Source organism: Scyliorhinus canicula, chromosome 11, assembly GCF_902713615.1.
Source record: "Scyliorhinus canicula chromosome 11, sScyCan1.1, whole genome shotgun sequence".
In the NCBI taxonomy this organism is placed as follows: Eukaryota; Metazoa; Chordata; class Chondrichthyes; order Carcharhiniformes; family Scyliorhinidae; genus Scyliorhinus; species Scyliorhinus canicula.
This window is the reverse complement of record NC_052156.1, coordinates 24,070,242-24,178,106: the sequence shown is the minus strand read 5'-3', so window position 1 is coordinate 24,178,106 and position 107,865 is coordinate 24,070,242. Positions and strand designations below refer to the sequence as shown.

Sequence of the window (107,865 nt, the reverse complement as noted above, 5' to 3'; positions counted from 1 at the left end):
CCACCTGCTGCCATGCACTAAGCCTGGGCACAGGTGGCAGAGGCCGTGAAAGCTGTGGGCCCCACCTCAACGGCCAGACAGCAGTGCCTGAAAAAGTTGCACTACCTCTTCAGGGTGGAGAGGGTGAACAGGCAGCACCGAGCCCTTGACACCAATCCCAGACCCGTAATGTCTACCCCCCCACCCAAAGGGTGACTGGACGTCACCTGCCGGCAGTGTGTCACTCCTCACCCTGCACCACATGCCAGCACCCATACCAGCCGCCATGGCTGGGCCCCCTGGCCATGACGGCACCAGCTGCCCACCCCCTGTGCTGCCCACGTCTGAATGTCTCACACTGTACATTGTCTGTGTATTCCCCATCCCGGGAGGAGGCAGCCCACAACCACCGTGAGAGAGAGACCGGAGGGGACCACTGGACCTGTGGCCTGTCAACGCAGTGGAGCGGTGGGCACTGGACCTGGTTGGTGGGGCCTAGTGAGGGGCCAGTTGCCGATGGGGGAGGTCGGCACTGGGCAACCAAGTGAGGCCCAACTGCGGTGCAGTTTCTCATGTGTGGTACGACCCCCAATCAACACCTCCCCCACCACCCGCTCACCACCCCTCACTTCCACCCACCGCCCTAACCCACAATCCAATCGCATCATGTCTTGTGTCTTGCAAGGTCACCTGGTGACGAGACGGGCCCTTCTAGTGCCACCACACCTGACCCCAACACCAAGCTGATTCCAGCGACGAGGAGGTGACGGATAGCGAGGAGACCCTCCAAACGCCAACCCGAGACACCCCGGAGCACCAATCCAGGGACAACACTGACTTCCCATCACAACTATCTCCAACACCCTTCACCATCTCAGAGACACTCACCTCAGTTACGCATGTTAGTGAAGAGGCTCCTGGGGCACTATCTGGTGCGCACCACACACATGCTGCAGTACATCAGGTGGCGGTAGGAACCCCCGAGGGGATGGATGGTTGGATTGCAGCCCGACCCCAGGGATTAGCTGCCGCCCAGGTGGGTTTCAACCTTCTGGAAATGCAGTTCCATTGATAATGGAAATGCAGATAAAAAGCCAGAAACTACACGAGGGGCTGTCAGCAACCATCCAGTGCCTGCAGGGGAAGGAGGTGGTGCCGACAATGTGGCTACCCAGGCCTACACTGAACGGGTGGCTTCCACAATGGAGGCCTTGAGGGCGAAGGTTTCATCCATTGGTCAAGATGTCCAGGGTCTGGGGCACTCTGTGCGGGTGGTGGTTGAGCCAAAGGACAGGGCTTCCCTGTCACCAGCAGATATGTACCAGGCCACCTTGGCATTTCAGCATGGCTCCAGATCACAGGTTATGGCCGAGTGTGTCGTCAGCATTGCCCAGGTGCTGACTGACCAGAACCAGTCCCAGACGGAGGTGGCACAATCACTGAGTGATGTGGCACAGCCCCAGAGGGAGGTGATCCAGTCCCTGTGCTCCATGGTCACCAGCGTCGAGACCCTAGTCAAGAAGAGAGTGGGTCTTCAGGACTGGTGGCGCCAAATGGCGGCGCACCCCAGGAGCTCCCTCTGGTCACACCCCCATTCCACATAGTAGCCCGGGCATCCCGAGGGAGGATGAGCTGATTGGGTCTGTGCCAGTGACTCCCACAGGGGAGATGCCAGAACATCACAGCACCTCGGAGACTCCCCCCCCCCCCCCCCCCTCCGCCCTTCTATCCCTGGGCATCTGATGGGTGGCAGGCAAAATTGGGTGGCACCAGGCCACCTGTGCGACAGCCGGGCCCATCCAGGCCTGGCCGCTCCAGAGGACAGCCTCCAAAGGGGTCCCAGATCACAGGGCGGCAATCGCAACAGGCAGCCTCCACTCCTGATGTATCACATGGGGATCAACCTAGATGGAGTGTTACGGCCTGTAAGGCCAGAAAGTCAGACACCAGTTAAATTGGCAGGGATGCAGCACATAGGACAGTGTTAGGGGCTAGGGCACAGACTTATTCAAAAATGTTCACCTTTTCACAATAAATACCTGTGCACAAATGTTTCATTCTGCTTCGGTACTCTGTCAGAATGGTGTGAGGGATGAGCTAGACTGGGCAAAGGGGGGCTTTTGGGTGGGGGGGGGGGGGGGGGAGATATTGGCGGGCGTTGGAGGTGAGAATTGGCCAGGGCACCCAGATCAGCCTGGTACCCGGTCTCACCCACATCCCTCTCCACCCCAAATCCTCCGCCCTCCTGCACACCGTCCCGACCCCTGCCACTCCGAGGGTTCGGTGGAACCGTGTGATGGAATAGTCAGCTCACATGCAGGGATGAGGTGGAAAGTGGTACTGTGGACAGGAGTCAGACATTGTAGAATGATGCGGAGCACCAGAGCTCATGGCGGAGCGGGCGTCATCATCCTCCATCCCATGGACCTGACCCTATTTTTGTCAACCCAGTGCCCTCACCCTGTAGTGAGGCAGGTAGGAATCACGGGGGTTACAGGGGCTGGTGACTGGTGACTTAGGGGCCTCACGGTAGCATGGTGGTTAGCATCAATGCTTCACAGCTCCAGGGTCCCAGGTTCGATTCCCGGCTGGGTCACTGTCTGTGTGGAGTCTGCACGTCCTCCCCGTGTGTGCGTGGGTTTCCTCCGGGTGCTCCGGTTTCCTCCCACAGTCCAAAGATGTGCGGGTTAGGTGGATTGGCCATGCTAAATTGCCCGTAGTGTAAGGTTAATGGGGGGATTGTTGGGTTACGGGTATACGGGTTACGTGGGTTTAAAGTAGGGTGATCATTGTTCGGCACAACATCGAGGGCCGAAGGGCCTGTTCTGTGCTGTACTGTTCTATGTTCTATGTTCTATGGTGTAGGACGGGTGGTCATGGACCTGGGGTGTGGTGGGGCTGGGATGGGATGTCCGTGCCATCGGCCAGGACCCCTAGTCGGTGAACCTGGAGGCAATTAGAGTGTCCCATGCGGCCTCCTGTGCCCACCTGAACCCCATGCCTTGCCCATCCTGGCCCTCCTCTGCATCCTCTTTGTTGGACTGGCATTCATCCCCTTCCTCCAGCACTTCGCCCCTCTGCTGAGTGATGTTGTGGAGGATGCACAAGTGACCACAATGTGGAAGACTCTCCTATCGCTATACTGGAGCGCCCCTCCAGAGCGGTCCAGGCTCGCAAACTGCATCTTCAGGATGTGGAAGCACCGCTCGATCATGCCCCTGGTTTTGGCACATGGGTCGTTATAGTGGGTCTCCATGTCGGTCGGCAGCCTCCGGATAGGCATTATCAGCCACGACCACAGCGGATAACCCTTGTCACCGTAGGAGCCAACCCCTCACCTGGGAGTGCGCCTTGAAGGTTTCGGGAACTGTTGATTGTGCCAGGATGAAGGCATTGTGCACGCTGCCCGGGTATCAGGCGCAGACGTGCACGATATGCAGCTCATGGTCACACATCAGCTGCTTGTTCATCGAGTGGAACCCTTTCTGTGATGTAAAGGTTCAGGGCGACTGTCACCTTGACAGCCACCGGGAGCAGGTGTTCGCCCCCATATCCCTGCGGTATTAAGTTGAATATTAAGTTGAACTATGAAAGACATAGTTTATTTTTGTTTCGTTCTTTAGCTGAAAGTGACAGTTCCTGTATTATTGAAATGTGTGATGTTATGGTTAATATCAATTGATTATTTCTGTAATTTAGTATTATCTCTAATCGACAACCTTTCGGTTTATGGTTTGTATCAACTGGTTTGGGCTTTGCATTATTGTAATTAGTGCCGCATAATTCAAATGTGAAATCTCTCCAATCAAATTCCAATGAGTGGTCGGTGCAAAGTCACTTCAAGAATATTGCCTTCCATTGCTTTCATACAGCTTTCATCAATTTGAAAAGTTTCCAGGTGCAGTTGATCATCTCGGGACTTTGTAAACCATTTTAATCTTTTCTAATGTTAGCAGAGATCTGTTGTCAGCAGAGGGGCCTATACCCTGTATTCCCATTCCTCGGATATGGGCCTCTCCTTCGCCTGGCTGTGGGCGGCTGTGTTTTCAGCTGCTGAGATTCCACTCTCTGGAATTCCCTTCCTTGATCCCTCTGCTTTTCCACCTCCCTCGCCTCATTAAGACAATTCTTCAAACCCACCTTAGTAGCTCGGTGTCAATTTTTAAAAAATAAGCCAAAACCCTTTTCTATGTTAATGCTGATGATAAATGTCAGTTGTTGTTATTATGTGTTTCTAAACTAGTGGTGATTACACAATTCTTCAACGAGAAGGTGGATTACCCAACTCTCTGACGACATCATCCCAGGGGGAAAAATCCTGTCACCCCCCCATATAAATAATGGACGATTGGGTGAATACTGGCAGTGTCACCATTTCAGCAAATGTTGTTTTGTCAACCACACTTGTAATTCTTTTGTCCCTCGATCATTCCCTAGAATCTGTTGTCCTTTGTGTAATTTGTATGTACTGTATCTGTCAATTTTTATTTCACAGACCTTCATCAGATATTTCACTGATGATATTACAAATCAAGGATAGCAGCTCAGGAGACTTTTTTCCAACATGTTATGGTATAAAATGGAAGGAGGCAAGTTTGCCCAATGTACACGAGGAGAATCCAATCTTGGCCGTGCAAATGGAGAGGTGTGAAGTGAGATGCAGGTGCTTTCACAAGATGAGGACAAAGTGGTCAAAATTCCAACCTAATCTTGCATATTTTTCTGCCAGTTTAAAATTAATATTGATAAAGTCTCAAAGGAAGGCTTCACTTTGAGTTGGAAAATCTAAGGTAAAAAGGGCTAACGGATAAATGGTTTGGATTCTCAGATAGTGGTCTATTCCACTATTTGGAACTGAATAACGTGCAGTCTCAACCCCACCCTCCTGAACAGCAGCTAGGAGGTAGTGGTAGAAGCAGTCGGTGCTGCCAGACACACCAGGAGGAGACACCTCGTGACCCTGAGGAGTGGGTGTCATTGTTTTTTTTTTAAATTTAGAGTACCCAATTCATTTTTCCAATTAAGGGGCAATTTAGCATGGTCAATCCACCTAGCCTGCGCATCTTTGGGTTGTGGGGGCGAAACCCATGCAAACACAGGGAGAATGTGCAAACTCCACACGGACAGTGACCCAGAGCCGGGATCGAACCTGGGACCTCGGCGCCGTGAGGCAGCAGTGCTACTCACTGCGCCACCGTGCTGCCCTTGGGTGTCATTGTTGAGGGTTCTGCACTGAGAGGGGCAATTTACCAGGACGGGTTCCAAAGGCCACGGTGCAGGCGTCCTCTGGTTGGGGTGAGCTTCCTCTGTTGTGGGGCAGCGCGTCTGATGAGTGCACTGAGGAATGGAAAATTCTGGTGGGCCAGTGGTTGAGAATGGCCATGTCCATCTGCTTGAGACTGCTGGGGTATGAGGGCTCCAGAGGGTTGGGCTTTTGCATCTCTGAGCATTTATAGGACACAGTGAGCAGTCAGCAGTGCGAACAGCCAGGAGCTTGTAAGTAGCACTAGAGGTTGAATCACATACGCAATGGTGGTTTGAGCCAGGCCATCCCAATCCCGAGGGAGACCACCCCGAGTCCAAGTCATTCCCTGCTGCCTCCCCCAGCCCAGGCAGCCACCCCCAATAAACCTGACAACTTTTGACATTTTATTTTACCCTCTCGCTTCCCTTCAACAGCCATGGCATCCAGGCCCCGCTTGTAAATACTTGCACCAATTCGGGCCCGCTTGACTTCCGCCTGAAAGGGGTGGAGCATTACGGAAGGGTGGAGCATGCAATGGCCAACCTGCAAATGAGTTTTAAATCCATGTGATGCACAATCAATGGACACGAAACGTAGATGAAATCTGAACGATAGGCTTTAATGCACAAGATGTGTGCACGGCAGCAGACGTACAGAAGAAAGGCCGACTGCCGGGAAGCACGGGTTCTTATATCCTGCCTCATAGGCGGAGCTACCTACCTCTCAGCCAATCGGCTGAGAGGCACATGACTTACCCGGGCCAATGGGCAGCGAGTCCTCTGCACCAATAGCAGCTCACTTCCAGGTACCGTAATACCCCTAGTCATACTACCACACCATGCAAATGATGGTTTTACATAGATCTGTCTGCAAGGGATGCAAACTTCACTAATGCCACCAGCGGGGGATTGGAGCATGGCATTGGAATTGGCACCGGGCGCAAATTTTCCATTGTGTGCTATTCTCCACCCGATCCCAAATCTCACTTACACGGTGGGAAGCGGAGAATTCGGCTTATTATGTTATTGGTGAAAATATGACCCATGTTCCTACCTCTTCTACTTTACAATGATGTTGCAGGATCTAAAATGTCCCATCATTTACACAACATCTACTTCTCAAAATATATCTCACCACTTTTTACAATGTCTAAAAAGGAACCAAGAAGTAACAACTAAAATGTACGAGAAAAAGAGTTTAATCCAAACCCCAGAAACAAAGCAGAAAATGAGTATCTTCCCAATGTAAAATTAACTCATTTTGTTTATCATTGAGGTACAAAATAAATGAGTTTTTGCACTTATAAAGTGGTAGGAGAGACAGCTACACAGAACTTGAGGAAATAAAGTCCTGTCTTAACATTTAAAAAAATATATTTTAGTCATTTACGGAATACGGTGTCACTGGCGAGGCCAGCATTTATTGCCCATCCCTAATTGCCCTTGAGAAGGTGGTGGTTGGTGCCTTCTTGAATGACTGCACTTGCTGTGGTGTAGGTACATCCAGGATGCTGTTAGGGAGGGAGTTCCAGGACTTTTATCCCCCCAGACTGTGAAGGAGCGACGGTATATTTCCAGGTCAGGGTGAGTGGTATGGAGGTGAACATCTGGGTGGTGGTGTTCCCAGCGCGTCAGTGATGGTGTGAGTGGATTTGAAAGTGATGGAAAGGGTGCCATTGAAGTGTCTGCATTCTCCTGGATGGTGTGAAGCTTCTTGAGTATTGTTAGAGCTGCACTCATCCAGACAGGTGATGAGGGAACCAACAAGAATGATAAGCCCACTTGACCTCGCTGTTCCCAATCCACCAGTCTGTTGCACGTTTTACTATGGGCGTAAAACGCGTTTATTGGAGTGTATTAACACGCCTCCGAGTTCGACGTGTGCTTAACACTGCTAGGCTCTGTTCTATGTAATTATTTAGCTCTGGAGTCGCCAGTTGCCGTATAGGCAACGTCACAAGTATTCCAAGGTCAAGTTCAAAGTAATAAAGACGATACACCGATTAGTAAAGTTCAAACGATCAATATTTATTATACAGTTATAATAAATACTCATGCACACACTAAGAGACTAAGCTATAACTAAACTTAAGCAAACAGAATACTTATCTAACAGGAACAGGCAAGGTCAGAGAACGAGGCCTTCGTCCTGGTTTTGTCTGCAGCCTTCAGCAAGCGTTCTGGTACTTGGGAGTCTAGTGGGCTTGGATCGCGTAGCGAGCGTTGAACTTACGGTTTCGGCGGCTGGTGCTCAACGGCTGGAGTCAGGATGCGAGATGTCAGTCAGAGCCGGAGCACGGGTTTAACAGACCGGACAACACGAGGTCCCTATCTTTTATAGGGGTTCCATTGTCCTTCCCTCTTCTCGGGCGGGCTCTACCTATTGGATCAATTTCTTATCGATACTGGATTAATTCCCCAATGCGAGGGGGTCTCCGTGATGGAGGGGGCGTTTCTTATGTCCTTTTGTTTGGAGGTTTCTGGTGCCTCGATGTCTGGGTCTTGATTAGAATGTGTCCATTCAGAACCAAATGTATCTATTGTGTGGGTGTTCAAGTCTGATGGCCTCATTAGCATGCAAAGCGTTTTGCCATTTGCACCTAGCTAAGGTCTTTTCACCTGAGCCCAAACTGGTTTCTGCTGCTGCAGAATGCAAACTGCTCTTTGCAGACTGCTGTTCTGGCTAAACTGTCTGTTTCCCAGCAGTCTTCCATTTTAGTTTGGCTCAGTGTCCATTTTGCGTGGCCAGCATGGCTACATTCCCTCCTTGTGATCCTCACAATCATACTATTGTGAAGGATCACCTATGTACTTTGCCTTCCTTGTGTTCTGACCTCTTGCCAGTTCCTGTTCTACTCTGTTCTAAACTATGGGAAGAAGAGAAAAATTTTTTTAACTAACATTTCTACTTGGCCCTATGTCAAAGGGACATGCATTACTACAACTGGGAACCTCTACCTATCACTATTAACCTTAACCTTAACTTAAACATTTAATCACTCTAAAATCTTAACCATTCACACCACAACATCACACTTCCCAACTCGGCAGTCGAGTATGGAACAATATAATACATGGCTGAATTTTATTTACAGAGTGTTGTAATCAGTGAGGGGTTGAGGGGTTTGGTGGAATCCGAAGATGGGGGATTGCACTCTATAGATGGGTGAGGTGCTGGAACGAGAGGCTCTCCTCTTCCATTTCCTCAACCTGAGGGTCTGCACTAGGATGATGAGGATCGCGATCACCAACAGTGATTCGATTATGTAGGACATGGAGTACCACGTCATGAATTTAGTACACCAGGTCTGAACCTCGCTGATCAGAGCTGAGCACTGGGGGTTTGCTGTACTAACATTTACGGTGGGGGTTGTGGGGGAAACGTGTCTTGTTTCCACACATATACATATGACATTAAACAGTAATAAGTGGGCTTCCATCATCTTTTGTTGTTCTTCTTCTTTCTCTTCCTTCTTCCTCCGGTATTGACAATCCTGGCTTCGACCTCTGTCTCGTCCTTTGAAACCTTTGGGATCAAGCACAGTATCTGTCAATACACAGTTTAAGACCTTTACTTGTTAGTGCATCTGTCTTTCAAAACCCAATTGACCCTTTAAAATGACTGGCTAAGTCACACCCTGTGACTCCCCTCATTTTTTTTTTTCAAAAAGCGAATTTAAAGACCAGCATACACCTAACAATCCTTCCTTCTGCGAGCCGTCTCGCAGGCTTTGCTGATTTACCATCCGAATGTTTCCGGATGTAAATAGCATGTGGGATGGCGGCCGAAGGGCTACCTAACCTAAAATGAAAACAAACTTGGAAATAAACATCCGAATGAGTTGCGTATGGGCCGCTACGGGTATGAGTTGGATGGGATCCCCGGGTAGGGCGTGCTGTGCCATACCCGAGCTTGGCTGACCAAGGGTTGGTTCTCAGACAGGGCGGGTCCTCAGTGCCGTTTGTCCACTGCCTGAGTAACCTGGAAAGAAACGGGTACGAATGTGTTGACCATGACTTGCAGCCTCTATTTCGCCGAATAGAGGGGCACCTAAAAAAGAAACCAAGGGAGCCAAGATGCTCCAACTGAGGACATGAGCTGGTCTTCAGATATTTTAGACGATACGGTGAGCTGCTCACCAGGCTGTCACAAGTGTTACAACTTTGGAAAAGATCTCCAATCAAACCAAAGTTCTCAAAAGTATCTGCGGACAAACTAACGTGCATGTGAGGTGGTCACAATCTTTTCAGCTGAAAAGAAGATGTCCATCCTCCAGCTGAACAATGTACAATCCTGAGACAAACAAACATAAAACGAAGACAAACATACGTGCAGGTTCCATCAGAAAGGACATCGTTTCCCTCAAACGATTCCTATCTTGCATCATCTGGACACCTCACTTTGATTCTGCCTCTGTGAACAGGGTCACAAAGGGGTTGCCGTGTCGGGAGTCAGACACCGTGTCGTCCTGCTCTCCCGGATCCCACACCCTTGTGTGGATCAGGCATGCTATTTTGGAGTTGTGTGACCGGGGGTCACTCTCGTCATTGCGGACAAGTCTGTAGGAATTGTCCCTGTGCCATTGTGTAGCGTCGAGTGTGTTGTCGGGGTAGTCGGGGTCGGGTGGTGGTTCTGGATATTTGAGGTAGGTGACTTCCATGGGGTCACTGGAGTCGGGGTCGTAGTTGGTGCAGTGTGGGCTGTATGGCTGTGTGCTGTCGCTGTCTTCAGAGTCAGTGTCTGTCCTACTGTCTCTGCTGTGGCAGCTTGTGGGCGTGTCGGGGCGTGGTCTGTAGTGGTCTGTGGGCGGAGTCGTGGGCGAGTCCGTGGATGAACTGGTCTGTGAGGGGGATGGTGGAAAAGTGTCTCTGGTGGGCGGGGTGAAGTGTTCTGCTGCATCCAGCAGGACATGGTGAGCATGGTTGGCCTGTGTTCCATATGCCTTTAACTGGTTTATATGGAACCACGCGGTCTTCCCATTAGGATATTTGATCCTGTAAACGGAGGGGCTAATTTTGTCCGAAATTGAGTAGGGACCGGAATATTTTGGAGCCAAAAAACTGCTGGGGTTATAAACAGATAACATTACCTGTTGCCCAACCTGGAATTCTGTGGTGTGTACGGTCTTATTGAAACAGGCAGTCCGTTGCTGTCGGCGTTTCCCTAGCTGGACTGCGGCTGCGAGCTGTGCAGACCTCACAGTCTCAACTAGATCTTTAACTGCCTTTTCATGTGTGAGGGCCGTCACTTCGGGGCTTGTCATGTCCAGTCCTAAAAGGAATTCTGTACCTTTCATAGGGCGTCCGGTCATGAGTGTGTGTGGTGTGTATCCTGTCGATGTGGAGACAGTGTTCCTTATGAACATAAGTGCAAAGGGGAGCACTGAATCCCATGTGGAATTGTTCTCTTGAACCATTTTCCTAAGGGTAGTTTTTAGGGTCCGATTCATGCGCTCCACAATCCCGCTGGACTGTGGATGATACGCAATATGGAAGTTCTGTTTGATTCCGAATATTGTCAGGACGTTCCTCATGACCCGTCCTGTAAAGTGAGATCCCTGGTCCGAATCGATACTTCGGGGTAAACCCCATCTCGTGAAGATGTGGTGGGTCAGGATCTTTGCAGCTGTCTTTGCTGTATTTGTTCGTGAGGGAAATGCCTCTACCCATTTGGTAAAGGTATCTATCACCACCAGAACGTATTTATAGCCATTCCGACAAGGGGGCAATGGACCTATAAAATCGATCTGGAGGTTTGTCCAAGGGCCGTTAACTGGGCGAGTATGCCGAAGTTGTGCTTTCTTAGAATACCTCTCCGGGTTATTCTGAGCACAAATCAGGCAATTCTCAATGTAGTGCGTTACATCAGTCCTGAGATTAGGCCACCAACAGAGTTGCCTGAGGTGCCTTGTTGTTGCATCAATTCCCTGATGCCCGTGTCCGTCATGGAACAAGGCAATCATCTGATTCCTGTCCTGCTTCGGGACCACATAAAGTTGGTCCTTAATGATCACACCCTCATGTGTGGTCAGTGTGTGTTTAAAGTGCTCGTACGCAGGCACAAAGTTTCCCTTGAAAACCTCCCTGAGGTCTCCGTCCTGTTTCTGTGCTGCCACGAGGTCTTTAATATCAGTCTGTGAGACTTGGACTGCGCTCACAGGGGCGCTAGCTGGTGCGCTAGCTGGGGGGGTCCATAAGTGTCCTCTCCTGGAACCTGCCTTAGCCAATGCGTCGGCTTTTACATTCCCAGGGGGTGATGACCTATGGTGGCTTCTTACTTTTATTATGCCGAAGGTCCTGTCCTTCGCTTTCTCTAGGATATGCTGGAGTAAGGGGGCTGATGGAAGGGGTTTTCCGTCTGCGGAGACAAAACCTCGTGTCCTCCACAGGGGCAGAAAATCTGTTAGGCTATTGCAGACATATAAGCTGTCTGAATATATGTCTGCTGGGCTGGGGAAAGAATGTACGCTATGGCTGCTAGCTCTGCTGCCTGCGCGCCTAAGTGACCTGGTAACTTAAGAGCTATCTCTTCGAGAGCGCGCCCCTGCGCGTCCTCTACATAGATGCCGCATCCTGTGATACGCTCACCATTTAAAACTGTGGAGGAACCGTCTACATAAATCCTCAAGGGTCCACACGTGTCTGTGGGCTGGGGGCTTTGTTTCGGGTTCCCTATCTTCCTGGGGGGTGTTTTGGCTAAAAAGGGTCCTGTGTTATGCAGGGGAGCTACAATTTCACAGTCATGGGGCTGTCCGGGGTATTGGAGGTTGTCTGCTAAGTATGTGTGGGTGCGTGTCCGTTTCACTGTAATGTCCCGTCCTTGTAAAAGTAGGGTCCACCTAGCTGCCCTAATCTGGCTAACTGAACCGTCCTTCAGTCGACCGTCTAGTAGTAGCTGTGTGGGTGTATGTTCGGTTAGAATGGTGATGGGGTTTAGTCCGGTGATGTATGAGAAATACTGTACTGCCCAGAAGACAGCAAGGAGGTGCCTCTCACAGGCTGAAAATCCTTGTTCTACTGGGTCTAGCAGTCGGGAGGCATAAGCCACTGGTCTTAGCTGCTCGTGCCGTTCCTGAAGCAACACGGCCGAGAGGGTTAGATCTGTGCTAGCTACCTCGATTGCGTACGGGGAAAGTTGGTCGGGGACTAGCAGCGCGGGTGCTGCACTAAGGGCTCGTTTCAACTCTTCCACAGCGCCTGTATGCTGCGGAAGCCATTCCCAGGGGGCTCCTTTCTTAAGGAGGTCTGAAAGTGGGGCGGCTTTTGTCGCGAATCCGTCGATGTGGTTCCGACAATAGCCAACCAGTCCTAAAAACGACCGGAGGGCTGAAACATTCTGGGGAAGGGGCAATTTGACGATCGAATCAATTCTTTTGAATTCGATCTCGCGTTTGCCGTGCGTGATGACTGTTCCCAAATACATCACTTTACTTTCCAATATTTGGGCCTTTTTCGGGTTAACTTTACAGCCAATTTCAGTTAAGAGTTCCAGGAGTTCGGCCAGAAGCGAAATGTGCTCTGCCTTTGTGTCTGTCTGCAGTAGTAGGTCGTCTACATACTGTACCAGACATTCGGGTCGGGAAAATTTTTCTAATCCACTTGCCAGCTGTCGGTGGAAAATGGAGGGTGAATTGTGGAATCCCTGTGGGAGGCATGTCCACGTGTACTGCTGTGTTTTAAAAGTGAATGCGAATTTGTATTGGCACGCTTTTGCCAATGGTATTGACCAGAATCCATTACTGATGTCCAATACCGTGAAGTACTTGGCATTGAGACCCTGCTTGAGCATGGTCTCGGGACTAGTAGCTACCGTTGGGGCTACTGCGGGGGTTACTTTGTTGAGTTCCCGATAATCGATGGTCAGACGCCATGATCCATCGGGCTTCCTCACTGGCCAAATAGGGGCATTGTTGGTGGAGGCTACCGTTCTCAGTACACCTTGGTCCAACAAGCTACCTATAACCTTTTCTATTTCCACCTCTGCCTCGAGGGGAAATCTATATTGCTTTTGCGGTCGGGGGTCCTGTCCGGTAACATGAACTTGTCCAGTCATTCTGCCACAGTCATGACGGTGACTTGCAAATGCTGTCCTGTGTTTGTTTAGTAGGGCCTTAATTTGTCGGTCGGTGTGGAGTGTAGTCAGGTCGAATGAGTACTCTCCCACTGCGCTAATCCGATTAGCGTAGTCTCCTACTGTGAGGGTGGCTGGTGCTCTGTCTGATCTAGCCATTCGCCAGACACACTGGTTCACTGGGTCGAACGACAAGCTGTGAGCGTTCATAAAATCTATCCCCAGGATGTGCTCTGCTGTCCGGGAAAGATTTACTAAAACTACGGGGTGCCTTGTGCTAATGTTCCCTAGCTGGATCGCTACGGGTGCTGTGATATGTCCCTGCTGCGAGTGTCCGGTGAACCCGCTAAGTGTGATGGTGGAGGTGGTCGGCCACGTGTCTGAGTGTGCCGTGGTTGTGGAGTTAATGGTGGTGCGGGATCCTCCTGTGTCCCACAGTAACTCTATGGGCTTCCCTTTGACTTTCGCCGTGACTACGGGCCTCCCTGATGAGTCCCATAGTGTGTCACAGACCCAAGTGGGGGAGCCCGAACACCGTCAGTTCGTCTCGTCCACATTGGTGGGTCCTGACTGTACTGCTACATTGTGGATGGGTTTTGCCTTGTTGCGGTTCAGAGTGCCTGTCTGCGGGCCTCTCTGAGATCGCTGGGGTGCATTACACTCTTTTGCCCAATGCCCTAACTGTCCACAGTTATAGCATTCCTGTCCTTTCTGTTGAGGGCTGCTCTTGCCTTCATTTACCCATGCGGGCTTCTGGTGCTCTCTGACTGCTTGGATATCTGCAGCAGCCTGAGCCTCTTCTGGGGATCTAACCTTTCCTTTTGCCTGAAGCGATTGCTCCCAAGCGCGGGACAATCTTTTCAGGACCCATTTTTCGTTATGGGCCTCTTCTGAGGGGTCATAACTATTGCAAGCGCTCTGTCCTGCTTCTGTTGCGTGTGAGATAATTGTGCGCGTCCACTTAACCATGTTTTCGCGGGTTAAATGCGCTCTATCTAGCTGTCCGAAAACTGCGCTGGAATGAATCCACAGCCTTCCTGCGAATGCTGTGGGGTGTTCGGATCTCTTCTGCCTGCACTTATTCAATCCTTCTACGGGGTCACCTCTATTGTACCCGATGGCATCTAAAATGGCAGTGTGCATCTCCTCTAGGCTGCCTCCTGCCACGTTTTGTGGGTCGGGGAGGGCTGCCACTACACTCTGGTCTAAGCTCAGCACGGTGAGCTTAACCTGCTCTCTCTCATCCAGGCCGTACATGGTAGCCTGCTGTTTTACTTTAGCGAAAAACTGGTGGGGGTCTGCGGTGGGGAGGAACGGAGTGATCTTTTCACAAGCGTCCCTTAGCTGGGTTACTGTTAAAGGGGTGGTGTAAGTTATGTCTGGGGCGCCTTCTGATTCGGCTTTCCTCTGTGTGGTTACGGGATTCATGGGTGCGGTTATGATCTGAGCTGTGGGGGGTTGGGGTGCCTGTCGTTTCTGCTGAGCTGCGGGCGCACATGTTCCCTGAACATAACGCTGCGCTGTCTCGCTTAATTCCTGCCAATCTGGGGCGTTTTCCCCATCTAACTGAGCTCCAAAGGTGCTTTGGAAGCCATTCTGCACCGAAAGCAGAGATTGCAGTTCCGCAATCTGTTTCCTGCATTTCGCGTGGTCAACTGTGCTTTGTCTTTGTTCGGTCGTTGCAGCGTGGAGTGCTCTCAAAGCTGCTTTGAGATCGGAACATTGCCTCTGCAATGCCTCCACCTGCTTTTCCGATTCCTGTCTTATCAGAACGGCACGTTGCACGTCCTGATAGGCTTTCTCATACTGGGTCTGGGAACTGCTCAGATGAGCTAGACAAGACTGGTGAGCCCTCTTGGCATCATCCACCTCTCTATCCTTCTCTGCCAACTTCCCTTTGAGATCCAGGTTCTCCTTCTCGATGTCCCTGACATCGACCTTACTCATTCGGTTCCTTTCCTCTAAATCTGCCCGGAGCGTCCTGATGACCTCCTCTGCGCCTCGCAACTGTGCCAAGCAGGACACAATCGCCATCGGCTTGCGCGCTTTACCTAAACTCTTTTTGTGTATTTGAGAGAGGTTCTCCCACCAAGTATGACCTATACTTCCGGGACCTGTCTCCTCATTTGCACAAAACTCTTTCCAAAGGGGCCATCCCTTTCCCTGCAGATATTTGCGGAGTTCCAGCTCCCACGTGGGACACTGGCCTACTCTGCTACTGCTGCTGGTCGCTGCGACCACAAACTTTGCTGGATCCATCAGACGTTCCATTGCCTGCATGGCCATTTCCTCTGACTCTCTTTTTATAATTTGGAACAGGGGGTTGCTGGGGTGGTGTTTCGAGCTTACGCTATTTTCCGATCACAAAACTACCGAAAGTTTGTCGCAACAAAAAGCTTTCAGTTTTACCTTACAGCCCTGTTAGTACGCATGCACTAAACACACTTCCGAATTTCGCTTATTATTTTGAACACCTTGAATACTTGTGATCTCTTTCTTTCTCTGCAATTTGGAGTTCTAATTCAAATTTCAGGGTCCTGGACACTGTGGTGTTTCCACTTACAACAGGGTCCCACCAGAGTCGCCACTAAATGTTGCACGTTTTACTATGGGCGTAAAACGCGTTTATTGGAGTGTATTAACACGCCTCCGAGTTCGACGTGTGCTTAACACTGCTAGGCTCTGTTCTATGTAATTATTTAGCTCTGGAGTCGCCAGTTGCCGTATAGGCAACGTCACAAGTATTCCAAGGTCAAGTTCAAAGTAATAAAGACGATACACCGATTAGTAAAGTTCAAACGATCAATATTTATTATACAGTTATAATAAATACTCATGCACACACTAAGAGACTAAGCTATAACTAAACTTAAGCAAACAGAATACTTATCTAACAGGAACAGGCAAGGTCAGAGAACGAGGCCTTCGTCCTGGTTTTGTCTGCAGCCTTCAGCAAGCGTTCTGGTACTTGGGAGTCTAGTGGGCTTGGATCGCGTAGCGAGCGTTGAACTTACGGTTTCGGCGGCTGGTGCTCAACGGCTGGAGTCAGGATGCGAGATGTCAGTCAGAGCCGGAGCACGGGTTTAACAGACCGGACAACACGAGGTCCCTATCTTTTATAGGGGTTCCATTGTCCTTCCCTCTTCTCGGGCGGGCTCTACCTATTGGATCAATTTCTTATCGATACTGGATTAATTCCCCAATGCGAGGGGGTCTCCGTGATGGAGGGGGCGTTTCTTATGTCCTTTTGTTTGGAGGTTTCTGGTGCCTCGATGTCTGGGTCTTGATTAGAATGTGTCCATTCAGAACCAAATGTATCTATTGTGTGGGTGTTCAAGTCTGATGGCCTCATTAGCATGCAAAGCGTTTTGCCATTTGCACCTAGCTAAGGTCTTTTCACCTGAGCCCAAACTGGTTTCTGCTGCTGCAGAATGCAAACTGCTCTTTGCAGACTGCTGTTCTGGCTAAACTGTCTGTTTCCCAGCAGTCTTCCATTTTAGTTTGGCTCAGTGTCCATTTTGCGTGGCCAGCATGGCTACACAGTCAGAGTTGCATCTTCCCATGACATTAATGGTAGGAGTGCCTACCACAATCTGCAGGTTCCCCTCCAAGCCACACACCATCCTGACTTGGAACAAGATCATTGCTCCTTCAGTGTCGCTGGGTCAAAACCCTGGAACTCCATTCCTAACAGCACTGTGAAGGTACTGACACCTTATGGACTGCAGCGGTTCAAGAAGGCAGCTCATCACCAGCTTCTCAAGTGCAGTTAAGAATGGACAATAAAAACGCTGGCCTAACCAGCATCGTCAACATCCTGTGTAAGTCGTTTTTAAAACTTCCATTGAAAAGAAATGTAGATTAAAAGACTGATAAACCTGTATATAGCTAGTGCCTTTTACATCTCTAAGAAATATCTCCTATTACTTTGGATTACGTCAACTATTATTGTGTAAAGGTCATAAGTCATAAGTCATTTTGTGTGTACCAAAGCCCCCACATTTAGTATTGAGATGAAGGGCATCACTACCAAGCTTCATTCCGTTCATTCAGACCCGAGTCCTTTCTGTCCAGTCCTCCATCTCACCTCTTATCTTTGTAGTGATCTGCATATCTGTATGTATACAAGGGGTTAATGTATAGACATAACAGCTAAGTGATCACTAGAGGACAGCACTAGAAAGGGGTATAAAAGAAAGACTCAATCCAAGTTACCGCCTCTTGTGTGTAGAGTGACTAGTAACACGAGGTAGAGAGAGATAGCTCAGAGTGCAGGTGTGGTTAATCATAGTTTATTCATATTCAATCTTGTTTATTTAATGCCTAGTATAAGTATTGGAGAGAGAAGAACAAACTCACAGTTTATTGGTTTAAGTTTCTCCGTATTCTCCGCCACCATTTTTTGGGCGGGGCTGGGGATCACGCCACGCCGGTCAGGTGCCATTGGCAGCAGCCCCTCCCCCCCCCCCTCCCCCCAGCAATTCTCCAGGCCCCGGTGGGCCAAGCGGTTGTCTGTTTTTGGCCAGTCTCGCCGGTGTGGGTTACGCATGGTCCCACACTGCGGGACCTGGCAGGTAAGTCGGTGGGGGTGGTCCTCGGTGGGGCATGGGGGATCCGACCCCGGGGGCGGGCCCCCACGGTGGCCTGGCCCGCGATTGGGGCCCACCGATCTGTGGGTGTGCCTGTTCTGTGGGGGCACTTCTTCCCTCCGCGCCAGTCCCTGTAGGGCTCCGCCATGGTGACGCGGAGAGGAGAACTTCTTAGGGCTCCGACAAAATACGCCGCCTGGTCCGCGCATGCGCAAGATCATGTCGGCCCTTCGGCATATGGACGAACTCGGCACTGGAGAGTTCCGCACTTTAGGGGGCTGTTGACGCCGAAGTGGTTGGCGCCAGTTCTCCCGCCGGCGTGGGGTCCCCAGAAGGGAGAATCCTGGCCCACATATCTAACCATGACATAAAATGCTGAATAGCATTTGGCGAAGAACATTCTCTATCACCACCTGGTGCTGAATTGCAGCATTGCAGGCAAACATAGATAAAAACCGAATGGGCCAGAAGTGACTTCCAAAATAATGGTGAGGCTAATGCTGCTCAACAAGAGAAAGTGAGCCAGAAGTATAAAAACAGATGGTGAGGGTTTCATAAATATTTTTAAAAGGAGTTAACAAAGTGAGCGTTGGCCCTTTAGAAAGTCAGTCTGGAGAATTGATAATGGAAAACAAGGAGATGGCAGATAAATCGAACAAATATTTTGCATCGGTCTTCTCTATCGAGGATGTAAGTAACATCCCAGGAGCAGCTATAAACTAGCAAATGGAAGGGAGAAACGCTGGAAAATTAGTCACCAGAGAAGTGGTAGTTGTTGCTGTGGGTTGACAAGGGAGCTGTTCCTGGTGGACTTCATCGTCGGGTCTTAAAATAAGCATCTACTGAGATTTTCAAAAACTCCCTAGTTTTGGTGAAGGTCCCATTAGATTGGAAGTTAGAAAATATTATTACATAATAATCTTTTCTTGTCACAAGTACGAAGTTACTGCGAAAAGCCCCTAGTTGCCACATTCCAGCACCTGTTCAAGAAAGCTGGTACAGGAATTGAACCTTTGCTGCTAGCCTTGTTTAGCATTACAAGCCAGCTGTCTTAGCCCACTCAGCTAAACCAGCCCATACATATACCAAAGGGGAGGGAGACAGAAAGCAGGATACCATAGGCCAGTTAACTTAATATCTGTTGTAGGGAAAATGTTGGAAGGTATTAATAAAGAAATTATAGTACGGTACTTGGATAAACTTTCACTCTTGCTATTAGGAATGGAGTTCCAGGGTTTTGACGAAAGATCTGGGGCGGGATTCTCCGATTCTCCGGCGACCGGAGAATTGGCGCCAATGACGCCGGCATAGTCAGCGCGGCGCCAGTTGGGGGCCGCTCAACGTGGCCCCCCTGGTGATTCTCCAAGCTCGACGGTCCAAATGCCCACCGGGTTTGGCCAAGTCCCGCTGGCATCGTTCATGGTCCTACCTGGCGGGACCTTGCCGTTCTGGCTGCGGGGGCTGTCCTGGTGGGGGGGGGAGGGGGGAACCTCCGGGAGGGTGGCCTCCATGTTGGCCAGGTCCGTGACTGGGGCCAACCGATTGGCGGGCGGGTGAATTGTGAGGAGGGGCCTATGTTCCCCCGCACTGGGCCTCTGTAGGGCTCTGCCATATTGCCCGGGGGCCGGCACGGAGACGGCAACCCCGTGCGTGCGCGAACCTGCACCGGTCATGGCGCACTGGTCGTGGCGCACCGGCCGCGCTGGCCGTGCTAGCGCCCCTATCAGCACCTAGACCTGCGTGAGGCGTTCCAGTGCCGTGCTGGACCCTGTGCGGTGCAGGATCGCTGCTCTTAGGGGCCAAATGATGTCGTCGTAAAACGCTCCGGCGTTTATGATGGCGTCAAAACTTAGCCCCATTATCAGAGAATTTTCTGATTGGTTACTGGTTCTCCAAATCTAATGTATGCCTAAATCAGCCAAGAGATTTAAATAATGCTTGTGTTATTCATTGTGTCTGAATAAAGCTCGTAGTCTTACAGTTGAAGTAGATGCTTTATTTTGAGTTTGTTCTTTCTCCAGCGCTATGCTATGTTACATCTGAGCTGCCTGTCTGTGGCCTGCTGACCAGCTGCGATCTTGTGAGGAGTCCCTGACTTCCTGTTTGTCTGTATTTATACATCTCCCGTGCTCCCTCTAGTGATTGCTTAGTTGTATTGCATTCACATTGACCCCTTGTATATACACACAGATATGCAGACCACTACATCCCCCTTTTTTCTTTTACTTATTTTCTGTACAGTGTTAAAGAAAATTGTACAAAACAGATTACGTATGATATGTATATCTGTACAAGTGGTGATGATATTGGTTATTATACAAAGACAATTAATATTCATGAGTCAAATCTTAATAAAAACATTTATGAGTCCAAACTTTATGAATTTGTTCGGTTGAGTTTTTTTTCCTGTTGTTGACGTGGTGATATTGACATTGCAACTTCGTTGTGAATGTCGTCAGTGTTCTTGTGTTTTAAGTAACCAACAAGACATCACGAGGTGTTGAATGGTCGAACCACTGATGTTGACTGACATGGACTTTTTTCTGTGCTTGTAGTATCGATTTAGTGTGTCATCTGCCTTGCAAGCTGGTGTGCTTGTTTATTCCGGAGCAAATGTGAATTTGTGAGATTTGTTGTCATGCCATAGTATGTTTGTATTCTTGTCATTGTTTTGGAGTGTGCTGTTGCATTGTCCTTCATGTGCAGAGTTGTGCCATGTTGTACAGGTCATTTCATTATTGTTGTTTCTGTTGTTTCTGTCTTTGTTGTTTTCGTTGTCGTTCTTGTTGTTGTCGTTGTCGTGCTTGTTGTCGTTGTTCTTGTAGTTGTGCTTGTAGTTTGTTATTGTTCTTGTTGTGCTTCTTGTAGTTTTTGTTGTTGTTCTTGTTTCTGTTGTGCTTCTTGTTGTTTTTAGTGTCCTTGTTGCGCTCAATGACTGCTCCGTGTGGATAATTTGAGTAATTCTCCAAGTTATTGGTGTCAATGTCCTTTGTGGTATCTGCTGTTTCATTGAGCGTTTCTTCTTGAGGATTGGGAGAATGATCTAATGTGGCGTTGGTCTTGGTGACATCAGTCATTTGTGGTGGATTTGATTCCTCTTCTTTGCTTCCTTGGTGCTCCTCTTCTGAAGTCATTTCTGGCTCACTTGCTTCATCTATGATCTCTTTGTGCTCCTCTTCTGGAGTTATTTCTGGTTTATTTTAATCACCTTTGGTTTCTTGGTGCTCCCCTTCTGGAGTTAAAATCTTTACGATTTAATTTTCTTGTGGGTCTTGGTGCTCCTCTTCTGGAGTCAAAAGCTTCAAGATTTCATTTTCTTGTGGGTAGTTTAGAGTGGATGAGGTTTCAATTGATGTGGTCTCTCTGGACTCATGAGTAGCCCTACTCCGATTGTTGAGTACTTCTGTATAGACGAGCTGAGATCTGTCAGTCTCGCTGTGATCCTGCACAGCCTGAATGTTGATTGCGATCACATTGTCACTGTTTTCGCATACAGTGTGTAGACTTGCTTTGTCTGCTTATGGTTGCTCAGATACCTAAGGGGGTCAGTGCAGGGGTTTTTCAGGAGATGGCAACCATTCCTAGATCTCCTGGCAGAACGGTAAAATCAGAAGGTCAGCAGCAGCAGCAACCCGGGGTGGGGTGGGGTCTCTTTGTTTTTGTTTTAGTTTTGGGTTGAATCTTTTCCAACGACGGACGTTTATTTATTGTTTCTCTTTTGTATATATGGGGGGGTTGTTCTTTTTGTTCTTAGATTTTTCTGTTACTGTTTTCTTTTTTGTGAAAATATGAAAATTCGAATAAAAATTATTTTTTAAAAAAAGTGGTTGCTCAGATACGGTGGGTAGACCTTCATGGTCTTGATCGTGCATGGCATTCGCTATGGAGTGTTTATTTGCTTCCATTTTGGAGTCTGTGAATGAACTCTGTGGAGGTTTGCATTGCTCTCTCTGTGGAGTCTTTCATCGCTCTCTGTGTGGAGTCGTGCAGTGTTCTCTCTGTGGAGTCGATCTGTGCTCTCTCAATGGAGTTGGTCAGTACTCACTGTGTAACGTGTTCTTCTTGGGTATTTGACAGGTTGCTGTCACCAATGTATCGACGATCTGCCATTGCATCAAGGTATTGGATTCATCTACCATGAGTAGAGTTGTGTTGAGCTTTGCAACTGTGTTGCTGATGCTCTGATTAGCATATCTGAATAACTCAGCCTTGTTTGAGTAGTATTTTTCGATAAACAAGTCATCTCTTTATGTTTCGGGTTTGTTATTGTTCTCTTCATGTTCAATGAACAAATCATCTTCTTTGGTTTCGGATTTGTCATTGTGCTCTTCAGCTTGGGTGGTGCAAACTGCTTGTTCCAAGGTGCTGCAAAAGTTATTTTCAACTGCTGGTAAACGTTCAGGCAATGTTGTGCACTTTGAGGTTGAATTTGGAGGTTTTGTGCCTTTAAAGGTCTTGTTTGTGATTTTTGGGCATTTCCCCTTTAAGTAGGCGTGGTCTGAGTCTGATGATGTCATGCGCTTGTGACGTAAGTCGCAGGAATCGATTGCGCATGTGCAAAATTATTTTCCTTTACTGTGCGCTTTTTTATCAACTGCGCATGCGCGGCGTGCGCCGATCCATCTGCACTGTGCGGTCTTTTCTTTCAACTCCGCATGCGCAGATCGATCTGCGCCCAAACTTTTTTTATCTGCGCATGCTCGTCTTATGCATGCGCAGAACAGTCTTCGCGCAAAATGGCTGATTTCAACTGCCCATGTGCAGCTGCGGTTTGCTGCGCATGCACAGACCCAGATTTGCGTCTTTTGTGCCCCGGGCAGTTTAAAATGTGCTCAGATGCCATTTTAACTGCTTTAGACACGTGGAAAAGAACTTTATCAGCGTTTTTTCTAGGTAAGCACTTAAAGTTATCTTTTTCTTGCAATCTGCACTTATCACTCGCGATTTCCAGCATTAAACCTTTCTGTTCTGGTAATGATTGGTTGAATTTCGCATCACACATTCCCTGTGCATTTTGGTCTCTGAGCATTGAATGTCTTAAAGCAGCATTGTTACTGGTTTACAGTAATCTTCAAATTTTTTCAGTATTACTTCTAATTTGGTGTTGTCTTCACCTTTCAAGTATTTAAAGCCGTTATATATGTCTATAGCTTCATGTCCTGCGAGGAGCAGTGCTATTTTCATTTCTTCTGAGGCTGATTTCAAATCATAAGCTATGACATATATGTTGAACATTTGTTTAAAACTTTTCCAGCTATCACTTAAATTACCGGTGGAGTTGCAACAAATTCCATTAAATCAGCGAAGTCTTCCCACGTCGAATGTCCGGTATGAGTTTTCTTGTCATTTCGATCTTTCCTTGTCTGCATCTTGTGTAATCTTATAGTAAGCGTTCTGAAGTCTTCTGATACAATGTGTTATTCCTTGTATCTATAAAGCTTGTAGTCTTACAGTTGAAGTAGATGCTTTATTTTGAGTTTGTTCTCTCTCCAACGCTTATACTATATTACATCTGAGCTGCCTGTCTGTGTCCTGTTCACCAGTTGCCGTTCCTGTGAAGAGTCCCTGAATTCCTGTTTGTCTGTATTTATACATCTCCCGTGCTCCCTCTAGTGATTGCTTAGTTGTATTGCATTTACATTGACCCCTTGTATATATACACAGATGTGCAGATCACCACAATGCTGTGTTACAAAACCTGATTATTTTATATTTCTACTGACAGCACTGCAAAAGAGGATCATTGTAACTGGCAACAAGATATAATGGCGCAGTTATCCGATAAGATGCAAGCGAAAATTAAAGTGGAGGAAGACAAACGAGTGAGGGGATGGGTACACAAACCCGGCACAGATTAGGTGCAAATGGAGAAGACCTCCTGGAAAGGAACGACCCTACAGGCCCTGGCTACAGCAGCACTCTCATCCGTTCAACAAGATAAACAACAAGTCCAGTGGTAGCGGCCACGCTGAGAACGTGGGCTCAGCTGAGACAACACTTCGGGCTAACTAAAATGTTCCTCATGGCCCCCATCTGCAGCCATGCAGATTCCCCCCAGCCATGCTAGATACCACCTTCAAACGATAGAGGCGGAACTGGGGCACACTGACGACGTAGGGACTTTTACGTAGGGCACAGACTGGCGACACTGGACGAACGGACGACGAAGTGGAAACTAGCAAAAGGACAGGAAATGAGACACCTCCAAATAAAACAATTCCTCCCCAAAGAGACAGTAGGGTAACCCGGGGCCCCAGAAAACACACTACTAGAGGACCTGATAGGCACCGGCAGCAAGGAGGGGAGGCTATGTGGGAAAATATACGGACAGTTACTGGACAGAGCTCGAACACCAGTGGACGAAACCAGACAAAAATGGAAGGACGAACTGGGGACAGAGGTGGGGTGGGGTCTCTGGAGTGAAGCACTGAGCAGGGTGAGCTCCAACTCCTCATGCTCTAGGCTCAGCCTACTGCAACTCAAAGTGGTGCACAGAACACACCTGACCAGAACTCGAATTTGCAGGTTCTTCACAGAGGTGGAGGACAAATGTGAACAGTGCCAGAGGGGCTCTGCCAACCACACCCATATGTTCTGGGCCTGTCCCAAAGTTGTTGGGTTCTGGACAGCCTCCTCCGAGGCATTGTCCAAGATTGTGTGGGTGAGGGTGAAGCCATGCCCAACAGTGGCAATCTTTGGGGTATCGGAGCAGCCAGAGTTACACATGGGGAAGGGGGCCAACGCCCTCGCTTTCACTTCCCTAATCGCACGCCGGTGAATCCTGCTCAGCTGGCGATCGACAGCACCACCCACAGCTGCAGACTGGCTCGCTGACCTGTCGGAATAGACTGACCCAGAGGGCGGCAAAATGGAGATAGGGTCAATTACAAGAAAGTCAAAACAAACCTTTCTGTACAATAAAGTAAATTAACACGGGTAAGAAAAATGTGATGTATATATACAAATGTTTATAAATATGAGAAATACCAATAAAAAGATTTTTTTTTTAAAGTGGAGGAAGACAAATCAGAAGAGATAGCGGATCCAAAAGGGAATTCCAGAATTCTGGTTAACAGTCTTCAAAAATGTGCTCAGTGGCATGATACAGGAGCATGATGGGCCTATCTTAAAGCAGCTACAGGATGTAAACGTAAAATGTTTAGAGCCTGGACAGCCAATGAGCTTCACTCTGGAGTTCAAACTTAATGAGCCAAATGAGTATTTCACAAATGAGATGGCCACAAAAGCTTACCAAATTGAGTCTCAGCCTCACGACTTAGACTTTTTATTCTTTGATGAACCAGAAATCACGGTATGCACAGGGTGCCAGATCAACTGGAAGAAAGAAAGAACACACTGAATACATTAAAACAAAGCAGAAGCATAAGGGGGCACTGGTAAAACAGTTACAAAAACTGTACCAAATGGTTTTTTTCAATTTCTTCAGTCCTCTTGAAGTTCCAGAGCATGGAGTGTTGGATGGAGGTTCTGCAGCCAGACTCGCTGCTGACTTTGAACATGGTCACTTCTTGCGTGAACACATAATTCCACGTGCAATGTCATGCTTTACAGGAGAAGCCATTACAGATGATGATGACTCCATGATGATTACGACGATGATAATTACAACGACCATGATTACGATGAGGAAAGTGGAGACTCAGGTGATGAGGCAGAAAATGACGACTATGAAAAGCTATTCCGTTGGTTTGGCTGTAGTGACGAGGTAATCACAAGGAACACCCAATCTGCGCATGACAACAATAATTGTGAAAGCACTAAGATGGCATGTGCAGAGGCTAAAAGTGAGATTGCAGTAGCAGATACATCAGATAAGAGCAACTCAACTGCGAACAGACTGGTAACTGAAGAAGTAATCCCCATTTTGGATAAACTGGCTCCAGAGACGTACGATTAATCATCCCATGCCCATGGAATGATTCCTGCAGCGAACTCTCCAATACCCGAGACCACTCCACTAAAAGATGTGCACAAAGAGCAGATAGATACATCTGCGTGCAGTTCTACAACAAAAGATGAAGCATGTATCATCATATCAGATGAGGATGAGCCACTAATCAGCTCTCCAACTAAATATGAAGCATATATTGTCATATCAAATGAGAAAGAGCCACCAATTGAGGCTAAAACACAAGGTGAAGAAGCAATTCCTAACGTTGAGGACATTGATCCAGCTAAGATACCACAATGCAAGGGTTCTCAGATCATTCCTGAAGTTGCAGTCTTGACTGCAACTGTGCAATCATCCAAAAGTATGCCAACACTGGATGCTTCACCAGGTGATGGGCATGCATTTCAATGTTTGAATGCAAGCACCATGGATCAAACAAAACTCCATGGTCCAGCTGAGGCTCCGAAATAAGGTATAGTGGCAGAAGAGCCAGAGTCAGCTTGCACGGCAGACATTTCAAAAGCAGTTACTTGTTGCACCAGCACCAGAAGCAACTAGTCCCATGGTAGAGTCCAGCAGCAAGAAGGATGCCACTAAAGTAAAAAAGAAAAGGAGACGCAATCAGCGGATCATTCAAATGAGACGGAAGGGGAAGAGAAGAAGAATTGAGGACACAGTTGGTAGACCGGATAGCACCTGCAACAGTGAAAAGGAGGGCATCCGCATTACCGCCGATATGCAAGAAAGCACACGGAGATGGAGTAGGAAGCATTGAGTCAGAAAGTTGAAAAAGTGGTGACGCAAAAGGACCAGCAAGAAAAGCGGTATTCCAAAGGTCGAAGTGACATCAAGTATCCGGTCACGGTCCAGAAGACCAGCAGGATAAAGTCATTTTGAATGCGTAATAAGCTGTGTACAAGGTACACGTTCAAAACTATCAGGCATATCATGTTTTATAAAGCACAGTTACAATTATACATATGGCCTGTTTAAAATTATGATGTTTTGTAAAACAGTTACATTTGTATGTATGTGCGGAGTCTGCATGTTCTCCTCGTGTCTGGGTGGGTTTTCTCTGGGTGCTCCTGTTCCTCCCACAAGTCCCGAAAGATGTGCTTGTTAGATGAATTGGGCATTCTGAATTCTCCCTCAGTGTACCCGAACAGGTGCCGGAATGTGGCGACTGGGGGATTTTCACAGTTACTTCATTGTAGTGTTAATGTAAGCCTACTTGTGACAATAATAAAGATTATTTTTATTATGTAAATGTTAACAGTTCCAGAGGAAGGGGGATGTGGTGATATGCCTGCGCACAGTTTTGTAAATAGTTGGCTGTCAACACAGAACATAGAACATTACAGCGCAGTACAGGCCCTTCGGCCCTCGATGTTGCGCCGACCTGTGAAACCCCTCTAAAGCTCATCTACACTATTCCCTTATCATCCATATGCCTAGCCAATGACAATTTGAATGTGTTTAGTGTTGGCGAGTCCACTACTGTTGCAGGCAGGGCATTCCACGCCCTTATTACTCACTGAGTAAAGAATCTACCTCTGGCATCTGTCCTATATCTATCTCCCCTCAATTTAAAGCTATGTCCCCTCGTGCTGGACATCACCACCTGAGGAAAAAGGCTCTCAATGTCCACCCTATCTAATCCTCTGATCATCTTGTATGCCTCAATTAAGTCACCTCTTAACCTTTTTCTCTCTAACGAAAACAGCCTCAAGTCCTTCAGCCTTTCCTCATAAGATCTTCCCTCCATACCAGGCAACATCCTTGTAAATCTCCTCTGTACCCTTTCCAATGCTTCGATATCCTTCCTATAATGTGGCGACCAGAACTGCACGCAAAACTCCAAATGCGGCCGCACCAGAGTTTTGTACAACTGCAACATGACTTCATGGCTCCGAAACTCAATTCCTCTACCAATAAAAGCTAACACACCGTACGCCTTCTTAACAACCCTCTCAACCTGGGTGGCAACTTTCAGGGATCTATGGACATGGACACCGAGATCTCTCTGCTTGTCCACACTACCAAGAATCTTACCATTAGCCCAGTACTCTATCTTCCTGTTATTCCTTCCAAAATGAATCACCTCACACTTTTCTGCATTAAACTCCATTTGCCACCTGTCAGCCCAGCTCTGCAGCTTATCTATGTCCCTCTGTAACTTGTAACATCCTCCTGCACTGTCCACAACTCCACCGACTTTAGTGTCATCCGCAAATTTACTCACCCATCCTTCTACGCCCTCCTCCAGGTCATTTATAAAAATGACAAACAGCAGCAGCCCCAAAACAGATCCTTGTGGTACACCACTAGTAACTGGACACCAGTCTGAACATTTCCCATCAACCACCACTCTCTGTCTTCTTTCAACTAGCCAATTTCTGATCCACATCTCTAAATCACCCTCAATCCCCAGCCTCTGTATTTTCTGCAATAGCCTACCGTGGGGAACCTTATCAAACGCTTTACTGAAATCCATATACACCACATCAACTGCTTTACCCTCATCCACCTGTTTGGTCACCTTCTCGAAGAACTCAATAAGGTTTGTGAGGCACGACCTACCCTTCACAAAATCATTCTTTTATTCCTGACATATCTATAGAAAGCTTTAGGGTTATCCTTGATCCTACCTGCCAAAGAATTCTCATGTCCTCTCCTGAGCTCTCTCTTTAGAGCCTTCCTAGCTAACTTGTAACTCTCAAGCACCCTAACTGAACCATCATGTCTCATCTTTACATAAGCCTCCTTCTTCCTCTTGACAAGTGTTTCAACTGCTTTAGTAAACCATGGTTCCCTCGCCCGACCATTTCCTCCCTGCCTAACAGGTACATACTTATCAAGGACACGCAGTAGCTGTTCCTTGAACATGCTCCACATTTCCATTGTGCCCATCCCCTGCAGTTTTCCTCTCCAGCCGATGCATCCTAAGTCTTGCCTCATCGCATCATAATTGCCTTTCCCCCAGATATGACTCTTGCCTTGCGGTATATACCTATCCCTTTCCATCACTAAAGTAAACGTTATCAAATTGTGGTCACTATCACCAAAGTGCTCATCTACCTCCAAATCTGACACCTGTCCTTGCTCATTACCCAGTACCAAATCCAATACGGCCTCGCCTCTCGTTGGCCTATCTACATACTGCATCAGGAAACCCTCCTGCACACATTGGACAAAAACGGACCCATCTAAAGTACTCGAACTATAGTGTTTCCAGTCAATATTTGGGAAGTTAAAGTCCCCCATAACAACTACCCTGTTGCTTTCGCTCCTATCCAGAATAATCTTTGCAATCCTTTCCTCTAGGGGCAGCAGGGTAGCATGGTGGTTAGCATAAATGCTTCACAGCTCCAGGGTCCCAGGTTCGATTCCCGGCTGGGTCACTGTCTGTGTGGAGTCTGCATGTCCTCCCCCTGTGTGCGTGGGTTTCCTCCGGGTGCTCCGGTTTCCTCCCACAGTCCAAAGATGTGCGGGTTAGGTGGATTGGCCATGCTAAATTGCCCGTAGTGTCCTAATAAAAAAAGTAAGGTTAAGGGGGGGGTTGTTGGGTTACGGGTATAGGGTGGATACGTGGGTTTGAGTAGGGTGATCATGGCTCGGCACAACATTGAGGGCCGAAGGGCCTGCTCTGTGCTGTACTGTTCTATGTTCTATGTTCTATGTTCTCTACATCTCTGGAACTTTTCGGAGGTCTATAGAAAACTCCTAACAGGGTGACCTCTCCTTTCCTGTTTCTTAACTCAGCCCATACTACTTCCGTATTCGAGTCCTCATCAAATGTTCTCTCAGCCACCGTAATACTGTCCTTGACTAACAATGCCACTCCTCCCCCTCTCTTACCACCTTCCCTGATCTTACTGAAATATCTAAACCCCGGCACCTGCAACAACCATTCCTGTCCCTGCTCTACCCATGTCTCCGAAATGGCCACAACATCGAAGTGCCAGGTACCAACCCATGCCGCAAGCTCACCCACCTTATTCCGGATGCTCCTGGCATTGAAGTAGACGCACTTTAAACCACTTTCCTTCCTGCTGGTACACTCCTGCAACTTTGAAACCTTACTCATGACCTCACTACTCTCAACTTCTTGTGTACTGGAGCTACAATTCAGGTTCCCAATCCCCTGCTGAACTAGTTTAAACCCTCCCGAAGAGCATTAGCAAACCTCCCCCCCAGGATATTAGTACCCCTCTGGTCCAGGTGTAGACCATCCTGTTTGTAGAGGTCCCACCTACCCCAGAATGAGCCCCAATTGTCCAGGAATCTGAAACCCTCCCTCCTGCACCATCCCTGCAGCCATGTGTTCAACTGCTCTCTCTCCCTATTCCTCGACTCGTTAGCACGTGGCACGGGTAACAACCCAGAGATAATAACTCTGTTTGTCCTGGATCTAAGTTTCCACCCTCACTCCCTGAATTCCTGCCTTACATCCCTATCCCTTTTCCTACCTATATCATTGGTACCTATGTGGACCACGACTTGGGGCTGCTCCCCCTCCCCCTTACGGATCCCGAAAACATGATCCGAGACATCGCGGACCCTAGCACCTGGGAGGCAACATACCAACCAAGAGTCTCTCTCGTTCCCACAGAATCTCCTATCTATCCCCCTAACTATGGAGTCTCCAATGACTAATGTTCTTCTCCTCTCCCCCTTCCCTTCTGAGCAACAGGGACAGACTCTGTGCCAGAGACCTGTACCCCATGGCTGACCCCTGGTAAGCCCCCCCCAACAGTATCCAAAGCGGTATACCTGTTACTAAGGGGAATGACCACAGGCGATCCCTGTACTGACTGCTTCCCCCCAGCCCCTCTCACCATCACCCATCTATCTTTATTCTTTGGCGTAACTACCTCCCTGAAGCTTCTATCTATGACCACCTCTGCCTCCCGAATGATCCGAAGTTCATCCAGCTCCAGCTCCAGTTCCCTAACACAGTTTTTGAGGAGCTGGAGTTGGGTGCACTTCCCACAGATGAAATCAGCAGGGACACTGACGGCATCCCTCACCTCAAACATTCTGCAGGAGGAGCATTGTACTGCCTTCCCTGCCATCCCTTCTAGATAAAAAGAAGAAAAAGAAAGGAAGAGCTGACCTGATAATTCCCTCAACCCCTTAGGTTAGAGGAGGTGGAAGGGTGGGGGACATTACAAGTGTAGTGTCTTGGGTTTAGCAACCGCCCGACTTATATACAGGTACTGACCTTCCCGTCAGGCCCCTGCTCCCGCCGAAAATCCAGAGGCCACTCCCGCTGAAAGGCAAGCAAATTTAAAGGTACACGCTCACCTTCCCGACAGGCCCCTGTTCCCGTCGAAAATCCGGAGGCCGCTCCCGCTGAAAGGCAAGCAAATTTAAAGGCACACACTCACCTTCCCAACAGGCCCCTAAGGTATACAGTTAGCAATGCTATCTCCAACCAGCTGGTGACAATCGAGACCTACCATGTAATTTGAAACACCTGTCAGTTGGTAGTAAGTCATACTAGAGGACAGTCACAGAAGAAGTAGCTCCAGGAGAATTCACTGAATTCCACCATTAGCCATCATCTGTATTATAGTTTATTATTTATCTTTCCACCTGTTTGTTCATAAATGATGTTACTAGTTAAAGAACTAGATGCACTGTGTACATCATTACCACCACCATGTGGCAGCACGGTAGCATTGTGGATAGCACACTTTCTTCACAGCTCCAGGGTCCCAGGTTCGATTCCGACTTGGGTCACTGTCTGTGCGGAGACTGCACATCCTCCCCGTGTGTTGGTGGGTTTCCTCCGGGTGCTCCGGTTTCCTCCCATAGGCCAAAGATGTGCAGGTTAGGTGGATTGGCCATGATAAATTGCCCTTAGTGTCCAAAATTACCCTTAGTGTTGGGTGGGGTTACTGGGTTATGGGGATAGGGTGGAGGTGTTGGCCTTGGGTGGGGTGCTCTTTCCAGGAGCCAGCGCAGATCGATGGGCCAACTGGCCTCCTTCTGCACTGTTAATTCTATGATAACACAGAACAAATCCAGTTGGACATGCTGTCACCAAAAGTGTTGCGATAAAATAATGAAAGTAGCTTGTATTTGTACAGACCCCCTCTCATGCAGAGCTTCAAAAATGGTTGACAGGGTTGACACCAGTAGCTTCAACACAGGTCTCTGGAGTACACCATTACACACTTCCCTCCAGTTTGAAAAACATTTTTTCACCACTACTGTCTGTTGGAAAAATCATTGGCCCAGGTTTTGCAGTCAGTGGCAAAGCAAGGGTGCCTGCCGTTTGCCATGAGGTGAGATTTGTTGAGAGACTTAGCGGTCTAGCAATCTCTCTGATGAGATTTTCAGCTTCATTGCTGTGCTGTGTACTGCAACTGGTAGCATCTTTGTTCACTGGGCATTCAAAAATTATACACAGAGAAAATTAATGTTTGGAATAGAAACGCAGGGCAAGGTACAAAGTGAAATATTCCAAAAGACATTTTTAAAATAAAATTATTTTAAAAACTGTTTGAAACAGAGGTAGGTTTAAGTGATCTATAATTGTATTGTCAAATATTAGAAATAAGGTATATATTTAAGTGGGTTTAATTTAGTGTTTTGTGTAGGAACAAGCACACCTTTCGTTGGATTCATGTTAAACAAAAGTGTTTGTATTTATGGAGGTTTTTGGTTTTATTTTGTTTTATTTTGTGCTGAGAGAAGACATAAGATGGGAAAAGTAGACACGAGCTGGGAGAAAGAATGAGATGTTGCTTAGCAACAAGGGGCCACTTTTAGGGAAGTAGGCTTTTTGGGTGTGTTTTAAACTGAACCAAGAGGCAATTGGAGATAGGAGGCTAGAGAGGGAACAGCTCTCGGCTCAGCTAGAAATAGTAAAGCTATACAATGGAGTAATGGGCACAAAAGCAAGCCCCAGAGAAGGTAAGGGGCAGTTAGAACATAGAACATAGAACAGTACAGCACAGAACAGGCCCTTTGGCCCTCAATGTTGTGCCGAGCCATGATCACCCTACTCAAACCCACGTATCCACCCTATACCCGTAACCCAACAACCCCCCCTTAACCTTACTTTTATTAGCACACTACGGGCAATTTAGCATGGCCAATCCACCTAACCCGCACATCTTTTGGACTGTGGGAGGAAACCGGAGCACCCGGAGGAAACCCACGCACACAGGGGGAGGACGTGCAGACTCCACACAGACAGTGACCCAGCCGGGAATCGAACCTGGGACCCTGGAGCTGTGAAGCATTTATGCTAACCACCATGCTACCCTGCTGCCCAGTTAGTTCTAGAAACCAGGGAATGAAAAAGAAACTCTGGGAATATTGAAGAAAAAAGGAACAAAAAGGAACTGCCATTGGAAGAGGGTAATGTCCAGTGAATCTAAACTCAGGCCTGGGAATAGAAGAGCTGACGAGGTTGGCTATAGAAAAGCTATATAACTGAAGCTATCCTAAGATTTTGCGTCCTTATTTCCAGTTTTTGAAACAATGGTATTCTGTTCTGGGTATTTGAGTTTTTGTGTTGATGTTTAGATGCATGTTGCAATTCAAGACAGAGGAATACTGAAAGGAGAGCTGGAAAACCTGGAGGCGGGTCCTTGCTAAAACGGCTGAGGGAAAGCGTTGGTTGAAAGAAGATTTTAAAGTGTGTCTTTTTGAGAGTGGAATTTGGAAACACTTGTGTGACAATCATCTGGGGCAGTTTGAGGAGAAATCCACAGAAGATCGATTGAGTGGCATCTGCCACTTTGTTTCAGAGTGTGGCGTTGCTTGACCATAGATAGACTGTTGGGTTACAGAGACTGTGTGTGTATTGGGAACATTTCAGCGTAAGACATATTTTATAACCAGTGGTCTGCTTAAAATCTGTGAACATTTGTAAAGCTAAGTGGGGTTGAAGGAGTTTTGTATTATATTGTATTTTCAGGTTAATTTTTTTTGTTAAAAGTTGATTGGTATCCCTGTGACTATGTTCATCCATGTTTTTCTAAAAAAGTTAGTTAGGATGTTTTGAATCAACGTTCCATTCTAGGTACTTCCCATCCAGTAGTAACATCAACTGGGATCATAACAAAAGTTAGCTCAAAATATTTACTAAGTAACCAGTAAATAACACTCCATGAATATAAAATTATTTTTCTCAGGGCAAGATCTGTTGTTTGTTAAATTATAAAACTCAGTTAAACCTGATTAAATAGTATGTAACTTTTTATGGATTTTCGAGGAAAACATGGGAAGCGGGAAAGTTGAAATTCGCACTGATTTCATTAATACCACCTGAGAGGGTGTGGGTTAGGGTTTGTGGGGTGACCACAATGCAGCCTGTGTTGGAACCCTGAGTGATAAACTGCAACATCAGAATTTCTGTGCTAATCTACACATGCAACATCCTGAAATTGCAATCACTTTCAGAGGGCTCCTTCAGAGGATAAGGACAGTGTACAGAATAGCAATCATCATCACCCCCCGACCAACAAAATCCAGGCCAATCAAAAAGGGAGCTGACATACCGGCTATGTCATAGTGACGCTGTATGAAAATCTTGACTTGGCATTGACCAAATGTCACCAAATGCCAATTAACAACTCGGAGTACCAGATATAATTTCCAGCCCTTATCTAGGCTGAAGTGTGTTGCGAGACATTGAGGAGTCTTCGCCAACTTATCCATTCAACATGCCCAACCATTGGAAAAGAAAAATCAATAAAGGCAACAAAATGTTGACATATGGAGACAAGATAGTTGAAAATAAGTAAATAGAAGATGTGGCCATTCCAAACTTTGCTCTGGTCAGACTATACTTTCAATACTGCATTCAGTTCTGCTTGCTAAGACACAAGAGAGACAGTCAAGTTTTGGAGGCAGTGTAGAGAAGAACCCTAAGGCTGATCGCTAGCATGCATGCTCTGAGTTATAAGGAAAGACTGGTAAACCATGTTTTCTTTGAGTGCAGGAATCTGTTAAGTAATGTTATAGAGGCATACAATAAGTTCAATTGTGAGTGTTCATCAGAGATGCAGGTTTAAACTACTATAAAGCAAATTTAAGATTAATGCAGATCATTTTGATCAGTGATCAACTGGTGGAATGGAGTTAAGGAGGGAGCAATGAAAGGAAATAATTTAAGAAGCAATATACGGGCAGCACAATGGCACAGTGGTTAGCACTGCTATCTCACGGCGCCGAGGTCCCAGGTTCAATCCTGACTCTGGGTCACTGTCTGTGTGGAGTTTGCATATTCTCCCCATGTTTATGTGGGTATTGCCCTCACAACTCAAACATGTGCAGGGTAGGTGGATTGGCCATGCTAAATTGTACCTTAATTGGAAAAAATGAATTGGGTACTCTAAATTTAATTTTAAAACAGAAGCAAAATACATGTCATCGCTAAGCCTGCCCATTCCCACCTCTATAACATCACTGCCTCACATAATCTTCCACTGAAACCATCATCCATGTAGTTGTTGCCTCCAGATTTCACGATTCCAGTGCATTCCTGGCTGGCCTCCTGCATTCTACCCTCTGTAAACACCTGTTCTTAGTTGTAGCAAGTCCCTTTCACCAACACCCTTGCACTTGCTGATTTACATCAAACAATACCTTGATATTAAAACATTCAGCATTATTTTCAAATCTTGCCATGGCCTTATTGCTATCTCTTCAGCAACCTTGGCCTTAAGCTCCGGAATACCTCCCCGACACCTCACCACCTTTTGTTCGTTCTGACCAAATTTTTGGCTGACTATCCTTACATTGTATTTCGTGGCTTTGTGGTAAATTATCCTCAATAATGTTCCTGTGAAGTGCTTTCTTTGGGGTATACAATTACAATAAAGGCACTATGTGAATCCAAATTTTTGTTGATGCCAGGGGGCGGGTGTGCTGCTTTAGAATGAACAAATTGGAAGAAACAATACTTTTCACTGTATACCAATACATGTGACAATAATAAATAAATCAAATCAACAAATTGAGGGCTGAATAATTTCCTAGAAGTAAGGTCATATAATTACGAAGTTTAAAAAAATTGCATCAGAATTTTTCTTAAGGTTTGCCGTGATATTTGTAATCTGCAACAGTGACAACGGTTGCAAAGCCATTTGCACAGATGAGATTGGGACAAGCGGTTTATCAATGATTGACGGGTCGGGCTCAGGTTGATAAACTGCGCAAGGAGCACGTGACGGGCCAGCGCCCCTTGTGCGCATGTCAGCAAAGTTGTTGTTGCAGCTGGCGGCTGCCGGGAGTGGAGCCAAAATGGCGGCGAAGGCAGCGATGTTGCGAAGTCAGGGCTGAGGGTTGCGGGGCGGGGGAGAAGGGTATCTATTCACCTCCCTCTCCTTGTTTACATTGATCAGAAACAGGATGGAGGCGGGCCGGTTTGCGGAGGGGCAGTTTGAGGGAAAAGAAATCCGCATCATCGGGTCGGAACTGGTGGAAAATTATACGGTGAGAAAGACGTTCTGGTGTTTGGGTCTCGGCGGCTGGGACTCGGGACAGGGAGAACCTCAGAATGTGGGACCCGGGAAGACGGGAGGAGGAACCGATTTTAACATGGATGAAAAAGTGGAAAGGATTCTTCCCCTCCATAGCCTTCTGCTTTCAGCGGAGTCGCCCACCTTCAAACAGCACCTCAATCTGTTAGGAAGGGGTAGTAATCATCCAATTTAATCTAAAATGGGCCATAAGTGGATATTGTTTATTGAATCCATGATGGATATAAATATGCTGTGGAAATGTTGCTAACGTGATATTACCCTTATAACAACAGTCCATCTCATCGACCTGTATAGAAGTATTTATAGCATAATATGGAGCAACGGATATAACCTACTCCTGTTTCTTTTAGCGTTTAGGTGGACTCAAATGTTTGTTTTATTACAGATCAGTGTGCATTCTTCTGACCGACATTTCCATAAATGCTTGCGTGGAGGCCAGAATGGGAACAGATTTCACTTTTTGAAAAATATGATTAGACCAGCCTAACTGCACCCGTCAACAATAGGGTGCAGAACATTTTCCTGTCTCTTTCATTATCTAGAAAGTAGATCAGAATGCTGTTTTCTCTGGACTTATCAGTATCTTTATGGCTAATTTGGACGCACCCAACAGATTGTGATGAGACCTTCTTGCAGATGCTATTTCTTCCATCTTAGAGGTTTCCATTTTCTTAACTCATCTATAGATAACTTGATCGATCTCTTTGCCTGAGAATTGGCTCCTTGCCCCAGATGTATTGTTATCTAGTGACCTCCCTGGGGCTGAGATTGTTTGTTAAGTGAAGGTAGAATTGGTTATGATGTTTGAATAACAGCTGACATTTTATTAAGGTTTATACATAACTAGCAGTTAAATTACTGGAGTGTGCCTCCAACCTTATTATCTACTGATAAATCAGCATGCCTCCAATTCTGGCCTTGTGCACATTCCAAATTTTCTTTGACCATGGCTTCAGCTGTCAAAGCCCTTATTTTGGCAGTTTCCTTCATAAACTTCTCTACCTCTGATGTCAAAACTGAGACCACTAATGTTAGTTAAATTCAAAACTCTGAACAAATTATAGTAGGGGCATTTCACAGTAACTTCATACTTGTGACAATAAAAGGTTAATATTCTAATAATTCCTGGGCTTTTTATCCAATTTAAAATTCCAAGATGATTGGAACCTGCCTGATCTGGAGTTGGAAATCTATTTGATCTAATCTTGGAAATATGCAATGCCAGTAACAATATTTTAAGTTTTGCAGTTACAATACTTTGGTAGTTTTTGTACCTTGTGATTTAGGAAGCCATAATTTCCTGGTTTGGGGTTTTGTTTCTGGCTGGTCCTTTGTTGTTTCTGTTTCTTCTGCACTAAGGTTCGTTAAGCGAATAATATGTATTTGTGGGGTTGGTTGGCAAGAAAGAATTAAAACTCCCATTAGACTTTTCATATCCAGTCCTCTTAAATGAGAAACAAACTTCAAAGCTTTTAGATTTGAGACAGGCCTGACTTTGCAGGGTGAATTTTATGATATGAGCCAAAGAAGTCTGTGGAAACCCCCCCCACCCACACACACTCGCACACATCACACACGCTCTCCCGCACTTCCCAATTTTCTGTGTGGATATTTTGCATTCATTCTTCGTAGTACAGAACATTTGTTGAGATGCAGATTATTGCACATTGTGGAGCTCAAGCCTGATACAACCCAAATTGCTGCATGAATATTTAGTAAACTACACAAGTGGTCAGAGCATGAAAGCTCTTAACATTGACTTAACAAATGTTTAACATATTTCATGGTCTCTTGAATTTAAAAGTTAAACGCTTTAATTAGTTGATGTCCAATCCTCAGGTAACTGATCAGGGAAACCGGAGCATAGTCTTTAAGATTCTTCTTGGGCTGCCTGTCTATTTGATTTCTAGTGCAGTATGGTTAATTATTACTTTTGATTTGAATTCAGTATGGTTAGTTGTTACTTTTGAGCTGAATCTTGTCATCAACCACAATCCTGGCAATCAACACTTTCTGCTGAATTTCCTGAATATTGGGGAGGGGTTGCCTTGCCTGATTTCACACCGCAGGACACAGGTTATCCAAATGTCTGGCTCGGCTGTGATCAGCTGATTTGTGAAGGAAGGGTTGAATCTAACACCTTTCTTGTCCGTGTGGATCAGTTTTTCACAGCCTTGGAGGATGGTGCATTTTTGTTCTGGGTAGAGCATTTTGTATAATTGGTTTAAAAATAATTAAAATTAGTGTAGATGTGAAATAAATATTTTAAATTGTTTTACTGAACAATCAAAATATGTGTTTTTGAATAAGTAACCATAGCTTTGATTAAAATTGCTTCATCTAGGTTCAACATTGCAAAAACTGATTAGTTTTATGATGGACAAACTGTGCATGGACAGCTGTTTCAGATTATGCACTGGTCAGGAATTTTTGTTGCCTTTCCCACTGCGTAAAGGTAGCTTACAGGTTTTCAAATGCAAAACTGCGGACCAAAAGTATGTCAGCTTTGGGTGTTGCTGCTGTAGGTGTGGAAGCCTCCTTTGGCATTGCATTGTCTGATTTGTTATGTTGTTGGCCTCTGGCAAATTTTTAGATAATCCAGCATTTCTGCACACTGAAAAGGGGGAAGACCACCTAGTTTATAAACATTTCAGCACAGCCGAGTTAATCATTTATTGAGCACTGAATTGATTAAGAAAATATTTGATTAAATTGGGATTTATTGGTAGAATTTGTCAGTGAATTGAGTATTTGCTGTGTATTGAGTTAATTTAATTAATGCAGAATTAATTTTATATTCAAGGTTCTGTTTTTGAGTCAGGGTTGTCGAACCATTTTTCGTTGCTTTGTTTTAACTTAAATCAGAATATAGGTATATTTGTTTTCTGTGATCCCAAAAGAAAATAGGAAAAGTCAACTGCCATCCTCCTTCCACCAGCCAAATTTTAATGCTATTTAAATTCTAATTGTACAGTATTCAATTAAATATATGTTGCATTGGTTACATACTAGTGAATGGATGTAAAAATCATTCGAACGATCAGTTCAGCTGGAGTGGTGGAAATATTGCCTGAGAATTGATCCTCCTCTATTTCACCAATAGTATAGATGGTAAAGGCCAAAGTTAATTTAAACTGTAGGTATCTATGTATATTAATACTTATTTAAAAACAAAATGGAATGTGCATCACTGGCAACACCAACATTTACTGCCAGTTCCTAATTGCCGTTGGAGAGATGGCAGTGAGCTTTCTTGTTGAACTACTTCAGTCCATGTGTCCCACAGTGCTGTTAGGCAGGGAATTCCAGGAGTTTGATGCAGCAATTTATTTCCAAGTCCGATAGTGTGTGCCCTGGAAGTGATGTCCCCATTTACTGACTTTCCTTGTCCTTTTTGTGTGGCAGAGATTCTGGATTTGGGAGGTACTGTCGAAGAAGCCTTGACAAGCTGTTGCAGTGCATCTCAATGCAGCCACTTTGTGTTGGCCTTGGAGGAAGGGAGTGTTTAATTTGATGCGAGGGCTAAGGTTTTCATTGCAGTTAATTTGATTTTAGGTTAAAAGGTATTTTTTATTCTTGTTTTGGCATCGGACAGAATTTTTGTTGTGACTTTATGCTGACCTAATTTGTTTGTATTTTCCCATCATATTAATTCATTACTCTCCTCAAAGAGAATGAATGAGTTTAAAAGTAACAGCTTGATGTGTTGTGTGTTACGTTACAACGTTGGTGACTTTTGGCAGTTGGCAAAACATTAAATGTGTGTATACCGTCCTTAATTATTTAAATCACTGCTGCATATTGTTAGCTGACACTAATGAAAGCCTATAACCTCTTTAGGTGTATATCATAGAAGTGAAAGTTGGGAATCATCAATGGACAGTTAAACACCGCTACAGTGATTTTCATGAGCTACATGAAAAGGCAAGTTTTTGCATATTGTAAAACACTTGTGTTTTACTAAGATTCTTTGTAGTCGTTAAATGCTAGATGTATTCACCCTCTGCCAAATTTTCTGCAAAACAGGTTATGCTTTGAATTCTGACATACAACAACAACTTTCCCGTGACTTTTAGCAGAGATGCACTTCAAATTGATGTGTGGCTTGTGCATCAGATTTCAGTATTTGCTCCAATGGTCTAGGAAACTAGCTGCAGTCTTTAAATCAATTTGCTACAGTGATCTTCTCAACCAGTGGTTATCAAATCTTTGTAAATATTGGCACACTCCGAGTTTGCCAAAGACAGTATTAATTGTCTGAATAAACACAGGCATATCAGTTGTAAATTGCTTTAACTATTAAATAGTGTCAGAAGTAATGCTTGAATAAGTCTGACATCTCTTTTGAACCACAATGTTTTGGTTTGCAAATTTGTAGTCTAAACAATTTGCTTTGTGACTTGACCTGTTGCTTGTGATATGCTTAATACTTTTATGCCAGGGTGCATTTAAACCTAGCTTTCATAATTACACCTCCCAATAATTTTGTGTTTCTGTTCTTGGCTTCCGTCATTTATGTCTGCACCAGACCTAGGCTGCTGCCGCTGCTGCTTTGTGTTGGCTGATTGTGTGCTGATTGCAAAGTTCAGATACAATAAGCTTCAAATACATATACTGGATAATTCAGCTGTATTCTGTTCACCTTAAGCCCCAGTTCCAGTATGCATAAGTACATCCCTTTTTAATCAGATTGTAATTTAATTGAGCAAAACATGGTAATGGAATTAAAAATACAAGTTATCTGGCCCTGTATGCATTCTAGTATTCAAGGAAGCAAAACTATTTGGAAACAGTGATTGTGCTTAAAGACTACAGAGTGGTAAATGTTACAAGTCTGTACAAGAGAGGGCAACTGAAAAACTAGAAATGGGAAACATTTAATCATCATTTTATGAGTAAACTTCTGGAGACTATAATATGGTGATGAAATTGGTGTACACTGAGACTTGACCTAATTGGGGCTGTCATCATAAATTTGTAAAGGATCGATAGGGCTTGATTGAAGGAATCTGATTATATACACAAGTGAATGCAGGAGCCATTTTACTTTGGGACAGCAAAAAGCTTGATACTGATTCGTAATTTTTAACATAAAGTGACACCCTAAGCCATTTCTCAAGTGTACATCAGGAAAATGAGTTTGGAGACGGATACGTTCTTTAAAGGTTTAAAAGAATAAATGGAATTCTGTGTTTATTATACACGGCATTAAAAATAAAAACAATAGATTATTGAATTTAGACCTGGACATTCCGTTATAGGAAATTTTGAGCAATGGGAGATTTACTAGAATGTTACTGGGAATGAAAGGTAATCGTTACACAGATAGTTTAGAATAAGTGGAACATTTTTGACTGGAACAGAGAAGATTAAGGTGGAATTTAAGCAGTTTTCCAAAGGTAAATTGCAAACAATTGTTATAAATGATTGGTGAATTTGAAACCAGCATACAAAACTTCAGGTTAGCTGCAGATACAGGATTGAGATTTCTTTGCTTTACTGTGTGGGTAATGAAGCAGAAATTTCCAAATAACTTAAAAGGATTGGCTAAATAATTTAGAAGGCATCTTTTAGCAAAAAAGGACAGGGAAGTGGGCTTTAAGTATTTGGTTTAAATAGATGCTGACTCAAGCACAGTGGTGAACATTGACTTCCTGTGCTGTTATTTCTGCGACCTGTGACTATCTTCTTAGAATTCCAATTTCTGAAAAATCCTAATTCTAAAGTGTTGAAGTAACTGTTAATGTGAAGCATTGTTGTGTTCTTGGGATATGAGTGCATTTATTGACCATCCCAAGATGTTATGTGGTTTCTGGTCGTTGTTCCTCTCAGTAGAGATTTTCATGTATAACTGATGCTTACCAGGCTATTTAAGAAAGTATTAGAAGTCTATGTATGTGGGACTAGTCGCATGAATGCCAGAGGTGACTGGATTCCATTTTGATAGCTTTAACGGTCAGTTTTGTTTTGCGTGTACGCTATAAGAGTGTGCAACATACATGCCCATCTGAAAGAAAGCTTATTCTACTCATGCTGGCTAAGCCAGGTCAGTGTGGATTGTAAGGACAGATATTTGGGCACTCTTCCTAAAACTACATTGTCAATGCCCACGTCATTGAGGCTGATCCTGCATTAAAGCTGTACTTATTCAAAAAGGTTTGATGCTGAGATTGGAGAAGATGAATATAGAAAACAATTGTATGTGTTTTCTAAGGGCTAGTCAGTCAGTGGGAAGTATGATTGTTCTACAGACTCTTTCCATGACTCTCTCCGGGGAAGCACTAGCTCACTACCTCCTCAATGATAAACCTTTCCAGTGCAATAGAAGATTTGTAATGAATAATAGTACAAAAAATGCATTGAGCAGGTTTCTGGCATGTTCTCCATCACTTTAGTTCTTTTCTGTAACCACCATTAGTGAAATCTCTTATAATGAATGTACACTCTTCGCTGCTCCCCAGGTTGCTCTGCCAATGCATAAGTTAACCGTCATATTGCAAAATATCTCTTTGGTTCACATCCTTCATGCTCTAGTGAGTGCTTTGCAGTTTGAGCTGATACCTGCTTTGCTTGATTTAAAATGCAATTGTCCGATGTGAAGTTCCTTATGATGCAAGTGTGCGAAAAATCTATGGCCTTTGCCAATTCAGTTTTTGGGAAATATGTTCTTTAACATTTTTATTCTGTTTTAGCTAACTGCAGAAAAGAAGATTGACAAAAACCTACTTCCACCAAAGAAGATTATTGGCAAAAATTCCAAAACCTTTATAGAAAAAAGGCAGAAAGAATTAGAAGCCTATTTGCAAACTCTTCTAACAAAGTTCCCATATGCCGCACCAAAAATGTTGTCATTTTTTCTAAATTTTCATCTGTATGTAAGTTTAAAAAAAATCTTATTCTGTAATATATTTGGTGTTTAAGAATTTGTTTTTTGTTTTGTACATTTAAAATCATTGGGGCAGTATGGTGGCACAGTGGTTAGCACTGCTGCCTCACAGCGCCAGGGACCCAGGTTAAATTCTAGCCTTGGGTAACTGTCTGTGGAGTTTGCGTGTTCTCACTGTGTCTGCGTGGATTTCCTTCTGTTGCTAACGTTTTCTCCCGCAGTCCAAAGATATGCAGGTTAGGCGGATTGGCTATGCTAAATTGCCCCTTAGTGTTCAATAAAGATGTGTAGATTAGGCCAAGAGGGTATTGGGATATGTTGGGGGGGAGTGAGCTTGAGTGAGAGTACTCTTTGAGGGTCGGTGCAGACTCAGTGGTCCGAATGGCCCCCTGCACTATAGGGATTCTATGATGATGCTCTCAATTGTTGGATTCATTGATAGATGCATGTACTGACATTTTTTTTAAAGTGCAATTCCTTGCTCATGTATTGGTGTCACTGGCAAGGTGGTTATTTTTCCATCCTTACTTGCCACTGTAGGCAAGTGGTGTGCCTTCTTAACTGCAGTATGCAACAATTTGATGCAATTGAGTGGCTTGCTTGGCCACCTTTATCGGGAAGTTAAGAGCTGACCATGTTGGACGACAGTTACATAGAGGGCAAATGTGGCAAGGATGGCATTTTTTCCTTCCCTAAAGGACATTAGTAAACCAGTTGTGATTTTATAATGGTGTGACAGCTTTATAGTTACTTTTACTATAACAATATTTAAACAAATTTCAAATGATCAAACTATTGGGGTAAGAATTGAGGCACATTGTCTATCTCTCTAGGTTATTAGTTCAGGCTTCTGGTTACGAGTCCAGTAACATAACCTCACTGTATCACAACAATTTCTCATGCTGAACTGTAAGAATCAATGGCGTTATGGCTGAAACAAATTCCCCAAATTTTGTTGCATGGTTAATTCAACACTTGTTTATCCTACATGTGCAAAATAAAAATTCAACTCATACTTACAAAATCAGTAACCTTGTATATGGCTTGATGTTGCTTCCTGAAAAAATTCTGCACGCTGGCCAATTTTCAGTTCTTTTCTTCCTATCTACATCTCTCCACAATATCTGAACTCCTTCAATTGTGGCCTCTTGACCAATCAAGATTTAACTCGCTCCACATTCACAACTCCTCCGATTCTGAAGCAGTCCACGTCCAAATGCTGCAAGACCCGAACAATAGCCCGGCTTGGGCTGACAGGTGGCAAATAACATTCATGCCACACAACTCCCAGTCAATGACTGTCTCCAATAAGAGAGAATCTAACCATCGTCCATGACATTCAGTGGCATTAACATCACTGAATCCCCCACTATTAACATCCTTGGAATTACCATTGACCAGAAACTGAATTCGACTCGCCATGTAAATACTGTGGTTGCAAGGAAGAGGCTAGGAATCCTTTGGCAAGTAATTTGCCTCCTGACTCTCGAATGCCTTGTAGATGTTGGACAGGCATAAGTCAGGAGTGTGATGGAATGCTGTCTACTCGCATGGATGAGTGCAGCACCAACAACACTGAAGAAGCTCAACACCATCCAGGACAAAGCAGCCTGCTCGCTACCTCTTCCACAAACATTCAATTCCCTCACCACAAATGAGCAGTAGCAACAGTGTGTACCATCTGCAAAATGTACTGCAGGAACTCACCAAGGTACCTTAGACAGCACTTCTCAAACCCATGACTGCTACCATCAAGAAGGACATGAGCTGCAGACACATGGGGACACCACCACCTGGGGATTCCCCTCCAAGCTATTCACCGTCCTGACGTGGAAATTTATCATTGTTCCCTCACTGTCACTGGGTCAAAATGATGGAATTCCCACCCTATTATCACCGTGGGTGGACCTACAGTTCTGGGACTGTAGCAGTTCAAGAAGGCATCTCACCACTTCCATCTCGAGGGCAAGTAGTGATGGGCAATAAATGCTGACCTGGGCGTCCACATCCTGTAAATGAACAAAAACAAGAATTATGATTGCGAGGCAAAAAGCTTTGACAACATTTCTGCAATTTTCGCCAAACAACTTATCACGAATATTCGATATTTGTGAAGCAGAGAATTTTCAAGGCATTCATCGTTTATGGTGATATTGGCGAGAATTATAATTCTCTATCTTTGTCTCATCAATTTGAAGTATGAGAAAAAAATCGGAATATTTGATTTTAGAAAAACTTCTTTTCCAGTAGTTTGGAAACACAGTACAAAAGGAGCAGCTAATCACTGAATAAACTCTCTGACTCTGGATAGTTTAATGAGTGCTGTTTGCTTCTTGCCACAGAGCTGACTAAAATCTGTCTGATTTGTAGACAGGAAAAAAAGAACAAACTTTTCAAAAATGTCTGAGTCTTAATGGCCATCCACATATCTCGATCATGTTTGCACAGATGTGAATCTTGTAATTTGAATTTTAGAATATTGTGTTCTGTTGCAGGAGATAAATGGCATTACTGCTGCCCTTGCTGAGCAACTGTTTCACAAAGGTATAGTTTTTCATTTTGAATGCTCAAGGTCTTGACTTTCTTTTGTGGGCTGCTATTGCAAATTTGTCTACGTGGCTTTCTTTTTAAGACTGCAATAATTTCAGTGGGCTAATAGTGAAGCATGAATGGAATTTTAAGTTATGGATAAAATGGAAAAAGGTTCTCCTTTATAACTAAACTTCAACAAAATGATGCCAGGAAGTACAATCTTGTATCATAAACTTAAACCTCATCTAAAATTTTAACTTGGAATTCTGCTGTACAGAAGCTTCCTTGGCATGATTGCTTATTGGAAGGAAGGAGAGATGTCGTTTTAAGGATGAGCCTTATTAGTTAATCAAAGTAGCGGAAATAAATGTCTTCTCAGTAAGCTTTCCATCAATTAATATATCTGTTCTAAATGTATTCCAGCTTAGTCTTTATCAAGTGAAGTGTCATTTGTCTACAAATTTTTAAATATTTTTAATACAATTTTATAGGTGAGCAGTTGCTCTTGGCGGGTGAAGCTTTTTGTCTTAAACCACTACAGTTGTATGCGATCACCCAACAACTGAGGCTGGCCAGTCCCACCTGTGCCAATGGTGATGCCAAGACTGACCTTGGACACATCCTGGACTTTGCTTGTCGACTCAAGTACTTGAAGGTAAAAATTAATTCTCTAAAAATTATAATTGTAAAGTCTAGTGTATAGCGGAAACATTTTGCACTGCCCTTTATGGCTTGCAAAGTTTGAGCTTGTTGATGCTCTTGTACAACTGTAATTTTAATTTGCTTATAAAGGTTGCTGTGGTGCAACCAGTCAATTTTTTTTTTCAGGAAAGGATAATATTTTATTATAAATTAGAGAATCTTATTACATCTATGTTTCATGGGTAGAATACATTGGACATTGAAAATAATTATTTTGTGCTTCTGTCTGTCTTGATCAGGCAGTTTAAGGATGCCATTGACCCTTCTTTGTAACTGCTTTGTGGATTAAATGCTTTGCTTCTATTTTGCATCACTTCGCAAAAAGCTTAGCCGAGATTGAAACTTGACGTGGGAAACAACCTCTTCCACTTCCATGCAGCAAAGAAATACTGAGCTATCAGTGCAGCATTGTCTTTATTTAAAAAAAAAAAGTCACTTATGTCTCTTTAATTTTAAATTGTGAAGGACTATAAAAAAAATCATTTTTTCCACTAACAGATAGCAGGCACCAGAGGATCTGTTGGTAGCAGCAATATTCAAGAACATCTCCTTAAATTTGATTTATCAATTTTCAAGTCTGTCCATCAGATTGAGGTTAGTAAAGGAGAAGAGGTAATTTAGTTGACGATAGCCCATTTTTTGTTTGTTTTAAAAAAAGTTCTCTGAATACGGTAATGTATTCCATAATTTTCCAGCGAAACAATAAATAATGGGAAGTATATTACACGGCAACGTACCTATGCTTAAGAAAAGTAATTACTAATGTCTTGAGACAAATCTTAGAAAAGATCAGCGCTTTTCTGGTTTGCACAAAGTAGCGTCAAGCAGTTTGTGAGAGAATCAAATTGAGTTCTTTTTCCTTCAACTTGCCCAGAAATGCTCACAAATTACTGAAGCTAAATGGTGTAAAATTTTATTTCCAGTAATCAAAGACATATTTATGTGCAACTTCAGCCGAATATCTCCTCATATGGCTCTGTGTCATATTTTGCTTCAAGGTTCCTTTGAAAAATGTTTTGGGATGTTTTATCATGTTAAAGGTGCTACATGAATACAAGCTAATGTTCTTCACGGCTAATTAATTACTTTAGACCTGTCGGTCTGTTTGTGCGCAACCAGGCTCTGCAAACAACAATGAGATTAATGATCGGATAATCTGTTTTTGTTGTTGTGGATGACGAATGAATGTTGACTGTGATGCTAGAAGAATTCCTCTGCTCTTGTGCCACAAAATCTTTTGCACTCACTCAAGGGGGAAGATGGGCCCGTGGTTTAATGCTTCATTTGAGAAATTGCACCTGCCAAATGCAACTTTCTTTTACTGTTGCATTCCCAATGCATGTGCCAAATCTGTGATGTGCTTTGTCCATTTTGGACACAATGTTATATGGAAGCTAGTGAGGCAGTAGTGGGTACAATGGAGACTTTCAAAATGCAGCCTAGTATTAAAAAATATGAATTTTAAGAGTTATGAACATTTGGTGTCATTAGTAACAGAGGAAATTACAGTATGAGGATGTTTAAAATTGTGAAAGGATGAAGTACAATGGGTAGAAATACAGTTTCCAGTTATTAGGGGGTCCAGTATACTGGAATTTAAGTACAGGATCAAATGTAAGAGATTTGGGATAGAAAGCAGAAGAACATTTTTTTGCACCGGGGCGCAAGTTGTGGAATGTAGGACTAGTATTGAAGCAGAGACCTGCAACATTCAGTAGATTATATAGATGATAGAAGGAAAAGGGACAGATGGGCAAAAATTTGAGAACACTCAACAATAGATTCAAGAACGGCTTCTTCCCCATTGTTACCAGACTCCTGAGTGGCTCTCTTGTGTACTGAACTGATTTCTACACATCTTCTCTACAGTTGTAGCAGTATATATGCATCACCCGATGCCTATATTTATGCATTTACATAGCGTATTTATTGTATGTTCGATGTCTTCATGTTTGGAACGATCTGCCTGGACTGTATGCAGAATAATACTTTTCACTGTACCTTGGTGCACATGACAAATTTAAATCTAACATCAGATTAAATTGGTCGTGTGAAGGGTAAACATGGAAAAATTGTGAAGTTTAATTTGAATATGTATCTTGTTTCACACCAATAATTTATAAATTTGTAAAATGTGTTTAATCTAATTTCCTTTATTATATTCGATTTGTGTTTTTGCAAATTTAATGTTTGCGTTGTGTTGTTACAGATAAATAACTGTGAGGCTAAACAAATTATTGGACTTCCTTCTCTGAAGAATTCACTGGCCACAATGAGTGTGACTTTTTCAACTGCTTCAATGAAAGTATGTAAATGATTTTGTGTATCTAAAGGTGGATAAGTCACCTGGGCCAGATGGACTACACCCAGGGCCCTAAATTAGATAGCTGAGGAAATTGTGGAGGCATTAGTGATGATCTTTCAGGAATCACTGGAGGCAGGAAGAGTCCCAGAGGACTGGAAGGTGGCTAATGTAACACCACTGTTTAAGAAGGGAGGGAAGCAGAAGATGGGAAATTATAGGCCGGTTAGCCTGACTTCAGTCATTGGTAAGATTTTAGAGTCTGTTATTAAAGATGAGATCGTCAAGTACTTGGAAGTGCTGCATAGGAGACAGTTAAATGAGTTAAAAGCCCATGTGTTAAGAGTAAAATCCTGGCATGGGTAGAGGGTTGGCTGACTGGCAGAAGACAGAGAGTGGGGATAAAGGGGTCTTTTCAGGATGGCAGCCGGCGACTAGTGGTGTGCCTCAGGGGTCTGTGCTGTGACCACAACTTTTCACAATATACATTAATGATCTGGAAGAAAGTACTGAAGGCACTGTTGCTAAATTTGCAGATGATACAAAGATCTGTAGAGGGACAGGTAGTATTGGGGAAGCAAGGGGGCTGCAGAAGGATTTGGACAGGCTAGGAGAGTGGGCAATGAAGTAGCAAATGAAATATAATGTGGAAAAGTGTGAGGTTGTGCAATTTGGAAGGAGGAATTTAGGCATAGATTATTTTCTAAATGGGGAAATGCTTCGGAAATCAGAAGCACAAAGGGACTTGGGAGTCCTTGTTCACAATTCTCTTAAGGTTAATGTGCAGGTTCAGTCAGCAGTTAAGAAGACAAATGCAATGTTAGCATTAATGTCAAGAGGACTAGAATACAAGACCATGGATGTACTTCTGAGGCTGTATAAGGTTCTGGTCAGACTCCATTTGGAATACTGAGAGCAGTTTTGAGCCCTGTATCTAAGGAAGGATGTGCTGGCCTTGAAAAGGGTCCAGAGGAGGTTCACAAGAATGATCTCTGGAATGAAAAACTTGTTGTATGAGGAATGTTTGAGGACTCTGGGTCTGTACTCATTGGAGTTTAGAAGGATGAGAGGGGATCTTATTGAAACTTATAAGATACTGCGAGGCCTGGATAGAGTGGATGTGGAGAGGATGTTTCCACTTGCAGGAAAAAACTAGAACCAGAGGACACCATCTCAGACTAAAGGGGACGATCCTTTAAAACAGATTAGGAATTTCTTCAGCCAGAGGGTGGTGAATCTGTGGAACTCTTTGGCGCAGAAGGCTGTGCAGGCCAATTCACGGAGTGTCTTTAAGACAGAGATAGATAGGTTCATGATAAATAAGGGGATCAGGGGTTATGGAGAGAAGGCAGGAGAATGGGAATGAGAAAATATTAGCTATGATTGAATGGGGGAGCAGACTCGATGGGCCGAGTGGCCTAATTCTCCTCCTATGTCTTATGGTAGTAGGGTCTATATTGAGTATTTTTGGGGTCCTATTTATCCCTTCTTGTCTGAAGGTATGGGATATGGATCCATGAATGATCTGACACCTTTATTTTGCAACAGAGTGCACTAGTAAGCAGTCAATAATGAAAGCGGTGGGAGTTTAGTTTGGTGAAGGCGTGTAAATAGATAATAAGTCCAATGGGCTTTTTGGCTGGCATGAAGCAGTTTGGGCCGAAGGGCCTGTTTCCATGCCGTACATTCTATAAAGTCACGCCAGTTTGTAAGTCTATTTTTAGACAACAAGGGCTAATTGATTACAATTATTTAAATATGTCTGGAAGTGCTAAAACAGACACCTATTGGTTTAGCACTTGAGCACAGATCAGAAGTGAGTTTTGTGGAGCATTAAATGTAGCCTCCATGCACCCCATTTCCATTGAAGGTGTGAGATTTGCTGGCTGATACAGAATGGAGTGCTTCATTATGTCTCTGGGAAGAGTGAAGCTGCAGCGTTTCTCAACCCCATTAGTGGTCTGATGGAGGAGGATGCCTTGAATCTTTAGACGGTAGCGGGGCAAGGGATCGTCTTTGGCCTCCACACATTATACACACCTAGGACTCGGTAAAGGAATAGCGGTATAATTCCAAGTCTAAATGGTGTGTGGCTTGGAGGGGAGCTTGTGGGTAGTGGTGTTTCTCATGCTTTTGTCCTTCTTGAGACTCTTGTTTAGCTGGACAAGGTTGTTAATTGAACCGCTTGTAATCCATAAGACTGAAAGTGGAAGATCAAAATGACAAGTTTCAATTTGGGGAAGTTGGGGAGATAATTTTAATAAGTTAGTGATCACATCCTTTTTTGCATTATGAACAAAACCATGTGGCACGGTGATTAGCACTGCCTCAACAGTGCCAAGGACCCGGGTTCAATTCCAGCCTTGGGTGACTCTGTGAAGTTTTCATGTTTACCATGTCTGTGTGGCTTTCCTCTTGGTACACCAGTTTCCTCCCAAAGTCCAAAAATGTGCAGGTTAGGTGAGTTTGCTGCTTTATGGAGATACAGTGGAGTATGGGCATAGGTAGAATGTCCTTTTGAAGGATCGCTGCACACTTGATGTCCCAGAAGGGCCCCCTTCTGCACTGTAGGGGTTCTATTAAATGTTTTTAATGTTGGGAATTCTTTGTTTGTATGAGTAAGTAATGCCATTCTTCATTCATTAGATATTTGCTGAAATTGATTTATTTTAATCAGGGTATCCTTGTGCCAGAGGCTTCTGAATTTGAACAGTGGGAGGTGGAGGGGATGGCATCTGAGCACCCGGTTGCGGCTGTTATCCCGAGATGGAGCATGCTGACTACACTAGATATGAGTCGTAACCAGATATCTAATATTGATGAATCAGTGGTAAGGAAATCTATTTTTACGCATTAAACTTACGAAAAGGCCATTAGGCCAATATGTGGTCACTCACATTTCAGTTGACTGCATTCTGTGCTCCTAACTATCCTTTCTCTTCTCTTTTTTTCCTCTCTCTTCCCTGCACCTGCAGAGAAATATGAAAAACAGGAACAAAATCCGAAAAAGCTGGACAGTCTCAGCAGGTTTGACAGCATCTGTGGAGAGAAGGAGAGAAAACGGGGCTAACGTTTTGAGTCTGGATGACTGTCAAAGGTTTGACAAAAGGTCATCCAGACTATAAATGTTAGCTACATGTTCTCTCTACAGATGCTGTCAGACCTGCTGAGATTGTCCAGCATTTTCTGTCTATGTTTCTGATTCCAGTATCTGCAGTAATTTGCTTTTATCAAAAAAAAAACGATAGCTGTGTCAAATTCTGTCCCAATCCTTCATGAGAGATCAGCTAGGAAGAATATCTCTGTGCTAATTGAAAAGATTTTTGTCATATACAAAGACAAATTATTGCGAACAAGATTGTTTGAATCCAAAATTTCAAATATTATTTGCCTCTTAAGAATTACTTTTTAGGGCAGCATGGTGGCGCAGTGGTTAGCACTGTAGTCTCACGGCGCCGAGGTCCCAGGTACGATCCTGGCTCTGGGTCACTGTCTGTGTGGAGTTTGCACATTCTCCCCAGTTTGGTTTCGCCCCCACAACCCAAAGATGTGCAGGCTAGGTGGATTGGCCATGCTAAATTGCCCCATAATTAGAAAAAATGAATTGGGTACTCTAAATTTATTTTAAAAAAAAGAATGACCTTTTTCTTCCTTCGTTAATTGTTATATATAAGATTATTAAAAGTTGAGTTGAGAAGAAAATTAGTTTGTGTTTCGATATAAAAATTAATTTGCATAGGTTCTCAAAACATTGATTTTTTTTAACCATATATGACAACTTAGGTTGAACTGAGTATATGCTTAGCAAATATGAAACTGTATCCAATTTTGAATTTGGGTTCTGTAAACTCACCGCTTCTAAATCCAGATGCTTGTACATAGATTGGATAAAATATAATAAAATTGCAAGAAGATCTGAAAGATATGATAAATTGAATTATTATTGTGTTTTTGAAAAGCTTCCAAATTGTAAAGCTTACTGCTCATGAAGCTTACTGATGTGTGGTGTGACATTCTACTTATTTTAATTGTCCGTTGATCCCTATATAGGCATAGGAGAGCCTGAGGTCAGTTTGTGCCCTTTTTTGCTCATTTGCAGTGATCTGCTTTATTTGTGTTGTCAAGTGGTCATATTCTTTCACTGGCTGTGAGGTTAAGGGTGTTGCCTAGGATATGACTTTGCACAGCACTCTGGCCGTTGCAACTTTCACGATTAATCGTTTCTCTCTGTTTATTTAATCTAGCTTCCAAACGTTAAAATCACAGTTGTTGAAGTCATTTTGCGTGTCTTGCACTTCACCCTGGCAATAAAATCAGTTGAAATTTGAATAGTTTGTAGTTTAATATAAACTACAGTAACACATGGCACAGTGGTTAGCACTGCTGCATCAGCTCGAGGGACCCAGGTTCAATTCCAGCCTCTGGTGACTGTCTGTGTGGGGTTTGCACTTTCTCCCCATGTCTGTGTGGGTTTCCTCCCACAGTCCAAAGATGTGCAGGTTAGGTGGATTGGCCATGCTAAATTGCCCCTTAGTTTCCAAAAAGTTAGACGGGGTTACTATGTTACGGGGATAGGGTGGAGGCGTGGGCTTAAGTAGGGTGCTCTTTCCAAGGGCTGGTGCAGACCCGATGGGATGAATGGCATCCTTCATGAGACAGCAGTAAAAAATAACTTTAAAATTCTAAGATAAATGCAGTGATTGTGGTTTTGGACACTGCACAGTGGAACAAGGTGGGAAGTAATGGTTATGATCAGGTAGGTTGTTTTTGACCTCTTAAAGGATGCCAAGAAGTGAGCTGCCTGCCTTTCCTTTAATGGGAGAAATGAGATGTAGAATCATGAGTGAAAATTAAGAACTTGTGCCATTAATTGGAAAATAGTTAAGCATCCTCAAAATCCAGCTCAGATAGTGTGGACATGTAGCACGTCCAAGTGACGATAATCCTTAAGACATGTGTATTCACAACTTGAACTTGGGCACTGCCCATGAGGTCACATGTTCAAGGACTCCATGAAGGTTAACTTCAGATGTGACTGGGCAGAAAATGTACAAGACAAAACTACCTGGGAAACAATGTCCTTCAAACAGCGAAGAACACAGGCTGCTAAGCACAAAGGCAATCTAGAAAGACCAGGCAGTCTCCATGAATTCAGACATTTCATCCTTGCCCACACCTTGAGGATCCAAGCAGGCCTGCAATCTAATTCCATAGCCATGTTCGAACACATAATTGGGGAACTTAATGAATTATTCTGGGAAATGTTCCTTATTACATTGAAATGAAATGAAAATTGCTTGTTGTCACAAGTAGGCTTCAAATGAAGTTACTGTGAAAAGCCCTTGTTGCCACATTCCGGCGCCTGTTCGGGGAGGCTGGTACGGGAATTGAACCGTGCTGCAGGCCTGCCTTGGTCTGCTTTCAAAGCAAGCAAAAAAGGCAAAAATGTGCAAACATCCACGTACATTCAATACTTCAATCGTAACGTACTGCACAAGCCCGCTCCTCTCCCACTGGTACTATATATATATGTATTTTTTTTTTAAAAAGGGCCTAATGGGTGTTCAATCTTTTTTTTTCTTTAAATCTCTTTATGATCTCAGATCACAAGGAGCTGGTTTAGCACAGTGGGCTAAGACAGCTGGCTTGTAATGCAGAACACGACCAGCGGGTTCAATTCCCGTTCCAGCATCCCTGAACAGGCGCTGGAATGTGGCGACGAGGGGCTTTTCACAGTAACTTAATTGAAGCATACTTGTGACAATAAGTGATTATTATTATCAGAGGGGATGGAGGCTTGGGCAGTTGCATGCTCCTCCTGTAGGATGTGGGTGGTGAGGGATACCACCGATGTCCCTGCTGACTACACCTGTGGGACGTGCACCTGACTCCAGCTCCTCAGAGACCGCGTCAGGGAACTGGAGCTGGATGAACTTCGCATCATCCTGGAGGCAGAGGGGGTGTTAGAGAAGAGTTACAGGGAGGTAGCCACACCCAAGGTACAGAGGGGGGGGGGAGGTCATAGCGGCCAGGTCTCTGGCACTGAGTCTGGCTCAGAAGGGAAGGGGGGAGAATAGAAAAGCAATAGTGATAGGAGACTCAACGGTTAGGGGAATGGATTGGAGAACTGTGGTCGCGAACAAGACTCCCGAAGGTATGTTGCCTCCCGGTGCTGGGGCCAGGGATGTCTCTGATCGAGTCTACAGGATTCTTAAGGGGGAGGGTGGGCAACCAACGATATAGCTAAGAAAAGGGATGAGGATCTAAAAAATGATTTTAGGGAGTTAGGTTGGAAGCTAAAGAGCAGGACAAGCAGAATAGTGATCTCAGGATTGCTACCGGTGCCACGTGAAGTGAGGCAAGGAACAGAGAGCGAGTGCAGCTGAACATGTGGCTACAGGGCTGGTGCAGGAGGGAAGGCTTCAGAGATGTGGATCATTGGGATATTTTCTGGGGAAGGTGGGACCTGCACATCAAGGATGTTTTGCAGCAAACTGGAGGGGCACCAATATCTTGGCCAGGAGGTTTGCTAGAGTTCTTTAGGATGGTTTAAATGAGTATGGCAGGGCAATGGGAACAAGAGCTATGGATCAGAGGATAGGGTAGCTGTTGAACAGGTGGAAATAGTATGCAGCAAGTCTGTGAGGAAGGATAGACTGTTGATGGGGCAAAGTTGCACTCAGTGGAATGGGTTAAAGTGTGTCTGTTTCAATGAGTATCAGGAATAAGGGAGATGAACTTAAGAGCATGAATCAATACTTGGAACTACGATGTTGTGGCCATTGCGGAGACATGGATTTCACAGGGGCAGGAATGGTTGTTAGATGTTCCAGGGTTTAGATGTTTTCAGAAGAATAGGGAGGGAGGTAAAAGAGGTGGGGGAGTGGTAGTGTTAATTAGGGAGTGCACCACAGCTGCAGAAAAGGAGGTAGTTGAGGGTTCGTCTACTGAGTCAGTATGGGTGGAAGTCAGAAACAAGAAAGGAGCAGTCACTTTATTGAGTTTTCTATAGCCCCCGCCCCAGTAGCAGCAGAGAGAAAGAGGAACAGATTGGACGGCAGATCTTGGAAAAGTGCAGAAGTAAGAGTTGTTGTCATGAGTGACTTCAATTTCCCTAATATTGACTGGAACCGCCTTAGTGCAAATGGTTTGGATGGACCAGACTTTGTCAGGTGTGCACAGGAAGGATTCCTGACTCAATATGTAGATAGGCCGACTAGGGGGGAGGCCATATTGGATTTGGTGCTCGGCAACGAACCAGGTCAGATGTCTCGGTGGGAGAGCATTTTGCTGACAGTGACCACAACTCCTTGACCTTTACCATTGTCATGGAAAGGGATAGGAACCAACAGTATGGGAAGGTATTTAATTGGGGGAGGGGAAATTATACTGTTATTAGGCAGGAGCTGAGGAGCATAAAGTGGGAACAATTGTTCTTTGGGAAATGCACAACAGTAATGTGGGGTTGTTTAAGGAGCACTTGCTGCGAGTGCTGAATAGTTTTGTCCCAATGAGACGAGGAAGGAATGGTAAGGTGAAGGAGCCTTGGATGACAAGAGAAGTGGAGCTTCTAGTCAAGAGGAAGCAGGAAGCTTACGTAAGGTTGAGGAAGCAAGGATCTTCCTCGGCTTTAGAGGGTTACAAGGTAGCCAGGAAGGAACTCAAAAATAGACTGAGGAGAGTTAGAAGAGGGGCATGAAAAAGCCCTGGTGGGAAGGATCAGGGAAAACCCCAAGGCGTTCTGTACATGTGTGAAATAAGAGGATGATCGGAGTTAGAGTATGGCTGATGAGGGATAGTGGAGGGAACTTGTGTCTAGAGTCTGAGGAGATAGGGGGAGTCCCTAAATGAATCTTTCGCTTCAGTATTCACTAGAGGAAGGGACTGTCGTTGCTCATGAGAACAGTGTGAACCAGGTTAATAGACTCAAACAGGTTGATATTCAGAAGGAGGATGTGCTGGAAATTTTGAAAAGCATCAGGATCGATAAGTCCCCTGGGCCTGACGGGATATACCCAAGGTTACTACGGTAAGCGAAGGAGGAGATTGCTGCGTCATTGGTGATGATCTTTGTATCCTCACTCTCCACTGGAATAGTACCGGATGATTGGAGGGAGGCGAATGTTGTTCCCCTGTTCAAAAAAGGGAATGGGGAAATCCCTGGGAATTACAGACCCGTCAGCCTTGCGTCTGTGGTGAGCAAAATATTGGAAAGGATTCTGGAGATAGGATTTATGATTATTTAGAAAAACAGTTTGATTAAAGATGGTCAGCATGGCTTTGTGAGGGGCAGGTCATGCCTCACAAGCCTCATTGAATTTTTTGAGGATGTGAGGAGACACATTGTTGAAGGTCGGGCAGAGGATGTGGTGTATCTGGATTTCAGTAATGCATTTGGTAAGGTGGTATGCTCATTCAGAAAGTTAGGGGGCATGGGATACTGTGAAATTTGGCTCTCTGGATACAGAATTGGCTGGCCGAAAGAAGCAGTGAGTGGTAGTGGATGGAAAGTATTCCACCTGGAGGTCGGTGACCAGTGGTGTCCCGCAAGGATCTGTTCTGGGACCTCTGCTCTTTGTGGTTTTTATAAATGACTTGGATGAGGAAGTGGAAGGGTGGGTTAGTAAGTTTGCTGATGACATGAAAGTCGGGGGAATTGTAGATAGTGTTGAGGGTTGTTGCAGGTTACAACAGGACATTGACAGGATGCAGAGCTGGGCTGAGAAGTGGCAGATGGAGTTCAACCGTGGTAAATGTGAAGTGATTCATTTTGGAATGTCGAATTTGAATGTGGAATACAGGGTTAAAGGCAGGATTCTTGGAAGTGTGGAGGAACAGAGGGATCTTCGGGTCCACGTACATAGATCCCTTAAATTTGCCACCCAGGTTGATGGGGTTGTTAAGAAGGCGTCTGGTGTGTTGGCTTTCATTAACGGGGGATTGAGTTTAAGAGCCGCGAGGTTTTCCTGCAGCTTTATAATACCCTAGTTAGACCACATTTGGAATATTGTGTCCAGTTCTGTTCGCCTCATTATCGGAAACATGTGGATTCTTTGGAGAGGGTACAAGAGTAGATTTACCAGGATGCTGCCAGGACTGGAGGGCATGTCTTATGAAGAAAGGTTGAGGGAACTAGGGCTTTTCTCACTGGAGCGAAGAAGGCAGAGAGGTGACTTGATAGAGGTGTACAATTTGATGAGAGGCATGGATAGAGTGGATAGCCAGAGACTTTCCCCAGGGTGGAAATGGCTGTCATGAGGGGACATAATTTTAAGGTGATTGGAGGAAGGTGTAGGGAAGATGTCAGAGGTAGGGTCTTTACACAGAGAGTGGTGGGTGTGTGGAATGCATTGCCAGCAGAGGTGGTGGAGTCCGAGTCATTAGGGACATTTAAGCGACTCTTAGACAGGCACATGGACAGCAGTAAATTGAAGGGGTGTAGGTTAGGTTGGTCTTAGATTCGGGTAAATGGTCGGCACAACATCGTGGGCTGAAGGGCCTGTACTGTGCTGTACTATTCTATGTTCTATATCAAGTGACTTAAGACTAGTGCCCAGGGATTGACAGAGTTAGCATGCAATTAAGAAGATCATTGCATATTGGACTGATTGCAAGTGAATTGGTGCACAAAACAAAGATCTTGCTGCATTGATATAGCACTTTGGCGAAATCATGCTTCAAGCACTGCGAAAAGCTTTGATCTCCCTAGCTAAGGATAAAATTGCATTGGAGGCGATAATGAAGGTTCTAGGTTGAGATGGTAGTCCTATAATGAGAGACTAAGTAAATTGGGTCTATGCTGTTTCAGGTGTAGAAAAATGAGAGATGATCTCATTGAAACATAGAAGATCCTGAGGCAGCTTGGTAGAGTAGTTGCAGAGGTTGTTTCCTCTGGTTGGGGAATGTAGAACATGGGATCATAGCCTCATGATAAGGGGCTGATCTGAGATGAGAAATTTCTTCACTAGAGGGTTGCGAATCTTTGGAATTGTCTACTCCAGCGGGTGTATGTTTAAATGAGATGGGAACATGTTTGATGTCTCATCGATTCAGGGGATATGATTAGTGGGCGGGAATGTGGAGTTGACGCAGAAGATCAACCATTATCATATTGAATGTAGAGCAGGCCTGAGGAGCAGTGTGGTCTATTCTTGCTCCGATTTCTCATGTTCTCATGTTACAAAAGCTGTTTTAATATCCAGTTAGCAGGTGTTCTTCACCCTGGCATAATTAGTCTGCTTGACTTTTTCCCCAATGGATAAAAAGTTGGCTTCAACTTCATCCAATTAACCAGTTTATGAAAAAGAAATACTTTATGTTAAGTTTCTATACATTGTGATTTTGTAGTGCATTAATTACATAGTTTGTATTTTGGTCATTTTGAATTGAATCGGTTCTGTTGCTTTATCCAAATTTGCCGTGCATTAGTATTGTAATGAATATTTTTTGTGTATTTTTCTTTCAGAAATTAATTCCTAAAGTAGAATTTCTGGATCTAAGTTACAATGAAATAGCAGTAATGGAAAATTTGCAGGTAGGACAATCACTGAATTGTTTGGAATTGTGTAGAACCTGCAGTGTTTACCAAATGTCAAAGATACTAATTGCTCCATAATCTTGAACGACCGGTGAGTTACTTTGTGGTCGGCCTATACTGTTTAGTAGGAACCTGAAGCAATTTGAAATGAATGGCGCTTTTGAAAATAACAGCAGCAGCTTTATTTGTACAAAATGTTTAACAGAGAAAGCCTTTCAGAGTGGTGTAAGGAATAAAACAGATGTTTAAGTCAGAGAATGAAAGAATAGAATGAGTGACCAGAAACATGAAAGAGGCTTGATTTTTTAAAGACAACCTCATGGGAAGAAAAGCTGGGGAGGAATGGAGCAGTTTTGGGAGGGAATTCCAGAGTTTGGTTTGCATTGGTGGGGTTGAGGTGAAGCTAGAGAAGAGGAATGCCAATGTTGTTTAGTGAAGGTGATGGGGAGGCTAACTTCATTGTGAAATATGATAGAATTTTGTGTGAGCTAAAGTTGGAAACCAAGCAGATAAGCTAGCAGAAAACAAGATCATTCCGCATGATGGGCATTAGCAAGAGCAAATGAGAGTTAGCGCAGCAGAGTCTGAAAAGTCTTAGTGGAGCAGCCGAAGTTGAGCATGCAGAAGAGGGCAAGGGATTGTGGAATGAAGGTAATACAGTGCATCTCAGCTCGATGTGTGTTTAGTCCAACAAGGAAAAATGCCATTACTGGATCTGGATTTGCAAATTAAGTACAAAGTGTGACAATGAAGGTAAGTCGAGGGGACAATAACTCTAACAATTCATATTACATATAAAAAAGGAAGAAAGTGCTAAAATGGAAAGCTACTCATTGGAGGAAGGATGAGGAAAGTAATTTTAAGGAAAAACTAAGCATCAACCCTGCATAGATTGGGGGGAAATTTGGCTTTTTTGGGAGGGGAAAAAATTGGCTTTTTGGGAGGAATATCGGGTGGCATTGTGGCACAGTGGTTAGCACTGCTGCCAAACGTGTCTAGGGACCCATGTTCAATTCCGCCATCGGGTGACTGTGTGGAGTTTGCACGTTCTCCCCGTGTCTGCGTGGGTTTCCAACGGGTGCTCAGGGTTCCTCCCACAGTCCAAAGAAGTACAGGTTAGGTGGATTGGCCATGCTAAATTGCCCTTTAGTGTCCAAAAAAATGGTTATGGGGATAGGGTGGAGGCGTGGGCTTAAGTAGGGTGCTCTTGGGCAGCACGATGGCGCAGTGGTTAGCACTGCTGCCTCATGCCACTGAGATCCCAGGTTCGATCCCGGCTCTGGGTCACTGTCCGTGTGGAGTTTGCACATTCTCCTCCTGTTTGCATGGGTTTCGCCCCCACAACCTAAAGATGTGCAGGGTATGTGGATTGGCCACACTAAATTGCCCCTTAATTGGATAAATGAATTGGGTACTCTGCATTTTTAAAAAAAAGTAGGGTGCTCTTTCCAAGGGTCTGTGCAGACTTTTTTTTTAAATAATTTTTATTGAAAATTTTTTTTACATGAAAATATTTACCCCAACTAACTATAGAATATTACAAAATATTCCCTCTTACCAAATATCCCCCCCCCGCCCGAACTCGCGCGCGCGTTGTCCCTCCCCCCCCTCCCCCTCCCCAAAAACAAACAAAGCAACAATCAACATCAAACATGAACTGCGAACAAATTTGCCCGCATTTCAACCGTAAATAACCCACCACACCCGTTGTCGCCCCCCCCCCCCCCCCCGGGTTGCTGCTGCTGCGACCTCTGTACCCTATCTCTGAGCCAAAAAGTCGAGGAAAGGCTGCCACCGCCTGAAGAACCCTTGTACCGACCCTCTCAGGGCGAATTTGACCCTTTCCAACTGAATAAAGCTTGCCATGTCATTAATCCAAGTTTCCACGCTTGGAGGCCTCGCGTCCTTCCACTGTATTAGTATCCTTCTTCGCGCAACTAGGGACGCAAAGGCCAGTACTCCGGCCTCTCTCGCCTCCTGTACCCCCGGCTCCACCCCAACCCCAAAGATCGCTAGTCCCCATCCTGGTTTGACCCTGGATCCCACCACTCTCGACACCGCCCTTGCCACCCCCTTCCAGAACTCCTCCAGTGCCGGACATGCCCAAAACATATGGACATAGTTCGCTGGACTTCCCGAACACCTGACACATCTGTCCTCACCCCCAAAGAACCGACTCACCCTTGTCCCCGTCATATGGGCTCTATGTAGCACCTTAAATTGAATGAGGCTAAGCCTCGCACACGAGGAGGAAGAATTAACCCTCTCCAGGGCATCAGCCCATGTCCCATCCTCTATCTGCTCTCCCAGCTCCCCCTCCCACTTGGCTTTCAGCTCCTCTACTGATGCCTCCTCCGCCTCCTGCATTACTTTGTATATGTCCGATATCCTCCCCCCTCCGACCCAGACCCCCGAGAGCACCCTATCGCTCGCCCCCCTACTGGGGAGCAAGGGAAACCCTTCCACCTGGCGTCTAGCAAATGCCTTCACCTGCAAATGTCTAAACATGTTTCCCGGGGGGAGCCCGAATTTCTCTTCCAGCTCTCTCAGGCTCGCAAACCTCCCATCTACAAACAGATCCTTCAGCTGCCTGATGCCCACCCTGTGCCAGCTCTGGAATCCCCCGTCCATGTTCCCCGGGATGAATCTATGGTTCCCTCTTAACGGTGCCTCCATCAGACCTCCCACTTCCCCCCTGTGTCGCCTCCACTGCCCCCAGATCTTGAGGGTGGCCGCCACCACCGGGCTCGTGGTGTACCTCGTGGGAGGGAGCGGCCATGGCGCCGTTACTAGGGCCCCCAGGCTTATGTTGCCACAGGACGCCCTCTCCATTCGTTTCCAAGCTGCCCCCTCCCCTTCCATCATCCACTTGCGCACCATCGATACATTGGCTGCCCAGTAATACCCCGAAAGATTGGGTAATGCCAGCCCTCCACTATCCCTACTCCGCTCCAAGAAGACCCTCCTCACCCTTGGGGTGCCGTGCGCCCACACGTAGCTCATGATGCTGCTCGTCACCTTTTTGAAGAAGGCCCTAGGGAGGAAGATGGGCAAGCACTGAAATAAAAACAAAAACCTCGGGAGGACCGTCATTTTAACGGACTGCACTCTGCCCGCCAGCGACAGCGGCACCATGTCCCACCTTTTAAATTCCTCCTCCATCTGTTCCACCAGCCTGGAGAAGTTCAACTTGTGGAGAGTCCCCCAGTTCCTTGCCACCTGCACCCCTAAATATCTAAAACTCTTTCCTGCTCTCTTCAACGGGAGTCTCCCGATTCCCTCTTCCTGGTCCCCTGGGTGTATCACAAATACCTCACTCTTGCCCAAGTTTAGCTTGTACCCCGAAAAGTCCCCGAATTCTGCTAGCAGTTCCATCACCTCCGGCATTCCCCCTTCTGGGTCTGCCACGTATAGCAGCAGGTCGTCCGCGTATAGCGATACCCGGTGCTCCTCCCCGCCCCTTGTCAGCCCTCTCCACCCCCCTGAGCCCCTCAGTGCCATCGCCAACGGTTCAATTGCCAGTGCGAAGAGCAGGGGAGACAAGGGGCACCCCTGTCTGGTCCCCCGGTGGAGCCCAAAATACTCCGATCTCCTACCATTCGTCACTACACTTGCCGTCGGGGCCGAATAGAGCAGCTTCACCCATTTAATAAATCCCTCCCCAAATCCAAACCGTTCCAGCGTCTCCCACAGGTACTTCCACTCCACCCTATCAAATGCTTTCTCCGCGTCCAATGCCACCACTATCTCCGCCTCACCCTCCACTGCCGGCATCATGATGACGTTTAGCAGTCTCCGCACGTTCGTATTAAGCTGCCGCCCTTTCACAAAACCCGTCTGGTCCTCGTGTATCACCCCTGGCACACAATCCTCTATCCTGGTAGCCAGGATCTTTGCCAGCAGCTTGGCGTCCACATTCAGGAGCGAGATAGGCCTATATGACCCACACTGCACGGGGTCCTTGTCCCGCTTCAAGATCAGAGAGATCAGTGCCTGCGACATTGTCGGGGGCAGAGCCCCCCCCTCCCATGCCTCGTTGAAGGCTCGTACCAGCACAGGGCCCACCAAATCCGCATATTTTTTGTAAAATTCCACCGGGAACCCGTCTGGCCCCGGTGCCTTCCCCGACTGCATATGCCCAATCCCCTTGACTAGCTCCTCTAACCCTATCGGCACCCCCAGCCCCTCTACCAGCTCCTCTTGGACCTTGGGGAACCTCAATTTGTTCAAGAAGCCCTCCATCCCCCCATCCCTCGTCGGCGGCTCTGACCGATACAGCTCCTTATAGAAGTCTCTGAAAACCCCATTTACTTCTGGCCCCTTCTGCACTACATTCCCACCCCTCTCCCTCACTCCCCCAATTTCTCTAGCCGCATCCCGCTTGCGGAGCTGATGCGCCAACATCCTACTCGCCTTCTTCCCATATTCATAAATCGCGCCCTGCGCCCTTCTCCACTGTGTCTCTGCCTTTCTGGTGGTCAACAGGTCGAACTTAGCCTGCAAACTGCGCCGTTCCCCCAACAGCCCCTCCTCTGGTGCCTCCGCATATCTCCTATCCACGTCCAAAAGCTCCCCCACCAGCCTCTCCCTCTCCTGTCTCTCCCTCCTTTCCCTATGTGCCCGTATGGAGATCAGCTCCCCCCGGATCACCGCCTTCAGGGCCTCCCATACCATCCCCACCTGCACCTCCCCCGTGTCATTAATGTCCAGATATCTTTCAATGCTCTTCCGGACCCTCTTACACACCTCCTCATCCGCCAGCAACCCCACATCCAGGCGCCACAGCGGACGCTGGTCTCGCGCCTCCCCCATTTCCAAATCTACCCAGTGCGGCGCGTGGTCTGAGACCGCTATGGCCGAGTACTCCACTTCCCGTACTTTCGGGATCAGTCCCCTGCTCAATACAAAAAAGTCAATTCTAGAATAGACTCTGTGGACATGGGAGAAAAAGGAATACTCCCTCGCCCTCGGCCTCCCAAACCTCCAGGGATCCACCCCTCCCATCTGCTCCATAAACCCCTTTAACACTTCTGCCGCTGCCGGCCTCCTACTCGTCCTTGAACTCGATCTGTCCAGCACGGGGTCCAGCACTGTGTTGAAGTCCCCCCCCCATGATCAGGCCCCCTGCCTCCAGGTCCGGAATGAGGCCCAGTAGGCGTCTCATGAAGCCAGCGTCGTCCCAATTCGGGGCATACACATTAACCATCACCACTTTCTCCCCCTGTAGCCTACCCTTCACCATGACATATCTACCCTCTTTATCCGCCACCACCTCCGCCGCCACGAACGACACCCTCTTCTCTACCAGGATCGCCACCCCCCGGTTCTTTGCGTCCAGTCCTGAGTGGAACACCTGTCCCACCCACCCCCTTCTCAGGCGGACCTGGTCCGCCACCTTCAAATGGGTCTCTTGTAACATTGCTACATCCGCCTTCAGTCCCTTCAAATGCGAGATTACTCTCGTTCTCTTGACCGGCCCATTCAGCCCCCTCACATTCCAAGTGATCAGCCGGGTCGAAGGGCAGCCCGCCCCTTTCCCCTGCCGACTAGCCATATCCTGTCACCTGCTCGCCCCGAGTCAGCCCTCCCTTTCTGACCCGCTCCCCATGGCGATGACACCACCCCCCCCCCCCCCCCCCCCCCCCCCCCCCCCCCCCCCCCAACCCCTCCGGTCCTCAACTTCTCCTCCCTGGCCTTTTCAGCAGCAACCCGGTAGCTCCCCCCTCCCCCTCCCCCCCCCCCCCCCCCCCAGGCTAGGACCCTTCCTAGCCGCGATGCACCCTCCATAGTACTTCCGTAAGTCAGCTGGTTTACGCTGACCCGGATGCCCCTGCCACACTCTGACTCCTCCCGGCATGGGGGACATCCCCCCCCTTACCACCCCTCCTTGACCCCGCTCCAGCGCGGGAAAGGGAGCCATTGCTGACCACGCCCCTTACTCCCACCCTCCTCCCTCCTCTGCCCCTTGCGCGGGAAACCAGAGGAAAGCCCGCGCTTTCGCCCTGCCCCTCCCCGCCCCTCCATCTTCAGTTCCACCCCCGTCCCCGATCTCACACCGATAAATACAAAACAACCAGAAACCCCACAAGAAACACATACCCCCGGCACCCCCCCCCCCCCCCCCCCCACCCCGCCCCCCCAACATAACATTATAAATAACAGAAAAAAGAAAAGAAAAAACTGGTAGAGATGAAAAAAAGGGTCCAAAAATACGGCCAAGTGAAAATCCAACCGAAAGAAAGCCACGTGTCCAGCTTAAAGTACCAGAGCGGCAACGACCGCCAAGTATCCCCTGGTTATAGTTCGAGTCCAGCTTTTCTTCCTGGACAAAGGCCCACGCCTCCTCCGGGGACTCGAAATAATGGTGCTGGTCCTTATAGGTCACCCACAAGCGCGCTGGCTGCAGCATCCCGAATCTGATTCTCTTGGCATGCAGCACCGCCTTCTTCCGGTTGAACCGGGCCTGCCGCTTTGCCACCTCCGCACTCCAGTCCTGATAGATCCTCACCGTCGAGTTCTCCCATTTGCTGCTCCTCTCTCTCTTGGCCCACCTCAGCACCCTCTCCCGGTCACTGAATCGCTGGAACCGAACCAGCACCGCCCTCGGGGGTTCGTTTGCTCTTGGCTTCCTGGCCATTACTCTGTAGGCCTCCTCCAGTTCCAGGGGCGAAGGGCCGGCCCCTGCCCCCATCAGTGAGCCCAGCATTTCTGCCACATACCTCGGGAGGTCCGACCCCTCCAGCCCTTCTGCCAGGCCCAGGATCCTCAGGTTTTTCCGCCTCATGCGGGTATCCATCTCCTCCAGTCGGTTTTGCCATCTCAGGTGGCGTGCCTCGTGCACCTCCACTTTTCCCACGAGGACCGTGGCCTCCTCCTCCCTCACAGCCATCTCCTGCTGCAGCTCCCGAATTGACGCCTCTTGGGTCGCCTGTGCCCCCATCAGCCTGGTGGTCGTCGCGTTCATCGACTCCAGCAGCTCCACTTTCAGCTCCGTGAAGAAGCGCAGGAGAACGGCCTGCTGCTCCTCCGCCCATTTCCTCCAGTCCTCGGGTGCGCCGCCAGCCGCCATTTTGGATTTCTTCCCCCGCTTTTTTCGGGGAGCTGCTGCCGCTTTTTTTCCTGCCCCACTTCGGGTAACGCCCATAAATTTTTCAGGGTTCTCCTCTGGGAACCTTCCCCCACCGGGAATCGCCGTTCCAGCGCCGTTAGGGGCCCTCCAATCGGCCCGAAAACACCTTCCTCGCAGGAGCAGCCAAACGTGCGACTTAGCTGGTCATAGTCGCAACCGGAAGTCGGGTCTGTGCAGACTTAATGGGCCGAATAGCCTCCTGCACTGTAAATTCTATGATTCTATGATTGAGTGAGGGAGAAACTGAGGAGTTGTGGAATTGTGAACTCTTGTAAGGATGCTTGGGAGAGGTGGCTTGGTGGATGGGGGAGTGGGTTACTGATTCTTGCAGGAACTACATTGCTGGAGTTGTGTGTTTGAACTGAGTTTGATTTTTTTGGCAGTTTAGCTTGCAAGGAATGCAAGTGCTGGACAGACATGGGTTTGACAACAATAAGCATGTGAAATATCAATTTTGCAATATGGCTGTTTGCTATCTCCATTTTGTAAATTGAAGACTGCCGTGTTCTTGATATTGTAGCTGCTCAAGCTAACTGCAACACCATTAATTCATGTGTTTTGTTTCAACTAGTTTAGTAATGCAGTCCTCTTGCCCAATCTGATTATAATGTGTTTTATTTTTCTTTGTTTGCAGCATCTCTATAATCTCATTCATTTGGATTTGTCATTCAACAAGATCACAGTATTGCATGGTGTTCACACAAAACTTGGAAACATCAAAACTTTAAATTTGTCAGGAAACCAATTGGAAAGTCTGTCAGGTCTTAACAAACTTTACTCATTAGTTAACTTGGATCTCAGCAATAACAAAGTGTTACAGGTAATCTTGCATATTTGTTCATTGTGTCAATTTAGGAAGAATTAGATGGTTTCACTGAAGATTTATAAAAATGCGGTTAGCATTGTGATCAAATCTAGGCAACATACCATAGGAATGATGTCAAGGCTTTGGAGAGGATGCAGAAGAAATTATTAGAATGTTACCAGAGAAAGTGACATTTGTTACATGGTGAAATTGGTGTAGCCTGTATCCTTGAAATAACAAGCTATTTACAAATGAAATGTCCAAGGGAAATTTGGTGAATATTGTGACGCATCTGACTGGACTACCCATGTACCTCCTGTCGCTCTAAAACTAGAGGCTAGAAATCCTGCAGTAAGTATGTTGCCTCTTGACACAGCGTCTCCCCACCATCTACAAGGCTCAAGTTGGGTATGATGGAATATTCTCCACTTGCTTGGATAAATGTAGCTCCAACAACATTGAAGGCACTCCGCATCATCCAGGACAATGTAGCCTGTTTGATTGAGACCCCTTCTACAAACATTCATTCCTTCTACCACCAGGCACAGTGGTAGCTATGTATGCCATTTACAAGATGTACTGGGGGAAATCACCAAGGCTAATGATGAATCACAGGCTCAGCAGGAGATTGGAACCTCACAATCACAGCAATGTAGGATGACTGGCTGTAATCTGATCATAAATAATGGGATCTTTAAGAGTAGAAAAAGATAAGAGGAGACTTCATAGACTCATTCAAAATCATGAATGTCTTTCGTAGTTTTCACTTAGTCCTGTGTCCTCTGGTTAGAAGTTACGGTGATTGGCAAAAGAACTGGAGGCAACATGGGGAAACTTCATTTACACAGCAGCAAGTTGTGATCGAAAATGCATTGCCTGAAAAAGTGACGGAAACAGATTCAAAGCAGCATTCAAAGGGAAGAAATTACAGAGCTTTGGGAAGAACAAAAGAGTGGGATTGGATAGGTATGCTTGAGGGCTGGCTTAGGCAAGTTGGGCCAAATGTCCACTTGAGCTGGATTCTATGATTTTGTGTTTTTCTAGTATTGGGATTTTATCATTTCTAGAATTAAGGTACAAGGGGACATCATCTTCAATATAGTTAGGCCATTCAGGAGCAAAATCCGGATGTACGTGTTTTGAGAAAAATGGTAGTCTGTATATGGAATTCTTAGCCCTGTCCCCACACTGCAAAATCAATGGCTGTTCATGTCATGACAACTGAGGCTTTCAGGATGGGGTAGACTTTTGGTAGGTCATGAAAATAGATTTGGGGTACACATTAGTCATGATTTGAAAGTAAAACAGTGCAGATGCTGGTCTGAAATAACAACAGTAAGTGATGTAAAAACGGAGGTCTGGTATCACGTGTGGAGAGAGAAACAGTGTTTCAACTCCAGTATGACTTAGGAACTGAAAAGAAGAAATGTGATGGGTGTTACGTCGTTGAACAGGGGTAGGGTCAGATGGAACAAAAGGGAAGGTTGGGATAGGTTAGAGCATGATCGAGATTAAATATCAAAGATGTCCTGGAACAAAAGGCAAAGGTTGTAAAGCTACATTGCATTGGTCAAGAGTAGGTGATAATACAGTAGAATTTCAGCTCTGCCTGAAAGCAAAAACGTGAGAATGAGATACAGACTGGACCTTTTTGTGGGAGAGGTGAAGATGAGGAATCAAAATGGAGATCAGAGTTCATGGTTTGAAATAGTTTAAGTCGATGTTGAGTCCAGAAGGCTGTAAAGTGCCTAATTAGACGATGAGATGCTGTTTCTTCAAGTTGTGTTGGGCTTCCCTGGAACATTTCAGCAAGCTGAGGACAGAAATATGAGCATGAGAGAAAGTTATTGAATTGAAATAGCAAGTGACTGGAAGGTCATAATCATGCTTGTGGGCTGAGCATGATCTAATTAAATGGCAGAGCAGGCTTGAGGGACTGATTGATCTACTCGCGTTATGTTCCTTGATGCAGAAAGAAAATGGCTGTTAGTTTATTAAAATATGTAGGCTTGTCTTAACTGTGGGATCAACGTATTTGTAGTAATCTTATCTTTCTTTCCTTAGCGGCCTTTGGTTATAAGCTTCTCGTATACCTGCTTCTTGCAAATGATTTTTATTTATATAGTTGATTAACCTATCTAGTTTTGACAGTGCCATGAGTTTTATAACCATGATGTGGAGATGTCGGCATTGGACTGGGGTGAGCACAGTTAGACGCCTTACAACACTAGGTTAAAGTCCAACAGGTTTGTTTCGAATCACTAGCTTTTGGGGCACTGCTCCTTCCTCCTGATGTTATAAGACTGTTATAAGACCTGGTGTTATAAGACTTCTTAATGAGTTTTATAGTAATTACATCTGTTACCATAAATTATTCCAATTCTGAGATATGGCAGCAAATGTAATATTTTTCAACTGAATTATTTGCTGGAAAATCTGCTTCAGTGACTCCTGCCAATCTGTCCATCTACCTTTTACAGTGTTCTATCAGTAACCTGAGACACCTAGTTAAGGGGAAATTCGTGACTACTTGTATTCAGCCCTATTATGTTTTGCATAGAATGCCTTCATACTGTACTACTAAAACTACTCTCCCATTCAGTTACAAAATTTAGGTTTGTTTATGCTGTATTCATACACTTTATTTTCTCTCCCTGTGTGGTACTTTGTGGAACCTGATGCATATATTTGCTGTGCTCCACCAACATCAGCTTGGCTGCCCAGAACAGAAAAATGCATTTCTGTGGAAAGTTTGATTTGTCCTGATGTAAATAAACTTTTTCCAGATTGAAGAAATCAGAAACATTGGGAATTTGCCGTGCCTCGAGAAGGTCATTCTGAGTAACAACCCTCTGAGCATTATTCCTGATTACAGAACAAAGGTGCTTGCACAGTTTGGAGATCGAGCCTCCGAGGTAAGATTGAAATAGTCATTGTACGAATGGAATATGAGATGTGAAATGTTTTAAAAGCTACTCTCCACTGATATTTATGGACCATCTTATTGAGATGGCAGTTAAACACTGAATATTGCAATTTAAGCATTTTATAACTGTTTTAATCCTAAATTGCATTTGTATCCGTGGACAATAGCTTGGGAAAATGCATTTTTAAAAAAGTGAGTCTAGTGCAATTTTTTGTTTATATGAAATTTATCACAACCCTTTTTTACTGTGTGTTATATTTTGTAGATACTGGAGTTTGTGTAACAATGCAGGACTGATAAATTTTCAGGGGCCCTGAAACCAAGAATCATGGGATGAAATAACTTGGCAGTCTAAAAATATTGTTAATGACATTTGAGATCCCAGAACTGGTATTTTTGAAATATCATGTAATGAACTTTGTTTTATGAAAATTTACAGACAACAGTAAAGCTGATTCAGGAGCTTTTGTATGCCTACCTCTAATCTTTCATTTGAGAGTACGATTTATTCTCTTCTATCAAAAACTAAATTGATACTTATGGGTTTTCTGTAGTGTTTTCCTGCCTGTCTTACCACAAAATACTGTCAGACGCCTTCCCAAAGGTGACTTGCTTTTTGTGCATCTTCTAGGTCTGTTTGGACAATACTGTTACAACAGAAAAGGAACTTGATACAGTTGAGGTGCTAAAGGCAATTCAGAAAGCCAAAGAAGCAAAATATCAAATGAATAATGCAGATAAAAAGGTGAGACTACAGTAATAAAACTTGCTTCTAAGTTCAACTATGTAATTACTTTGGCTTTGGTTTTGAATACCATCCACTGGAAAGATTAGGATCCATGCTACAGAGGTATCCTGAATTGCACTGAGTTTTGCTTTCCCTCCCTGATGCTCTCGGTAATTGGTGAATAATCAGCATGGGATGTTCTATAAGTGGTAACCTTCAGTTTGAAGTCACCTAGGAAGCAATCTAATTGTTTTTAAGTTGTGTGTTGGTGTCTATAATCCAAGCTATAATTCTCTAAATAATAGAATTTGTCTGAAAATGCTTTTGGTGGAGGGGAGAGCTTGGTTCAGGATGCATTAGCTCTTTTTACTCTTGTTTCCTGTTTTCTTGCTAAAATGAGTACTCTGCCAAGCTTAATGTAGCGGAGTCATTGTGTGTTGTCTTAAATAAGTACATTTTTTTGTTAGATCAGTGAGGAAGCGAGACTCGCTGTTCCAGGGTCCAAACCCAGCTGCTTTTCTAATGCTGCTTGTCCTTCCTCTCCTCTGCTGCACCATGCTGCCAGCTCCAGCCAAGGTAATCATGTATGTATCGGGCTGCTGGTGTGGGCCATTTCTAGTTCTAGTGCTTGCTTGTCTCCATTGATGTGCGTGCATGCAGAAAAGGGATAGACTACTGCCACTTAACTTGTGTGCAAAATATTCCAACTGCAGTTATTGTATTAATACCTCGACGCCTTTTAAAATCTAGGTGGATTGATGGGGAGACGGTGGTGGTGTTGTCACTGGACTAGTAATCTAGACACCCAGGGTAATGTTCTGGGGATCTGGGTTCAAATCCCACCATGGCAGATGGTGAAGTTTGAATTCAATTAAAATTCTGGAATTAAAATGCCTAATGATGACCATGAAATCATTGTTTTTCTTTCATCTAAAGTGTCCAATTCTCTTTTTTTCCCAATTATGGGGAAATTTAGCATGGCCAATCCACCTACCCTGCACATCTTTGGGTTGTGGGGGTGAGATCCACACGGGGAGAATGTGTGAACTCCACACGGACAATGACGCAGGGCTGGGATCGAACCTGGATTCTCGGGGCCATGAGGCAGCAGTGGAAACCATTGTTGATTGTTGTAAAAACCCATCTGGCTCACTAATGTCCTTTAGGGAAGAGAATCTGCTGTCCTTACCTGGTCTGGCCCACATGTGACCCCAGATCAACAGCATTGTGTTTGACTCTTAAAAATGCCACTCCGTTCAAGGGCAATTAGGGACGGGCAACAAATGCTAGCCTTGCCTGTGACGCGCACATACCATGAAAGAATAAAGAAATACTTGAACATTCTCGCTTTTGTAGCTTACCCAATTTCTTCACAAATGGGTTCCCCCTCCAACTCTCACTCAGCACTCCATCTGTTCAGCAAGCTCATTAAATGAGAAGTTCTTTGTGCCTTGAATATCTAAAATGATTGATGAATTTTTTTTTAGACGCTTTGCTATCTTTCAAGTAGCTGAACCTTTAACCCTTTATAAAACATGCATGTTAAGTATGTAATTCGTTACAACTCTGCTGTAAATATGTGACTCAAGTTGTGGGCAGCACGGTAGCACACGTGGCTAGCGCTGTGACTTCACAGCACCAGGGTCCCAGGTTCGATTCCCTACTGGATCACTGTCTGTGCAGAGTCTGCACGTTCTCTCCATTTCTGTGTGGGTTTCCTCCGGGTGCTCCGGTTTCCTCCCACAGTCCAAAGATGTGCAGGTTAGGTGGATTGGCCATGTTAAATTGCCCTTAGTGTCAAAATAGGTTAGGAGGGGTTATTGGCTTATGGGGGTAGGGTGGAAGTGAGGGCTTAAGTGGGTCGGTGCAGACTCGATGGGCCGAATGGCCTCCTTCTGCACTGTTTGTTCAAGTACCCCCTGCCACCTATATTCTTTGCCCAATACCTGGGTCTTTTCAAGCCATAAATGTGCATTTGGCAATTTGGATTAGAAAGGATTATTTTGACAGCTGAACTTAACTACTTGTATTAGTATGATGCTATTACGTTAAATAGCTTTTCAGCATGAAGGTATGTTAGAAGTGTGCTATCATGATGATGTTTCCCACGTATTGCATTTTAAGATTCAAGATTCATTAGGCCAACCAATGAACATTTGCTTAATGTATTTGAATGTCTTTAATGGGGGATCAGCATGGAATCGCTGTCTTCAATGGTGCTGGTCAGCACTTTGATTTGCCAATTGTGGATATGAAGAGGTGCAATATGGTCTTGCGTCAAGTGTTTGGCTTTTGTCTAACGGAGTGTGGCTTTTGTCTAACGGAGTCAAGCAGACAGAATGACTGCAGAAAACTGGGAAGGAAGATAAACACAGTGGGAGTTGACCTTTTGATTAAGACTAGTGTGATAGTTTAAGATTTCCTTGTTGAAAATGAATTTAGAGTCATGAGGGGAGGGGTGATGTAGCAGTAATGTCACTGGTGAAGTAATCAAAAGGCCCAAGCTAATGCAAGGGACGTGGTTCAGATTACATCAGATGCCATGGGAATCCCACAGCGGCTGGTGGAATTTGAATTTTGTTAATAAATTTGGAATGTAAAGCTAGTCGATGTGATGGTAACCATGGAACTATCATTGATTGTCATAAATACCCACCTGGTTCACTGTCTTTCAGGTAAGGAAATCAGGCCGACATGTGGCTCCGCTTCCACAATGTGGTCATGGGCAATTGGGGACAGGCAACGAATGTTGGCCTTGCCAGCAATGACGTCCAGATCCCATGAAAGAATAAATTTTAAAAATCATGAGGTCCAGAATGAGCCATTTAATCTATCGTACTTGTGACCGATTTCTCAATCACCCTGCATTTTTCTTCTCAAAGATGTAACTAATTTCCTTTGCTTCCACTATTCTTTCAGGCAGTGCATTCCAATTCATAACATCTCATTTGGTTCTCTTGCTAATTGCTTTTTATCTGCAGCCTCTGGTTCTTGACCCTTCCATCAGAGGCACTGTTTTTCTCGCTCCTTCTTTCTTTTATAAAATTGAATGTCCCGATGACATCTCTTAACATAAAAAATGTAAGGATCATGAGTCCCATTATGTATGTGCCATCCAATTAAATTCCTGTGTGGCCTAATCTCTCTGCCCTGCTATTGACCTTCAGCTCTGTGGGTGACAGAAGTTTGAGTGCGTGTTCAATTGTTTTTTTTAAATGTGACAAAGGTTTCTGCCTCGACTGCTGTTTCAGATTCCAACTACCCTTCAGTTCATCTGCCTATTTGAAGCTATTTGCCCTGATTATTGACCCCTCTGCTGAGGGAAATTGATCCTTGCTATCCATTGTGTTCAGGCACCTCAATTTTATCTGCCTCAATTGAATCTCTTCTCAGCCTCCAGTGTTCCAAGGAAGACGCAGCAGCATATCCAGTTTTTGCTTGTAGCGAGAATTCTCCATTCCTGGCCATATTCTTGTAAATCTCCCCTCTCTAGTCTAATCACATTCTTATACTAACCAGTATTTTATATGTTGCGGCATAACCACCTCCTTCTTGTACCCTGTTTTTCCCACTAAATGGTGTTGCCTTAACCACTTTAACCACTATCATCTGCTATTCAGGGTTGGTTTAGCTCAGTTGGCTAGACACCTGGGGCAGGATTCTCCCCTACCCGGCGGGGTGGGGAGTCCTGGCGTAGCGGAGTGGCACCAACCACTCCGGCGTCGGGCCTCCCCAAAGGTGCGGAATTCTCTGCACCTTTAGGGGCTAGGCCCGCGCCTGAGTGGTTGGCGCCACGCCGACTGGCGCCAAAACCGGCGGCAACGGCCTTTGACGCCCACTGGCCGGCGTCAGGGCTGGCAGAAAGGCCTTCGCCGGTTCGCGCATGGCCGGTGCGTCAGCGGCCACTGACGTCACCACCGGCGCAAGCGCGGTGGGGGGGGTCTCTTCCCCCTCCGCCATGGTGGAGGCCGTGGCGGCTGAAGAGAAAGAGTGCCCCCACGGCACTGGCCCACCCACCGATCGGTGGGCCCCCATCGCGGGCCAGGCCCCGTGGGGGCACCCCCCGGGGTCCGATCGCCCCCCCCCCGGGACCTCGGGCGCCCGCTCGCGCCGCCAATCCCGCCGCCACCAGAGGTGGTTGAAACCACATCGGCGGGAGAGGCCTGTCAGCGGCGGGACTTTGGCCCATCCCGGGCCAGAGAATTGCCGCGGGGGGGCACGCCGATCGGCGCGGTGCGATTCCCGGTGGCAGAGAATTCCTGCCACAGCAGGGGCGGGATTTACGCCGGCCCTGGGCAATTCACCGACCCTGCGGGGGGCTCGGAGAATTCCGCCCCTGGTTTGTGATGCAGAACAAGGCCAGCAGCGCGGGTTCAATTCCCGTACCAGCTGAGAATTTTGAATTCTCCCTCCATGTACCTGAACAGGCACCGGAATGTGGCGACTAGGGGCTTTTCACAGTAACTTCATTGCAGTGTTAATGTAAGCCTACTTGTGACAAAAGAAAGATTATTTACATATTAGTTCCTTTCCTTATTATTCTGGAATATATGGACATGCACTCAAAGGTTCCTCTGTTGCTCTCTACATCAGTTCAGTATCCTATTCATTGTTCATTCCCTTGCTTTGCTTTCCATTCCCAAATGCATCAAACTTTTTTGGATTGAATTTTATATCTGCTGATATCTTCCTGTAATCTACCACTTTCTTCCCCATGATAGCCAACAATCATATCACCTGCAAATGTCTTGTTCCTTTCCTACATTTGAGGCTTGATATATACCATGAGTAGCCAGAGCCCCAGAACTGAACCAGGTAGAATCCCACTGGAAACAGCCTTTCACACACGCGTCCTGCACCCATTTCCCCCCTCCCCCCCGCACACTCACACACTTTCTCCCCTCTTGCCCAGACACCCCCCCCCCCCCCCCCACACACACACACACACACACACACACACACACACACACACACACACACACATACTGCCCCCCACATGCACACACCGCATGCACTCACACCATCTTGCCACACACGGGCACCCCTCTGTGATTGAACCAAGCTTTTGGCTCAGAGGCTAGGATGCTCGCCACTGCGCCTTAAACCTTTAACCTTAAACATCATGTGCATGCCTCAATTCCTGTACTATTAGATAGATATTTAATATCATCAATGTTTTAATATTCATTTCCATACATGCCACTAATATCCCCGCTGCCTGCCCTGAGCACCCAGTCAGAGAGCAAGAGTTTGAATCCTAACACATGAAAGTTACATTTGAACTGGTAAATTGCTCCCATCCATGAGGGAGACCGAAGAGGGAACCCTGGCTCCTTGCTCCCCTCATTTGACGAAGTGACTTTCTTGGTTTCTGTTGAATCTTGTATTTCAAGCTCCTTGGGTGACCAAAGGAGTGTTGCCAATTTATTCTATTCTAATTTGTTTTTATCATATTTGCTTCCTCCCCTTCCATCACTTAATTGTTTTACTCTGCACATGAGTATGGGCCTTTAGCGATACTAACTTCCTTCGGCAAATTGCTTGAGTGTATATTATTCATGGGTGTGCGGAAACAATGAATATTGGGCGACTGTTTATTTGTAGCGATCTCACTGTTGAACCTAATGCTATTTAGGTGTCAAGCAATGGCTGAGTGGGTAGTACTCGCTCCTCTTGAGTTAGGTTGTAGCTTCAAGTCCAGGATATATGCACAAAAATGAAGGTTGGCACTGCAGTGTTGAAAACGTGCTGCACTGTTGGAGATGTTGTCATTCAGGCAAGATATCAAACCGGGGCGCTCTCCTGTCCTTTCAGGTCGATGTAATAGATCCCACGGCATTATTTCAAAGCAGCATAGGGGAATTATCCCCAGTGTCCAAGCCAATATTCAACCCTCAGTCAACATCGCAAAAACAGATTACCTGGTTGCCATCATAATGATGTTTGTGGGAACTTGCAGTGTACAAAATGGCTGCCGTGTTTTTGTGTGATAGTAAGAAGTCTTATAACACCAGGTTAAAGTCCAACAGGTTTGTTTCGAATCACTAGCTTTTGGAGCACTGCTCCTTCCTCAGGTGAATGAAGAGATAGGTTCCAGAAACATATTATATATCGACACTTTGAATGCGAGTCTTTGCAGGTAATTAAGTAAATACAACACAGAATACGCTGAGAGACTCTGTTGTAGCACCTCTCTCACACTCCTTAACCACCTCATAACACCAGCTCTACAGCAGATGCTGCAACCTGGAAACCAAGATAGAGTCCATATTCTTACCTTGCGCTCAGGATGCAGCAGACCAGCTGTGGAACACCGCCAAACAGATGAGACCACGCTACTACGCCACTTATATGCACACCAAGAACAGGAAGCTTGCGAAACTCGGCATCACCACCAGCAGCAACCAAGCCACCCCCGGTACCACAGTAGAAAACAATACAGGGAAATCTTGTCGGACTACACCCTTCAACCAGACAAAATCAAAATCCTCCGCAGAGGGCTCAATTTCTGGACCGCCACCAAAATGGACCCCATCAGTCTCGCGGTAGACACTGAGGAATTGATCAGGCGGATGAGGCTCCAGGCGTTCTTCCATAGACCCCAAGAGGGCGACAGCGAACCCAGTGAGACAACCAATGAACCGGAACAGCAGACTGAGAGATCTTCGGTGCGGCAACTGAAGAGGAAAGAGTCGAATTGGATCCCTCTGGAAGGCCGCTGCCCTAGACTTCACATGTGTGCTCAAGCCGTCAGGAGTCACGTCAATGCCAGATTCATCAGTTGCATTTACAAGATAGCCCGAACTTCACCCAAGCACAACTCAATTCCACCCGCGCTCTCATGACCAACCGCAACAACGTCATCGAACGAGCAGACAAAGGAGGGGCCACCATCATGCTGAACAGAACAGATTACTGCAAAGAAGTGTACCGACAACTTAACAACCAGGAACACTACAGACAGTTACCCGCAGATCCGACCAAGGATCATACCCGCCAACTCAACAGACTGATCAAGACTTTGGATCCAGACCTACAGAGCACCCTATGTGCTCTCATTCCACGTACTCCCCGCGTTGGAGATCTCTATTGTCTTCCGAAAATAGACAAGGCCAACACACCAGAACGTCCTATCGTAACAGGCAATGGGATCCTGTGTGAGAACTTCTTTGGCTACATCGAGGGCATCTTGAAACCCATCGTACAAGGAACGCCCAGCTTCTGTCGTGATATGACGGACTTCTTACAGAAACTCAGCACCCATGGATCAGTTGAATCAGAACATTCCTCATCACAATGGATGTCTCGGCAATCTACACCAGCGTCCCCATGATGACGGCATTTCTGCAACGGCCTTAGTACTCAACACCGACAACTGCCAAACTCCAGACACAATTTTGCAACTCATCTGCTTCATTCTGGATCATAACGTCTTCACCTTCGACAACAAGTTCTTCATCCAGACACACGAACAGCCATGGGGACCAAATTCACACCTCAATATGCCAACATCTTCATGCACAAGTTTGAATAAGACCTCCTCACCGCACAGGACCTTCAACCGACGTTATACACCAGATACATCGATGACATTTTATTCCCATTGCACCCACAGCAAAGGATCACTGAAACGACTACACAGTGACATCAATAAGTTCCAACTCACCATGGACTACTCTCCAGAATCGGTTGCATTCTTGGACACACTCCTCTCCAACAGGGACGGTCACCTCAGCACTTCGCTTTACCGCAAGCTCACGGATAACCTCACAATGCTCCATTTTTCCAGCTTCCACCCTAAACACATTAAAGAAGCCATCCCCTACGTATTCACAGGTTCTGCTCAGAAGAAGAGTGTAACAGACATGTACAGACGCTGAAAGATGCCCTTGTATGAACAGGATATGGCGCTTGACTCATCGATCGACAGTTCCAACGCGCAAAAAACCGCACCGACCTCCTCAGAAGACAAACATGGGACACAACTGACACTGTACCCTTCATCGTCCAGTACTTCCCTGGAGCGGTGAAACTACGGCATCATCTTTGCAGCCTTCAACACGTCATCAATGAAGATAAACATCTTGCCAAGGTCATCCCCACATCCCCAGTACTTGCCTTCAAAAACCGCGCAACCTCAAATAAACCATTGTTTGCAGCAAACTACCCAGCCTTCAGAACAGCGACCACGACATCACACAACCCTGCCATGGCAATCTCTACAAGACGTGCCAGATCATCGACATGGATACCACCATTACACGTGAGAACACCACCACCAGGTACGTGGTACATATTCGTGCGACTCGGCCAATGTTGTCTCATATGAAGCAGGAAAAGACGTCCCGAAGCGTGGTACATTGACGAGACCAATGCAGATGCTGCGAAACGGCTGAACTGACAACGCGCAATAATCGCCAAGCAGGAATGCTCCCTTCCAGCCGGGGAACACTTCAGCATTCAAGAGCATTCAGCCTCTGATCTTCGGGTAAGCGTTCTCCAAGGCAGCCTTCACGACGCGCAACAACGCAGAATCATTGAGCATAAACTTAGAGCCAAGTTCCGCACACATGAGTACGGCCTCAACCGGGACCTTGGATTCATGTCACATTATGTTCACCCCCCACCATCTGGCCTGGGCGTGCAAAATCCTACCAACTGTCCTGGCTTGAGACAATTCACACCTCTTTAACCTGCTCCATCTGGACCTGTGAAGATTTAATTACCTGCAAAGACTCTCATTCAAAGTATCGGCTTGCATTTTTGACTTTGTCTATATGTATATGTTTCTGGAACCTACCTCTTCATTCACCTGAAGAAGGAGCAGTGCTCCGAAAGCTAGTGATTCGAAACAATCCTGTTGGACTTTAACCTGATGTTGTAAGACTTCTTACTGTGCTCACCCCAGTCTAACAGCGGCATCTCCACATCATGTTTTCTATATTACAAAATTGACCACTCCTCAAAAGTGCTTCATTGGCTTTAAAACGCTTTGGGTCGTAGAGGGGTTGTGCAATGCAGAACTTTCATTGATTGATTTGATAACTACTCACATGCATCATAATAGTGCCCAGTAAGATGGTGAACCCTTGTAGCTTTTCAAAGTGTTTTGGTTCTTGACCAGTTGCTTTGTCGTCTTATTTGCTTCCTACCCTGACATCACTTAAAAACATTTTAAGCTGCATGGTGAACTGCCATGTAGAACCATTGGCATTTTCCTTCCAGTTTTACATTATATCATCAAGCTTAAATTCATTTGAATTGCTTCTTAATACAGAAGATTCTGTCATGGGTGGAAAGGTTATAGGGCATTACTGTTTTTGCATGAGCTAATAAAACTGATGGGAAATATTGAAGGTGATTTGGCCAGGCTCATTAGTGCAGCCGTGATTAATCCTCCAGTAAAATAATAAAAGGAGACATTGATACTTATTGGCCATGCATCCAAGCTGTGATTACAATGAATAATTCCAGATTTTCATTTCTATTACAGAAATAGGTACTAAATCAGCCCTACTCAGCAATTTACATGACAGTTTGACTCCTATGACTTCTACAATTACCCAGGGATGCTCCAACACAGCAAATATGTTGTACGAAACTAAGGGCAAGGTAATGTTATTGCACGCATTTCAGAGTTGGTAGGAATTGAAAAAGTTTTGCAATTATTTTACAGGTTGCATTTAAAAAAAATATATATATATTTTATTGAGGCATTTATATTATACATTTTAACACAATGGACAGCAACACAGACCCAAACCAGCCAACATGGATTTACATAACCAGCACCCCCCAAAAGAAATCCCCACTGACCTGTCTCCACGCCCCCCCCCCCCAAATTGACAGCTTAATTTTTCCCAAAGAAGTTGATAAACTGCTGCCACCTCTAAGCAAACAATTCCACAAAGCCCCCTTGAACTTTCTTTTCTCTAGCCTGAGAAACCCAGCCATGTCACTAGCCCACACCCCTGACTTCGGGGGGGGGGGGGGGGGGGGGGGTCGGGGTCCGAGTCCCTCCATTCTGTCCCTCCATAACAAAATCTGTCTCTGGGCTACCAGGGAGGCAAAGGCCAAGACATCAGCCTCTCTCGCCCCCTGGACTCCCGGGTCTTCTGACACACCAAAAATAGCCTCCTCTGCCTTTGCGTCCCTAGTAGCCCGACGAAGGATTCTGCTACAGTGGAAGGATGCAAGGCCCCCCAAGTGTGGAGACCTGGATCAGTGACATGGCGGGATTTATAAAATTGGAAAGGGTCAAATCTGCCCTGAGAGGATCAATACAAGGGTTCTATAAACGGTTGCAGCCTTTTCTGGACTTCCTGGCTCAAAGATAGGTAACTTGGTCAATAGCAGCAGCAACCCCGGGGGGGTGGGGGGGGGGGGGGGGGGGGGGGGGGGTAGGTGGGGTGGTGGGGTGGTTGGGGGGGGGGGGTCCTTATTGTAGTGTCCTTATTGTAGTGTCCTTATTGTAGTGTCTATTCTGTAACTTTATATTTTGTTAATTTGCGTTGTTGTTAAAATGCTGTGTTGTGCATGGAGGTGGGGCGAATGTTTATGATTGTTAATATTATTGTTATTTTTGGTATTTTACTATGGTGCGTTGTTGTATAAATTCAAAACTTATTTCAAAAAAAAAAATAGCCTCCTCTGGACTTGGAATCACCCTTACTTTCAGAACCTCCGACATGAAGTCGGCAAACCCCTACCAGAACCCCCCAAGCTTTGGACACGCCCAGAACATGTGGACATGGCTCGCGGGCCCACCCCCTCAAAAATCCTGCTCATCTGGGCCACAGTCATATTTGCCCTGTGGATCGCTTATGCAGTATATGCATAAGGCTAAGCATGGCGCACGACGAGGATGCATTAGCTCTCGGGGCGTCTTCTCTCAGCCCAGCCTCCAGCTCCCTACCCAATTCTTCCTTCCTCTTGTGGTTCGCCTCCCCAATTGGGGCACCCTCTCAGTCCATCAGCTCCTTATAAATTTCCGACACCTTCCCTTCTCTCTCTCTCTCTCTCTCTCTCTTCCCCCACCCCCCCCTCTCTGTCTTGCAGCCGCTGGGGCTACAGGTGCGGAAAACCGGCGATTGCCATATATAGGTGCCCAGACCGAAGCCCCCTCCAACCCCAAATGCTGCCGCCACTGTCCCCATGCCCTCAGGGCTGCCACCACCACTGGCTTGTGGAGTACCTGGCCGGCGAGAACGGCAGAGGCGCTGTTATCAGTGCCCCCAAACACTTACCCTTACATGAGGCTGCCTCCATTCGCTCCCATACCGACCCCTCCCCCACTACCCATTTCCTGACCATTGCTATGTTTGCCGCCCAGTAGTAATTTATAAATTCAGGAGAGCCAAATCCCCCGACCCCACTCCAGCAGCACCTTCTTCACCCGCAGGGATTTTTCCTGCCCCCACAAATCCTGAAATCACCGCGTTCACCTTCCTAAAAACGCCTTGGGAATAAAAACTGGGAGGCACTGAAACACAAACAAGAACCTTGGGAGGACAGTTATCTTTGTTTGAACCCTCCCCGCCAATGGTAACGGAGCGCATCCCACCTCCTAAAGTCCCTTTTCACCTGCTCTACCAACCGAGCCAAATTCAACTTATGCAGCTGTTCCCACCCCAGCGCCCAAGTACCCCATGCCCCCCACCACCTTAAACGGCATCTCCCCCAATCTTTTCTCTTGCCCATAAACCCTAATACCTCCCAACGGGTCCATACAGCATCAAATCATCTGCTAAAAGCGAAACCCTATGCTTCACCCCACCCCACCATACTATCCCCTGCCAGTGCCTTGACGTTCTCAAAGCCATTGCCAGTGGCTCTATAGTCAAGGCAAAGAGCCTTGAGGGAGAGTGAACATCCCTGCCTCATCCCCCGATACAGCCTGAAATAGTCCGTGCTCACCCGGTTTGTCCGCACACTTGCCACTGGGGCAAGATACAGCAGTTGAACAAATCCCTGTCCAAACCCAAACAGCTCCAGCACCTCCCACAAATATTCCCATTCGAAGCCCTTCTCTGCGTCCATAGCGAGCTCCACATCCCGTCGGGTGGCATCATTATCACATTCAATAATCTAATGTTAGCTGACACTTACCTTCCCTTCACGAAACCCTTTTGGTCCTCCCCTACCACCCTTGACACACAGTCCTCAATTCTCGAGGCCAAGATCTTGGCCAATAATTTGGCGTCCACGTTCATTAGTCAGATCAGCCTATAGGACCCACATGTCTCTTATCCTTGTCCCGTTTTAGAATCAATGAGATGGAGGCCTGCGATAACGTCAGGGGGAGCACCCCCCGCTCCCTTGCCTTGTTAAACGCTCTCACTAGCAAAGATCCCAGGACCCCCAAAAGCTTTTTATAAAATTCCACTGTGTTTCCGCCCGGGCCTGGAGCCTTGCCCGACTGCATCGCCTCAAGACCCAGCCCAATGGGGCTCCCAGCCCCTCCACCAGGTCCTCCACCCTCGGGAACTCCAACCCCTCCAGAGAACGCCTCCATCCCTCCACCCTGGCTGGCGGTCCGATTCATACAGCCTCCTGCAGAAATCCCCATTCACCCCCACTGGGTCCAAGCCCTTGTTTCCCCTACCCCCCTCCCCCGTACACTTTCCCGATCTCCCTTGCTGCCTGCTGTTTCCTCAATTGATACGCCAGCATCCTGCCACAGGCTGCATTTTGTTAACATGAATGCCTTTGCACAGTGAAAAATTCTGGTTTTATGTATGTCTTCTATGTGAGATGCTCATGAAATCCCTGCACCTCAGGAAGAATGTATCGGCCTCAAAAGGGGTGCAGTGCAGTGCAGATTCACCAGAATGATACCGGGTGGGGAAGGGGACTAGCTTGCATGTGTAAGTTGTGGTTGGATGTTTTAAGATTTGGTTGATAGTGGAGAAGCTATTTCTTGTGGGGTATTCCAGAATAAGGGGACACAAACATTGGAGTTCGGCTGTTTGGGCATGTTAGGAACCACTTCTTCACGGAGAGCTATTGGAAATCTGGAACTTCTCCCACACCCTGCCCCTCTATTGCCCCCCCGGGGTCCCTCTTTCCCCTCCACCCCCGTCCCCTTTGATGCAAGGTCAATTGAAAATTTTAAACTTGCAGTAGATAGATTGTTGTCCTCAGGGTAGTATGGGATGTGGAACCAAGGTCAGCCATAAAATGGTGGAATAGCATTGAGGGCTGAATGCCTAATTTATATTCCTATGGGTGAAGACAGTTGAGCTCTAAACCTGTTTAGTAACTTGGACTTGTCAGTTTTGTTTTCCCTTTATTCCCTCACCTTTTGAAGCAGAAAAATCTTTTGCTCAGCACCTTTTCTGAATGTGAAGAAATCCTGACAATGAGACACCGTCTTACTGTGGTCTGGTAATTTGCTGTGCCAGTGGGTCATATTTTGTTTCATTCTTCAAAAAAACAAATGGTTGCAGTAATTGCAAATCGGTTCAACCTGATTGAAAGCATTAGTGAGGATCAGTTTTGTTTACTTTCTCATTTCAAACCGTTCCCAGTGACCGATGCCCAGTGACTGTCTTGCATGCAGTAAAATTTGATTAAAACCTGTACTTGTTCAAATTGTGGAACTGCTGTGTAAATATTACTGGGTTTCTACAATCCGAAATATATGACACAGCACAAATACCAGCATAAACCAAGTGCATCGTTGTTCTGGAGTTGCAAGTTTAAGCAGAATTGGGATTAGCTCATGGCTATTGTATCCATGCAAGGAATGCTATTAGCCAAGCAAGGAATTGCAAGATATCAAATTAGATTCACAGAATTTCATAGTCCCAAGGAGAGCATTTGGCCAGTTGTGTCTCTGCAGGCTCTCTGGTGGAGCTAGCCACTTAACATGTTCCTTCCCTCCTCCCCATACCCTTCCAAATATTTATCCTCTTTCTCTTTAAACACTTTCTGATAAAGGCATTTCATTTTCTAACGGCTCGTTTTAGTTCAAAAAACCCTTCACCTTTCTCTTCAGTCTTGCTGCTGATCTTCCAATTACTGTCCTCCAGTTGTGGGTTAAGAAACAGAAGAAATAGTGTACCCCTGTTCAACTTATCAAAGCCTTAGATGATTTGAACACCTGTCAACTGCCCACCTCACCTTCTCTGCTTTAAGAAAAAAAGCTAAGTTTCTCAATAACTAGAACCTCATTGTCAAGATGATACTGATCTCTTTGCATCTGCTCCATAATATTTGACATCTTTTCTAATGTATTGTGCACAAAACTTGACACTCATTAGTGATTTGTCTCAAGTTAGCAACATTGCTTTGGATTTTTGTCCTGTATTCTGATTAATATTATATTTTATAACAAACTTTGTATCCATGTTGCTACATTCCTTTCAATACTATGCCTTTTCAGCACCTTTATCAACATTGGCAGTGATAGAACCTTTTGGAATTACCTCACCAAAGGATTAATTGGCATGTACAGCAAAGTACTCAGTACGTCACAGGAGTGTATCAATCTATGTCTGCACTTTTACTTTCCTATATGGGAGTGAATCTGAGAAATTGATTCGAGAGCCTCTCTCACTTCCTTGGCTCCAGTCAGTAGAGAAACATACATTGGAAGAAGTGGGGTAAAAGCAAGGAGGGTGGTTGAGGAAAATAGTAAATACAACTAGTTGTAATTGAAGCTTATTGAAATACAATTTTTGAAATCCCATTAGATTTTCATTTGTTTGAATTTTATTTAAGGTTGCAAATCAGGAGATAAAATCTCAAAAGGAATCACTTGAGGAATGTCCTGACTGTCCACATATGAGGTATGGCATTCTTGTGCTGCTGTAAGTATCAGTAAATTATTCTTTTGTGGATAAGAGCAAAGAACAATACAGCACAGCAACAAGCCCTTTGGCCCTCCAAGCCTGCGCCTATCACGTGTCCTATCTAGACCAACTGCCTGTATCCTTCTATACCCCGTCTGTTCACGTGCCTATCCAGATAAGTCTTAAAGGTCGCTAACGTATCTGCCTCATCCACCTCACTTGGCAGTGCATTCCAGGCCACCGCCACCCTCTGTGTAAAATAATAAACGTCCCCTGCACATCTCCACTGAACCTTTCCCTCCTCACCTTGAAGTTGTGCCCCTTGTAATTGTCATTTCCGCCCTGGGAAAAAAACTCCCAACTGTTCACCCTATCTATACCCCTAATAATTTTTTTAACTTCTATCAGGTCGCCCCTCAGCCTCCTTCTCTCTCGGGAAAACAATCCCAGTTTATTCAACCTCTCCTCATAGCTAATATCTTCCATACCAGGCAACATCCTGGTAAACCTGTTCTGTACTCTCTCCAAAGCCTCCAATCCCTACTGGTAGTGCGGTGACCAGAATTGGACATAGTATTCCAAATGTGGCCTAACCAATGTACTATATAACTGTAACATAATTTTTGAGCTTTTATACTCGATACCCCATTCTATGAAGGCAAGCATGCCATATGCTTTCTTTCCCAGGTTTCCTAGATCTGGTAAAAGTGGGTAGATTGTTTTGTTTGGAATTTCAATGCACTTGGCTTGATTTTTTGGTTTCTTCATCTTGTCTTTGCACTTCTGCAGTAAGTATAGGTATTTTTCTGGCCTCTGCATGTTTCTATTCTTTACTGAAGCAGTCTGTCTCAGGTGGTGGTGGCATAGTGCTATTATCGCTGGACTGATAGTGCAGAGACCTGGGTTCGAATCCCACCACAGCAGGTGATAGAATTTAACCTCCATAACTATCTGGAATTAAAGGTCCAGTGATGACCATGAAACCATTGTCAATTGCTGTAAAAACCAGCACCATTCACTAATGCCCTTTAGGGAAGGAAATCTGCCATCCTTACCTGGTCTGGTCTACATGTGACTCCAGACCCACAGCAATGTGGTTGTCTCTTAAATGCCCTCTGAAATGGCCTAGCATGCCACTCGGTTGTATTCAACTGCTACCAAAACACAAAAAAGGAACAAAACTGGACGGACCACCTGGCATCGAACCAGCCACTGGAAACGACAACGGTAAACCAGCCTTGCCAACCCTACAAATAATAATCTTTATTAGAATCACGAGTAGGCTTGCATTAACACTGCAATGAAGTTACTGTGAAAAGTTCCCTACTAACTCTGGGTTTGTGCCAAAGTTGGGAGAGCTGTCTCACAGACTAGTCAACCAACAGCCTGACATAGTCATACTCACACAATCATATCTTTCAGACAATGTCCCAAGCACCATTATCACCATTCCAGGGTACGTCCTGTCTCACCGACAGGACACTCAGCAGAGGTGATGGCACAGTGATGTACAATTGGGAGTGAGTTGCCCTGCTAGTCCTCAACATCGACTGGACCCCATGAAGTCTCGTGGCTTTAGATTAAACATGGGCAAGCAAGCCACCTGCTGATTACTATGTACCGGCCACAATCAGCTGATGAAGCAGTACTGTTCCATGTTGAACACCACTCAGAGGAAGCACTGCTCTGGGTGGGGGACTTCAGTGTCCATCACCAAGAGTGGCTCGGTAGTACCACCACAGACCGAGCTGGCCGGGTCCTAAAGGACTTTGCTGCTAGACTGGGACTGCAGCAGGTGGTGAGGGAACCAACAAGAGGTAAAAACATACTTGACCTCATCCTCACCAATCTGCCTATGCATTTATCCATGAGTATCAGTAGGAGTGACCACTGTACAGTCCTTGTGGAGACAGTCCCGTCTTCCCATTGAGGGTACCCGTCATCCTGTTGTGTGGCACTACCACTGTGCTAAATGACATGACCACTACCATCTAGAAGAAGAGCAGCAGATACCTGGGAACCCCACCACCTGGATGTTTCCCTCCAAGTCACCCACCACCCTGACTAGGAAATATATCTTGTTCCTTCACTGTTGCTGGGGCAACAACCTGGAACTCTCTCCCTACCAGCACAGTGGGTGCACCTACACCTCAAGGACTGCAGCGGTTCAAGAAGGCAACTCATCACCACCACATCTGAAGGGCCACTAGGGGTGGGCAATAAATGCTAGCCTAACCAGCAGGCCCACATCCCTTAAAATACCAATTGCCATTGCTAGCAATGTAGAGAATCTAATGATAACTGGCATATCATGCTACATTGTGTACCATATCTTTCTTCCTAAAACAATTTGTTTACTTTGGACTGAGTTGTGGAGACTGTTTGAAAGGGCATTGACAAACGGAACCAGAAATGAAAAGCTCAGCCAGCTGAAAAGAGGGTCCAGACAAAACTGAGGCCACAGAAGGCATGCATCTTCTCAGTCCATTGTCTTCCTCTGCAGAAAGTGTAGCAGAGACTGCAATACTGCAGTGGGGCACCTGAGCTACACCAGATGATGCTGACTAGTTGATAACCATGGCACAGACCATTATCTCTCAAGATAAAATGGTGTCATTAACTTTGTGCGAAAGTATTGCATCTTCAGCTTTTGATTAGAACATAGAACATACAGTGCAGAAGGGGGCCATTTGGCCCATTGAGTCTACACCAAACCACTTAAGCTCTCACTTCCACCCTATCCCGCAACCCAATAACCCCGCCTACCTTTTTGGACACTACAGACAATTTAGCATGGCCAATCCACCTAACCTGCATGTCTTTGGACTGTGGGAGGAAGGCTATATTGTTAACGGTGGCATGGTAGCACAGCGGTTAGCACTGTTGCTTCACTGCACCAGCATCCCAGGTTCGATTCCCACTTGCGTCACTGTCTGTGCGGAGTCTGCACATTCTCCCCGTGTCTGCATGGGTTTCCTCCGGGTGCTCTGATCTCCTCCCACAAGTCCCGAATGACGTGCTTGTTAGGCAATTTGGACATTGAAATTCTCCCTCTGTGTACCCGAACGCGCACTGGAATGTGGCGACTTGGGGCTTTTCACAGTAACTTCATTGCAGTGTTAATGTAAGCCTATGTATTATAATGCAGGATTGCAGTCTTTTCAAAACGCAACTGAAAACCTGTATTCAGAATAAGTCACGTATGATAAAATATTGTGAAGTCTATTACACAGTATGAGCTATGATTTATGGAAGAATCTTTGAAGCACTGCAGTCTTCCATGTATTATCCAGATCAATTATATTTTTTGCAGCTAATCACTATTTAGTAGTCTGACATATATATTGAATTGTACTTTAGGTTTTATTTCAACATCTTTTTTCCTTCTACAGCATTTGCATAATTTCCACGGCTCATTTAAATCTTTTGTCTCCCCCCAAAAAAGGTTTGGTGCTGCGAATGCAATTGCCCAAGCTGATGTGCCGAACACATTACACAATCCTACAATGACACTTGTGTTGCCTTTCTCCTGTGTGTCATACACTGCCAGCAATCATGACTTTGCTGCATATTTGTCTGGCATGATTAACCAAGCTGCATTGAAACTACATACCACTGAGACATTGATTGACTGCAAAGGAAGCCCTGTTGACCATCCTGAGGTCCTCCATACTGAAGCTGGGTATTTTGAAATGGGACTAGATCAAGGTGACAATATGTTTGAATGTAGTTCAGACACTGATCTTGCTAGTGTTTCTGCCAATGCAAGAACTGAGGCCAGTAATGTATTAAAGGTACTGTGGACGCTTTGTATTCAGGTGAACAAGGGACTACGGTTGTTTGCATCTTGCGTTGTGTTGACTGAAAGTGTAGTAGCTGTATTTCAGATTCTTCAACATGAACTTTTGGGGAATATGCAAAGTGTTATTTCTCAGATGCAGATGGTACTCTATCTTCCCTGTTCAGAAATTTTGGAAGTGGACTTTGAAGTGCCAGAAATGTGTGTCTCAATGAAGATGAAAACCCATGGTTGTTTCTTCTTGATCTCCGATTCCCAGATTCTCAAAGATTTCTACTTGTGTTTAAAAACTGTTCTGTACCAACAGTCTGTATCTATCTCAAATTTGCCTAGGCTTGATTATGTAGGGCCACTTATAAAAGACTTCATCCTTCAGCTTTTGCAGTATCAACAGCTCCCACTAAATGACACTGATATTAAAGGTAGTTTTGCTGCATATGTTCTGATCAGAGATAATGTCATGTTGCAAGATGAGTTGGAAGTGTTAAATTCTTCTGTTCAACAAACTGATGTGGTCAGTGATGCTACGTCAGAGTCCAAGAAAACACTATATTCTGAAATCTGTTCGCCAATTCTTCCTGAGAGCGAAGAGAATGTCAAACCTATGTACATACCTTGTCTGCTGTTTTTGACAGCCCAGAATCTTTATTTTGTACGGGTAGATTTTGCTGTAGCAGCAAAAAGGAGATCTGCTTCTGAAGAGGAGGATTCAGGATATCCATTTAAGGTGAACAGAATTCCACTGGCTACATTGCTTTTGAACTCAAAGCAAAAAACCCATAGAGTTGAAACAGTTGCATTTTCAGATGGCCATGTTCTTGAATTCTTCATTGGATATCAACTTGCAACAGCAGTTTTTGTGCTGCCTCATGAGAAGTTCCACTTTCTACGACAATTCAGTCAATTCAGAGCAAGTCTTCGGGGTGTCAAATCGATTGTGGTATCCAGGCGTTCTCCAGATCGTAGCTGTTTGGAAAAATGTTCTGCAAATACCGTCAGTCACTCTCCAGAAAACAGGTAATATCAGGACAATGCATGGTTGGTAGTCAAATCCTAAAATGTGTTTCAGAAGGTAGATGATCTAGACTTCTCCAAAAGAAATCAAGTCACTCCCACCCCTATAAGCATGCATGTATTTGCCGATTGGAAGACAGAATTGGCGGTCCTGTGGATCTCCTGACTCTTATTGATGCAGTTGTATGATTGGTAATGGTGGATTGTGAACAGGGTAATTCTGCTTGAGGAGTGGAATGTCTCCCTTTCTGCCTGGCAGTCAGTCTATCAGCCTTGATGAAGGCATGCACAACCCAGTGAACCAGAGTCTTGATATCAGTGCCTGCTGGGTACTCTTCAAACTGTGTATGGTTGGTTTCCTGTATAAAAACTAATGTAAACATAGTACTTTTGCACAAAGCTTGAACTCTTCAATTGATATTGAAACTTTTACAAGTCTATGCGACTTGTTGCTAGCAGTTTTAAAATAAAAAAACCTGGAATGATCTGTTTCTGGTTATTGATCCAGCACATGATCCAGCACATGATGAGTAGAATGTATTTCATAGCAGCTTCTGAAGTCCAGTTGATCATATAATAACAAAATTAACATTATAATGAATCCAAAACTATTGGATTCAGTGTTGCCCTTTTATTCAGAAAGGTGATGCTTAACACATGTAATAATTTCTTTAAAATGTATAACATGGAGAAACCTGTGTGTATCAGGTTAAACAAAGAACAGTACAGCACAGGAACAGGCCCTTCGGCCCTTAAAGCCTGTACCGGTCATGATACCAAGCTTTGCCAAAGCCCTCAGCACTTCCTTGTGCCGCATCCTTCTATACCCATCCTAACCATGTGTTTGTCAAAATGGCTTTTGAACGCTGTTAATGTATCTGCTTCCACAACCTGCCCTTGCAACACGTTCCAGGCACTCACCACCTACTGCGTAAAAAAACCTGCCTCGCACATCTCTAAACTTTGCCCCATGGACCTTAAACCTATGCCCCCTGGTGACTGGCCCCTCCACCCTGGGGAAGAGTGCCTGCCCATCCACTCTATCCATGCCCCTCATAATCTTGTAGATCTCTATCAGGTCACCCCTCAACCTCCATCATTCTAATGGAAATAGTCCGAGTTTATTCAGCTGCTCCACTTAGCTAACACCCTCCAGACCAGGCAACATCCTGGTAAACCTCCTCTGCACCCTCTCCCAAGCCTCCACATCCTTCTGGTAGTGTGGCGACTAGAATTGTGCGCAATATTCCAAATGCACCCGTACCAGGGTTCTATACAACTGTAGTATGACTTGTAAGTTTTTATACTCAATGCCATTTCCAATGAAGGCAAGCATTCCGTACGCTTTCTTGACTACCTTGTCCACTTGTGTTGCCACCTTCAAAGATCTGCGGACCTGCTCGCCCAGATCTCTCTGACTTTCTATATTCCTAAATGTTTTGCCATTTACAGTGTATTTCCCCTCTGTTAGACCTACCAAAATGCATAACCTCACATTTGTCCGGATTAAACTCCATTTGCTATTTCTCTGCCCAAGTCTCAAACCTATCTGTTGTATCTTCTGACAATTCTCAACACTATCTGCCGCTCTACCAACCTTGGTGTCATTCCCGGACCTGCCAATCAGACTGGCTACATTTTCCTCCAAATCATTTATGTATACTACAAACAACAGAGGCCCAAGCACAGATCCCTGTGGAACACCACTAGTTCCAGCCTTCCATTCAGAAAAACACCCATCTACTGCTACTCTTTGCCTTCTGTGACCGAGCCAGTTCTGTATCCATATTACCACCTTGCCTCTGATCCCGTGTGACTCGACCTTTTGTACCAGTCTGCCATGAGGCATCTTGTCAAAGACTTTACTGAAGTCCATGTAAACAACATCTGGTGCCCTCCCCTCATCAATCATCTTTGTCACCTCCTCAAAAAACTCGATCAAGTTAGTGAGGCATGACCTCCTCTTCACAAAATCGTGCTGTCTATCGCTAATGAGTCCGTTTGTTTCCAAATGGGTAGCAATCCTGTCCCTGAGAATTCTCTCCCAATTATTTACCTGCTACCGATGAGGCTCACCATCCTATAGTTTTCAGGATTATCCCTGCTACCTTTCTTAAACAGCGGTACTGCATTAGCTATTCTCCAGTCCTCTGGGTTCTCACCTTAGCCAATGAGGATACAAAGATGTCATTCAAGGCACCAGCAATTTCCTCCCTTGCTTCCCTCGGTGCTTATATTTAGGCATTAAAATTCCTTCTTGACGGCAGAAGGCTATTTTGTTTTTCATAAATCCAAAACACTGCGGACACTGGAGATCTGAAATAAAAATAAAATACAGGAAAAACTCGGCAAATTTGGCAGCATCTGTGCTGAGAAAAACTCCATAATGAGTGATTGAGGAGAGTCATATTAGACTCGAAAAATTAACTGTCTTTTCGTAGATGCTGTCAGACCTGCTGCATTTTCCCAGCACTTTCTGCTTTATCTCTGTATTCATGTTTCTTTAGCTCAGTACTTTGAACACTTGACGTATAAGGTACATGATGAAATTTAAGATTTTAATTGGGTCCTCCATGGTAACGACCACAGCTGCCTTGAAAAGCTGAGATGCATCTGTAATCAATTAAAATTGTTTCATTTAAAACTGCAACATAGAAATGTCCTCTCTAGCCCATCAAGTCTATACCACTATTTTCCCTCCAGCCATCAAGTCCAATCATATTCCCTTCCCTATAATTTTTTAAAGACCACTTTTAATCACTGCTTCAAGAGCAGTTTGTGACAGAGAAACGCAATTCTCGAGGCAAAGAAACTTTCCCTACATGTTGCTACCTTGCTGACCACTGGAAAAAAAGTTAATGCAGAACCCTGCATAATCTTGACCTTTGAGATTACTCCATAACCACCTCAGCTCGTCTGTGTGGGTGGGGGGTGGAGTGGGTGTGAAGAGTCGAGTCTAATGTATCAAGATATAACTTCTTCAGTCTTGTGAAGATCGGAGGCATCAGTGCCGTGCCTTGCCCATTGCTTTTATATCCTCCCATAACGGGATCCCCAGGACAGGTCAGCACATTCCAATTGTAACTTACCAGGATCTTGTCTGTTTGAATTGTTTCCTTGTTTTTGTATTCTAGATACAAAGCCAAGGATTATGTTTAAAATAGACATGGGTCTTCCTGAAAGAATCCATTTGTGAAAGAATGGTAGCACAATTACTTCTGTCACTACATAAAAAAAACAACGGCCATAAATCACAGTGCATAGGCCAATTCAATTTTTCCCCGATGCCAAGGTGCCAGTTTAGGCCTATATTTGGCGTATAAGTCGTAGGCACACCCCCCCCCCCCCCCCCCCCAATTTATCATCTAGTAAGTTTGTTTTTGGCTATGCCTGTATTAGGAGTCGTCTTCAATTTTCCAGCTCCGTTATTTGTTTAGGGTTAAACTCTCATTTTAAGCTGGTGCATGGATCAAACAGGTCTACTGAGCCATGTTGCTAAGATGCCATGTCCACACAGAGCAGACTGCACATGGTGACTGACTAACAGAAATTGGACCTCTGGGCCAACACTGGTGCTTCACACTTTATATTTGCCTGAAAAGTCTATCCCTGTTTTTGGAAGGATTTTTCAAAGTTGTAAATGTTGATTTATAAGCCACGATGTCTGCTGATAGAAAATTCAGGGCAGCAAGTAGTTACAGAAAACCAAAGTGCTTGGAAAATTTATTCTATTCCACATGGATTGTTAAACCTTTGTTTAGAAAGTGCTTTTCCCTTATTATCTCATCGCAAAACTTTCATTAGGTTAATCCTATTGATGAAATATCTATTCCTTTTGTAAGTTTTAATCTTTTGTGATTTTATACAGCAGCCAACCAAACGTCAGATCAGAGCTGAGCCTTTCTCTTCTGTATCCTTTAGAGGCACTGCTGCAGAAACTAACTGAAGAAACCAGTGTCCTTTTCACCTTTCTGCTTCCCAATCTCTCCGACATCTAGCAGGTTTGAAAAGAAGAGCTATTGTGGAATATTTTCACAATAGTGTGGCTGAGGTAATCTTTATACATAGTGGGGGCAAATATTTATGTACATTATCTTTGCTAAAATCACCAGAGATGAGACCAGTTGGACTAAATATGATGATTGTGGCAGACCTGTTGAAATACTGTGGGAATCCTGATGTTCACTCCTGGGGCTGGGCTGTGACCACACAAGGAAATAACTCCAGGCATTAGAATTTCCACCAGTTCAACCATTTTGGCAATCACCATGACACTGACGTTCCTTTGTGTGTATATTGTGAATGGCCTTATCCATACCTGAACATGTTTTCTTCAATTCTGCATCATGAACCATTTCTAGAAATCATAGAGAGGCCTCCTGTGCTGTCTCCATTTAGCCTGTCATGTCTGTGCCAGCTTTCTGCAAGAACAATTCCGTTAGTCCCACTCCCCTGTCCTTTACCAATCTTTTCTCTTAGGTGCTTATCCAGTTCCTTTTTCAAAGCCAATTGATTCCAAATTCTCAGGCACTGCTTTCAAGATTCTGCTTAACAAGTGAGGCAGCGCGGTAGCATGGTGGTCAGGTGGATTGGCTATGCTAAATTGCCCGTAGTGTCCTAAAAAGTAAGGTTAAGGGGGGGTGTTCTTGGGTTACGGGTATAGGGTGGATACGTGGGTTTGAGTAGGGTGATCATTGCTCGGCACAACATCGAGGGCCGAAGGGCCTGTTCTGTGCTGTACTGTTCTATGTTCTATGTTTCCTTGTGTTACCTTTGTTTCTATAGCCATTCCCCTTAAATTGGTGTCCTCTGACTCAAAACTGTTCTGACAATGAGAACGGCTTCTCCCTGTCTACTCTGAGCAGATCCCTCGTGAATTTGAACACTCTTATCTATTCACCTCTAATTTTCTTCTCCAAGGAGAAAAACCTGAACTCCTCCAATCTATCCACGTAACCAAAGTCCCTCATTCCTGAACCATCCTTATAAATCTTTTCTGCGCTCTGTCTAAAGCCTTCACATCCATCTGAATAGTTCGTTGAATTCGACTCATTACTGTAGTTGAATCTGAACCAGTGTTTGGTAAAGGTTCTTCATACTGCTTTACTTTTGTATTGCATGCCTTTGTAATAAATTTCAAGATCCCATATGCTTTTCTGACTACTTTCTTAACCTGACCTATCACCTTCAACAATTTGTACATATATGCCCCCAGATCTCTGTTCTTTCGCCCACTTTAGAATTATACTGTTTGTTTTACATTTTGAAATTCTGCCTGTCCCTCCAAACTAGGCCATTGATATCGTCGAATCCCTACAGTGCAGAAGGAGGTCATTCAGCCCACTGACCCTTCAAATGAGCATTCTACCGTTGCCCTATCCCATAACACCATAACCTAACCTGCCCATTCCTAGACTAAAGGGGCAATTTCACATTGCCAATCGACCAAGCACGCACACCTTGTGACTGTGGGAGGAAACCTGAGCACCCGGAGGAAATCCACGCAGACACTGGGAGAACCTACAAATTCCACACTAGACAGTGACCCAAGGCCGCAATTGAACCCACTATGCCGCCTTCACGATATACATCGTGAATACCTGTGCTCACAGTACCGGCCCCTAGGTTGTCAATTCTGGTCCCCAGTCACAGGCTGTTTCTGTCAACTGTCACTACTGATTCAGAATGACAGAGTGAGGGAGAATGAACCTGTCTTCACTAAATTCTGCTACTGAGTCTAAACAGTTCCTTCCCCTGCCAGTTGCTCTTGGCGGACAGAAATCTGCACCCATCACAGTCTGCCCGGTCATCACTAATAATACTAATCAATCAGTATACCAGCATCCAGCCCAATGCTCTTTCCTCCAACTCTGCAGCCCAATGGACATCACCTCAACTGATTGGAGCAATGATCATATGGTCTAGGCAGTTTTGATAGTTCCATCTGGTAACCTCCGCCAATATACAGGCTTTTCAATGGGAATTGGAATAGATTTCTGATGCTGGTACCTGAATGCAGGGTGTGAATAACTGGTAGCTGTTCCTGACATAAGGAAAGGTCAGCTCGTACCCGAGCATGAGCTGTGATTAGCTAGCAATTAGTCCTGGTCTTCTGTAGGATCAGGTGATACCTGAGCAAAGGCTGTGATTGACTAGCTGCTGATCCTGGCTACTGTAGCTGTGAGCTGACCTCCTGGAATGCTTTGTTTGGCCCTGGTGATTGCGGCTAATTTCGACAGACACCTGGCCACTTTGGGAGGGTTGGCAACACTACTGAGGCCTAGAAATCCCACTTTCTGCCAGTCTGAAAAGCAACTATTCTTCACTGCTGTTTTGTGTCATTCAACCATCTTCATATTCAATATGCTACTGTCCCTTTTATTTGGTGGGCTTCATCTTAGCTGGCAAGCCTCTTATGTGGTACTTGGTCTTTTGGAAATTCCATTGGCTGCAGCATCAACTGTATTACCCTCAATTCTCCTCTGATACTTCATCAGAAAACCTTAATCATCTTAGTTAGACAAAATTTGCCGTTAACAAATCCATGCTGGCTTTCCTTAATTAGTCTGCAACTGTACAGATGACTGTTAATTTTATCCAGAATTATCATTTCTGCAATCTTTACCAACAGAGAATAAACTGACCGACCTGTTGTTGATGGGCTTATCCTTATTTGAACAGGGCTGTAAATTTTACAATTCTCCAATCCTTTGGCACCACCTCTATATCTGAGAAATATTCAACAAATACATCTAGTGCCTCCACAATTTCCACCCTTCCTTCATTCCATCCCGTCCTGGTCACTTATCTACTTAAGTGCAGCCAGCCGTTTGAATATTTCCACTCTATTAATTTTTAGCTCATCCAGTAGCTCCTGTTTCGCTATGACTTCAGCGGCCTCCTTTAAAAGATAGATGCAAAGTACTCATTTAGTACCTCAGCCAAGAGCACTGTCTCCATGCGTGGATTCCCTTTTTGGTTCCTTTTCCTACTACCCTTTTACGATTTATTTGCCACCAATCTTTTATTATCTAGTCTTTGTCCGCATTTTCTTTTTCACTTGCCCCATGAGCTTACTTTATTCAGCCTGGTTTTTAGTTGTATTATCAATCTGACATCTGTCATGCACAGCACTTTTCTTCATCTTACACTCAATCTTTTTCATCCAGGGACCTCTGATTTGTTTGACTTGTCTTTCCTCCTAATGGGAATGTACCTCAACTATCTCATTTTTAATTGTGCTTTAATTATTGCTTGCCAAATGGATGTGCTCGGAATTGTTTATCTTGCTATTTTGTCTGCAAAGTAAATTTTCAGTTCCATTGTGGTGGAATTATTTATTCAACTCATCATTCATTTTAATGCACGAGTTGCTTTTCTCAAATACATGGTTATATTTTTAGAATGAGCTTCTGTGAGTGTACATGATTTTACATTGCTTGCTGGTCCCCCTGTTTTATATTGTTTTCTCTTGATGCTCCTTATCTTGCTATTCAGATTGTCAATTTTTTATTCTGCTCTAAGTGACTTTCTGGTTAACTAGAAATGGTTTGTGTGGAGTCAATTGATCTGGACCATGGCCCGCAATTGATGTTTTGCATACTAATCAATATGTTGAATATTCATATTTAATCAATGAATATGTTGGTCCTGCACTGAGGAACTTTTAAATATATTTTGTTTATGTTTATCCTTGCACACCTTAACTGTTTACATAACTTTAAAAACCGTGATATTTTTGCTTGAGATCATTTTTATAAATGTTGCTCATTTTTGAATTTGAACTAAGTTATTCAATCAGCCTTCATATTAAGTAATAGGCCATTTGATAGTAAGGAGAATTTTGGAGATTATTGTTGATCTGCATCAAAGTTGAATCTGGAACATTTGTGTAGTGGTGGGCAATTCCCTTTTTCAATTGCTATTCAAATAAGAGCCAGCTTATTCTAGGATGAATTTTCAAAGCTTCGTTACTGATGGCTTAAGCAAAATGGATGAGCATTTTTGTTCACCTTTTAGGTACTCTGTTTATTCACTCCGTTTTATCAATTTTCTTCAATTGTACTTTTACAGGTTGAGAATGAGGAGTTAAAGCATTTAACTTGGTCTTCAGTCATATTTTACAAATGTTCTGAGCTTGAAGTGACTGCGTGCATAATGCTCTCAACCAAAGCACTATATTTTGTGCTAGATGATGCTATTGTTCAGCTTGCTGATCAAACTGGTAGGGATAATTGGTTTATGTTTACTTAACTGTTGTTTGCCGTGTATAGTAACAATCATCTTCAATTTCTAGGTTTTTCTGCAAATCAAGTTGCATTTAGTATTTGGAACATTACTTAGTAAGATCCTCACTATTATAATGAGCAGTTACATACAACGCTAATCACAAAGGGTGGGACCTTATGGCGGCACGATGCAGTGGTTGGCACTGCTGCCTCACAGTGCTGAGGACCCTGGTTCGATCCCGGCCCAGGGTCACTGTCCCATGTGCAGTTTGCACATTCTCCCCGTGTCTACGTGGGTCTCACCCCACAACCCAACAGATGTGCAGGGTAGGCGAATTGGCTATGCTAAATTATCCCTTAATTGGGAAAAAAAGAATTGGGTAATCTAAATTTATTTTAAGAAAACAAAGGTTGGGACCACTTTGCTCATTTAACTTGGATTAAGGGAAATCTGAAATACATTGACTTGAAAGAATGGCAGAAGCAATGGAAATTGCTCTACCATTCTTCCACCACCGACAAACAGTGGCAACCTTGTGTACAATATATGGATAACAAAACTGCACAAAGTATTCCAGATGTGGTCTCACCAGGGCGTTGTCCACTGCAGTAAAACTTTTCTGCTTTCATATTCCATTCCCCTTGCAATACATGCCAACATATTATTTGCCTGTTTAATCACTTACTGCATACTGACTTTTCCAAATTACCCAGATTGCTGAATTCTGAAAATGACGATTTTCTAAGTATCCTACGATCTCCTTGAAATTAAATGAAATGAAAATCGCTTATTGTCACAAGTAGGCTTCAGTGAAGTTACTGTGAAAAGCCCCTAGTCGCCACATTCCGGCGCCTGTTCGGGGAGGCTAGTATGGGGATGGATTATAGCAATTTCTCTCTTTCCTGCTTTTTGTCACCTTCCTTTCTTGAATTAAAGTGTTATGTTTTCTATTCACTAATTTACTGCAACCCTTCTGGAATCTAAGACATTTTGCTAGATTGTAGCCAATGTCTGTCTTATCTCTGCAGCCACTTCTTTTAAGACCTTATGTTGCAGGCCAGAAGGTCCTGGGAACCTGTCCGCCTTCATGTGTAAGAATTTTCCCACTACATTTTCCCTGATGATGGTGATTGTTTTAATTCCTTTCACCTCTTGATTTTTCACAATGTTTTTGGGACGGGAGGAAGGTTTATAGTGGAGTTCCAAGAATTTGGTTTTTAAGACCCTTGCTCTTCCTGATATATATTAATGACTTAGACCTTGGTGCATTGGACATGATTTCAAAATTTAAAGGTTGTACAAAATTTAGAAGAATTGTAAACAGTGAGGGGTATAATGTTGAATTTTTGGACATAGGATGATGCAATGGATGGACAAGGGATTTAAAAAAAAAGACATGTTATTAAGGCATTTATAAATTTTTAACAATTTCAAGAGGAAAACAACAAAGTAAGTAACACCTACCCAACTAACAACCACACCCAGCCAACTTGCCTTACATACACAGTTCCCCAGTCCCACTCCCCCACTTACTAAGCCCGCCTCAACCATCCCCCCACCTCCCTCCCTTTTTTTTGTATCTTCTGACAGCTTAATTGTCCCCAAAGAAGTCGATAAACGGCTGCCGCGTCTGGGTGAACCCTAGCATCGATCCTCTCAAGACAAACTTGATCTTCTCAAACCTGAGAAACCCGGCCACGCCACTAATCCATACCCCCGATTTCGGGGGCTCGACAAGGGATTTATTTTAGTGGGAAGAATGTGGAGACACAATATTAAATAACGGGTAAATTCTAAAACAGATCTACTGTGGCCAAACAGGTTGAGTGAGTGGTTAATAAAGCATACAATATCCTTGACTTTTATTAATAGGAGCAAATACAAAGAGGTTATGTTAAACTGTATAAAACATCAGTTCCCCCTCAATTGAAGTGTTAGGGTCTGGGCGGCACACTTTAATGCCATCCTACCTTTTCTAAAAAGATTGTAGAAAAGATTCACAAATGGTTCCAGGGATGAGGAACTTCTGTTACCTGGGTAGAGAATGGGACAGTTTTCCTTGGAGAAGTGTTGAGAGGAGAATTAATAGAAATACAAAATCATGAGGGCGTCTTGGAAGAATAGATAGGGGAAAAACTTCCTATTGATGGAAGGATCAAGAAAAAGAGAGCTCAGATTTAAGGTAATGAAACACTATTTCATGCAATGAATATTTGGGATCTGGAATGCACTGCCTAAGAGTGTGGTAGATGCAAGTTCAATTCAGGCATTTAGGAGGAAATTAGATTATCTGAAAAGGAAGAATGTGCAGGGAGAAGGTTGGGAAATGGCATTGGGTAGATTGCTCGTTTGGCGTCCCACCCCAGACTTGATGGGCCTCCTTCTGTATTGTAATCATTCTGTAATTCTGTTGGCGGCGAGGTGTCCACAAAATCAGCACCTTTATCTTCGTTAGAAAATGAAGCATCCTGGATGTATGTGTCCAAACTTCAGCTGAAAGTGGATACTTCGCAAGTTGCCACGACATAATGCGGTTGGTCATGTAAACTAGTTCATTCTGAATGTTGCACCGATTTGAATTCAAGTTTCAATATTGCTTTTTGAACAGTTCTCTGGAAGCATTGATTAATAACTTAAAATATTTCCAATATATTAAGTTCACAGTAACATTAAATGATCTGTTTTCATAAATTTAATTAGGATGTTGGAATGAGCAGCTGTCTTTTGACCGTGAACAGACCAGTCTGCTGCTGTCCTTCTGCTTTGTCCTAAAATTAAATGATCTGCAGTCTGTGCATGTGGGCCTTTTCGATCAGTATTTTCGCATCACTGGTGAGTCAAATCTCATTTTCTCTTGGTAGCTCATAATTTTGCAAGCATCTAGAAAGTATCTAACTTTTATGTTCCATTTTTTATAACCGTAAACTTCAATTGTATTTTTATGAAATGTATTGACATTTTGGCCATGGTGAATTGCTAACGCCGATGTCTGTATGTATTCTTGGTGTTTTAATACTTGATGTACAGTTGTGGTAAGAATTAGAAGTTTGCTTTGCAACTGCAGTCCAGTCTTTTGACTGAAGATAGAAATTCCTGCAGTACAAATTAATTTTCCTTTATCTTGCAGACCTACACCACAGAAGGGGGCCATTCAGCCCATTGTGTCTGTGCCAGCTCTTTGAAAGAGCTATCAGAGTTCCCCGCACAGTTTCTCTTTCCCCAGTATCAAGAAACTATACTTTTGAAACTATACTTTTGAAACTATACTTTTGAAACTATACTTTTGAAACTACACTTTTGAAACTACACTTTTGAAACTACACTTTTGAAACTATACTATTGAATCTGTTCCCACCACTTCATTCTTTCAGGCAGTGCATTCCAGATCAAAAAACACCTCTTCCTCCTGGCTATTTTGCCAGTTATCTTAAATCTTGTGTACTCTGATAAATGACGCTCCTGTTAGTGTAAGCAGTTTCTCCATATTTACTATCAAAACCCCTCATCATTTTGAACACCAAAAATTAAATCTCTTCATTAATGTCCTTTGCTTTAAGGAAAATAATTCCAGTTTCTCTGGTCTTCAACATAATGGGCCTCACATCCTTGGTCACTCTCCTCTTCACTCTTAAGGCTTGTGACTTGTCACTGCAGAATTTCTAAGGACTGCAGCGTGTGATGATATGGAAGTTATTTGTAACTGTTCTTGGTTTATGGTTTTTGTAGAACAGATTGGGTCCTCGATTAATGCACTTTATTGTTAAGTTCTGCTTGGGTGTAGGCCCACAAAATCGTCCGCCATGAAAAATCTATCAAGCTCAGTCCATGTGAAGAATTTGTGAATTTTCAAAGATCAGCACTGTCACTGAGATAATTCATAATTGTACTTGTACTTTGTCATCACAAGAATTATTGTAGATGTTAGCTAGCAAGTTAAGAATTTTTACTATTAAAATATTTATTGGATAAAATGTTCTTTAAAATGAGGACAAAATATATTCTTAAATATTTAGGTAAACTGCAGTTTTCTCCAAGGTTTAACAAATTCCAGAAAAAAATATTGCTTTATTATGAATTTTTAACTTTTGGTCTAGGCCCATCTGCTGAACAAACAGTTGCTTGCCTGACCAGGGACAGCTATACCACGCATACCTTTGTGCAGCAGTTAATGGCTGTTTTATCTTTGTTGGAACGGACACCTTCACCAGAGCCAGTCGAACTAGATTTCTATACAGAGTTCGGAAAGAAAAGCACAGGTAACGTAGACGGGACTATATAGCTTTAGGCAGTCTACTTTTTGAAGCGGTTTAATTGATGTTCGTAGCTATGCCTTACCTGACTCCACATTAGTGATTTGGAGAATAGAAGCTGTAGGTTTATTTTTCTCGTGTTTATTTCTAGAATGTTATATGGTATATAGAAAGAAGAAATCTGTGACATTAACATCACGGATGTGTAGCCTGAACATCAAATGAGCTGCCACAGTAATATGGCCTGTGAAAAGCATGTTTATGCTCATTATCAAAACCGTCAAACTGTATGACACTCTTGATGCAACTTTTTTGATTGCTCTATCTTGCCAGTTTTAGTGCATGTCATTGGTACTGATAAAGACTGACTATGTGACTTGTATTTAATACAAACACCTGAAGATAATTGTTCAGTAGGTTCCCACTATTAAACATAATCCTCAATATATTTTGGGGTTAAATATTTTATTAAATTCTGTTTATTAATTTAATGGACTGACCATCAATTTGAACAACTGTGCACAAAAAAGGACTTTGTGACTGACTGATTTAGATTGGTTTTTAAGATTAGTAGCCCCTCAGCCCTCGTGGCGTACGATTAGTAGCCCCTCATAGCCTTTCCAAGTCCCAAATGTCTTTTGACCAACCTACTTCATCAATGTTGTCCATAACAAACTGCTAGGAATGTGCGTTTAATCTACTCAAGGCATCAATGATTAGAAATTGATATATACTGTAATTTCACATGTTCTGCTCCAATTTGCTACATTTGCTTCACATCAACATGACTCATTCCTTTTCTTTAAATCCTGCTTTAAGTCCATAGCATTATTTTCATATTTAACTCCTTTTAACAGAGTAACTAGCATGTAGTCACAACAAAAAAATAGTTTAATGAAAACAGAGATGATAGTCATACTTAATTCGCGGGCCTGCTATTTGCCGACTATTTTTTTGTTATAAATGTGGAGTACCTAATTCATTTTTTTTTCCAATTAAGGGGCAATTTAGTGTGGCTAATCTATCTAGCCTGCACATTTTGGATTGTGGGGGTCAGACACGGGGAGAATATGCAAACTCCACATTGACAGTGACCCGGCGCTGGGATCGAACCCAGGTCCTCAGTGCCGTGAGGCAGCAGTGCTAACCACTGTGCCACCATGCCACCTACTATTTGCCGACTATATTAGTGATTCTCCCTCCTTGTAAAACTAAATATGTTGGTTTATGCTTTACTTAATTTAAAAAAAGTATTAATATGCAAGGGCTATTTTGTAACTTGTGAAATTTTTTTGAACAGGTCAAATGGAAAATTATGAAATTATCCACTCCAGTAGAGTGAAATTCATTTATCCGAGTGAAGAAGAAGTTGGTGACTTGACTTTTATTGTAGCAGAGAACATACAGGAACCAAATAATCTCCAGACATCCAACATACTTTTGTATGTCCTGGCATTTCAAGTAAAGTCTCTGGAAACCTCTTCGCATGCTAGCAAAAGTTCTCTACAGCCTAAAACTTTAATTTTGACTAGCTACGACATGCTTCTATTTGAAGAAGATTATGTCAGTTATCCATTACCAGAATTTGCAAAGGAGCCTCCACAGAGGGACAAATACAAATTAACTGATGCCAGGAGGATTCGGGATCTAGATCGTGTACTCATGGGTTATCAGACTTACCCACAGGCCATCACATTTGTGTTTGATGATGTGCAGAACCGTGACCTCTTGAGTGACATGATGCTTGACCATTTTGAACATCCACTTAATGCCTCTTCTGCCAGTAGAAAATACCACTGCAATGACAGCAGTGAAGTTCAGTGGTGTCTCTTTGTAGCCAGCCCTGAAAGCCGTGAGAAGCTGATTGCATTGCTTGCTAGACAGTGGGAGCTGCTCTGCAGTAGAGAACTACCACTTGAACTTACAGGTTAACATTTTGTTCATGTCAAGTATGACCAATAAACTGTAAAACTAAGTTGTACTGATGATGAGCAGTTATTTGTACAGCACTCTTGGGGATTGTAAATACCATGGGAGTCAGACCAGTTTATTTGATGTCTAGGGCTTTTAAAATATATTTTTTACAAATTCAGCATAAACAAAGTTTACTTATACACACTGATGTATCTTGCTTTTGTGCAATATAAACTGAACATAAAGGTCACTGTTAAGCTTGTATGTTTTTGAAATATGAAGTGCAATGTTTATCTAATAGACAACTTTCTTTTGCATGCTGCTATAATTAATTTGAAATAAAGTTGGTCTTGGATTTTTTTTGAAACTTTGGAAATATTTAATGAATGGTTTTCTTCTGGATAAAGCTGCAGTATGGAGCACTGTTACGTAGTACTGTTGAGTAGATAAGGTGCAGATTTTCTATTTTGTCAGGGAAGTGAAAATTGGGTCATTGGCAGTTAAGTTATAAATTTGTCTGATTGTGTCCAGTCAAAGATGGAACTGGCTAAGGTATAGAAGGGGGCTGCTGAACTGTCTGTGGCAGAGGGTTTAAAAACTACTTGGCAATGGTAAAAACAGGGAAATAACAATTTCTTTCCAACAACCCAAAACATACTTTTGCAATGTGTAAATGAATTCATGTGGCATATAAAATTGTTTTGTCACTTTTCAAATTCCGTAAATGAGGGCTTCCTTGCTGAACATAGTGTACTGAAGCTTTGACAACATGCACTGAAGCTTTGATGACGTGTAATGTTATGGGAGTTCATGGTAGTAACTTGTCTGCCAAAAGATTCTAAGTAATAATTGGCTGCTATCTTAAACTGGAAAATCTTTTGCCAAATTATGCCAGAATCCTTTCTCTGATGCCTCCTAACAAATTAATCTGAAATGGCATTAGTCATGGCCAGGAACATGCCCCCTTGCTGCACACACTGTCCAGAATTTAATCACGTGCTATGTAAAAAGAATAAATTAGTAATCTTATTCAGATTTCAGATTATCTTTACAAACCATTCCCATGTTCCTTCATTTGGACCTTCTGGAAAATGTCTTTTAACAGTTCGAGTTATTCATTTAAAAAAGAAATAAGTGGAAGCTACAGGATGATTATTTTAACAACAAATCAATTTGTGTTGGTTCAGCATGGGACAAATCTTCACCTCTTCCCCTTTACCTCCTGAAGGAGCCATGCTGGTATCCCACCAGTCAATGTCCAGGAGTTGATTTTGAAATTTCTCATATTCTCATATTCTGCATGACAGTTTTGGGTGAGTTGTATTAGCATTTAAGATGAGTTACATAGTGGAGGTTAAAAATGCCTCTATTGGATTTAAATTGAGATTAATTTAGGATTAGGTTTTTTAAAAAAAAAGTATTTTTATTAAGGTTTTGCAGAATTTTTCATAATAAAACAGTAGTAATAATAACAAAACAAACGAGTGAACATTAACATAGTGTAAAAAGAGAATATACAATAACAATTAAATAGACATTACCCCACACAACCTAGTCTTCCCACACCATCCCAATGAAGCACTCACCCCCGCCCCCCAGACACACACGGATTGCTGCTGACATTTTAATTTTCCCGGAGAAAGTCGACGAACGGCTGCCATCTCCGAGAGAAACCTAGCGTAGACCCTCTTAAGGAAAACTTTATTTTCTCAAGGCTGAGAAACCCAGCCATGACGTTAACCTAAGTCTACACTCGGGGGCTTCGAGTCCCTCAACATTAATAAAATCCGTCTCTGGGATACTAGGGAGGCAAAGTCCAAGATGTCGGCCTCTTTCGCCCCCTGAACTCACGGGTCTTCTGACACTCCAAAGATTGCTATCTCTGGACTCGGCACCACCCGTGTGTTAAGCACCTTGGACATTGCCCTCGTGAACCCTTGCCAGCTCCGGGCATGCCCAAAACATGTGGATGTGGTTTGCAGGGCTGCCCTTGCACCTCATACAACTGTCTTCCACCCCAAAAAACTTACTCATTCTCGCTGCCATCATGTGTGCCTGGTGGACCACCTTAAATTGAATTAGACTGAGCCTGGCACATGATGAGGAGGAATTAACCCTGCCCAGGGCCTCTGCCCACAGACCCGCATCCAACTCCTCACCTAGCTCCTCTTCCCACTTGCCCTTGAGCTCCTCCACTGGGGATTTCTCAGCCTCCTGTAGTGCCTGGTAGATATCCAACACTTTCCCCTCCCTCACCCAGGTGCTGGAGACCACCCTGTCCTGTGTCCTCAGTGGCGACAGCGTTGGAAAGGCCACTACCTGTTTTTTCAGGAAGGCTCGTACTTGCAGATATTTAAAGGTGTTTCTTGGTGTCAGATTAAATTTGTCCTCTAGCGCCTTCAAACTGGGAAAGCTTCCGTCTCTGAACAGATCTCCCATCCTTCTGATGCCTGCCCCTCTTCCAGCTCTGGAACCCACCAACCATCCTACCTGGGACAAACCTGTGGTTATTACATACCAGGGTCCAGACCGACGCTCTCTCCACCTTCTTGTACCTCCTCCACTGTCCCCAGATCCGCAGTGTTGCCACCACCACCGGACTTGTGGAATAACAGGTCGGCGAGAACGGCAAAAGGAGCCGTTATAAAAGCTCCCAGACTAGTACTTTTACATGACACCGCCTCCAGCTGCTCCCATGCTGCCCCCCCCCCCCCCCCCCCCCCCCCCTCCATCGCCCACTTCCTAATCATAGCTATATTGACCGCCCAATAGTAGTTGCGAAAGTTCGGCTGCGCCAACCCCCCCCCCCCCCCCCCCCCCCCCCAAACTTAGCCGCAGGGGTCTTATTCGCCCACACAAAGCCTGTAATGATCCTACTCACCCGCTTAAAAAAGGCCTTGTGAAGATGAGAAGGCACTGAAAGACAAACACAAATCTGGCAAGGACAGTTATTTAAACGGTCTGCACCCTACCTGCCAGTGACAGCAGGAGCATGTCCCCGTCCATTTGCTCCAC

General features: G+C 44.8%; 1 protein-coding gene across 1 annotated transcript; it reads left to right on the top strand.

The window, feature by feature from the left end:
- Positions 1-36,026: 36,026 nt before the first annotated feature.
- On the top strand, positions 36,027-105,218 carry nisch (nischarin). Its single transcript, XM_038812583.1, is given in 22 exon segments — positions 36,027-36,253; positions 40,144-40,227; positions 42,996-43,178; positions 45,685-45,733; positions 46,213-46,376; positions 46,922-47,017; positions 48,633-48,728; positions 51,403-51,555; positions 59,191-59,259; positions 67,026-67,211; positions 69,983-70,111; positions 70,754-70,867; positions 71,317-71,425; positions 80,343-80,461; positions 85,574-85,641; positions 89,090-90,460; positions 94,326-94,402; positions 94,405-94,508; positions 98,531-98,681; positions 101,387-101,518; positions 102,781-102,942; positions 104,237-105,218. Coding segments are annotated over 22 exon segments (4,332 nt in total). The 5' UTR covers positions 36,027-36,169; the 3' UTR covers positions 104,869-105,218.
- Positions 105,219-107,865: the final 2,647 nt, after the last annotated feature.